This window comes from Paramisgurnus dabryanus, chromosome 12, assembly GCF_030506205.2.
Source record: "Paramisgurnus dabryanus chromosome 12, PD_genome_1.1, whole genome shotgun sequence".
Taxonomy (NCBI): Eukaryota; Metazoa; Chordata; class Actinopteri; order Cypriniformes; family Cobitidae; genus Paramisgurnus; species Paramisgurnus dabryanus.
Window position 1 is genome coordinate 3,567,509 of NC_133348.1, and position 144,179 is coordinate 3,711,687.

Genomic DNA, 144,179 nt, shown 5'->3' on the forward strand with positions numbered 1-144,179 from the left:
TCTAGGTAAACATCATAACGTTTCAGCTAGGCCTGGGTTTTCCAGAGAATGGGCTTTGGTGAGACAAATCTTTTACTCTGGGTTTATGTACATAGAAACCCCAACTCGGCCAAAATAAAACTGGGAGCCATTACGTAAGAAACAATTCCCTGCACAATGTTACAGCTTAGTTAAATAGGATCCAGATTTTTGCCTCATCTTATCTTATTATTTCTTAGAATGTAATTTTATCGTTTGTTTTACTTGAATTAATCTTCTCCTTGCCTCTTATCTCACAGACCTTTTATGAAACTGCCCAGTTTTAGATGTTTTTCTCTCTTGAACAAGGTTATAATTCTCTTGCATGTGTTGTTTATCATGCATATCACACAGATGGCTTTGTTTTGGGTCGAGGGGATTTGCTTTATTTAATAATATCATGCTAGGGCACAGCATGTGTCCTCGATGCAGTTGACCTGGCTTAACTTCACTTATTGGGTTGGGGCTGCGAGACAAATTCCTCTCTGCAATGATAAAATCAATACAACTTCTCCCAGAAAACTCATTGCATTGAAACAGCACAGAGTATAATTCATAATTTAGGTTTGCCATTCTGAAAATATTAGGATTATATATACAGTATGCTGTCTCATGATTATTAAAATTTTGCACATTTGTTTACGTTTTGCACCAGTGGGTCATTGGATCTGTTTAAATTATTTGACAGATATAAATGCAAAGCAATTCTATATTAACCACCTTAATCTATATTTCTGTTTATATATTTATAATAATAATGATGTGCATAAATATACACACTCAAAACAATTATACAAAATGCTACATATAAATCAAATTTATATAAGCAAACTAAAAACATCAAGTTATTCTGTTTTGGACGTACCTTGTTTTGATCCAGTCTATTTCTTGCAGATGGACTGTGCTTGCCCTGATAGGTTTATATACCGAGAGGTTGGATGATGTTGACGCAGTGATTCACAGGATGAGAATGCCCGTGGCTTTAGACTTTTCCAGAAACTATCATTCTGAACAGCAGGCACGTCCTCTCACCAGAAGTGGGCAATATTGCTCTGTCTCATCATCAATGGGCTTGTGCAGACGCAGCCTGAACACGGGGCTTACGGTAAAATAGTTTTCTAGAGTTTACCGGCAATGACAGTATATGGATTAATCATTATTGTCAGAGGGTTCCAACATTTAACAATGGTGAATCACCACAGCCTTCAAATTGACCCACTTAAATCCATAACATCTGCTGTGTTGGTGCAGAAACAAATCTGCCAAATTATGTGAAACAGACAAACACTGAAACAGTTTTGCCACTTTTAAATGTTTTGCAAGATTTTTTTTGCAATCTTAAAGATGCCATAAAATGATTAATGGACTGTATTTCTGTCCTGTACATATTTTAAAATATGAAGGGATATTCTAATTCTGGAAAAATTACTTTGATTGGATAAAAATTTGTGTACACTGCAAAAAATTACTTTCTAAGTTAGTAGTTTTTCTTGTTTTTGATCAAATTCTTAAATTAAAAAGCATTTTTTTGATGAGCAAAATGACCTAAGAAAATTAGTTTAGATTTTAATTTGTGCTTAAAACAAGCAAGCAATATATATATATATATACTCTAAAAACAAACGGTGCTATATAGCACCAAAAGTGGTTCTTTGCCCGTAATCATAGAAGAACCGTTTTTAGTGCCATATAGCACCGGTGAAGCACCAGTGAAGCACCTGTGTAGAACCAAATAGGGGCCATATAGCACCACATATGGTTCTACATAGCACTATTTGGTTCAACACAGGTGCTTCACCGGTGCTATATTGCACTAAAAACGGTTCTTCTATGATTACGAGCAAATAACCACTTTTGGTGCTATATAGCACCGTTTGTTTTTAGAGTGTATATATATATATATATATATATATATATATATATATAAAATACAAATAAAACCAGCAAAAAAATCAGCCAATGGTCTAAAAACTAGAGTTATTTTTTATAATTAATTTTAATTTAAGAATTTTTAGATATTTTTACTGAAAACAAGAAAAAAATACTAAGAATTTTTTTTCTTGGAAAATTTTTTTTTTGCAGTGCATTGGAAAAAAATTGAAATAAGGTAACTTTTTTCTTAAGCACTTATTTCAATAAAAAATCTAGACATTTTTTCTTACCCCATTGGCAGATTTTTTGCTTGTTTTAAGCAGAAATTCACTTAAATTATTATTATTATTTTTTTTTGTCTACAAAGTAGACTTATTTTCTTAGGTCATTTTGCTCATCAAGAAAATGCATCTTGATTAAAGAAAAAATGTGTGAGGTTAAAACAACTTGGTTATGCAAGTCAATTGTGATAAGTTGACATAACTTAAAAAAACTATTTTTAAAGTTTTTATTTATTTTTTACACTGCAAATATATTCTTAAATAAAGATGCTTTTTCTTGATGAGAAAAACAACCCAAGAAAATAAATAAGTCTAGTTTTTAGACCAAAAATATCAAATTTAAGTGATTTTGTGCATAAAACAAGCAAAAAATCTGCCAATGGGGTAAGCAAAAAAATCTTGAAAATTTTTCTTAAACACTAAATTCAAGAAAAATGTGCTTACCCAATTGGCATGTTTTTTTTGCTTGTTGGGAGAGATTGTGTGTTAGCAGTGCCAAAGGTTGTGGGTTCGATTCCCAGGGAATTCCCAGTTTGAATGTACTGTAAGTTGCTTTGGTTATAAGTGTCTGCCAACTGCCTATAAAATGCATAAATATAAATGCAAACATTATTGTAACATTGCATTAAATTAAATTAACATTGCATACAATTTATTCAATTCTTCTTCTTTTCAAAGTAAATTTGATGATGTTTACGAATATAAAAACATATAGATGTGTTCATGGACTAAAGGCCATAAAACTTTGTACCAAGGCAGCACCTTTTCAAAAAGTACACTTTCATACCTAAAGGTGCATATTGGTACCTCAAAGGTACCCATTAGTGTTTTAGAGGTTCGCACTGGTACACTGTAAAAAATACTTTGCTGCATTAAAATTTTTTGTTGAATCAACTCAGATTTACAAGTCATTTCAACTAACTATTATTTATCTTGACTAGAGATGAGTTGTTATAACTACAGGTGAGTTGTTATAACTTATAAATTTAAGTTGACTTTTCTCAACTATATTTTATAAGTTGTGACAACTCATTTCTGTTGACATGACTCGTAAATCTGAGTTGATTTAACAAAAAATTTTAAGGCAGCAAAGTTTTTTTTACAGTGTACCTGAAAGTACAAATCTGTACCACAATTCCATCTCACTGGCAGCATCTGTGTACCTTTATTTCTGGGAGTGTGTAGAACTGGACGGAAAAGACAACAATGTTAGTTAAAATGGGAAACAAAACACAGTTTGCAAAATAAATAAGATGCTATCTGAAATACAGACATAAACATGTTATTTTGTGGCTTGTTATTATTATACATGCTTTAAACAAAACATGTCATCACTTGCATTCACATTCAGAGTCCAGCTGCAACAGATCAATCCTGCAGTGGATGTAAAGTGTCCACTTAATATGTTATTAATTGTCACGGGTAGCTTTTGCACCCTCACTCTGAGTTATTTTGTTTTTTGTGAAATGTTCCAAAGCCAGAGGAACTAAAATGTCAGGGAAGCGCAGCTGGTGTTTCTCATAACTTGTTGCTGTTTAGTCAGAGGTAATTTAATGGCAGCGTGAAATTTCAGTCTCTGCAGGTGCATGTCCAAACCCACATTTTCCCTACAGAAAAACAGCTGCAGCTTAAAGCCACGCCCCCTTATGACATAACGTGAATGTAAAATGCTATGTCATGCTACTCAAAAACTACAGTACAAAGTAAACACAGTCTGTTATGTCTCATTTTGAACTAATTATAAGTGTTATTCAAGCAGACATCTGAATTATTTAGTATTATAGGCTTGTTTAGATCCTTAACCCTAAGTAATAAACTGCAAAATATTTATCCCATTTTGTTTGTGTTACAAACATGAATGATATCAAAAATAATACTGGTTCTCAAGGAGAGGCGTGCTATTACTTTTCTTAGCAATTTACATTATTCTCTCAATTTTTTCACCTACGTGAAACACACACTGTTATAGTATGTAAAAAAAAATCTTTTTGAAAGAGGTCAAAGGTCTTTGTTAATATTTTCGATTATTGACTTGGGTGATTCTTGCGAAATTAGACTTGAGGTATCATGAGACATTTTGAGAAAAAAAGTAAATGCAAAGTAAGAGTATCAAAACAAATGACATCAGATTTCAAATGACATCATACAAACTAATGTTGTTGTTTTTTCCACATTTAAGGGGAAATTTTTCATTACTGCAACGTGTCCATGACTGGATTTGGGTTCTTTAACATAGAAATATTTATAAATAAAAAATCTAAAAAATAAAAAGCTTCAGTGCATGTTATATACATTTACAGTAAAGAAACATGTGGTATTTGGTGATCATTGGTAAATGTAGAGACAATAATAAGGAATATAAATGTGTCCAAGAAAAATCTTGTCATCCTCCGCAACAATTTTCAATCATTGTTTAAGCCCTCAAGGAACTAACATTTAAAAAAAATAAAAAATAGTTGTAAGGGACATAATTGACTGTGACACTCAAGATGGCTACCAAGTAAGCAGTTCTTATTTTTTCTCTCCAGATAAAAGTTGAAATGTTGTTTGTCATAGTACCTAGACAACTTTTTAGTTCTCATTACTGAAACATGAGTTTGTAAATGCATATATTTAATGTAATATCATGTTGCGGTAATGATAATATTTTATAATAATAATAAAAAAAATGTAATAATTCTATAGGAAAGCGACGACGCACACACGCAAGATAGTTTGTGTCTTCTCAGGTCCATACGGCAAAAACAGATACATTTTAAATTACCCGAGACCCGATGCCGCTACACTGAAAAAAATGATTCATTCAATTACTCAATTTTTTAAGGTAAGTGGTTGCATTCAATTTATTTAAGGTACATTTAAACAAAAGTTCTCTATTTAATTTTACTTTGCTAATCTTTTTTGTTTAAATGTAGCTTAAATAAATTTATTGCAACCACTTACCTTAAAAAAATGATTAAATTCAATGAATATTTTTTTTCAGTGTGATTTTTCCACACAGTGGGACCCACAGACAGGGTCACATGTTGTTTGAATATCGTGTGAACTCTCTCTAAAGTATTATGTGGTTAATTTTCTTACAGGCAAAGAAGCAGACGTTCACTTACATTCGAATGATCGAACCCGGTCATCTCTAATTGAGATTTCTCCTAATAACCATTTGCCAGCAATTGGTTACATGAAGCGGTAAAGTTTTCCAGGTACCACCCTCTTTTGTATTTTAAAATGCAATCCTATCTGAGCTTTTCTATCCAAAGTCATGTTGCTTTTGGCAAAATGTTATTCTTGTTTCTATTGCCATTCATTTCATATTACATTTTCAGATTTTTTTTTTTTTATGAAAGTTTGTGGAGATAAAGTGAGTTTAGGCAACGCTATCTCATGGCAGTTCCTACATTTTTTTTTTAGAGGTGTCTAATTCACATTTTGTACGATTTCCCTTGTCCCCTGTTGAGCTTAAGGGTGGGGTTTCATTGTTTTTATGATAATCATATGTTTTTGCACAATTAACAAATTCATAAGAAATTAGCTAACTCGTAAAATATGTACGAATTCCCTTAAGATCAGGCTGGTTGGGGATAAAACTAAAAAGTGAAATGAGCCAATATACTGTCTTTGCATACATATTGTCTGTCATATAGACAAACAGATCTTGTAACATTCTCAGGCCATTGGTTGAGCCCATACATTTGTGTTTACATTCATTTAGCAGACGCATTTAATATTTGCATTTAATATTTTGTGTAAGGAGCCAACAACAAGCAGTCTAAAACGAGATACTCCTTTATGTAATCGATGCAAAGTGCATTGCTGTCCTCTGGGTGGCAGTGATTCATGTAAGCCAATAAAGCACAGCTGCGGGGTCACACAAGCAGAATTGCAGCTCCCAAATAAAATAAAATAAATGACAACACTGTCTTCATAAAATCAGCCTGTTTAAGAGACACCCAGGAAGAAACATTTTATATTTAGGCTGTTTTCAGCTGTGCAGAACTTGTGCCTGAATATTTATTGGAGAAAAACATCCTCCTTATTTTTTTAAACAAAATGTCATATTTGTGCTATACTGACACTGTAAGTGTAAACTTTTTCGTTTTTTTTTCCTTATATTTATTTACTATTAAAGCCATCTGAATCAGTCACTGCCAGATGGTTCCTCATGCTAGTCTATTAAACCACTCCGTTTGGCAATGTTTGTAGTTTTGGCAACTAGATCAAAGCTGGTGGTTTTAAAGTAATTTAATGCATGCTAAAACTTCATTTTACCACATTTGCAGGTGTGTTTGTGCCATTAACAGCTCATGTTCACCTTCATCAGCAAGAATTCAGACATCCGAATTGCACAACATCATGAAATGCTATGTAGGTTATTAGCACGTCAACACTCTTCAGTAAACACATATTAAGTCTTCAGAGGTCTTTCAGTCAGTTTATTTATTAAAAGCATTTGCTTTAATATCTGGACGCAAAAATAGTCAAGTTTAATGCAGACCAAATGAATGCTCGCACACATTCTTCTGATTACTTTAATTCAGTTCAGTTCAATCTTTATTTATAGAGCTGTTTTTGCGAAAGCAAAACACTTCACATACACACTAAGGCTAAGCACAAAGGTACTTTGATATTGGAACGGAATGATTACCATATTTATTTACAAAGTAGTTTACAACATAGTATTACAATGTTACCATGCCCAACAAGACATGTTAGAGAGCAAAAGCACATCTACAAGGTCTCTTTAATTTGAATCATGTTGCTGCAGTATTGTTTCTTTTTATTGAGACTTAAATTTTACAGTGGGACTACTGTGGCTCTGGATCACATCAAGATAAAAAGCGTATCAAAGCCTGTCTGCTGTAAGAAACATCCAAATGATTTTCAAAGCATCTTATGTTCATTATCATCCAGTGAAGATTATGGATCTTGTGAGACAAAACATTGTTCTCTTCGTTTCTTCCCTTTGATGATCTCAAAGGAGCAATAACATGAGAGAATGATGATCTTGAGGTGAAACCGAGTGAACATGAACAGAAGAACAAACAGAAACTTTGTATCTTCTTTTATTTTACAAATCCCACATCTTCAAATGGACTCTGGAGGCCCCTACCATATGGGACGCAGGATTCCCAGAATCTCCTGTCCTGATGTGACCCTCATCCACTAATATGGTTACGGTAAATTTTTTTCATTATTAATGCTTCACAGGGACTATCACAGGCGGTGATTGTGGTTTTAGATGGTTTTAATTAATCAAAAATGCTTTAATGCTAAACGTATCATGAACCCACATTTACTCAGAGATGAATGTGTGCGTTTCTCTTATTTTATTTAATTAAATTCTTTTTTTTTATTTACACGGGTATATTTGTAGCAGTTGCCAACATTGTACGGGTCAAAATTATATTTTTTTAGGATATTAAGTAAAAATCATGTTCCATGATGATATTTTTAAGGATGCACGGAATCCAGATTTTTTGGGTTCGGCCGAATACCGAATCCACTGTTTATTAAACTGAAAACCGAATCCTACTCGCATCCTTATTCCATTAACACAGTAAAACACATTAATGAAGTAAACAACGTCCACAGCAGTGTATTTTTCATTTTATTTTAACTGTAAAAAAATGGATAGGCAACATTTTGCCAAGATGACAAGTGGGAAAAACTATTTTGACTATTACCTTAAGCCTATGCATAATGAAAGCGATGCGGTGCGACACGCTCGTTTTTCCAGGTGCGTCCGCGAAATGTGAACCGCCCCTAAAGGGCGACTTATAGTCGTGCGTAGGTCCTACGGCGTAGCTACGGGGTAGGCTATCCGTAGCCTGTGCGTAGCTCTGCGTAGCCTGACGCGCACCTCACAAAATTTCTAACAGCGCGTCGGCTCTACGCGGACCGTAAGCGCTGTGATTGGTCCACCAGAACCCCTCCCGTCAGGTAAAAAAACTGCGTCATAGGTATTTCCGTTTGATACGGTGAAAACAAAGATGAGCCAAGTTGAGGAGTGATTTAACTCAAACTGAAACATAAGTCGCTGTTTATTTACTTCCATCATTGCTGGTCTTCTCAAATTATACACAACAAGTTGCTATTTCTTCTTCGTTTGTGGGTTAACTTGCTTAGCTTCTTCTTCTGTGACGACTTCTGCTGCTACTGTGGTTACACGCGTGATTACTGCCAACCAGCGGTTTCGCGTGTGTTTGCACGTCGACGCGGACGGCGACGCACAAGTATAAATGAAAACCGACGCGGAACCTACGCCGTCGCTGCTACGCCGTAGGACCTACGCGCGACTATAAATCACCCTTAAGGCTCACCGAAAGAAAAAGCTTATCTCTACGTCAGCACCTGATGTGTGTAATCAACAGCCGTGTGACGTCGACCAGCAAGCGTAGGATTCGGTTTGGTGGAAAAAAAATCTAGGATTCGGCCAAACCCGAACCCCTTCAAAAAGCCCAGTATTCGGCCGAATCCGAATCCTGGATTCGGTGCATCCATAATTATTTGATAAATTACCTACTGTAAATATATCAAAAACTTTGATTAAAAAAATCAATTAATATAAGGCGATTCTCTCAATATTTTTTTGCACCCTCAGATTCCAGATTTTAAAATAGGCTAGTTGTAGCAACATCCCAACCTAAGTGATACATCAGTAAAAAGCTTATCTATTTAGCTTATGATGTATAAATCTCACTTTCAAAAAATGTATCCTTATGACAAATATTACATATTTTTAGCGCAAATTAAGTGTTGCCATGGGAAACACGCAAGTTGAAAAATCTGAACTTTGGCGGAAAAACATGCTGCATTAACCAATCAGGATCTTGCACTAGTACTAATATGATTACAGGAAGCGAGCAGAGTTGCAGAAGCCCCTCCCATAATGCAAATTACCGCGTGAATGTTCAAGCGCGGCTTTCACGCGTGAATGAAGCAAGTATACCCAAAATGATTAAGCGTCCAACTACGCGGTGTAGACGCGAATTTGACGCCTCAAAACACGTCTGGTGTGAACCAACAGTAACACTGTTTAAAATAAATGGAAAATTTTTATTTTTAAAAATCATAAAATGGTTAACATACAGTACTGTGCAAAAGTCTTAAGGGGATCGCACATCGGCCGCACAGCTCAGCGTCGCGTCGAGTCGCGTCTAGGACAACTTGGAGGTATTGTAAACCGGAAGTGCACATTAAATAGCGCTAGCTTCGTCAGATAGCGTCTACTTCAAAATGCAAAATATACGTTAGCAGCCAATGTTAATCGTTAATGATTTGGGACAAATATGATGTTATTTAATGTTAAACTATGTGAGTGGCGCTGTGCCAACGGTGTGCGTATACTCATAGAAAACAATGTGTTCGATTTTTTTAGAACGGCGCTGAGCGGCGCGGCCGGTGTGCGATCCCCTTTAGTCCTATAATCTAAGTGACCTTTATTGTCCCCCTTGGGGAAATTTGTTAGGAGAAATGGGAGTCATCATACACCAAATACAGAGACAATATACAGAAAATACCTAAGGAATAATTGAAGACAGACGATTAATTATTTGAAAATAATACACACCCAAGCTGGTAATGCCGTTACATGTCGGGTGTGAATTATTTTCGAATCAATTATTCCGCTTATGCCATGATTATGACAAAAATGGCTCTGGTGCCTATTTTTTAAGACATTTTACAGGTTAGGTGTGTGGTTTACGTAAGCAATAATGTATGAGAGGCTATGCTGTATCGTGAATAAGTAACGGCTGAAGGGGTTGCAGGCACTCCGCTTCGCGTCGTGCCTAACAACTCCCTCAGCCGTTACTTATTCACGATACAGCACTTGCCTTAAGTACCTTATTGCTTTTATAAAACGGTTACCACACAATATTAAAGTAAACAAAATATTAGTGCAACTTTCATAAAGTTAAATCCATAAAAAGCATTCCTTCCGCCAGAAAAAAATAGTCCCTGACCATGAACAAAAATGTGTTCCAATGTGTAATATGCATGAAAGCTCAAATAAAAACCACAAACCAAATTGTGTGGTTGCTAAGGGTGTTGCTAAGGGCGCAGTGATAAACAGAACCGTTGGGTGAAGCGGTCATAGCCGTGTTTAATCGTGAATAAAGCACACCTATTGACCAATCAGAATCAAGGATTGGAATTAACCGTTTTATAAGTAAGGGATAATGTAGAGGCAGCCGGTAGTTATCGGGAAATAAGCCCCGACAGTGTGATCAGGACCCGACGCGAAGCGGAGGGTCTTGTATCACACTGAAGGGGCTTATTTCGCGATAACTACAGGCTGCCTCTACATTATCCCGCTTATTACACGGCTACTTGCCACATAAGAAAAAAAACTGGACATGAATATGAATTTGAAACATTTTATTGGCATATTTGTTTTAAATTAACATTTTTATCCTTCCGCGAAACTTTGCACAGATGCATAAAATGATCGTAATACCTTATTAAGATCCTCTGCTTCATACTTGTCTGTCTCCATTTTTTTCTCTTTTAGCCAGTCTTTGAGAAGTTTTAATGCCCATTCTGTATTTTTTTGTGTGTTGGCTTCGTAGCTGTCATGCTCTATTTTGTCAAGTTCAGTGACCGTCTCAGTAAGCTTTCTGTGTCTTGTCGTTGTTCGTTCTTCTATCCACTGTTTAAATGTTTTTTTTTCCGTACATGTTAAAATTAATGTCAAGATTTTTCATTGGTGGTTGTCCAGTATTTGTCACAAGATGGTGCCAAACAGTAATCTTTATTGGCACGGAGCGATTTTAATCGTACAAGTAGTACCGGCTATGCGTTATTACTTTGGAGCGGTTATTATTTGAAAAGAACGAACCTGCAAATGTCTCAACTGACCAATCAGAATCAAGCATTCCAGAGAGGTGTGTAATAAAGAAAAATAATCATCACGCATGGAACATTTCTCAGCCGATCAGAATAAAACATTCAACAGGCCCGTGGTATAATATAAATAAACATTATAAAACACACATTTAAAAACCTAACTCTTCCTTTTCGAGTTAATAAAGCTTAAAGCACAAGGTACAAATAAAAATTAAATCAGTTTGTCTTGGTAAACAAAAACCTATACAAAGATCCAGAGGTGGAGGTTCTGAAATGCATTATTAGAGGTCACTATGTCACAATTACATTTTTTGTTTATGGCCATATATAACTTCTCAGTCTCTTTATTAGAATAAAACATGAAAAAAACATGAAATTTGTATGCAGTATTAATAAACAGAATAAAATGATATGTTATAGTTTCAAGTGTTTGGTGAGCTCCCTTTACACTTGATCAATAGCAGGAACGTGCAGGCTCTCTTAAACCTAGATGTGACCCTGGATCACAAGACCAGTCATAATCGCACAGGTATATTGAAGCAATAGCCAACAATAGATTGTATGGGTCAAAATTATCGATTTTTCCTTTATATCAAAATCATTAGGATATTAAATAAAGATCATGTTCCATGAAGATATTTTGTAAATTTCCTACCGTAAATATATCAAAACTTTTTTCTTTTTGTGAGTGGATGCAGTTGCTAAGGACTTCATTTGGACAACTTTAAAGACGATTTTCTTAATATTTTGATTTTCTTTTACATTGGCTGAATCCAGAATTTTTCTATCTTGGGCATGTTTTGTCATATCCTAACAAACAATTAAAGCTTATTTAGTCAACTTTCAGATGATGCATCAGTCTCAATAAAATAAATTGACCCTTATGACTGGTTTTGTCATCTAGGGTTACAAATGAAATGTCATTTTTAAAGTGCACCTATTTCATTGCTAAAAATGACATTATTTTGTGTAATACAATGTGTTTGGGTGGTTTATGGTTAAAAAAACACATTATTTTCCACATTCCGTACATTTTTGTATCTCCAGATGTCTCTGTCTTCCTGAAACGCGCTGATTTTGTACAAAACTAATGGATATGAAAATCTCTGTGTCCTTGATTGGCCAGCTAATCTGTACGTTGTGATTGGCCTGATTGCCTCTGACTTCAGCTGGAAATGTGACGCTCCTTACCATGTTTGAAAGATTCGCTAACAATGCAATGCTAACAGGAGTTAACTTAAAGGCTGTGAGTCTGAAGCGGGAGGAATTATGATAATGTCGGTCTTGTCGACATCACCAATCCTAGGACGTAAACTTTGTGCATTTGTTGTAGTCCAAAAAAAGAGATTTTCAGTGGAGACGATAACTCGCGCCAATTGTTTACTTTGGGGTTTGTACCTTTTGCATATCATTAACATGTACTAATGCACACTTACACCAAAAGGAAATGTAAAATCGTGAATCGGACGAAAGGTGCTCTTTAATTTTAATCTAATGTTTTCAGGACTTCAGTCTCCTTAAAAGAGTTCAAGATGTGCTTAATGCCAAGAGAGATCACACTAAATACTGACTTTGGCCTGAAGGTCTGAAAGTTTGCAAAAACAACAAAGCTGGGTGGTGGTGGTCAAAGACTTTCCCACAATATGAATTTTAAAAACAATGGAAAATCAAGTCTTTTTCTACAAACTCCTGTCCAGTCTTAAAAAAATCTTCATAAAAAGAATTGCCCTCATTTCAACTTACCAAGACATATTTTTTAAATATTCTTTTATCTTCAAATGATCTTTAATGATCTTTATGTTGTATAGAAAGAAAGAAAGTATCATGTAAATGATTCCTTGAACCAGCATATGGATTTCGCCTTTTAAAGCATCCAATAATAATTAAATCCTAAAAGCAATTTTAAACACACTTGCATGTTACAACATGCTAAAAGTGTGAATCTGCACATTGCATTTGTAGTAGCGGTTTACACCCCCCCCCCAGAAGCAAAATGCAGAATGTTTGGGAACACCGTGTCCCTTTTTGTCTCATATGGCAAACATAAAGGAAAGAAGATGTCCAACAACACAGGCCTCAGAAGATAAAGGTGCGTGTTGCTCCATACTGGACATTTGTTAACAATTAGGCCGGTGCTGAAGACCGACTCTATGAAACACACGCACAGTCCCACCGCCTCCTTTTCTCCTCCTCTCTCTTCATCTATCCCCTCCCTTTCCCACACAGAAACATTCACTCCCTCTCCCCCTCATGTTTCTCAAATCTACACATGGTTTCTGTCCGAGGTATGACTTTCTCTTGCTCTTAAAGCAAAGTGGCAACTTGTTTTAGAGACGGATCCACTGTAGACAATGGCTGTTGGATGCTGTGCATTTCTTGTTCTCAACATTTGATGGCTGTTCCAATACTGTTTGGACATCTTTCATTGATGTAAACAAACCAGAATGCTTCTTCGTCATCGCGGCGATTGATCTGGATTCTGATTGGACCGACAAACAGGTGCAATACGATATTAGTTAAAACTCGAGTCTTCGCGTGAGCCTTACTGAGACAGCTTTAGAGTCAACATGAAAGGTAAGCAAAGTTTATACTTGGACAAATGTGTCATGTTTTGCTACATGGGAAGCATGCATATTATTTGGCCGGCATAAACGTGTTGGCAGTAAACATTAAAGACCGCAAGGTCTAGAGAGAGACCTAGAAAACTGTTGATGTTGGATGCGAGACTGTCTTTCTGTTACTTTGGCGAAATACTTTGTACAATACCTTCACCACTCTCAGCTTGACACCTTTTGCTGTTGAATTTTTGGTTAGGGTTATGTAAACTATATTTGCGGGGTATATTTTAGATGCTGGTTCTTGTCAACATACTTAAGCAAGTGAAACGTATAGATGAACATGCTTTGATGAAGATCTATTAATATTTATTCCTATTTTAATGCATAACCCAAAGTCAATAAAGGTCCTAATTTGTTCCTCATGTTATCTGAGTAGCAGGTGTGGAGCTATAGTGCAAACCACATATGCATACATTTTTCTGCAGCTATATTTACAGGTTCTTATCGATATATTTAGTGTTTGGCACTTTATAATAAACCTCTTTAGTTTTCTTGTTTTACTTAAAAAGGCCAATTATTGCATGAACATATATCCAACAATGCACTGTATGGGTCAAAGTTATCTTTTTTATGCCAAAAATGATTAGGATATTAAAGAATTAGTCAATTTTCTTAAAAAAAAACTCCATTGCACGACTTTCTTTTTCATTTCATTTTATTTATTGTTTTCTCATTTCTGGACCCCAATACTTAACAGTTTTAATGCAGTTTAAAATTGCAGTTTCAAAGGAGTCTAAACGATCCCAAATGAGGCATAAGGGTCTTATCTAGCGAAACCATTGTCATCTTTGGCGCGTCATAGGAACGGAGGAAGATGAGAAGTTGTGGTTTAAAAGTGCATATTTTTTATTTTTCTTTATTCCAAAAATGACATTTGTTTCACTAGATAAGACCCTTATGCCTCGTTTGAGATCGTTTAGAGTCCTTTCAAACTGCAATTTTAAACTGCATTATAACTGTTAAGTGTTGGGGTCCATTAAAGTCCATTAAAATGAGAAAAATCCTGGAATGTTTTCCTCAAAAAACATAATTTCTTATAGACCGAACAACATTTTGGATGAAATGGTGGTGAGTAAATATCTGGAATTTTTTTCTAAGAAAATTGACTAATCCTTTAAGTAAAGATCATGTTCCATGAAGATATTTTGTAAATTTTCTACCGTAAATATATCACATGTTTTTATGTGTTGCTAAGGACTAACTTTGGTCAACTTAAAAGGCGTTTTTCTCAATATTTTGAATCAGATCTTCAAAAAGATGCATCTCAGCCAAAATTGTATTATCCAAACAAACCATACATCAATGGAAAGCGTGATCCATGGTCACAGTTTTTGTAATTGCACACAAAACGCTGGCAATTGGTATTTTGTGACTTTAGGGGGGCCTTTAAAAACTTCTGGCATCAAAAACAAGCTGTAAAACATACACTAATGTGTATTAAGGCAACCCATCTGTGCCAGTAAACATCAATGTAAATATCTAAGTTCACCAGTTTTTATCTTCTTCATTTTCAAACTACACAACATTGTAACAAGACTATAAAATGCTTTCAATTGTTTGAACTCTAGATTTGAATTCTACATCAGTAAATTCTCAACATTTCATTGCTTTGAGTGAAACCGCATGCACTGTAAAAATACCACAATTGTACATCGACCAGAACTGTGGAGACACTTGTCTTGGTTGAATCCTTGTGGTTTGGAAAGACCCTAACTAAAACCTCCAATTCCTATCTCAGCGAAGTTTTAGTCCACTGCGTTCATCTGGTCACATAATACCATGATTACTGTATGTTTCCTGTGTCCTATCCGTTTTAGCTGGGATATCCGCTTGGAAGCATGAAAACGCAGTCTGAGATTGTGAATCTGCTCACTTTACACCAATTCATCCATCAAAGCCTCTTAAATTTAATATGAATCATATTAGAGGCTTTCCATTGGCAGATATGATAAGATCAGGAGGATCCTCTGGAAATCTATTGTAAACTCTGGAGGTATTAAAGATATCAACTTAACTTTTTACACATTGTAGGGATTTGTGGAGCCTCAGCTGTGACTGAAGAAATCTTCTAGTTAAGTTTTTGTATGGGTGATTCTCACGAAATCCAGACTTAGAAGATGTCCATCATCAGAATTTTTAAAAAGCGCTTAAAGCCAATTTCTTTGCACATATAAGATTTATTCTTATGAACTTACTATCATCATTCTTTTTAGAGGATTTAAAAAATATTTCCTGTAGAATTATTAAAATTTTTTAGATTATCATTATCAAAAACTATCATTACCGCAACATGATATTACATTAAATATATGCATTTACAAACTCATGTTTCGGTAATGAGAACTAAAAAGTTGTCTACGTACTATGACAAACAAAATTGTAACTTTTATCTGGAGAGAAAAAAATAAGAGCTGCTTTCTTGGTAGCCATCTTGAGTGTCACAGTTAATTATGTTCCTTCCAACAATTTTTTTTTAAAAAGGGTTAGTTCCTTGAGGGCTTAAACTATGATTGAAAATTGTTGCGGAGGATGAGAAAATTGGTGTTGGACACATTTATATTCCTATATTATTATATTCCTTAATACCACATGTTTCTTTACTGTAAATGTTTATACTGTAGTATAACATGCACTGAAGGTTTTTATTTTTTATTATAAATATTTCCATGTCAAAGAACCCAAATGCAGTCATTGACACGTTGCGGTAATGAAAATTTTTACCTTAAATGTGGAAAAAACAACAAAATTGGTTTTTATGATGTCATTTGAAATCATGTGCAAAATAGTACACGAAGAGATGTTTGTAACTGTATTCATATTATTTTGATAGAATTTACTTTTATTATCATAATGTTTCATAGCACCTCGCAAGTCTAATTTTGTGAGAATCACCCGTATATTAAGTTTTGTCCTGGGTATTCAACAAAATATATAATATGGCTGTATTTGAAGAGAGGAACGTTTAATAGCATGAACTGTAGCAGACAAGTCGCACATTGTGAGGGTGTTATAATTAATGAATATAGTCTAAGATTTACAATTGCATAATTAATTTATTTGTGTCCATGGCACGAAATTCTACTTTTTTCATGCCTTGAGCATGAATGTCTTTTTCATGTCACTCGCAAAAATTTCTATAAATAGTTTTTCGTGTCCGTGGCACGACTTTCTTTTTCGTGTCATTTTATGTATTTAATTTTTATTCTATTTTAAATCATTGTCGCTTGGGCTTAGATTTAGAGGTCTTCACGGGTCCACTTAGATCCGAAAACCCGAGGTCCGACCCGAGACCCGATCGGGTTCGGGTCTAAAAGTTTCACATGTGCCTCTGACACGGGTCGGGTACAATAATTGCGGCATCGGGTCTCGGGTAATTTAAAAATGAATGTGTTTTTTCTGAACGGACCCGAGAAGACCCGAACTCTCTCGCCTGTGTGCATCAATGTCCTTTTCAAACCTCTCATCTGTTTACCAAGAGCGCTTGCGACATTGTGTGGTTGTCGGAAGGTTCATTTTCGTTGAGACAAACCTGTCAGTCAATTATAAATGTACATTTTAGCGGTTACGTTGGTGTCGTCGTCAGATAACAAAGTAAAACGAATAGAGCAGCTTGCCAAATTGGTTTCAAGGCCACCGGAGTTTCTTTCTGTCTGACTGCTGCGCGTGGGTCTGAAGAAGGCACACACGTTAGTCCATTTACATTCGGTTCCAGTCGGGTTAAAAAAAAATGTTCACTAGTTCGGGTCGGACTCGGGTCTAATTTTCTCGGGTTAGTCTCGGGTCGGGTCTTTCTTTAAAATTTTTTTATTTATGCACGTCGGGTTCGGGTATGAAGTGATTCGGGTCATTTCGGGTCGGGTACATTTCTTTGGACCCGAGAAGACCTCTACTTAGATTTGGGGTTTGGGTTAGGATGTCTAAAAATTTAACAGAAAGAGATTCTAACCCCAACCCCAAGCAACAATGGGTAAGAAAATAGGAAAAACTATGAGAACACAATACATAAAATGAAACGAAAAAGGAAGTCGTGAAACCGACGCGAAAAACTATTTATACAAATTTTTGCGAATAACATAAAAAAGCTGAATTTCGTGTCATGGACACGAATAAATGAATCTAATTTTTCGTAACTATAACACGGCTTTCCATGGGATCAGTCTGTTATTTGCCCGTATACCACACTAATGTCATTAAGCGACAATGGTAAGAAAATAGGAAAAAACTATGAAAAAACAATACATAAAATGAAATGAAAAAGAAAGTTGTGTAATGGACACGAAAAACTATTTATACAAATTTTTGCGAATAACATAAAAAAGCTGAATTTCATGTCATGGACACTAATAAATTAATACAAATTTTTGTGACTATAACACGACTTTCTGTGAGATCAGTCTGTTATTTGCCTGCATACAGTACCACACTAATGTGATAAAGCGACAATGGTAAGAAAATAGGAAAAAACTATGAGAAAACAATACATAAAATGAAACAAAAAAGACAAAGAAAGTCGTGCAACGGACACGAAAAACTATTTATAGAAATCTGTGCGAGTGACACGAAAAAAAAAGAGTTTCGTTTGAATTTTCGAATTTTTTGTGAATATCACACGACTTTCCGACAGATAAAAATACTTCTTTATTTGTTGGTTAATAAACACAGTTTATAACGGTTAACTTATGTTCATTGTTAAGAGTCATGTAACATAACCTGATCATGACCTCGTAGCAACTGAGTACCATTTAATGTATTTCACTGTTGCATAACTTGTAAAAACATACAGTGAGACAGTCTACTCTGAATTTATTTAACTCTTACATCACATTTTGACTTCACACCTTGTACAACACTAGCATATTCACCTTATGTTTTCAGACTTCAAAAAAAGAGAGACTTTCCATTCCCTCCAGTACCTTAAATGACCCTTTAAATAAATCAAACATTCTGTCTCTTCATAACTATGCCTTCAGATTTCCGTCTATTTGCCTGAATAAGCTAAAGTTCCTGACGTCCGTGAAAAGGATGTTTTGCAGACTTTAAGAGCAGACTGTAAGGGTCTCCTCCTTTCCTCTGTACTGCTGGCAAAACCTACATTACCACAAATTAGGGCCGATGTCGAGCCAGTTCTGATCCACCTGTGTTGCCACGACTGACGGGGAAGTGTAAAGTCTGAGAGTCGCTTTAGCTGCACACATTCCAGTAATCCTCACACTTCATTTCCTCACCGAGCTTTTACCCCTTCTGGTTTCTGCAGACCTGACTTCAGCTGTTTGAGAAATGGACATAAACAATCTCACCTCAGAGCTTAGTGGGTCTGGTTTGCATAGCGCCACTCCAAATCATGACCAGGGTTTGAAAAATGGCTCATGAAAGACATTTAAAACAAGCAGAAAGCCAAGCAGGTGCAAATGTCTACACTCCCTGAGATGTTTATTTAACATGTCACGTTTAACATATTTGCTGAAAAGTATTGTCTGATTAAAAGAAGGTAAAATAAGTGTTGTTACAACATTTACTAATAAAATGTGTACATTGAATGCCACTATAGGTTACTCTTTATGGGTGGAGTTTCGCGTTTGTTCTTGGGAAAGGTCAAACAAGGGTACTGCATGCTTTGAGATTATAGCGAGAAAGTGCTACTTCATGGTTTTTAAATATGTTTTAAATGAATTAAACCTATTTTAGCATTAAGTTACTCAGTCTACCCATTAAAATATTAAGATTAGAAATAAAATATTTTAAATATGAATCCTCAAATTTCTAGTTCATTAATAGCTCAGACAAAATCATAATTGGCTCTGGTCCGGGGGGACAGTACCCTCCTGACCCCCCCCCCCCCCAACTCTGCCTGTGGTAACTTTGGGTAAAGGTGTCTGCCAAATGCATAAATGTAAATTTGACAGCATTGGTAGGCTACTGATGACTGGCATACTCCAGGAGACATACATTTACATGTATGCATTTGGCAGACGCTTTTATCTAAAGTGACTTACAGTAAGCTATACATTTTCTATTATGTGTGTTCGCTGGGATTGAATTTATGACTTTTGCACTGTTAACACAAAGCTCTATCGACCGAACATCATATATGTTCAGTCAGCCTTCTTTTGGTGTTCCTTTGGTTTCCCCTCCATGTGTTTTTTTATTCTCTGATAAAAGCTGCATTTCTTTATCTCTTCAGATAGTGGTTTTATTCCCTGTTGTAGTTGTTGCCCAATCAGCTTTATTTTTCTAAGCAGAGTTAGGCTGGACTCCAATGAATCTGTGATGAACCACAACTAGATTGCAGCCTTCCAAAGAGACGCCTCCACATTTTCATCTTTTTTTCCTCTCTTCTTGTGTCTTTATTTCTTCAACACATTTATACACAGAGTTATATCCTTAAATGTGCATTGTGTAACTTTTAGAAGGATTTCTTGACAGAAATGCAATACAAAATACGTAACTATATATAAAGACTATACATAATGAACTGTATTGTTTTCAATACCTTAGAATGAGCCATTTTTATCTACATTACATACAGCGCGGGTCCACTTATATGAAAGTCGCCATCTCGCGCCACCATGTTTCTACAGTAGCCTTGAAAGGACAAATATAGTGCACGTTTTGTCACTACATTGTCTACGACGATGACGTGTTTTTCCTGTGGCGGCTACCATAGCTTCACTATGTTTTTTCGAAAGTGTGGGGTGAGCTGCGGACTAAGCCATTTGTTGCAATTCACCGTATTACCACTAGATCCTGCTAAAATCTACACAGTGGACCTTTAACTGAACAAAAGCTTAATACCAATGGTGGCTCGTGACTGCTCATCCAAGGGGCACAAATTCAAAATAAGTGTTAGGAGTGTCATATGTGTTTGTTGCGTCATGTGAACCATGTGCATCACGTGTTTTATCAAAATAAGTGCCTGCTGCACACGCTCAAAACCGTTTATGATAAAAGAGATGCTCACTTTCACAAAATACACGCAAGACACTAACCTTAACAGTAAACTTTGTTTACGCATGAGATAATACGAGTATCTGGCAAACGTGATGCTCATGATTTTTTGTAATGCATTGGACAAGTTGTGTCCTTAACACCTGACATAACGCACTAAAGGTCTATATCACCCAGTAAATCTCTATAGGAGTGGTCTAATTGCTTTTGCAAAGGACTGGTAACTGGTAACTTTATTGCAAAAATATGTCAAATAAATAAATTATACAATTACACTGAATAAAAAATTTGGCTAAAACATATACACAAAATTACTCGCAATGCCATGAAAACAAACTCAGCAACTTTCTTTGACATGCCTATCTGACACATTAAAATATTACAGTCCAATTTTATTGATTCCAGAGGTAATAAATCATCAAATTTAACAAGAAAACATATCCCTCACCATTTCAATGTAATTATGCTAATATAAAGTTCTGTCCAACAATGACCTCACTATGTACGAGTCGGTCCAAGTGTTTGTGTCTTTAAGAGAGTCCCGGATAACAGATCATACAGCATTTTGGCTTATATTTGATGACTCATGAATCTGGAAATAAATTCTGTCTGTCTTTCCCCAAGATAACTTTGTTTTATTAATGAGCTGTATTTGCAAACACAAACATTAACCTTCTTTTCTTTTGTACAGATAACTATTGTGGCTACGAGAATCAGCTTTTTAATGGTATGTGGACATTTTCTTTATGCAATGTTGTTTGTAATGTTACTCTCTCAGTAAGAGTATAAGATAGATGTACACAAAAATATTCACTAATCTCAAGTTATGCTACTGTAATAGCCTATAATCTCTTCGGAAAATACAACAATATAATGTTTTCATTTCGTGCAAAAGGGAGATGATGGAAACTGTGTTGAATTAGTCAACATGATGAACAAAAATGTAATGGGATTATGATTACATTTAAGTATGATACATTCTGCAGTCCTGGCTTATTCATGTTTTGTACAATCTCTCATTGCAGAGGAGGACTTAACTGGTGAAGAGGAAGAAAATCCTTCTTTTAGAGGTTAGAAAAATTCACGTTTGTATTATTAAGCTTTTTGTTATTGTGACATCACACATTTGCCTTTATATGTGTGGTCTTGCTGTTTTTGTTTGCAATGAGTGGTTTGACTTCAACACTTCTGCACTGTCACTATGTTTATAGGAGTGTACATGTAGTCTCCAGTGCTTTGTTGTTTATGAGTGGTTATTGTACATCTGTTTCTAATATCCGAGAATGAGGTTTGGTCCCTGAGAAGTTTCATTTTCAAAGTCACAACTCTATTAAAGAAGGGTCACAGTGTGTTTTGTGTTGAGTAGGAAACTGTTGTGTACTTTCATGTTATTTGTGGTAGTTCATTTAAATTGTGTATGACTTCTGCAGCACAAAACTGATTAAAACAGGATTCTACATCTGTATATAGCACCATCTGCTAATAGTCATAAAAACAGAAACTCGTGCCATTGGTTAAGACATTTTGGCCATGTCATGTTGGCCAGGATCATAGATATATAGCCTATGCATATAGATGCCTCATTAGTAGTTGTTTTGATGGGCCACAAATGCATCTGTAACCGTAGTTATGCTCATGTATGAATATCTATATTTGTAATATAGCCTTTAAACAGATGATTTTCACACGATTTAGTTTGTTAGATACTTTTACAAATGCTAAAAAATAATGGTTAAAGCTTTTATTGACCTTTAAGAAAAAAAGACAAACAAAAACCAACACATGCACTGTAAAAAATTATTTAACACAGCTGTTGAGTTAAATTAACACAGAAAATGTTTATATTTAACCTTAACACAACCCAGCATTGGTTAAATTGCTACCACAACGTTATAGCAGTAATAACTGTTTGTTTATGACAATGGTACAGCCTATGAGAGCTAAGTATGTTTTTGTATCTACAGGCAGGACAAGAGGTGGATGTATGAAATGTCAGCAGTCGCATTCTCTTCAGCTAGCCGTCAAAATGCTGTATGGCTTTTTTGCTTTGCTCATCATTGCCGTGGCCATCTTGGCATCCCTTGGTAAGTTTTACATCACATGCTATAAAAGTAATATCAAATCAGCAGGTATTTTTATGTTACTTTAACTTTAAGGTGACATAGAATGATTGAAGGGGGGAATTTATCCTTGTTCTGTGATATATCAAAGAACATGTAGACAACAACATTTTGGTTGGGTCTGTAATGCCTTATAGCTTCCTAAAAACCTCTCTTATAAAGCTATATTAGGGTGGGGAATTAAAAAAATGTGTGGTTTTGCACCAATTTTCCATCCTTCCGGGCTTTACTGGCAACCTCAATATGAAATGCAAGCACTTGACGCTGATTGGCTGCCACTCAAAAGAATGTAAACTTTGCCATCTTCAAAACACGGACAGACCAAAATTTAATAGATAGAAGAGCACGCCTCGGAACGAGACTCGCCGTTTCGCCTTGAACTTCGCGAACACAGAGCGAATTGAATGAGAGTAGGGGGATTGAAATGCATTTTACGTAATATGTATCCGTTGTTCAGATTGGGCAATTATCTGGCGGACATTTTGAATTGAGGAATTTCTATGAAACAGAGATGTTCCGAATGTCTAGCACTGTTCGTATGTTCGTGAATGCGGGTAGACTACCGTTATTCAACTAAGACAAAGGAAAAAATATATTTTCATACTCCGTCCCCTTTAACAAATTAAGTTAATCAATTTCAACAGTGGTGGCTGGTGACTTCTTTTTTGAAAGCCCGTCATCTTTGTATTTAGCCCGTCATGTGTGTGGCTCGTCATTTCAAAATATGTGTTCGGCACATCATGTAAAGCTATTTGTATCACGTGTCTTGTCAAAAAACGAGCCTTCTGCAGACGCTTCAAAGGGGTTTATGATAAAAGATACGCTCACGTTTGCCAGATACTCGCTTAATCTCATGTTTAATCAGAGTTTAGTGTTACGTTAGTGTCTTGCGAGTATTTTGTGAACGAGCGTCTCTTTTATCATAAACTCTTTCGACACATGTGCAGCAGACACGTATTTTGACACATACTGTAGGTTCACATGACGCACCGAACACACATTTTGAATTCGCACCCCTCGGATAAAAGTCACCGGACGCCACTGAATTGTAACTTATTATTATACGTTTTCTCAACTTATCACGTCAAAACTTTAAATAGTAGGTTGAATTAACTGGTTAAATTTCTTTTAACTTCATGCTGCATTTTCAGTGCACTAAAAATATTACTAAAAAGCTCGGTTTACTCCCTGATTTAGTTTTTGCTCCCTGTCCAAAGTCTACTTTTGGCTTTTTTACTAAGAGCATGTGAACAGTTCAAGTATTTATTTACCTTAAATTAACAAAAAAAAAAACGAATGAAATTAGTTGCAATAAAGATCAACCTAAGGAACATAAAAGTGCTTGGTGTGCAATGAAGCTAAAAGCGTGTCAAACAACCTGATTTTCACACTTGTTTAGACACATTGCTACTACATGAACCATGCTTTTAAAGGGGACAGAGAATGAAAAACCATTTTTACCTTGTCTTTGTTGAATAATGGTAGTCTACCCGCATTCACGAACATACAAAAAGTGCTAGACATGTAAACATCTCAGTCTCATAGAAATTCCTCTTTAAGAAATGTCAGCCAGAAAACGGCCCAATCTGAAAAACTGATGCTTATGACATCACAGGCATCTCCCTGCCCCTCCACTTTAAAATAATTGGCTACATTTTTTGAGTGGCAGCAAAGTCAGCCAATCAGTAATGAGATTGCAAGTTAAGCCAGTAGGGGGAGCCAAATAGGTGCAAAACCACTTGTTTAATATCCCCCACCCTAATAGAGCTATCTGAGAGAGGTTTTTAGGAAGCTTCTAAGGCATTACAGACCCAAACAAAAAAAAATTGTCTACATGTCACATCACAGAACATGGATAATAACCCCGTTAAATCATTCTATGTCACCTTTAATTAAAGTATTGTTGTATATCATGTATTTTTGCCCTCCACATAAAAATAATGTGTGTTTAAATGAAAATACTGGGCATCATGCTTGTAGTTTCACTATTTACAAACCTTCTTCATTTGCATGGAGTGCATTCTTCTATAATAAAATCATGTTTGAAATGTAACTGGACAGGATATAATACTGCTAAAGCAAATCAGGAATGTAAACACCATGGTAAGATGCAGTTATATTCAGGAATTGGTTTTAAAAAAAGCAAATCTAAGGTATTTTAGCATGATGCCGGATGCATCTGTTTTGTATTGCTGTAACTCCACAAAAATGTTGTTATGTAACAAGCAGTGATGTGTGTAATATGCGCACAATTATATTAAGCAACTTAATTTACACCGGCATTTGAATTTAATCAGAATAAGAAGTGTCACCGCATAAAAATTCAGGCACATCTCAGAAATCTATAGAAAATCTCCATTCAGCAACTTTTAAAATACAGCAGGTGTTCTGCACAAATACAGCTGGTATATAAATCACAACCACATGCAACGATCCATTACACACTTTACCAGTCCCTGTAGTCCAAGATTAAGTCTTGGTCTGTACTGATTCTGGAAAGATTTCCCAACACATTTATTTAAAGAGGCAACGGCTCCCTGAGATCACTTCTGAAAAACGTACTATTTTAAAGTACTTTCGTCATCCAATGTTTTTTAACCTAATTTTATTTTTAATGTAAATACATTCTGATAGTTTTTAGGAGAGTTGACACCTTATCTGAAGAGGAATCGTTTTACAACAAAAAGATTTCCAAAGTCCAGGAGAGCATGAAAGGTATGACTTATTTTTCGTGATCTATCTTTAAGATCTAGAACATTAAAGTAATATTCCAATTTCATAAAAAATTATAATTTTCTTATCCCCATGTCATCCAAAATGTTTATTTCTTCTTTGTTCAGTTGAGATGAAATTAAGCATTTTGAGGAAAATATTCCAGGATTTTATTCCATATAGTGGACTTCAGTGGACCAGTTTTAATGCAGCTTAAAATTGTAGTTTCAATGCAGCTTCAAAGTGGTCTTAAACGATCCCAACCGAGGCATAAGGGTCTTATCTAACGAAACGATCATCATTTTCACCAAAAAAAGTACTTTAAACCACAACTTCTCATCTTGCACTGGCCGTGATAATGCAGCATGACCTTAAGTATTACGTAATCACGTCAAAAGGTCACGCATGACATATGCGAAACTAGCGCTCCAGTGTTTACAAGTGTGGAGAAAGAGGAGCGTTCTGACATTGTTGTATGCGTTGGGTGCGTTAGATCCACTATCGTTTTTAGTGTTGTCAAAAGATTATGCCAAAGATTATGAGGGGTCCCCTAAGCCTCACCGGCCAAGCCCCTCCCCCATCATTGTAGGGCAGCTGTGTTTCACAAAGAAAGATTTGATCATGGATCAACACTTTTTATTCATCCTGGATCAACGTTTTAAAGGTCACATATTTCAAAGCTTTCTAGATTTTTATTTCAGGTTATGATATCCTTGAGAATGTAAATTCGCAGTTTAAGTACCAAAAACAATCAGTATATATGTTTACAGCTCCTCTTTCAGGAGCTCTGCTAAGAACAGGTGGTTTTGGCCTGTAATAAGTTATATTCATGTTCTCTTCTGAACTGTTACCCATAGAATTACACTAAATGTTAGTTTCTGTACACTAAATGATAGGTTCGTATAAACCGAGACAGAGAGACTATGAGATTTTAACCTTACCATGTTTAACTCAATAAACAAAAAGACGCCAACAGGGCCGGTGTCTGTAACTTAAGAAAACAAACAATGTCTGATTTCCAACAGATATTCTATCAAAACTTGTGGCTAACAAACACTTTAACATTACAAAACAACACAAAAGCATCCAGTTAGCAACATGTTATCATCACGTTAGCATTGCATACCTGTTTACAATATATAATTTCAGTTTTCTCTGGCTCTATAATGTAACTTAAAGTTAGGGCTGCATGATAAATCTGCAACATCTTTGATGAGTAGATTGCGGAGAAACCGGCATTGAACTGCCACATTGAAGCAGTCAATTGTGAAATGTTAAGAACAGATGGGTAAGGTCGAACTAATTGTTGAGGAATTTCTGAGTAAATGAACATTAGCCATTGTTCTCGTATATTAATGTTTTTCAGAAGCCTGTGCAATGATTTAGTTTCCTGACATCCATCGATTAAACAGCATTTTCTCAAATGGGGTTTGTTTGGCAAAAAGGGGGTGGGGTGGACAGTGTTCAGGGTAGAGACTGAACTACTTCACAGCTACTTCAAGCATGCTGTATGCATTTGACTGTTAAATGACTGCTTTGAAACTTAAATGGTACTTATATAGCCCCTAGACCTCAGTTATCATGAAAAAAGCCATGAAATTTCAGATTTGACAATATGTGACCTTAAATCAAAGAAAACTCAAATTATCCTTAATTCAAACCCTAACCATTTTTTACCTCTCAGATAAGTGTGAAATAATAGTTTGAGAAGATTTTTTTTAAATCCCTTAACCCAATCCTAAATCTAATAATATGTCAATTTCTACAGAAAGCAGCATGAGGAACACTTGAGAGTTTACATTTATTTCAAACAGAAATACTTTAGATTAGTTTATTGCAAAATTGGGACCTAAATAGACAGTATCACTTTGTGGCAGTGCAGCATGAGAATTTTAAATGAATCTATTTTAATTTGAATAAAAACCAGGGGACCCCTAGCCTGGTCCAACCAGACTCTCATACATTCATTTCATTTGTACAGAGAGTCTGGCCACGCTCCATTGCAAAGCGTTACTTCCGTAACAGAGGATCCTCTGTTGAAGTTTAAAACTACAGGATCTGCCATAGGCGATCGCTAACGTGTGGTCATAATGTATATCATGTGCCGAAACCGGCCGGAAACAACAAGTCCGATTAATCAGACCAACAAAACTTATCAAACATTGTTCTTGCTCCGGCTTTATAACTTCTGTATATTCGGCAGTTTTGCAACAACGGACCGAATAGCTTTTCTCATGTCTTCCTCCGCTGCCATTACTGAACTACAACTCAGTCTAACGCACAACCTCAACGTCATCGTTCTTAGCCACCCCCCTCTGTTCGCTGATTGGACCTGCCGATTTTTGCAGGAGAAAACGAAAGTCTACACAGCAGTCCCAGACGTAGTACTGAAGCGAAATGAAAATTAAGCGGAAGGACGTAGGAGGGCTGAGCCAGGCTAGGGGACCCCCGCAATTTATATTTATATTCCGGAACTACCCCAGCCCCCCCCCAATTCAAACACTGATCATTTCTCTCGGTTGTGACCGCCCTTTTGCCCTTGCCCTTTTGCCCTGTAAACTGTTAAGGTCCCCCAAAGTCACTATATGGAAAAAGTCCTGGAATGCTTTCTTAAAGAGTAACTAAACCCCTGGTCAGAGCCTGACTCCGCCCACTGGCAATATTTGAAAAATGCAAGAAAAGTGGGAAAGATTCCAACGGAGATAGAGGGGACGAACTAAGCTCGTACCAAGTGTGTGGTGAGATCGTAACAAGGGCGTGGTGAGCTTGAACCTGCTTACGTCACGAGTCATTTTTTGGACCCAACATCCAATAGGAAAATTCAACTGCAGTAGCCACCGTTCAACCTGAAGAGGGCGGCACTCAGATGTTTTTACACCATATATTGTAGTATTGAAACATTTTATATCAAAATGTCAAAAAACTTGCTAAAATCAATGAACAGCACTAAAGCATCATTCTTACAGATCATTAACTAAAAAAAGTTGGTTTAGGGTTTAGTTACTCTTTTAAAAAAAGTATTTCTTTTCGACTGAACAAAGAAAGACATAAACATCTTGGATGACATGGGGGTGAGTAAAGTCAATTATCAGGATTTTTCTATGAAAGTGGAGTAATCCTTTAGAGCAGTTTTCTTACACAGTTGCTTCTGTTTAAAGTAGATCTCATATCTAATGTGTTTATCTGATCTTACGGTTTACTTCCTGTGGTTGGTGAGAGCACAACCTCATGAGAAAACATTTATTATCCAAATAATGACTTAAGACACAGCTGTGCATACATAGACGTCTTTGCAATTCACATCAGTTTTACTGGACATCATCTTTTGTTTCAGCAATATAAGAGAAAAGAGATTAATGGTTTGGTGTTTTCTGTTTTGGCAGATTTCAGCACAGCAAACAATTATTCCAACTGCTTAGATGTTGCACTGTTCCAAGCTGAGATCGCCCGATTGAAAAAGGACTTTGAGGAGATCCAGAAGAAAGTTCTTGGTCAGGAGCATCAGTTGGACCAGACCGCTCAATCACAGCAAGGTCTGACGCAATCCAGCAACAGAATGATGCGAGATCTTCAGGCCTTTGGAATCACCATCACACGTATAAACCAATCTCTCAGCCAGTACCTGAATCAGGTGACTGGCTGGCAGGTTGTCATCAACGAAACCGATCAAGGAATGAAAACCCTTGTTGAAGATCAATACGATCTCAAGGCCACGATGCAACAAGTCAACACAACCGTCGCTCTCAGTGCATTGTGGATAGGCGCTCTTCAAAGGAAGGCCGATGAGGAGACCTTGGTGCTTCAGAAAATAACAGCGGACTGGCAGAACTACAGTAGAGTTTTAAACACCCTAAAATCCAATGCCAGCATCACCACGCAGACCGTGAGGACCATTCAAAATGGCATCTCTACTACACTCCAGCGGATCAGTATGAGCTCAGAGATGATCCATGACCTAACCCTGCAGGTCATGAACCTTCAGATGCAACTAGACAATATTTCTTCTTACGTCGATGAACATGAGGAGAACATGCATGACCTTAAGTACCATGCCACCTACTACAAGAACCGTACTAAGGAACGTTTTCTGACCCTGGACACAAGAATGGACTCCATTAAAATGGAGATCGACACAATCTCCTCCAGTATTAACGCAACCGTCAGTCACGTTCAGAGCATGTACAAATACATTAACATCGAGAGTTCCTCCTGCCAATCCAGACTGGGGAGTCACACAGAAGATCTGCAGAACCTGAACAACACGGTCTTGCTGCTTCTTCATCTGTCTGACACTCTCAGGATGCAGTACATGATGCTGAGTGTGCGACTTGATGCTGATGTGAGGAACCTCTCCATGGTGGTGGAGGAGATGAAGCTGGTGGACACCAGTCATGCACAGCTGATCCAGAACTTCACTATTTTGAAAGGTTTGCCCTATCTGTATCATCTTTCTTAAAGTGTCTGATACAAAAATACATTTTGATGCTTAGAGACTTTGGTTGCAGACAACCTCTGCACAGTTACGGTTAACATCTCTTGAAATCTAGAAGATACATGTGATATTACTTTATATTGTTTTTCAAGGGAACAATCCTATATCTAATCTTATTTGGCTCATAGGAGAAACAAACTAGATAACAAGATCTCATTCATGATTCATGCTTTCTTACAGGTGTACCTGGTCCACCAGGTCCAAAGGGAAACAGGGGAGAACCAGGGGGCAAAGGACCTATAGGCCCAGTGGGCATCAAAGGAGACAGAGGACTTGCAGGATACCGTGGGTCTCCAGGGATGAAAGGTCTTGTCGGAACTAAGGGTGATCAAGGTGCGCCGGGACTTCCTGGGATGAAAGGAAATCCAGGACTTAAAGGTGAAAAGGGGTCTTTAGGACAACCAGGGCCTCGTGGTGAAATTGGACAGAAGGGTGATATGGGGATTCCTGGGAGAAATGGAGTTCCTGGCCCCAAAGGACCACCAGGAATCCAGGGCCAAGCTGGTCTCCCAGGGATACATGGCATTCCTGGACCGATAGGACCACCGGGACCTAGGGGACCAACGGGGCCACCTGGAGCACCAGGACTACCAGGGGAACCCGCCCAAAGGTCATGAACAGACAGATATATTATCTCTCTGTTTCTATAACTGGGTAAACTCCCTTTCCCAAATGTTGATACACTGACTGCCATTTTGGACAGAGTGAATGGGTCTCTTTTAGTCAATTGTTGCACATATCCACTTCGATCACTTATAAAACAAGACAATAATGTGAGGTTTGGCCCACATGTAGTTTTACCAACAAGGAACTTGCTTGTGTCATTGATGGTTACTGAGCCAGGCTGTATGATATCATTGATTGTTTGTTACCACCCATTGGATTTGTATAGAAATGAACTCATTTTCTGACAGTAATCATTTGATTACGTAACAGTGACAGGTTAGCGATAACTGTATAAAGAGACTTTACAGTGTAAATTGTTAAAAGGTATTGATGGTACCAACAAGAATGTCCACTGGTTGAAGACAACAAGAAAAGAAAGCAATGTTTTGTGATTTTAGTACAATACAATGCACTTTTAATGAAACAAATGCTTTCAGCAGCGTGTTTTTAACATTAGATAAACAATTCAGATGGCGCTTTATTGCTTCAGTATAATGTGTAGTGCAGCAGCATCCATGTTGTATTTGCATACTTGTAAAACTTCAGAGCAGGTACTCTGGTGATAAACGTTTATTGTGTTTGAATGTATTAAATAGTTTTTAGGCATCTAGTAGATAGTGCAGTTAGGCACAAGTTTATAAAACGCATCATTTTAAAGTCGCAGACGCACATATTCATTCATTATAACAGTGAATTTTTATTTTTTATTTTCCTTTGTATGATTTCTCAATGTGTAAATAGATCATTTTGTAAAGCTTTGTAAGCATTTGTTAGTTGGTTCCAAATTTACAACATTTCATCTTAATAATGGCAAGTTAACATACAATTTTCCTTTCCAGTAAAGAATTTTATAGGAATATGAATACAAAGGATGGGGACATGTTCAGCTTTTTTCAAGTCAACTTCTCTAAGCTCCTGGGTCCAAAGGTCCCATAGTCCAAAAGACTACTAATGAAAATTATTCTGTTTTGTTTTATTATTTTTTTACAAATTAAAAATCAACATATTTTGATTAACATGAATTTGATAATTTTTTAAGTGTCCATATTATGCCTGCTTTTCCACAAGTTAATTAGTTCCATGTTTCAGAAGTTGTTTGCTCGAAATAGCTTGTAGGAAAAGATTCTTACCCATCTCTAGTAGCCTCTGTTTTTTTGAGATTGTGCCTCTGAGATTGTGCCGTTTTGAGGTGGTCATTACATATTTATTAGCTGCTGCTCCTTTGGCCACGCCCCACTACTGACGGCATGTGCGCACGTGCAATGGTATCGCACTAGCAGTACATACCATATACTGTACATTATTATATATTATTGTTAACAGTTTATGTATTGCCAACAGACAAATCAAGCAAAAAAGTATCACTAATAAGTACACTCCAGGAGAAGAAACTCATTACACAAAATGATTCGAGAGTAAATTGTGATGTGATGTAGCAACAATACATTCGTTTTGCCCTGGACAACACTAGGATTATTCCCGTTTATAAAACATTTTCAAACGCATTATTTTCGCAAATGACAGAAATTTAGACCCGGCTGGGAATGTATACTGCTTGTGGACACCATGCTAATTGCTAGAAGCTAGTGGGAGGTCCGCCGTAGCTCTAACTGATTTTGCCAGTGGTTGATGTCCTCAGGGCAACATATTGGGCCCTATCTTGCACCCAGCACAATTGACTTTGTCAGTGACGCATGTATCATTCGTATTTTGCACCGGCGCACAGCGGGTTTTTCCCTCCACAGACACACGTTGGCAATTTAAAAAGAGGCGTGTTGCGGCGCAAACCATCCATGATGCTATTTTGCAGTTTCAAAAAACAATTGCGCCACTGACCAAAAAAAAAACTAGTCTAAAGTCAGTGGCGCGTTGCGCGTGGTTCATTATGCTATTTTAAGGGCGCATGCTTGACCATCACCTTGGACGCAGCGATGTCCTCTGCTGGCGTTTGTGTAGAGGCAGATCCACCTCCTGGCATGCGCCTGGTAAATCCGTCATAATAATAGCAACCCGCCATGGAACTTGCGCCCTTGCGTTTAAAGGGAATGTTGGATAGCGTTCTGATTGGTTTATTTGACGTTACGCCCAAACCACACCTATGAATAATGAACCTACTTCAGACCAACCCCTTATTGATTTGCGCCCGGCGCAAGAGTTATTTCTCCCGCCGGGAAAATAGCAACAGCGCCCAAGATCCGCCCACAAAGTCACTTGCGCATTGCGCTTCGCACTTGCGTTTCAGATCGTTGATGACCCAAGGACAAAATTTTTCTAAATAAAACCTAAACCCACCCCAAACCCCAACCCTAACCATAACCAAACCCTAAAGTCAGAGGGATATGATAAGTGAAAAATAATGGTCTAGAAACAGCTAATCCTGGTTGTAAGCTTAATCTTAAAACAAACTATAAACTTATTTCTGAAATCTGATTGGTTGATTGAAATGTTGTCCCTTGGGACATCAACCACTTGGCAAAATCAGGAGAGCCGTCCGGCGTATCTTGGGATAGAGTGGGTAGTGATAGAGACTCGGGGGTAGACATGTCGGAAAGGCCCAGTCGGAAAGGCCTGGTCTTGGTTAGTTTTGCAAAACACATTTTTTTGTAAAACACTATTACTTAGTTAGTTCATGTAGAGTTGTCAAATAAAGCAGTTAAATATTTCTTTTAACTTTCGAAAAGTATGGTAGCTGGTCACTGGCTTTGCAGAAGAAACCATGCTGCAAACTAACTAGCATAGCGGTTAGCCACCTCGTCATTCTCAATAGAAAATGACTGCTAAAACACACCCTCAAGTTCACCCCCTCGACGCGCACCAATTCGTTTCACCAAACAGTTTTTTTTAACGACCCCTGTGACATTGGGGTTAGGTGCGGGGTTAGGGGTTCGGTTTCATTGTGGTTTTTTATGGGAACCGTATGATTTTGCAAGATGAACTTTGTATGAAATTATATGAATTAGCCAACTCGTAAAATATGTACGATATTACGATTTCTCATGAGATCAGGCTGCGTCACCCATAAAAGTAAATGGGAAGCATTAGGTTTACGCCCAATGTGAATGTACTGTTATTCCTTACGTAGCACATGGAAAGTCTCTTTAATATCGGAACACCACCAATAATGATATTTTGTTGAAATGAGATCTACATGATGAAAAGGTTAGCATGCTTTGTTTGAATATCATATTATCAGATTTAGTAGCATGATGTCACTTATGGGGATTTATGTTTCTTTTCTCAACATAGACAGTGAGCTCCTTTTTAAGACTATGTCTGACATCTAATGATCCAGACCCAGTATAAAAACATTGAACATTGGGAAAACAGCCCATTAGGGCTGTTTGATTGACATTTGAATATAATGTGAGATCACTTATTTACTCAGCCTATGAAGTAATTCCTCTCTATTTCCAAGAAATTTACTCCAAAGTTTTTTTTTCTCAGGTTCATTGCTGTGCAATAATCAACATTTCGTGATATAATCACCAGATCCAGAGAACACTTCTACCAAACAATTTCTATAAACTACAACAGTAACTGTGTGGAACGCAGCTGAATCATTAAACCGAATAGCAACAGCCAGACTTTAACCTTCTCGCTTTTTAATGAGTTCCAATGGAACTAGAACTTGTGGTTATTTGACACCTTTGGATAAAGGGGAATAGAAATGTTGGTTCAGCTCTCCCAAAAATAAAAACGAGCCTATATTTTACTCAGTCTTAAGTCATCTTACGTGTACAATGACAAGAAAAAGTATGTAAACCCCTAGGAATGAACTGGTTTTCTACAGTAATTTGCCATAAAATATTATTTGAGCAGTCAAATGTCTTAGCAATGTCTGTGGTAACCATGGTATTAGGGAATAATTGTCTCGGGGTCTTTTTAATTACATTATATTAAAAGTTACCTAGGGGACTATTTTCCGGTGCTGCGTAATATCATTGCATCCCCTGCACCCATGGTACGCCAGCAAAGTCCTTGATTATTACGCCAAAATGAAACTATAGTTCCTAGCAGTGATGCGCGGGTCAATGTATAAACAACCCGCACCCGACATTTTTTTAAGTAGTAATTGTTTAAAATAGTTAATTGGCATCTTTTTTTCAAACGACCCGACCGACCACGACCCGAATATCATTAAAAATATTTTTGGATGACTCATAACTGCGGGTAACCGCGGGTGACCGCAGGCACTCGCTCTTTTCGGATCAACCTGCGCATTACTGGTAGCCATTTCGGCCTAGAAAATGGCAACTTTTAATTTTCCGTCATTCTTAGTACATGATGTAACTACAGAAGAGTCAAGTTTTAAATAGAAAAAAATCTAAATGATGCTAATGGTCTAATCAAATTTAATTAATTATGCTAAGCTATGCTAAAAGTTGTACTGTCAGACCCAGAGATCGGCTAAATGGATACCAAAATGGTAAAAGTTTTCCCTTTAAAGTCCAGGAGCCTCATTTATAAAATGCTGCGTAGAAACCGTTCTACATTTGATCTTACGATCATTTCTCTAAAGTGTGTACGTGTGATTCACAAAACGCACAGAAAACGCGGTAGATGTGAAATCTATAAATCACAAATTATCTTGAAATTGTGCGCAGCTAAATAGTTTAAAATCTCTGAATTTAAACTGTGCCTAATTAATGTCATTGACATATAAAAGAGTGTCAATGTTTAAACCCTTTTCGAGCAGCAAGAATGGCTTATATGTCCAAAAACCCGCAGCAATCGGACAAGCAAAAGTGCGTACGTCTGCTAAGACCCTGACAAATATGGACTTTGCTGTGGATTTTTGCTTTATAATTGAGGCCCAGACCACCGTTGAAGAAATCGCACTCTGTGCTCATATCTGCATCCTCTAACATTGATGCATAATGTTTCTTATAGCCAAAGAAAATAAGATGACCTGAAAAATGGGTCACAGGTTCACATTAACACACAAATAATGCTAAATCCTTGTACCGTCTATCAAAGCTGCCATACAAACTCTTTTTTGACAGGAAAAGTACAAATGTCACAATAAATTTTAAGTTTATCTTAACCATCAGAACACATTGTGGCTCACGCACTTCTTTAATACAGACCTGCTATGAACCAAATGAAATGTAGGCCAGTGTATCATTAATAACTCTGGTTTTATAGCTTACAGTAATGTGTTTGTACATCTCTGTTGGAGATTTTGAATGCCGACCTCCTATTGTGTAAGAACTGCTTTACAACAAAGATAATCTGAACCGACAGAACTGACATTCAGATGATATCATGAACTTGGAGAAATGTAAATCGGATCTGCTGTCAAACGATGTTACACCATGATATACTTATAGCAAATAGTTATGTTTGTGCTTTAAAATTGAAATAAGTAAAAAGAAAAGCTAGAGGGTGTAATGTTTTCCCTCTCCTGAATAACATATGACTTGCCAGAATAAACTGCGCCAGATGTTGAACGCCAGGCGTGCCGGCCAACTTCTTTTTCTTGTATGCAGAATTCATTTCATGCAAGCGCTTTTTCACTTAGATATTTAATAAAATGTCTGAATCATGAGAAAGGTACACTGTTGTTCCCAAGCTGTCACTAGAGCAGTCCCCTTTAAAATGGTCTTATAGTCTATACACAGTACAGTTTGTATTCATTTGGTACCAATATGAACTCTTTGGTTGCAAAGGTGTACTTTTTTACCGACCCCAGTGACAGCTAGGGACCATTTTGACAATTTTCCCGGACATTAGACTTTTGAAGATTTTGTGGTAAGAACTCTGAAGTGCATTTGTGTGCATGGGTTTATTTGCCTGGCACTATGAAAATGATCCAAACAAGCAACTATGTTGTTTGACTTTTTGAGTCAAGCTCAACAAACAGATTATGAAATAAAGTCAAGATACACTTGAGTTGAACTCGAAGCTAGAGCATTTTTAGTGTGCAATATACATTTTTGATTTACTTACGTTTTTATACACACTAAAATGTATAATATTGACATGTTGACAGAGCTAATACATTAATTAAAGGGCTGAGCATAGATTAATCTAGATTAATCTCATACAAAATACAAGTAGTTTTTTGCATAATATATGAGTTTGTGATCTGTATAAATATTATGTATATTTAAACACACACACATACATATATATACACATTTAAGAAATGTTTTATTTAAATATCGTTTTTTATTTATATATAATTTAGAATATATAAAAATATAAATAAATATATATACACATGTAAATGTTTCTTAAATACATACATGAATGTGTGTGTATTTAAATATACATAATAATTACACACAGCACAAACTCATATATTATGCAAAAAATTACTTTTATTTTGTATGAGATTAATCTAGATTAATCTATGCCCAGCTCTAATTAATTATTTACGTATTAACAGCTTTACAGATAACAAATTTGTATACATACCTATATTACAATTGCGGCATCTGCGCTCATGTTTTCAGTCATATTTTCTGACTTGAGACAGTTTATTCAATTACATAATGAAATGTTTATTTCGGCAGCAGACAAAAATAGTCCCTTTAGTAAATTTCAATAGCAGAGGACTATTTTCGGGCACTACGTAATATCATTGTGCCTCCTGCAGCCATGTTACGGCAGCAAAGTCCTTGATTATTACGCCAGAATGAGAGTATAGTTCCTAGCCATATCGGCCTAGAAAATCGCAAATTTTCTGTTGGTCTTAGTACACGATGTAACTACAGAAGAGTAATACGAAAGTTTTAAATACGAAAAATTTAAAAACTCTTTGGTTATTTTTTAGCTTGATGCTAATGGTCTAATCAGATTCAATGGATTATGCTAAGCTATGCTAAAAGTTGTACCGCCAGACCCGGAGATCAGCTGAATAAATTTTTGCAGTGTAAACACTAAATTCAAAAAAATGCAAGAAAAATTTGCTTACCCTGTTGGCATATTTTTTTGCTTGTTTTATGCACAAAAAACACTTAAATTGTATCTTTTTGGTCTAAAAACTAGACTTATTTTCTTTGGTCATTTTGCTCATCAAGAAAAAAAATCTTGATATTTATACTTAAAACAAGACAAAAATACTACGTAAGAAAGTCATTTTTTGCAGTGTAGTTACTGACAGCCCCAGTCCTCATTCACTTTTACTGTATGAAAAAAGTCTCAAATTTGTTGATTTTGTTTTCCACAGAAGACAAAAACTCACCCAGGTTTGGAGTGACATGAAATGACCATGAGTGGATGAGTTGGACATACCCTATGATATTATACTGGGTAAATTTTCTCAAAATGTAAAGATAATTTTTCTTGACATTTTCTCTTTGCAAGAAAATGAGTTGTGAATATCTTCCAAACATCTCATCAATGATGGATAGCAAACTCACCGCCTCCATCCCCTGGGATGTAATCAGTATATTATATAAGACTTTCTGCTGTCTTGTTGCATGCCTCATAAAGTGCGTCTACTATTATTTTCATACTGTAGCACAGCTGTTTAAATAGACTTTTACAGAAATCCTTCTCTATTACCTGTATGGTAACTATTTTAATTTTCACCTTGCAAACGGTATCAATGTGAATTATCATCACAGTCTTCATGGTGAAATCATTTAGCCACCTGTAAGGTCGAGATATACATTCTGACAATATGGCCAGAAATTGCTGATATCCTGCACAACCAGGGATGTTGGGGAGGGGGCCCCGTCCGAAGCCCTGTGACAAAAGAGAGGCCCACTGAGCACCTTTACACTGCTGAACATATGGGGCCCCACCTTTTCATTATGTCCTGGGCCCTATGAATTGTGAAGACAGCCATAGTATAACAGTGTTTAAGGAACTGTAACACATAAAGCACATATAAGCCTTATATAAATGCACTTTAAACCAAAACTACCAGTTAATATTCTAAAAAAAAAGACTTGCTCAGAATCAGAAACTCCAGACAGACCTGTTTAGCATCAACATAATCATAAATCATTTAAAAAATTGTTTGCACGAAATATGTGGCAAACATATATGCCCTATATGCATTAGTTCCAAAGATCGTTTTATTTTATTTCTTTTTTTCAATTAATAATTTAATATAAGATGAATAAATAAGATTAAATGAAACATGACCGCACCATGTTTATGTGGATGTCATAATACAGACTTCTCATAGACCATTATTATTAAAACCATATGGAGGAAATGCTTCCCAAAAAATAATCACCAACAGTTCAGGGTTTTCAGCAAAGGAACAGTATGATTTATTGCAAACACAAAAAGACTGTGGTATCAGTAACAATAAACAAGGTTTAAAATGGAGAGTGATGATTTTCATCTTACATAAAAGTCTACTGGGAATGTCTGATAAATAATCTAAATCATGACTTAAACACAATGCTTATGTTAGAGATATTCTTATTATATACAGGATATGTGTGGCCAGAGCTGGCTCAAGGGGTTGTGTCACCCTAAAAAGATTATGAAGATGGGCTACAATAGTAGCACTGTAATGTGTTACGTGACGTCAAAACCCAACATTGGATTGATGTTAAAACCCAACGTCAAACCAATGTCAAAACCCAAACTCAGGTTGACGTCAAAACCCAACGTCAGACCAATATCAAAACCCAACGTCCAACAGAAATCAAATTCCAACGTCATTCCCACATAAAATCCCAATATCATGTTGATGTCAAAAACTCAATGTCAGCGGACGTCAAAAAACCCAATGTCATACAGATGTCACAAACAAACGTCCAGCGGACGCCAAACCCCAACATCAGATTGACATCAAAGCCCAATGTCGGACAATTTTCAAAACCCCAACATCAAACTGACGTTGAAACCCAATGTCAAGACCCCCTGTCAGACCGACCCCAAAACCCAACGCTAGACAGACGTCAAAACCCAACTTCAGACAGATGGCAAAACACAACCTCTGGCCGAAGTCAAAACCCAACGTCAGACCAACGTCAAAACCCAACGTCAGACGGACATCAAAACCCAACACCGGACAAACGTCAAAACCCAACGTCATACCAACATTAAATCCCAACAACGTATTGATGCCAAAAAACACAATGTCAGACGGACATCAAAACCCAATGTCAAACGGACGTCGAATCCCAATGTCAAAAACCCAACATTAGACAGATGTCAAAACCCAATGTTGGGTTGCCGTCAAAACCCAAAGTCAGGTAGATGACAAAAACCAAAGTCTTACCAACATCTAAACCCAATGTTGGGTTGGCGTCAAAACGTAAAGTCAGTCGGAAGACAAAAACCAAAGTCTTACCAACATCTAAACCCAACGTCAGATGGACGTCAAAACCCAACTTCAAACTGACGTAAATACCCATCGTCAAAAGGAAATCAAACCCAACGTCAAATTTCAACATCAGATAAACGTCAAAATCCAACATCAAGCTGACATCAAAATCCAACGTCAGGCTGACATCTAAACCCAACTTCAAACTGACGTAAAAACCCATCATCAGATGGAAATCAAACCCAACGTCAAGTCCGTCACATCAGACGGATGTCAAAACCCAATGTCCAAAGGATATTAAAACCCAATGTCATACACACGTCAAATCCCAACATTGTATTGATGTCAAAAACCCAATGTCCGCTGGACTTCAAAACCCAATGTCAACCGGACATCAAAACCCAACGTCAGACCGACGTCAAATCCCAACGTCAAAACCCAAAGTCGGACTAACATCAAAACCCAACGTCATACCGACGTCAACTCCCAACGTCGGGTCAAATGATGTCAGATTGACGTCAAAACCCAACATTGGATAGACGTCAAAACCAAATGTCATACGGACATCAAAACCCAACGTCAGACCGACGTAGATTCCCAACGTCAAAACCCAAAGTCGGACTAACATCAAAACCCAACGTCATACCGACGTCAACTCCCAACGTCGGGTCAATTGATGTCAGATATATGTCAAAACCCAACATTGGATAGACATCAAAACCAAATGTCATACGGACATCAAAACCCAATGTCAGACTGACGTCAAACCCCAACGTCACACTGACATCAAACCCAATGTCGGGCGGACATCAAAAACCAACTTTGGCCGACATCAAAACCCAACTGCATATTGACTGTAAAACCCAATGTTGCATGCATGCGCATGATGTCATTTTAGAAAGCCTGTGCAGCTGGCTTTTTTTTTCCTTTCTATAAAGGGACACTTATAATCTGTCTTTTCCACACATTTAAAGACCAAGAGATCGATAATGTAAGGAACGCAGAACAATTTTTTACCTTTCTTTGATCAGTCATGCCTTTGGCTTTACTCACCATTTTACATTGCCATGGATTTGGTCAGCTCTCTTTTTAGCGTTTTATGTGTTTTCATTGCAGTATATCTGCAATGTGCATTAAGTATGTATAGTGTGTACAAGGGGTGTACATTTAAGTTGTATGTTATGGCTGCCATAGAAGATTATATAAGATGTCATTTCAGCAGCTAATGCCTGAATCAAAATTAAAACCTTGAAACTGCACTGCTAAACAAACCTAATGTGTCACAGTCTGAACCCTAAATAGATGCGACAAGAGTTGACAGAAAATGAAAAATTGCCATTTCATCCCATTACTATAAATACCCAAACATTGAAAGCGTTTTTTAAACTCCTTCAAGCACAATCAGTGAAAAATGAAAGCGCTGGACACAGAAGAGGGGCTTGGGATTTTTGCTGAGTCTTCATCTGTGGTTGTAAAGCAGAATTTGGGCGGCATGTATAACTAACGGGGTCCAGATGGAGCCTCTGTGTGTATGGAAGGGGGTCAGGGGCAGTTCCTATACAGCTGTGGGTTCTTCTGCACCAGGGCAGGGCAGTGGAAAGTCATATTATAATCATTGTATGAGGTGAACATTTTCAAAGTACCCAAAAACCAGATGAAGTGGTATAGGAGGGACAGGAAACATGCCGTGTTGGGGAGTTTACACAATTGCAAGGTGCCACAGCAGCCCATAGCTAATGCTGCTTTAATTTAATACTCACCGCTCACATAGTTATTGTGGCATGTTAACTGAGTGTGGTAAAGGAAAACAGCTGGGAAATGTTGCCCAACAGAGACTGTTGTCACGGTATGGTGTGCCATTTCAGAGCAAAACCTACTGCAATTCTTTTGAAGGCATTAATAGAAATGTTCTTGATCGAGGGAAACAAATTTGAAACAGAAGTGAGAAAACTTTCAAAATACAGAAGAAACTCATTGACAAATCTTTCACCGTGTTGTATTTAGACTGGAGAGATGCGTACTGGAATCAAAGCGCTAACGGGAACACAAAACAGAGCAAAGCTGTTTGCATGACAGGATGAGAAAAATTTATAAATGCGCAGCTAATGAATAAAAATAAAACTGGAAAACCGCCGGCTAAGTTCATAGGTATTGTATGCTTAAACGTATAGCTGGTAGAGCATTGTGATAGCAGCCCAAAGGCCATGGGTTTGATTCCCAATTATTAATAAATATATAAAACTTGAAAAGTTTCTGACAAATTTGTAAGTTTAAAGTATGATGTTATTCCAAACACAGCCTGTTTTTAGCTGGTCTGTCTGTTCTACAATTAAAACACTTGAAGCCATTTACCAAAAGCCAACTGCATGCTATAAAACAGTTAATAGGACATTCCAAAACAATACAAGATGAATTTCCATAATGTTGTTGGAAGGAGAGAACACTGTGAATAGATGTCAAACACATGAAAGCAGACATGATGCTTAAACATCAGACATCCTATTTGACTGTTGTTTTCAAAATTACGAGGAAAAGTTTTATAGGCTTTGCATGAAATGAGAAATCTTTATGACCAATGCGGTTAAACAACAAAACGCAGACATTTCTACACGAGTCATTATTTACAAATTTCTATAGTTGGCATCCAATGAGACACTGAATCAGTTGTTGAACTCCACTGAACCACAATAAAGCAAGTTTATTTCACAGCAGATAAAAATAAAGCTCAGTTGGACACTTAAATGGCTTCCAGACTACTCAAATTATACATGCCCACTAAAGATTTCCTAAACACAAAATTGGAATTTTGTAGGTTTTTTGTCCATGTGTGTTTGCTTTGATTTTAAACATTAAAACAAACTTCAATTATGAATTTCTAAACATCAAAGTGGTTTTTAGCAGATCTGGTTTTTGCATTGCATTCTGGGAATTTTTAGGGAATTAATGTTACAGTGCACTGGAAGGTTTTTGCAATTGAGACAGCCCTTAAAATGTCTGACTCCCTGATTTCACCCAAACTACCCAAAAAAACAAAAAGAAAATTACGTAACATAATTTTAACCCTGGAGAAGCACGGGGTCAAATTTGTTCAATAGAATGATTGGGTTTTTGGATTTTCCTGGGTTCTCCAGGGTTAAATATATTTCAAAATATACAAAAAAAGGCCAAAAAATAATTTGAAATATGTTTACAAAATTGATTTTTTTCAACAATATATTTTGGGCCATTTTTAGTATATTTTGAAATAAATAAATTATATATATATATTATATATAAATATAAAGTATTTACATCAAATTGAAAGAAAAACTTTGTATGTTACAAACCTGTAAACATAAAAGGTTGGAAAATGTTAAAATGAAATGTAAACTGCTTATCTGCAAACATATAATTATAATTTTATATAAACATTTTATACTTAAATATTTTATATTTAATCAAAATTAAAATTATTTTATAAATAAAATATTTAAGCATTATTGCTCGAGTATATCTCCATATCAAACCCAGTCTCACGGAGTTGCGTATAGATAACACAAAGTTTAAAAATCGTGCTATACATACGCCAAATTCCACTTTGGTGTGCATATACGCCAGTCCTTTCCATTCAATTAAACGACGCATATTTTTTGTTGTTTTATTTATTGGTTTCTCAATTTTTTTACCATTTTTGCTTGGGTTTTTGGGGTTAGAACAACTTTTTGTTATATAAAAATGACATCCTAACCCAAACCCCAATTTTAACCCCAACTCCAAGCGACCATGGCTTAAATATAGACAAAAACATGGAGAAACCTGTATATTAAATAACTTCCTTAAGCGAAACTCAAATCTAAAACCAAGCGAAAATGGTTTAAAAAACAGAAAAAAATAAAAAAAAACAATCAATAAAACAACAAAAAAAGATGTGCCGTTTAAGTGAATGGGAAGGACTGCTGTATCATATGCACGCCAAAGTGGAATTGGGCATATGTATTGCACGATTTTCTCACTTTGTGCTTTTTATACGCATCTACATGAGACTGGGTAGGAATATCACACGACAACAGTTCGACGGCACACGTTTCAAAAAAGAAAACTAGAAAACAACATCGGAGTTATTTAAAAAGACTCTTTGTTTGGAAACTTCTTCCTTCCGCCATGGATTGAAGGCCAGAATGACAGGTAACACTTTGGCTATTTTGAATCTCATAACAACTCAATAGACGCAATAGCCGTTTCTTAATATTAGTCAATTAGTAAAGATGAGTGCATATTTGAACATTTGCTTAAAAAGATTCGGACAAGACCCAAACCCACCAGAGGACGTCAGTGTTCACTCACCCAGCCGACCAAAGCCTACATCGGGCGACATCTCTGATAGGGATTCCATCTGTGTCTGATGGTCAAAAATGAGATCAAACCAGCAAATGTATTTGTTGCCCCTGAAATACAATTTTAAATATATGTTATTATATGAAGGTTAAAACTAAATATATTTTCAAATTCACAAATATAATTAATTAAGCTTTGCTTTTTACAAAATGTATTTATCATATATTTCAAACATATTTTTGGACAGAGGCTTTTTTTGTCTTAATAGGAAATATGTTAACACAGGAAAGAAAACTGCAATCGTCAGGCACCTTTACATGTTTGTAAGTCATCTTTATGTTTTATTTTGAGTACATTCCCTGCTTTTATGCTCCATGGTTTCTCCTGGGCTTGTATTCAAAGATCCAAGATTATATTATTTGGTTCCCAGGTGAATATTATATCAAACTATTGTGACAGAGCCAAAAGTTTTTGGGCCGACAGTAAGCATCACATGACTTTGATTTAACGGCTCCCTCTGGAGCAATCCACACACATTCTCCAGCCCTCCGCACATGCCTGACCTGCGCCAAGTGGATCTCTCCAAAAACGTCTCTGAATGAGAAATTTTGCTGTGTTCTACTGTGAATAGCTGAACTTTTAACCATGTTCTGCTGTGTAAATGCAAGGCTAATGTCTTAAATCTATGTTTAAATAACTTGCACTCAAAATTGGCCAGTTGGTAGCTTTGTTTTGGATCACGTAGCTAGTTTCTAAGTGGCCCTTTGAAGTGATGCCATAGAAGAACCATTTTTAGTTCTTCAATGAAGGTTTTAGTCAAAAAAAAAAAAAAAAACATTTCTTATCTTTTTATAATCTGAAGATCCCTTTCCACAACACTCCTAAAAATAAAGGAGCCTCACAATGCCATAGAAGAATTATTTTTGGCTGCATGGTTCCACAAAGAACATTTAACATCCTGTTTCACAAAAAGGTTCTTTATAAATGGTTCTTTAGATTATAAAAGATAAAAATGGTAGTAGACCAACCAAAAACAGCTGTCATAAAACACAGCTGCCACTTTAAGATGATTTAAGATTTTCCAGCAGTGTTAAAAAACAGGGTGAGATAAGGTTTTGCCTGGAAATCTTATGCTAGCGCAGAAACCCGCTGGCGTAAGCTTTGCGTACGAGCCAAAAGTTTCATTGTTGTCATTTGGAGAGCTTGAACAGATCAGTAGGTCGCGTCTCTGTTGATCTTCTCTAATCACTGTATTAGAGACCTCTGGAGTGAATCACCAGTATGAGGAAAGTCAAGCATAACATAAAACATGCAAAACTCCCCACGGGTACAGTTGGAGGTTTATGAAAAATAAAACTTAGCGTTGCGCTTTAACCCCATTAGTAAGGGTGGAGATCTCCTTTGGTGAAGATAATAGTCAAAAAAGTCACAACTGTGCTTGACTTATTGTAGCTATTTTAATGTGTTTGGATATGGGTTTTAAGTATTATTTTGTGTGTTAAAGAAAAACAACAATCTGGCAGTTGACGCAGTTATGAATAACAGGTGTAGCTTGTACAAAAATTGAGAATGATAACATAAATTATCTTGGTAATCTGTTGTGTAATTTAGTTTGACACAATGCATGATGTAATATAAAATATAATGATGCAGGGGAACAAGCAAATAAAATGACTTAAATATGAGACAACATCCTATTTGAAAATTGCTGGCTGGTCATTTGTTTTTGTTTCAGCACCCAGATTTTGCATAATTAGACCTCAAGTGTCAAGCCAACATGGGATTATACAATATTATACAAACTAAATTTAAATCAGATGGTTTTATGCTCTCGGCAGACAATAATTCAACTCATTGAGGCAGTTTTCTGGACACGGTTTAGATTAATCCAGGACTAGGCCTTATATTGGGACATTTAAGTCATTTTTACAAACATACCTTACAAAAAACAATACTGGTGTGCATCTTGACACAAAACAATGGCACTGATATATGTTAAGATATGTCAGGGTTATTAAATTAAGGCAGTTCAAAAATGCATTTTAGTCTGGGACTAGCCTAAGCCTTGTCTGGGAAACCGCTCCCAATGGTTAGCACAAATCATGTTCTTTGTTGCAAGCAAACTCGCATTTAGTGTAGTCTGGTTCACATTATCTTATTGTGTAGTTTTGTTATAGAGGATATTAAAGACATGTCATGTAATGTTGTGCATCAATATATTAGATTGCATTTATGCATTTGGCAGATGCTTTTATTCAAAGCGACTTGGAATGCATTTAAGCTTTACTTTTTATAGGTGATGCCTGGATTAAACCAATGACCTTTTGTTGCTCAACCAATGTTGAGCTACAGTAACACATCTGCCTAATTTGGCCACTATAAACAACAGATGAATTTATGAAAATAATACTGAGTTTGAATAGGAAGACAGCGCTTTTGATGTGGTCCTGGTCAAGACAATCTCCTGTACTCCAAACTGAATGTCAGAATGGGAAAGAAAGGGGATTTAAGCCATTTGGAGCGTGGCATGGTTGTTGGTGCCAGACGGGCCGGTCTGAGTCTTTCACAAACTGCTCAGTTAGTGGGATTGTCACGCAAAACCATTTCTAGGGTTCACAAAGAATGGTGTGAAAAGGGGAAAACATCCAGTATGCGGCAGTCTTGTGGGTGAAAATGCCTTGTTGATGCTAGAGGTCAGAGAAGAATGGGCCGACTGATTCAAGCTGATAGAAGAGCAACTTTGACTGAAATAACCACTCGTTACAACCAAGGTATGCAGCAAAGCATTTGTGAAGCCACAACACGCACAACCTTGAGGCAGATGAGCTAACAGCAGAAGACCCCACCGGGTACCACTCATCTCCACTACAAATAGGAAAAAGAGGCTACAATTTGCACGAGCTCACTAAAATTGGACAGTTGAAGACTGGAAAAATGTTGCCTGGTCTGATGAGTTGAGACATTCAGATGGTAGAGTCAGAATTTGGCGTAAACAGAATGAGAACATGGATCCATCATGCCTTGTTACCACTGTGCAGGCTAGTGGTGGTGGTGTAATGATGTGGGGGATGTTTTCTTGGCACACTTTAGGCCCCTTAGTGCCAATTGGGCATTGTTTAAATGCCACGGCCTACCTGAGCATTGTTTCTGACCATGTTCATCCCTTTATGACCACCATGTACCCATCCTCTGATGGATACTTCCAGCAGGATAATGCACCATGTCACAAAGCTCGAATAATTTCAAATTGGTTCCTTGACAATGAGTTCACTGTACTAAAATGGCCCCCACAGTCACCAGATCTCAACCCAACAGAGCATCTTTGGAATGTGGTGGAACGGGAGCTTCGTGCCCTGGAGGTGCATCCCACAAATCTCCATCAACTGCAAGATGCTATCCTATCAATATGGGCCAACATTTCTAAAGAATGATTTCAGCACCTTTTTAAACCAATGCCACATAGAATTAAGGCAGTTATGAAGGCGAAAGGGGGTCAAACACAGAATTAGTATGGTGTTCCTAATAATCCATTAGGTGAGTGTATGTTTTATATAGAGGAAGGAATAAACAAAGATCTTACTAGACTGTTTCATGAGTTTACAAAGTAGCTGAATTTACGGTTTAAAATTGCAATGTCACACATCATAATCATGACCTTTTGACCATTTCTGAAGTTTTGCGCAGCGGTGTCAAAGGAAGGCCTAGCAGCTATTTTTCTTATTGTTTGGGCTATTTTCTCTTCCCAACAGTGCAGAAAGTCTTCAATCGACCCCATGTGTACACCACATTTCTGCGCATCAGAGTGGCCAATGTCCAAGCGGTTCTTCACTACCCCAGTTTTATGACTTTGTTTGCTTTTATTGAAGACTCCAGCTGGCCTAGTTTTCTCAGAGGACCACAGTACAGGGCACATCCCTTATAATTTGTGCAGTGGTCCACACTTCTCTCTTCATTGTGTGCATGTGTGTGGTCCTTGTTTTGGCCGCAGTGTGTGCTTCTAGCCAACAAAGATGTGAAGTATAGCTGAACGGGCCTGGTTTATGCCCCAGGCAACATTTAGAGGCTTTTTTCTAAACATGAGGTTAATGGAGCAGACAGGTTATGTGTGGCAGACCCCCAATCATGCAGTCTAACCTGACGGTGACGGCAAAGGAATGGACAAAATGGATGCTTTAGGATTTGACGATGCTCTCCCACTTTGTTGATGTTTTGTCTTTTGAATTTTTTTGTAATTAAACACTTTGTTTCAATACTTACAATACGCATTAGTATTATTCCCATCGATTCATAGAGTACTTAATTTTCTTACTTAACATATAAGTTCAATTAAATAACAGTGATCGTACTTACTACACAAAAATAGGCCTGCATCAAAACTGTACAGTACTGTAGGTGCCCCCATCCAAAAAGCATGATTTAGTCTCTCTGTAACATTGCTATAATTTCATACCAGAACAATATTACTTTCATTTGATTAGCTTTAATACAAGTAATTCATTGTAAATGTGCCTTTGAAAAGGTCTGTTCGGTAATAGTGCCATATTGGCTCAAAAAGAATGTGACTGAATCTTTCCTATAAACACAAACCAGAAACATCCGACCAGCGGAGGACATCTGAGGTGGGTATCCAAGGTCATTTTTTCCAGCTTGGCCGTAGGCAGGAGACGCCTCTCCTGCAGAATAACTTCATTATTTTGTGTCCGCCTGCGCCATGCCAACTGTGCTAGCTCTTTTTAAGAGGATCTGGTCTGACTGTCAGCAACTTTTCAACTTGCTGAACCACAACATAGATCATTATTGTTATTGTCGCACTAAATTGATTTGCTCTTTTTGTCGAAGGAACCTTTTAGACTGTGAATTATACTTATTTATTGTGGATTTTTTTTTAGTTGTCTGAGGGTGAATCCCAGTTCGCAGGCTGCGTCCTCTTTTTTTTTTTTTTTTTTTTTTTTATTGAGTAAAAGAATACAAAATAGAGCATAACATTATACAGTTTTTTACATAACAAAATATAGTATTAATTGGACATCGGGCATTTGTAAATAATGTCATAGTGCTTTAAACATGTTATTGACTTTTTGTTTTTTAACAATTTTAAAGAAGAAATAAAACATTCAAATTCTGCTAAAAACACCTTGAAAATTGGTGGTGCATTTAAATACTTTTGTTTATGTATATAGAATTTAGCCTGTAATATGAATAAATTAACAATGTACTCAAGATCTTTGTTTGCATTGTTTTCATAGTGTACAATGATATCCTTTAAAGAAAAAAAATATTTATCCTTTACTTTACTAAAAATATAGGTTGCCAATTCTTTCCAAAACACTTGGGTTATGTTACAATAAAAAAATAAATGTGTTAACACTTCTTTCTCAATTTTACAAAAGGAACATAAATCATCAATATCAGAATATTTTGAAATTATTGACTTAACAGGGTAAATGGTATGCAAAATCTTAAAATGTATTTCTTTAGTTTTGTTATTTATACAATATTTAAAGGGAATTAACCAAGCTGTTTTCCAATTAATATTCTCGATAATAGAGTTCCAAAAGAATTTTCCTCTGGGTTTTAATTTATTTTGATTTTGTAATATAGTGCAGATATGTTTGTTATTGCATTTTTTATCAGTCAGTTCAAAACCATTTAACATTAATTTGGGTTTTATCGTCACTTTAGAGTTATAAAGAACATGACCTTTAACAAGATGAATAAGAGTAAGAGGAATAGCTTTACAGACTGAATTAAATTCCTTGAAATGCACAGGGAAATTGTGGATTTGCATAAATTGTTCATAGGGTAAAAGATTTCCATAATTATCAAACATATTCATAAGATGATTAATATCCCTTTTAAACCAATTTCTTAAAAATAAAGATTTATTACCAGTTGTTATGTTGGCATTATTCCAAATGAAGGAAGTATGAGGAGAGAAATTATGTGAATAGCATATCTTCCAGGCTAACAGCACTTGCTGGTGGAAGCAGGCTGCGTCCTCCGAAGGCCGTATTTGAAGGCTAATGACGTCACCGCGCCGCGACGAAGACGCGTCCTCCAAATGCATCCTTTGTTTTCCTTGAACTGAAGGATACCAAAGAGGATACATAGGACGGATCCTTCATAGCCGTGCATATCCCAAGATTCAATGCGCGCCTGTGACGTCTGGGTATTTTAAAATAAACATTCATAACTGTGGTTAAAAAATGTATATTTTGCAAGGTCTTTGTCACGGTTTTACTTTTATAAATGATGTTTTAATTATGTTAATTATTACTGTAATAATGTGCATGTTGCGTTTTAATAGGATGCACTCATACAATTTCTAATAATGAAGATCGTATTAATTTGACCAAATTCTTTGAGCATCTCTTTAATAATAATAATAATAATAATAGCAAGATTAATCTTAGTACTAGCCTCTCTGCTTTACATTTGTTTTCATGCAAGAAAAATCATCATAATACTAATTTTACAAAATAATAAAAGTATACAGTATTGCATAGGAAACAAGCCATTATTTAAATGAACAGAAGCAGTTAAAAATACTGAAAAAAAAACTAAATTCTTAAGATAAATATTCAAACCTTGACATCGTAATGACAAAATAGTGAGAAACGCTGCCATCTAGTGTACATCACAGGTATTGTGCTTTCTATATAAAAAAAATATACAATTAAACTTAAGGAAGTCAAAGATTTATTTTATAACAAAAAAAAGAATTGTGTAATTGTTTTCGATTACATCACTTCAGTAAGGTATATCATTCAAATGCATAAATACCTTTAGTTCTTACTGTACACATCCATAAGACATTTCCACAATGAATATCTTTATCATCAAATTATATCAAAACTCCAACAACAATTGTTTAACATTAACAGGATTAGTGGATCTTTCTAATTATTTCTTTTTTAAACAAGCAATCGACTAAACTTGTCATTTACTTCTCCAGAAAGGTCCAGGCATTGTGCTGTATTGGCACAAAAGCTTTTTTTAATACAGGCGGATAGTTTATTTATTTTCAATGCCTCTGTATTGTGCACTGACAAACTTGAAGATGCTGTAAAGAAAAATGCTGATTCTTCTGTATCGCAGGTCCATTTCCTTTACATGAAGTCATCTGAATCATAACCATCCTGTAAAAGAAAATATCAGTTTATGTCATAAGTTTAGATATGCAAATGATGCATCATATTGTCCAGAATATAGAGATTTGCAGGACAAACCTCATTTGTGGTCATGTTGTCACTTTTCATGAGTGATGTATAATTCCTACAGGAAAACAGATCGATATATTAAATGCAAGTACAGAAAATTAAAGTTGACCTATATAACGAAGAAACTGAACGTTTGTGGTTGCACCAGTTATATTTAACATTTCTAAACAAAACTTAGTTTCGATTTGGCCAATAGACATTAAAAGATTAATAATTAAATTATTATTAATATAATATTTTACTGTTTCTATCACTCATTACCCCAACGTATGTGAAGCTATTATCATATCACCTTAATTGCTCCATCTCCTTTTTCTTCTTCACTTCATCCTTCTCTTTCTTTTTCTGTTCTTGTAACTGAAGCTTCTTTTCGTTCCTTTCTTCTCTGTCCCGGTTCTCTTTCTCAGCTGCAAGATCTGGATAAAGTTCCTCTTTTGTTTTCTCCAGTCTGTTGACAATTTCATTGATCTTCTTTTCTACTGCCACAATTTTCACCTGTTCACATCACGGTGTTTCATAAGCAACTTGGTATTCAATGCAGGATTTTTAGGTATTTACAAGATCTGGAAAATACAAGAGTTAGACTGTAAAATAATTATCTTTCTGTACCTCCTTCTGTCGATGAAAGCCTATCTGCCCGACATCCATGTCTGCAGTTTTTTTCAGATTGCTCCATGGTGTGTAGACAACATTGATATTATTCATTTTGCAACCTGTAAAAGAAAGTACCGGTATAGTAATATCAAAATATTACGGATTCAAAATTCTGTCATCATATATTTGTATTAAAGTGATACACTCGCCAAATATTAAAATTACCCCCGTTATTACTCACCCCAAAGCAATCCGAGATTCACATGTCCATCATCTTCCAGACAAGCAATTTTTTTAAGTTATCAAGTAATTTTTTTAAGACATTGATTTTAAGTCAATGTCCTTGCTTTTCCAAGCGTATAACGGTAGAAAACAGGGATCAGACTTCTAACTTTAAAGCCAAAAAAAGTGCATCCATCCTTCACAAAAGTAATCCACATGGCTCCAAGGGTTTAATATAGGTCTTTTGCAGGTAATCAATGAGATTTTGTATGAAAAATATCCAGATTTTAAACTTTATAAACTATAAGAATTACCCTCAAAAGTCCTTAATTAACTATTTAGAGTCATGTGGATTACTTCGGTGAAGAATTTAGGCACTTTTTGGGGATTTAAAGTCAGAAGTTGTTCCCTGATTCCTGTTTTTTTTACCATAATAAAGCTGTGTTTGTCTGAAAGATGATGGACATATTGGCTGTTTCTCAATTCCAAGAATGCAAAGAACGGACTTGTGGTCTCGTGGAGATCGGACTGAGATGTGTGCGATCTTCCTGTTCGTCACCTGACCTCCCCAGATTCAACTTCGCAACATTCATAAAGTGACAAACATACCACTATCTGCATTATTACATGGATTATTTTATTTTTTATTATGTCATTTTGTAATAGAAAATACGTAAATATTTCAGATACCTTGTCAAGAAATAATATAATATAAAAAAAGAAACTAAATTAGGATTAGTTGCAGTGTTTCCAAGTCTGCTTATTATAAGCGACTTTGGGCTTGTTTTTCTGTAAAGTCACTTACAAATATTGGTAGTCGCGGGTTGGTAGTCATTTTTTGGGGGCTTGTTTCTAAAGTGTAGTTGCTTATTTGGGCTTGATCCCAGATAGGGTTGTAACGGTATGAGATTTCCACGGTATGATAATTGTCTCAGAACCTATCACGGTTTCACGGTATTAAACACTTATTATTATAATAATTAGCTACAATGACCCTTAAATTAATAAAAACACAATAGGGTTTTTGGGTTGAACATATGGTTTATTATATCAAACATTTTTGAAAAAAAAAACACTTTCGTAAAAAATTAACTTTGATTCTTAATTTATTACTATTTTTAATTTTATTCTTTTAAATAAAATGATGAATCATGAAATTCTCTCAGAGCTGCTCTGGATATATTAATTTGTTCACATCGTCATATAGTGAAATGTATAGTTCAACTTAAATTGATATGTAATATAAATCACTTAAATGGGCTTTAGTGCCTCTTTTTGCAGCCACTCTTCGTCCACATTTCTTGCAAACTGGATATCCATCTTCAAGGACAACCCCGCATTCGTTTTTCGTATACCCAAATTATTCCCATACAGTAGATTTAAACTTTTTTCTGGTGGGGGATAGAGGTTAGAATTTGTAGTCTCTGGCTCTGACATTTTCTCTGCTGTACATAAACATGTGGAGTCTAGCAGTCACGCCGAATGATGTTGCATGCGTGTAGTAGCACAGGTGAGATCTGCTTTATTATTTTTTTCCAAAACCGTGTATAAGCAAATGTTTACGGTATGATAACCATGAAAGTTAATATCAAGGTATACCACCATACCGGTATACCGTTACAACCCTAATCCCAGCTTCATAAAAAGTTGTCAATCAGATATTTTTTATATGTTATTTAAACGTAGGAGTTTGTCTAGCCCAGTGTTTTTCAAACTGGGGGCCGTGAGATGGTGCCAGGGGGGCCCCAGTTTTATGACATTTTATGAAATACATAAATTTATCATGAATTCTGTGTAATTAAACCTAAAAAAATAAGACTACTAAACAAAAGCACTACTTTTTTGTATAATTTAATGTTTTTTTAATTAAATTTTGAGTTTTAGAACAGTTTTTTGTCACAAATTTTCTTTGGGGGGCCGCGAAGGAATGCACCGTACACAAGGGGGGCCACACGCTGAAAAAGTTTGGGAACCACTGGTCTAGCCTATTCTCTCTGTCCCTCCCCTTTCCCCACACAGCAAAGTTGTTTTCCCACCCACATCCTGCTTCTAATTGGCTCTGACCAAGATGGCAACGAGTACTAGCCAATCAGAGGCAGAGCAGGGCAATCTGTTTTTCTCTGGTTAAGAAAGTGTAGTTAGTAAGTGACGTAAGCTTTAAATTAATGAGCGCGAGTTGCGATTGATGGTGACTGACTGGACTGGACTCCATTTTTTTGCCGCAATGACTAATGGGGCATAAAGCGATTTCAGCATGCAAGTCTGCACTCGATGCATCCTCGATATTAAGAACACATCCGGGTATTTTCATGCGTACTCTGAGAATCAGAGGCCCTGTCCCAAATGGCACACTCTGGACTTGTGGTCTTCCTCAGAGTCCACACTTTGATGACATCACGTAGTCCAGACTTTAGGGACCCTTGATGCGAGTCCACGTGGGTGCACCGGAGTCGTATTTTGGGACAGACTTGAGCATCACACCGGAAATGGGTAGAGAGGTTGCCGGTCAGTGTGAACTCCTTCCTTCCGTTGTCTGATTTGTCTGATTGCCCTTTCGCAATGACTTCTGGGTTGGTAAAGTGCGCGAAGCCTGCTGGAGTCTTCGCTGAAGACCGCATCCAGGGGGCAAAGGAGGCGCTGATGAGCACACTTCAAAGCATAAAAATGACAGATGGGACACCCTACGGACTTGTAGACTAAGCGAGAATGCGCAATTTAAGGCCACGAGACCGAAAGTCCACATGAAGTGTGCCATTTGGGACAGGGCCGGATTTGAACTTTGACGGTTAATGATGACGTACAGCGAAAACACAAGGACGCAAGATCGCTGAAGAACGCATCTTAAGAAACAGCCATTATCTCGGATAATGCTTGGGGGTGAGTAAATCATGGGGTAATTTGGAGTATAACTTTATCTCTGGGTAGATGTACCTTGAATGCTGTTGTTTTTCACCAGCTGAGCACAGTCGATCAGGACTTCTTTTGGCATGTCTTCTATCGTCTTACCCTGTAATACAAGATTTTCCAACTATATAATATTTTTAACACAAAAATATTATAACATATAATGTCTTCCAAATACCTTAGGCATTCTAAGATAAACGTGGGCAGATGAGAGCTTGTCCACATGAAACCTGAAAACACACAGAAACATTCATGAAGATGTACTTGAACTAAAACAGATAACTAAATACTGTGTAACCGTTAAATCATGATAAACCATGTTAAACCATGTTTAAGTTAATTTACGAGAAACATCTCATTTTGATAAATAAACAAATATTTCTTCTTACCAGATATCCTCAGGCCATCCATACTTTATAAGATCTTCATCTATTGAGAAAAAAACAGCAATTACATCTCAGCAAGTACAGTATGACAGTAAGGAAGTATACTTTATGAGGGATTCAGTACGTACTTTCATATTTGTCTTTTCCCATGTAGATTGTATGGGGTGGTTCAACAACTATAAAAGATAAAAGCAGTTATTACAAAGGACTTGTAAATCATATCATCTTACTATTGCTCCGTTATATTGCTGTGGTGGTAACAAAAATATAACCAACGTTTGGATAACAAATATAATAGTGAGACCGTGGCAAATTGTGCATACTATGGTTTAACTACATATAAGACCAAAAACCATGGTTAACTTTAGAAAAGGCAAACAATCTGATTCATACTAAAATCATGGTGACTTTACAATAACACAACTATAAAAGTATAACAAGTATGAGTGTCCAAACATTTAGCCGTTATATCTGTGGTAAATATTTGCTGTGTAGCCCTAAACTAAAGCTTTTATGCTATATATCACAGTCTGCTTACATGCAAAATACTTCACAGCCAAGCAATTTGTACTCAATGTGTTGACAACATCAACATCGTTCTCGACTTCATGCCGCGCTTCGCAGACTGATCGCCCTATGACATCTAAGTACCGCGAGAGCCATTCGATTCTAATCGATCTCGCGCTAATATGATGTCATCCGCTGATTTGTTTGCGCAGCGCTGCAAGAAGTCGAACACGCCTCTATCTTTTGCCTTGACAAAAACACGAACAAACGCGCAACTCACCTGCGCTCTTAAAGTAAAACACCATCTTTTATCAAAGGCTCGACCTTTAAAGGTCACACTACAGATTCAATAAAACACCAAGCACATCAGCAGAAATTTACATCCGTTTCAGAGGCACATGTCATATGTGTCGTCGGCACCGACCACTACCACAACAGGAATACCGGAAGCTGTCACACACACACGCTGTTTCCGTTTCCGTGTGCGGCAAAGTTACACAAGTTTGGCGCGCTGCTTCAAAACAGACCGCGGGAGAAACTGAGGAGATTTGCTGCTTAGTTATCTATTGTGATATTTTAAACAACAGATAGAAAACGTATTTGTATTTAAAAGGCCGAAAGAAGAAAGTTCAATTTATCGTGTCAGGTATGTGGTTTTGAATAATTTTACCTCAGTCTGCACTGTTATAAATATCGTTTATGATGATCGTCTGCTGATGTGTTGTTAGAAAGTAAACGATAATGTGAGATTTATTTTGTGCGCTTTTGTTGTTTGCATAATTAAAATTAAAATGTTTATTTTGACATTGGGGTTTTAAGTCATTTATATTCATTGAATCGTGAGGAGTTAAAGAAGTGGCGCGTTATACATTTCGCGCCATATGCCATTAACAGTATTGACGTGTATTTTTGCAATACCAGCCTTAATGCATTACTTGATACGTTTTGCATTTATTACATGAGATTTATTTGACTCATTTCAGGCGTTTTGACGATGTTATCCCGAAAAAGAAAACACGGTTCTCCTGATGTTGAGAGGTAACGTTATGTCATTCATTTTTGTCAAGTAACAGTACTGCTGGGTTGTTAAGTTGTTGATAAAGTTTGTGAACTATTTTTATTTAATCCTGCAGTAACCCATCTAAGAAGCAAATAAGAAGCCAAACTAAATCTCCGAAAAGATCAAGCCGTCAGAAAGAGAACATCCCAATCTCATTGACATCTCCACAGAAGACTCAAGTCTCACCCCCCAGTACACCCAAAAAGATGAAGAGGACCTCTACATTAGAAAACTTACCAAAAAGGGTCTCGCCACGCAAAGCTGCTTTGGGAGCCGGATCCTTTTACAGCAAGCAGAAACCTCTGTATCTCACACCCCTTGAAAGGAAAGTGTTAAAAGAAACCAAGTCGCCACCATCAGTCCCTAACAGAGAGCCACTGAGACCTCCTTCATCTGCTGGAAATCTTGTTAAAAAACCTAAAAGTAACGTTCAACCGAAAGCAAAAGTGAGTCGGCCACAGTCTAACCTGAAAGGATACTTCACTGCAAAACCCAAGGGACAAACTCCACCTGACAAGAAAGCAAATCCATCCGACGTCATGGTGGATAGCGTTCGTGCCCCTCTTACAGTTGGCATTATGAAGTCTAAAGTCAAACCCAAGCTTGTTGTGGGTGCAGCTTTTTTCAGCACTGGAAAGAAGCCCACGTCAATGTTCAAAAAGTCTGCACAGAAGCTCAAAAGGCCATCGAGCTACGAGAAAACCAAGTCTACAAAACCCTTAAAGAAGAAAGATGAGGCGCGAGAGCATTCCCCGGTGCGTCGAGTCGTCTTCTCGAAAAAACTTCTGGACTTGCCCAAAACGCCAACTAAAGACGTCATCAGTGAAGATGCTGAGGTCAGCGGTTCGACACCGGAGCCCACACAATTGTCCCCTCGTGTTCTGGCAGATTTGCATGGCATTACTAAAGAATTAAAGGTGGTTCTAAGGAGATCTGTGAGCCCCATCAAATCCTCCTGCTCTGAATCTGGTAGCCAGGTAGCTAAATTTAGTCATATTGTAATGACTTCAAATTTAAAGCAACACTATGTAGTTTCCATGTAAAAATGATTTACAGCTCCCCCATGTGGTTGAAAAGCGCAACAGTGCCTGTTATCAGACACTCTTCTGCAGGCAGGGGGAGGGGCGGGGCTGTGTGCTCTACCCTCCACCGCCACTTTCAGAGTGTGCTTGTAGCAGCTAGGAGGCTGCTCAGATTGCAGCAACAGTACAATTTGTCCAGTTAAAAGTTCTATCACTGAAATAATTTTAGAGACATTATTTAAAGGTAAAAAAACTACAAAGTGTTGCTTTAAGACTTTGGGCATGTGTGTTGTTTTAACCTCAGAATGTTTTCCAGGACACGCCTGTGATAAGTGATTCAATGTTTGATGTGAACGATATATCTCCACCAGATCACAACAGCTCAATGGATGAAGGTAAGCTACATCCAAAACTCCATACATTGGAAATTTCACTTTTTATGTATTTCATTAGAGGCTCATACGAAAAAATGAAAGTTAAAAATTACTCATTTTGTTTTCAGAAGAATCATCTGTGTATCCCATCTTTGGCTCCAAAAGGTAAGTCGATTAAAGTATTATAAATGCAAAAGACTAATGTTCTCAAAAAAAAAAAAATGTAATCATTAACTTTTAACATGTCTTCATTTAGCCTCTATTAGTTCTTACAGTTGCATTTGTTCTCAGATCACGGAAAAAAGTGACTTTGTCATCACCTCTGAACAGCAGCACTCCGTCCACCCTGACTGCTACTTCTGCTGTCAAAGCCAAAGAAAGAAACGCCATGAGACGAGATCTAAAGAAACAAACAGACAATCAGCTTGTCATTGTGAGTAAAAAGAGAAATTGTCTATAAATGAGTCTGTGGTTCTTTACCGCTTTAATATTTGGATAATGCGTCATATACTCTGCAGGATGCCGGACAGAAGCAGTTTGGGGCGACCATGTGCGGATCCTGTGGCATGCTGTACAGTATAGACAGTCCAGAGGACAATTTCCAGCATACACAGTTTCATCAGCGCTTCCTGGATACTATCAAGTTTGTGGTGAGTTTTAATGATGAAGTCATCAAGATTATGAAACTTAAAGGATAAGTCTATTTTCTTAAAAAATCCAGATAATTTACTCGTCACTATGTCATTCAAAATGTTGATGTCTTTCTTTGTTCATTCGAGAACAAATTATGTTTTTTGAGGAAAACATTCCAGGATTTTTTTTTTTCATTTTAATGGACCCCAACACTTAACAGTTTAAAATTGCAACTTCAAAGGACTCTAAACGATCCCTAACGAGGCATAAGGGTCTTATCTAGCGAAACGATTGTCATTTTTGACAAGAAAAATAGAAAATATGCACTTTTAAAATACAACTTCTCTTCTTGTTCCGGCTGTGTTACGAGCCAGCGCAACCTCGCGTAAAACATCATCACGTCAAGAGGTCACGGATGACGTATGCGAAACTACGCCCCAGTGTTTACAATTTTGGAGAAAGAGGACCGTTCCCACGTTGTTGTATGTCGAATGATACTAATTAATATTTTGTGTCAGTTTATTGTTTAAAATGGTCTGCAAATGTGCATTTCATATATGTAACACATGACCTTTCGGCGTCATTACGCAATTACGTGAGGTCGCGCTGGCGCGTCACACAGCCGGAGGAAGACAGGGCTCCAGACTGCCACCAAATGGTCGCATTTTGCCACCAAAATTTGAGAGTGTGCCACTGAATTTTACATCCAGTCGCACATGTGCGACCATTTGACCTTTTTTTGTGATGTGACACTATATTTAAAACAGCACATTGTACTTTCTGCATCTATCATCAAAGTATTTATTAGTGATACAGTGTATTACTTAATAGGAATCTGAATATTTGGTTAGCATGTTGATTTACGGTATGTGCCCCTAAATTTTCTGGTTGTGCCCCCAAAATATTCAGTTGGGGCCACTGTGCTCCTAGTGAAAAAAGTTTGTCTGGAGCCCTGGAAGAAGAGAAGTTGTGTTTTAAAAGTGCACATTTTTAATTTTTCTTTCCAAAAATGACAATTGTTTCGCTAGATAAGACCCTTATTCCTCGTTTGGGATCGTTTAGACTCCTTTGAAACTGCAATTTTAAACCGTTTTTCAATATTTTACGATGTTCTTACCTAAACTTAGATGAATTCATACATAACTATCTTTTTCAATGCGTGCACTTTAAATCTTTGTACAGAGCTTCTTGAATGTGTTAGCATTTAGCCTAGCCCCATTCATTCCTATGGCTCCAAACAAAAGTTTTATTTTGTGCCACCATACTTACTCGTGTAACTACTCATGTTACAGTCTTTAAATAGGGAAAACATGAAAGTGTTTGATGGCTTTTAAATGCATCCCTGTTTGGAGCCATAGGAATGAATGGGGCTAGGCTAAATGCTAACACATTCATGATGCATTGTACAAAGATTAAAAGTGCACGCATTGAAAAAAGATACATAATGTATAAATTCATCAAAGTTGAGGTAAGAATATATTGAAAAACGGTGGCGTTTTCCTTTTAAAATGTTGGGTCATATCATATTTTTGCATCAATTTGTATTTATTTTTAGGGATGGAAAAAAGAGAGAGTTGTGGCAGAGTTCTGGGATGGGAAGATTATTCTTGTTCTTCCTGATGATCCGAAATATGCAGTTAAAAAGGTTGGTAATTGATTATACATCATTTGTTTTTATAACCTCAGTCTAAATCACTCTTCTGTATGTATTTTTAAAACTATAATGCTTTATTTTAGGCGGAAGATGTGAGGCGTATTGCAGACACTGAATTGGGCTTCCAGCAGATGACCCTCAGTAGCCCCAGCTCAGCTAAAACCTTTTTGTTTATTAACAGTGACAGAATGGTAGTGGGCTGTTTAGTGGCTGAGAATATTAGACAGGTGAGTATTTTTGGGTTGAATGGAGGTTTTTTCTTTTCTGTGTCGGGTGAGGATCTAAGCACTTGTGTCATCTAGGCTTATCGGGTACTGGATCAACCACAGGCCCCCAAAGACATGAACAAGGAGGACTTTATGGAGCATCACAGAGCCTGGTGCTGCTCCACTGTGCCGGAAAAAGCCATTTGTGGTGTCAGCCGGGTCTGGGTCTTCAGTCTAATGAGAAGAAAAGGGATCGCAACTCGCCTTCTGGACACTGTCAGGTACCAAACATCTGCAGTGATGTTGATATTAAGAAGATTTTTCCTAAATTAACACTTGTGTGTTTCTTCTTGATTCAGGACTTCTTTCATGTATGGGTGTCACTTGACCAAAGAGGAAATCGCATTTTCTGACCCTACACCTGAAGGAAAGCTGTTCGCTACAAAGTACTGCGAGACTCCAACATTTCTGGTGTATAACTTTGTCAGTTAAAGGCACATGTCTACGTTTGAGTTGAGGATATTTTTAATCCATAAAAGAATATTGTGTTAGATGTTCAAATGAAGATGTAAATCCATTGCAGCTTTGTATCTGAAGATCCGTTACACTTATAGAGGCTATGGTTTTTTGCTGAGTTTTGTTTTTAAGCAACTATTTACAGTAGCAGAAATGCTGGCTGTAGTCACTAATAACTAGGTTTGTGTTTTGGACAGTTTGCTTGTTACTTTAGTAATCAGCTGTTCAGATTTGTCCTCTGTTCAAATGTTAAACAAATTCAGCAGAGCTGCTACTTGGTTTTGACTTTGTACATATTTAAAATAAATGTTTTTAATTTTCTTTGAATTCTGTAAGTTTTGTACTTTATCTATTGCAAACAATGACTGTTTCGTAATGTTTGTATTTAATTCTTTTCTGAGCAGTTGACACATACCCATACATTTCTAAACAAAAATACAAATGACTAAAGTGTGGTTAGATTTCATTCTTTTAGTCCAGTGAACATTTCACATGTTGGTTTATCTAAAGCCAGACAGGAAGCAAAAAATTATTGCATGTTCATTGTTATTGTTTTTTCTTTTGTATGTGGGGCATGTTGTCACCAAAGTACCTATACAGTTTAACAATAATAAAACAGAAAAGTGTTTAAAATCTATGTATCTGATAAAGTTACTTATTAGTTGGAATGCTTGATTCTGAAAACTAATAACACACGGAAACCAAATAATTTTGACATGTACCGTTTAATATTAGACAAAAATTAAATGTGACTCTTAATAACACAAAAGTAAACAGGTTTTAAATTTAGCAATATTTAATAAATATAATTTTTTTAAACCTATATTTAATGTTCCTTACCTTATGAGGCAGATACCGTGTAATAAGCAGGATAATGTACAGACATGTGGTTGCTATCGCAAAATAAGCCCCTTCAGTGCATTACAAGACCCTTCCCTTTGTGTATTAATTGCACTGTTATTTCTGTGATAACAACAGGCAGCCAGCCTGTACATTATCTGTTACTAGATGAATAATGAATAAAGACCTGTCAGCTAGTCATTTTTTTGGTAGCATGGTTTTCTACATAAAATCATCATACATAAAGATGATTCTGTAAAATATAACCTTAAATAATATTGAATGAGTAAGGTCATGTCAAGGATTAAAATCAATGTCACACTGCAAAAAATAACTTTGTATTTTTGTCTTGTTTTCAGTAAAAATATCTAAAAATTCTTAAATTAAGATATATTTTCTGGAGCAAAATGACCTAAGAAAAGAAGTCTAGCTTTTTAGACAAAAAATATAAAATTTAAGCGAATTTGTGCTTAAAACAAGCAAAAAATCTGCCAATGGAATAAGCAAAATTTTCTTGAATTATGAAAACGTACTTCAAGAATTTTTTTATTATTCCATTGCAAATTTTTGAAGTAAGTTTTCATAATTCAAGAAAATTTTCCTTATTCCATTGGCAGCTTGTTTTAAGCACAAATTCACTTAAATTTTACATTTTCACTTAAATTTTATATAAAAAGCTAGACTTCTTTTCCTGCACTGCAAAAAAAAAAAAAATGATTTAAGAAAAAAAATCTTATTTTTAGTATTTGAGTAAAAAATATCTAAAAATTCTTAAATTAAGGTCTAGTTTTTAGAACAAAAATATAAAAATTTAAGTGATTTTATGCATAAAACAAGCAAAAAAAATCTGCCAATGGGGTAAGCAAAAAATATTGAACGTTTTTCTTAAACAGTAAATTCAAGAAAATTTGCTTACCCCATTGGCAGATTTTTTTGAGTTGTTTTATGCACAAAATCATTTAAATTTGATATTTTTGTTCTAAAAACTAGACTTATTTTCTTGGGTAGTTTTGCTCATCAAGAAAAAGAATCTTAATTTAAGATTTTTTTATATTTTTACTAAAAACAAGACAAAAATACTAAGAATTTTTTTCTTGAAAACAATTTTTTGTAATGTAGGTCATTTTGCTCAAGAAAATACATCTTAAATTTAAGATTTTTTTTGATATTTTTATTGAAAACAAGACAAAAACACTAAGAAAGTAAATTTTTGCTGTGCAAACCAAACTTTGATGCTCCTAATCTCAAACACTAATTATTTTTGTCTTGTTTTCAGTAGAAATATCTAAAAAATCTTAAATCAAGATGCAATTTTTTGATAAGCAAAATGACTCAAGAAAACAAGTCTAGTTTTTAGACAAAAAATATAAAATTTAAGTAAATGTGTGCTTAAAACAGCAAAATTATCTGCCAATGGGGTGAACAATTTTTGCTTAAATTAGGTGTTTAAGAAATAAGAAAATTTATTTTTAGATTTTTTCCCCATTGGCAGATATTTTTACTTGTTTTAAGCACAAATTCACTTACATTTTATATATTTATTTGTCTATTTTTGCCTATCTTGACTAATTTTCTTAGGTCATTTTGCTCATCAAGAAAAAGCATCTTAATTAGAGAATTTTTAGATATTTCTACTGAAAACAAGACAAAAATAATAAGACATTTTTTGCAGTGGATTATGAGACTTTTATCTTGGATTTTACAGACAGAGTCACATATTTAAACTCAAGACAAATGTGTTCAATCACTCTTTAAGCAGTTATGGATTCAGTGTTACACTGCAAAAAATAATTTTCAAGAAAAATAATTCTTAGTATTTTTGTCTTGTTTTCAGTGAAAATATAAAAAAATTAAATGAAGATGCTTTTTCTTCATGAGCAGAACGACCCAAGAAAATAAGTCTAGTTTTTAGACCAAAAATATCAAATTTAAGTGATTTTGTGCATAAAACAAGCAAAAATCTGCCAATGGGTTAAGCAAAAAATCTTGAAAGTTTTTCTTAAACACTAAATTCAAGAAAAACTCAAGAAAAAATAGCTTACCCCATTTACATATTTTTTGCTTGTTTTACACATAACCACTTAAATTTGATATTTTTGGTCTAAAAACTAGACTTATTTTCTTGGGTCGTTTTGGGGCAGCAGTGGCTCAGTGGTTCATGTAGGTTGTCTACAAACCGGAAGGTTGGTAGTTCAATCCCCGGCTCCACCGGACCAAGTGTCGAGGTGTCCTTGAGCAAGACATCTAACCTCAGCTGCTCCCGACGAGCTGGCTGGCGCCTTGCATGGCTGACACTGCCATCGGTGTATGAATGTGTGAGCGAATGGGTGAATGTGAGGCTAATTGTAAAGCGGTGTGTTGATTTTACACAAAAAGACTCAAGTTCAAGTACAGACTATTTTATTTCAATTGCAGTCACTACAGTATCTATATGTCCATAGTTAAATGTCAGAGTACACAAAAACATATGTAACATGACTAAACAGGCAAGTATTTACAATGTGACAAAAAAACAAACAAACAATATATTTTAGATGGAAAAAGACCTTGATAGATACACAATTAATCAATTACAATAACCTCACGGCTTTGGTCAGCCAAAAGGATGTTGAACTCCAGTGCCTGAACAATGTGAGCAGCAGAGGGTCTTTTGTGAGGGTCTTCTTCAGTACAGAGACAGAAGAGCTCCACCATATTCTGGTAACCTCCTCCCAGAGTGGCTGAATCCAAAGGCGGTCGAGTTCCCAGCCTCTCATAATATGCATCTTCATCAAAGTCATCCTCTTCAAAGGAGTCATCTAAAATATGAACAGTCACAACAGCACTTAAAATAACTGCATGTGGGTCAGTGACAAAACGGTTTGGCAAGATGAGAAAGTCAAAAATATTTAAAAAAAAAACTTGTTTTAAATGCATGCATCAGGTTTGTTTCAATGCACATAGTGTATTTATGTTAATTTTATGCAATAAAAAATATAATTTGCACCATTTTTATGAAAGTTAAGACTGAGTGGACCTGAAAATGTCAAATGGTGTAACCGGCAATTGCGCCAAAGAATGAGAAATATTTAAAAAATGTCCACCTTGATGGCATGTAATCGTAATCATAAAAAAAAATCATTTTATTAGTTATTTCTAAATGTACAATTTAATGCATTTTTGAAATATTTGTACTGACATATGCTAAAAACAGCTCTGTTTTCAAAATAACCTTTGACAAATGTTGTAAAAAAAAATCATATTACACTAAACTAGATGATTACATTTTATTCCAAAAAATTTATGAACATATTTATATTTTAATAAAAAAACTAGTTACACCAATTGACACAGACCACATTGACATATTTGCAATTATCCCCCAAATATTCTGTTTGGTCCTCAAAAAAGAGAATGTATGCAAGTAATCTGCAAATTAATTTAGAAATTTTAACCCTTCTACATTTAATTGAATCATACTGACACAAAATAATTAACGTCACGTCATTGACCCATTTGCATTTTTCTAAAGGACAAAACTGGGTAAAGGTATAATGCTATGGATATGTTACATATAAATTTTGACACAACAACAAGCACATTAATTTGCATATACAAATTTGCTATTCAGTATCTTCAAAAGAGATGTTACAAAATCTAGACATAGACCACAAGACGTTTTACCATCATCCTCAGTATCCAGCAACCCCAGGTGAGGAACAGAAAGAGTCATCATCTCCCACAATGTGAGTCCATACGCAAATATATCAGCTTTATCTGTGATGATCCCATCCTCCAGAGCTTCTTTAGGCTTCCACGGCTCGGTTCCAATGTAGTGCGCTTTTGGATCACTCACTGAGAACAGAAGATTTTAGATTTTAAAAAAAAGTGATCATAAATCATGCATAAACATAATGGTGTTATTTTTACACACCCTGCATGTTTTCATCCAGTGGCAGAGATACGCCAACATCACAGATTTTGATGCTCTCAAAGTCTCCCTTTATTACAACATTGCATGACTTCATATCTCCATGCAAAAGCTTCTTCTCGTTGTGCAGGTACTGAAGCAAAATAACAACACACGTTAGACTAAATGACCAAAAGGCATCATATGAAATAGCAAAAAAAACGGTGGATTCATACCTGTAACCCACGTGCAACATGAAGAGCCACTTTTTCAATGGTGGCCACAGGAAAAGCTTGCAATCCTTCTTCTCTTCTTTTCTCAATGAGATCATTCAAAGACTTCTCTCCACCATACTCCATTGCTAAACACTTAGAGCCATCCTTCGCTGTGGTAAAGGCTCTGAAACCTGCGTTTAGATAAACACAATAAAGATAATTCATGTCTGAATTAAATTAGAAATATTTACAGACCTCAATGTTGGAGGAATAGTTCAGCAAAAAATGAAATTTCTGTCATCTTTTACTCCCTCTCATGTTGTTATAAACCTGTGTTTCTTTACTCTGTTGAACACAGAAAATATTATTTTATGATGGTAAGCACACAGTTGACGGTCCAGTGCATTTTTTCCTACTATGGGACTCAATAGGTCCTGTCAACTGTGTGCATACCATCATTTATCAAAATGTCGTCTTTTAAATTCAACAGAAAAAAACCCTCAGAGGTTTAGGAACAACATTATGATGAGTAAATGACAATAGTATTTTCATTTTTGGGTATATATATATATATATATATATATATATATATATATATATATATGGGCCAATGACGTGACATTCATTATTTTTTGTCCGTATGATTTAAATTAAATGTTAAAAGGGTTAAAATTTCCAAATACATTTGCAGATTACTTGCATAAATTCTCTTTTTTGAGGGGATAACTGCGTTTTTTTAAATATAATCATATAATAAAGCATATGTCCGGACAAAAAAAACATGTAAAATTTATATTTAGAAATAATTAATAAAATAATATTTTACTTTTTTTTGATGATTATGCTTACATGCCATCAAGGTGGATAAAATATTTAATATTTCACATTCTTGTGCGCAATTGGCAGTTACACCATTTGATATTTTCAGGTCCATTCAGTCTTAACTTTCATAAAAATAGTGCAAAATTTAGGGATGCTTAACGATTAATCGCGATTAATCGTTAGCAGAATAAAAGTTTTTGTTTACATCATATATGTGTGTGTGAACTGTGTATAATAACTTTGTATAAATAAATGTACACACATGCATGTATATGTTTTAGAAATGTTTAAATGTGTATATACATTTGTATATTTATGTATAATTTATATTATATATAAATACTTAATATATACTTTTTTTTCTTAAAATTATACATGAATGTGTTATATATATATATATATATATATATATATATATATATATATATATATATATATATATATATATATATATATATATATATATATATATATATACATACATATGTGATGTAAACAAAAACTTTTATTCTGCTAACGATTAAAATTAGCATGCCTAAATGTAATTTTTTTTGCATTAAATCAACATAAATACACTATGTGTATTGAAATAAACCTGATGCGTGCTTTTAAAACAAGGTGTTTTTTTTTAAGATTTTTGAATTTCTCATCTTGCCAAACTGATTGTGTCACTCACCCATGTATATATTGTATATTTATTTTTCATGATTCATTTCACAGTCAGTACACCCTAAATTACATTCTCTATAGAACATATATAGTTTGCAAATAGCATTTATATTTAATGTAACCAACTAACAACGCAAAAGTATATTTACCAACAATATTGGGATGGTTCAGGTTTTTTAGGATCTTTGCCTCCGCAGTCAAACGCTTCTGATAGACACTCATCTCTCTCACAGCACACTTGCTGTTGATCTTCTTAATAGCCCATGGTGAATGAATGTTCTTTCCCATCCTGATGTAAATATTCCTATAGGTTTATAGGTTTCCAGGGTCCACAAACATAGAATAGCAAGTGTGAATGAAAAGTACCGACCTGTTCATGAGATATACGTTGACTCCAGTTCCACAGCCAAGCTTCTTCATGAAAGGAGAGGCAGGTATGGTGACCGGGGTGCCACATGAATTGACTGATAATACATCAATATACATTTAATCCATTATTATCACATTGAATAAATAAACGACCACAACGATTAAATACATTTTCGATCTGAATGACAGGGTAAATTAACTGATACAAATAAAAATAGATGAAAAGTAACGTTAGACGGAAGTAACGTTGAATGGTAAGTTATACGAGATTTAGTCGTTTAAAGATAATTTTACCTGGACTTTTTACTTTTGAAGGCTTACGGGGGGTTTTATAAGCATGTTGCGATTCATTAGTGGTATCCATTTCCCTAAAATGTAAATATAAATGACACCAGGGATAAACTTCAAAGAGTGGACAGTTGTTGAAAAACGCGCCCGTCTTTCAAATTCAACAGCTTCTTTGACGTCATACATATTACGTATGAAACTACCGTGTCTCCAGAAGGACATAAAGTGCACGCGTATTTCAGAGCATCCTGCCTTGGTCTAGTGTTTTTTTTTTTGCATTGGTCTAGTGGTGTAAATGAGTGAGTAAATGGATGAATGTGAGGCAACTTTGGATGGCCATGGGTCTGTTAATTAAAAGCGCTATATAAATGCAGTGCATTTACCGATAGTGAAGGGAGAATCTACTGAACAAATTGCTTCGGGAAATGATTCACTGTTTCGAAGCGCTCGAAACACAGAAATATGGCGCCATCTGCTGGTGAAAACGTTGTAAAAGCAACCAAATCTCAGTGCAAACATTTTACACTTTTTACAAAATAATTGCAGTTTTTTTTTTAAAAAAAAAATATGTTTTTAAGAAAAATAAATTATTTAACTTAATTAAAGTAAAAGTGTATTCAGTTTTTTTTTTACTCTAGCTACACTTTTAATTATATTTGTCATTAAATATGCCTATAAACAAAAGTAGGCAAATTGTAGCTAGTGATGGTCGCTTTTGAAGCACTGCCTAATGAGGCTTCAAAACTTTTACGAATCTTTTGTTTCGGATCATTGGTTCGGAGCGTGTTTCAGTCACGTGATTTTAGCAAACGAGGCTTAATTACGTCATAACTGTTTCGAAAATCCGATGATTCACCTCTAGGGGGAGTTGTAAAAAAGTGTAAAATGTTTGGACAGAACTGCTTTTACACTATTTTGACCAGCAAGTGTCACCAGCCGTGTGTGGTGTTTCGAACGCTTCGAAAAGAATGAATTTTCGAAGCAATTTGTTCAATTGATTTGAAGCTTCAAAAAGCTTCGTTTCTCCCATCGCTAATGGTAGCGTTATCAGTCAGAAATATGAATGTTTTATGAACTTGCATAATAAAACTGACCCGAAGTCACCTAACCATGATATTACACACTGGTACTTTTTGATCATCTCCCTCTATTGGTAAACCCACGAATTTTCGAAACGTTTATGAAGCCTCGATTGCTAAAACCACGTGACTTAGCCACGCAGGGAACTACTGTACTGATTCGAACCAAAAGATTCGTAAATGTTTCGAGGCTTCATAAACCAGTGTTTCTCACTAGCTTGGTCTGGGTTTCTCTTTAATGTTCATTAAGTTAGATTATACCACTGGAAAATGTTGCTGTGAGTGTGAATTATAAAGCATTTACGCGTAACAATACTTTTACTTTAGAAGATTCGTATTGTAATTTTGTATTTGTAACTAATATCACTTTTTTTAAAACAACTTATTTACACTATTAATATTTATAAACATATCGGAAATGTTAAGAAAAGAGTTGTGATATGAAAGTCGAATAACGCTGTAGGCTACGCCGTGGACCAAAACACTGTGAACATGGGGGGACTCAAATGAGTGTTTTGTCCACCAGATGGCGCCATGTATGTATATATATATATATATATATATATATATATATATTCTTTATAAAACATTCTGCTTATTGGGACAAGTGCAAAGTAAACATTTGTGCATATAAATGTTTTGCTATTCCAGAAGCCATTCTTTAACTTAATTCCTTTTTTATATAAAAACATACTTTTTTCACTTTTTTTCCAAGTTATCCAATTGGGTAGAAAATGAGGACCATTATATCTGTTTTTGATTGCAATAAAAAAAAGAAAAGGCGAATCATTCAAATAAATGTTTTGATTAGAAAGGAAATCCGATTAAGCTCAGATTTGCAAATCACTTCCATCCTCGATTTAAATATTCTAATAAAGGTGGATCAGAGAATAGTGCCCAATTGCCCAAACAAACTATACAATGCATTAAAACAGCTTTCTTGTGCCAAGACAATATATAGGTAAAACACAGAAGCTATGTATTTATCCTCTCCCAATATTGCATGTTTGTAGAGCAAATAAGCTAACCTCAGGAACAATCTGTTCTGGAAATATCTGTTTGACTGTCTCATATTGGATCATGGGATGTTAAATGAAACCTCCACTGGTTATATATGGTTAAGAATGGGAACACAAGGCAAAACCAAAAGCAAACAAATACTCCATCAAGGATCATGTGACAGTACAACATCACAAAGCAGAACATCTTTACCACACATGGCTTGTGGCATGACATTAAGTTTTTAGATGTTTGGCTCTAAGGGCTTGTGTTATATTATCTGGCAAATTATACAATGCCTTGAGCGAAATATAAAAGATAATGCTCCATGCTGTGGTTTTGCTGCGGGTCTATTATCACAATAAATAAATAAATCATAAGAGCACCTTTTATTCACCTTGCATTGACGAGGACTGCTTTTACTTTGTCAGGCAAAGAGGATTTATAAAAGAATAAAACCATTTGGAAATGAATTGCATATTAAACTATTTAGATTGTGGTTTAAGTGTAAGTACTACGGTTTTATTCATTCAAGTCTGGTTCACATTAACATGTATCCATTTAGCAAATGCTTTTCCCCACAGTAGCAGTGTAATGATAATTGACAATATGACTCTCCTATACAAACCAGAACGAGGTTAAAAAAACCCAAATATCTTTGTTTAATTGCATTTAACAAATTTGAGGGAATCTGAACTAATACTGAATAATAGTGTGTTTAAATGTTGCATTTAATAATTAGATCCAGTATACGTTTTTCCCTGTTAAGCAGCCTCATGCAAAAATTATATTGTAATTTGTAAACCAAAAAAAAAAGAAATTTAAAAAAGAAATTGTTTTAAAAGAAAATTTCAATAATTTCATATATTTAAAGAACAAAAAAGACCTTTACACTCAGGTCCAAGCTGTAGTATATCCTTATACCAATATGTAACTAATATGAACTCTTAGGTACTTTTTGAAAAGGTTCCACTGTCCCAGTGACAAATAGGGCCCATTCTGGACCATTTATTCTGCAGTGTACACTTGTAAAATATATTTCATACCGTGTCTTGCCATTTTTTTTAATATATATATATTTTTTTTTGTTTCTCTACAATTGACTTTTTTGCTGAAAGGAACCCATTTAAGTGCATTATTAATTATTTGGTAGGTGACAGCTAACTTTAACTCAAACTGTGGGTAGCTTGCATCATACAAGTTATTTGGTATAAAGTTGAAATTAATGTTGCAAACCACATGTTAATGGGAAAATTTAATGCCTTCATTTCAAGAACCGCATTCTTAGACAAAACACAAAATATACAGGCACATAGATTGCGTGCATGGAAACAAAGGGTCATTCAAAATCAAAAACAATTGAATTCATATAAGGTTGCCTTGTTATTGAATTAGTTTTTTCAAACTGAATTATTTTGAAATCATTTTTTTACATTGGGTGAGCAAGATTAATTAAATAAAACAATCCATTATAATATAATTAAATAAATAACAATATCTTTTTTCTGGGGATTTCACAAATTCATATTTAGTGTTATACAGTATGCATTTCATTCAAAGTTATAATCCCTCAAATGTACAAACAGACCTTTTTAAAAAAATAAATGTTTTTCATAAAACCACGTTTGGGAGAGAAAAAGGCAATCATTGTTCACGTCATCTGTTTCTAACAATACTTATACTTAACATGCACTGCTGACGAGCAAAAAAACAATCATCAAGGACTCTGAACTTCCATATTGTCAAGTAAAGTGTCTTTTTTTAAGAACTTCAAGGTACGAACAGATCTCAAGACACCTACGTAACCATCACTAAAAGATTGTCTCGTAGGCTCGCTGTCTGATGGCACCGCTGGTCTTTCTAACTCTATGGACTCTGCGACTTTATTCTCACGAATAGGACCCTGGTCACCCTCACCCGGTGCCATTAAGCTGCCATTGGGAATATTCTCCAGATTGTTGGGAAGAATTTCCATATCTCCGTCAGGCTTGGTTGGTTCCACATACGGTTCTCCCGCCACTTCTTCATCCTTGGCGGACTCGTCCATATCTTTGTAAGCTAGCTTCTTTTGGGTCTCATAATATTTCACCACACAGTACGTGATGGAGCCAACCGTGTTAACCACCACACCTGCCACAAACAGGTTAGTCGGCGTGACATCGCTGAAGGCCAGCATGCCCACCGTGATTGTGGCTATGCTCTTTACCACCCCTACAAAGCTGGTGGTCACAGCAGAGTTGATGTAGGTACAGTGCAGTGTGGTGAAGTTCATGGCACAACCAATGAGAATGCAAGAACAGAAGATGCCCGTAATGTGTGGATTCTTCCAACCTTCATACGTCCACATATCAATGGCGTCCATGCTTACAAGGGAGCAGATGAACAGGATAGGCGAAGCCACCACTGCAATGGTATACTGGGCGGTGAGAGGACCATAGTCACTATCTCCACTTGCTTTTTGGATGAGGACCAAGTAGGAGGCATGAACAATTACAGCTAAAACGCCCGTCACGTAGCCGAAAGGGTCACCTGTTAAATCTCCAGCTCCTATGGGAAAACAGAGAGTTTTCAGACTGTGCCAAATGTATTAATTTTAAGACATGCATGAGAAATGTTAAATAAAAATGTCAAAAAGTACAATATTACTACCAATTGGTACCAAATGTATACATATCTGTACCTAAATGGAACATGTTAGGACCATTTTAAATGGTACTGCCCCAGTTACAGCTTTTATATGTTTTTTTAAAGTCTGTGCTTCTATAAAATAAAGGTGGAATATAAAAGTGACGAAGTGAGACACTTTTTAACCATTTGTTGTTAAAATATAAAAACATGCCCCAAATGATAAGATCAATGTCATCCCATTTAAGTTCAGAAGAACTTAATGGTGATTTTAGTAATAAGTGATTAAAATGAAGTGCTAACATAATGATCAACATATACAGAATGGTCACACACAAAAATGTAATTATTCCATTAACCCATCAATGTATATACAATTAATTTTCTATTAATATCTCACATGTTCTTACCAGCTAATGCTGCTCCTCCAGTTGTGATGATAACTGCTGTTATAACCCCAGGTGATGGGATGCCATTCTTTAGGACACACACTCCAATTCCCAACGTTACCAAAGGTAAACATCGTTTAAATACCACATACATAGGTAAACTCAATCCTCTGAGTGACCAGAGGGTTAATGTGGACTGCAGCGTTGCCAAAATACAAACACTCGCAAAAACTTTCACTAAGTGGAAGCTGAAGGGTGGTATATCTATCTTGCCCAGTCTCCTCAGCACCTCCAACGTGATAGCCGCAGTGCTGCTGGTGAGAAACTGAATTAAAGTGAGATATGTGAAGCTATAGGTCGTGATCAGAAATTTCAATAGAATATTTAGCGATCCCGAAAAAAATCCATGCGCCACGGCCACCGAGATGCCCAACAAACGTCCTTTGCAAACTTCCATGTCTCCTTTTATATTTTCTTTTAAAGATCAGATGACCGGATAAAAAATGTTACACGGATACTCTCCAGCACAAATTGATGGAAAAATTAAGTTGAAATCAAAACTCAATGCGCGCAAAAATCTGTCCTATCGGCATACGTTCCCATGAATAAGTGAGGTGAGGGAATATATAAACCGGCATGAACGAATAAGATACTTTGTTTAAATAAAAAAAAACAATCGTCCTCGTAGACTGGGGGTTGCCGGTGTCTTCGTTACGCACTGAACCTCTGCGTCCACTGCTGCGCTCTCGTGCGTAATTCACACGAGCACTGGGTTACTGAATAAATGCGACACTCAACAGGGCTCTCACTGTGCGCGTGTGTGTCCACTGCAGCCAATCCATTTATTTGTCGTGCTTAACACATTTTACTTCTCTTAGGTAGTCAGAAACAGACTGCAAAGCAAGCTGTGCTTAGATTAAAGGAAACCTTTATTGTAACTTCACCCAGTTAACCATTCAGCCATATTCGACTGATTTGTATGTTTACTATGACGTTTAGACCACTCTTTAAAAAATGCTGGGTTCTTTCAACCCATGTTTAGGTCAAATATGGACAAACTCAACAATTTGTATAAATAAACCTAGAACATGTCCATGAAACAGCCAAGCATTTATTTGTATAAAAATGTCTAATGGTAATAGTACTAATATATATATATATTTTAGATTTTACCTCAATTAAGAATGACAAAAATTAAACAGAAGGGAAAACAATATGCATTACAATGCATACAATAAGGCACACACGTTTTAGATATCTCACTTTCTAGTTGATCTCACATTTTTAAAAAATCCTCTTAACATTCAACCCTTACAGCAGTTAACACCTTCATATGTAGCACCATATGAGTCTCTCGGGTTCTGCTTTAATAGAGTCATTAGCGGGGATGCTGTGAATTCTTGGCACCTGTGACTGAAACAATGCTGTATCTTATGCCATTATCTTTCTCCAGTAGCTACATCATACTCTATAAAGAGGTCAGGCATGAAGGGGTGAAGAGTTTTACGGTCTCATCCCAAGAACAGTCCACAACCTGTAAAAGGAATACAGTAAAAATTAAAACTTTAATGCATATTCATTTTAACTTATATTGTCAGGCATGTTTAAAGGGAAAGTTCACTCAAAATGAAAATTGTGTCATCATTTATTCAACCTCATATTGTTCTGAACCTGTATGAGTTTCTTTATTCTGTAGAACACAAAAGAAGATATTTTGATAAATGATGTAACCACACAGTTACCCATTGAATTTCAGAGTTGGAAAAACAAATAATATGGACGTCAATGGGATAAAGGATAAAGATGGGATAATCAATGGAATAAAGAAACTCATACAAGCTTAGAACAAAATGATGGTGAGTAAATGATGACAGAATTTATCCCTTTAAGAGCTTTTGGTTTGATGATGTAATAATAAAGTATATTTGGTTACTGCTATTCATTTTATAAAGAATATTTGTAAAGAAAATTTTACTATGAGAAAATGTGTAACATTTATCAGTTTAAAAAGAATGTATTGAATTCAATCAGAAAAAAGGCATTAGACACACCAGATGAACGCATCAGATAGCGTGGACAATGAAAGGTGATGAGAAAATGTATCCGCTCAATCACAGAAGTATTAAGGGAAATGATACTCATCTAGATAAATCTATAGTATTTAACCGTAACTAAATGGATGATATGTATTCTCTTACATGAATCTTGTAATTCACTTTAAGTCATAAATGTAAATCAAATAAAAAGCTACACACCTATTTGACACTGTCAAAAGATAAATGCTGTTGTCCTTTATTGATCAAGCTATACTATTGATTACTATACATTAGCTATATAAGGTTTTTTTGAAGGGCTACATATGTTTCTGTTACAGAGAAATACTGTTTCTAGTGGACAAAGGTGCTACAGAATATGCAGCCCACACATGAAATGTGGATGAATAGCACGCAGTGTGGAAGTTGTGCAATACATACGCCAAGTTCCAGTTTTGAAAAGTCGCACAATAAATATGCCCAATTTCAGTTTTGAAAAGTCGGACAATAAATACGCCCAATTCTAGTTCTGAAAAGTCATGCAATAAATACGCCCAATTCCAGTTTTAAAAAGTCGTGCAATAAATTAGCCCGATTCCAGTTTTGAAAAACCGTGCAAAAAATCTGCCCGATTCCAGTTTTGAAAAATCATGCAATAAATCCGCCCGATTCCAGTAAAAAAATTGTGCAATAAATCCGCCCAATTCCAGTAAAAAAAAAAATCGTGCAATAAATCAGTCCGATTCCAGTAAAAAAAAATCGTGCAATAAATCCAGCTGATTCCAGTTTTGAAAAGTCGTGCAAAAATACGCCCGATTCCCGTTTTGAAAAGTCGTTAAAAAAATATACGCCCGATTCCAGTTTTGAAAAGTCGTACAATAAATCTGCCCGATTCCAGTTTAAAAAAAAAATCGTGCAATAAATCCGCCCAATTCCAGTTTTGAAAAACCGTGCAATAGATCCGCCCGATTCCTGTTTTAAAAAACCGAGCAATAAATCCGCCCGATTCCAGTAAAAAAAACGTGCAATAAATCCGCCCGATTCCAGTTTTGAAAAACCGTGCAATAAATCCGCCCGATTCCAGTAAAAAAAACGTGCAATAAATCCGCCCGATTCCAGTTTTGAAAAATCGTGCAATAAATCCGCCCGATTCCAGTTTTGAAAAGTCGTGCAATAAATCCGCCCGATTCCAGTTTTGAAAAATACGCCCGATTCCAGTTTTGAAAAGTCGTGCAAAAAATACGCCCGATTCCAGTTTTGAAAAGTCGTGCAATTAATCTGCCCGATTCCAGTAAAAAAAAAAGAATTGTGCAATAAATACACCCGATTCAAGTTTTGAAAATTCGTGCAATAGATCCGCCCGATTCCAGTTTTGAAAAATCGTGCAATAAATCCGCCCGATTCCAGTAAAAAAAAAAAAAAAAACGTGCAATAAATCCGCCCGATTCCAGTTTTGAAAAATCATGCAATAGGTCCGCCCGATTCCAGTTTTGAAAAATCGTGCAATAAATCTGGCCGATTCCATTAAAAAAATTGTGCAATAAGTCTGCCCGATTCCAGTTTTGAAAAATCGTGCAATAAATCCGCCCGATTCCAGTTTTGTAAAATCGTGCAATAAATCCGCCCGAGTCCAGTTTTGAAAAACCGTGCAATAAATCCGCCCGATTCCAGTTTTGTAAAATCGTGCAATAAATCCGCCCGAGTCCAGAAAAAAAAAACGTGCAATAAATCCGCCCAATTCCAGTAAAAAAAAAGAAATCGTGCAATAAATCCGTCCAATTCCAGTTTTGAAAAATCGTGTAATAAATCCGCCCAATTCCAGCTTTGAAAAGTCGTGCAAAAAATACCCCCGATTCCAGTTTTGAAAAGTCGTGCAATAAATAAGCCCGATTCCAGTTTTGAAAAGTCGTGCAATAAATACGCCCAATTTCAGTTTTTAAAAATTCGGGCAATAAATCCGCCCAATTTCAGTTTTTAAAAATTCGGGCAATAAATATGCCCAATTCCAGTTTTAAAAAGTCGTGCAATAAATACACCCAATTCCAGTTTGGGAAAGTCGTGCAATAAATATGCCCTATTCCAGTTTTGAAAAGTCGTGCAATAAATATGCCCTATTCCAGTTTTGGAAAGTCAGTTCACTTATACGGCACATCTTTTTGTGTTTTATTTGTCGCTTGGGTTTGGGGTTAGATTTGCGATTTGCTTTAGGATGTCATTTAATATATGCGTTTTCATGTTTTTTCTATTTTTAAACCATGGTCGCTAGGAGTTAGGGTTAGTATTGAGGTTTGGGTTAGGATGTCATTTTATGTACCAAAAACTTGCTCTAAACCCAAACCCAAGCGTCAATGGTAAAAAAGAGAAACCAATAAATAAAACGACACAAAAAATAGCCGTATAAGTGAACAGGAAAGACCGGCCTTATTTATTCCACGACTTTTCACACAACTATATGCATTTCATGAGAATTGGCTGGACTATAAACAGGTAAGAATGACATTTTTCTTTTAAAGACATTTAACAGAATGGTACTTTGGAGAACCAAAAAAATGGAAACCAAAAATATTTTTTTTTTTAAGGGTGTAACACAGCGTGGAAAGACTGAAGGAACAAAAATAAACAAAGAAAGAAACAAAACTGTACCCATTGTAATTAGGAGGAAAAATGCATTTTAAAAATTCATATTGATTATTAAAGAGCCGTGAGCAGCCCCAACCAAAAACAAATCATAGGGTTAAAAAAAAGACTTGAAACCCCCAGTGGATTCAATCAGCTAGTTGCTCCAGCAATGCTGAGATAACATTCTTGATATTAGAAAACACAGACTGACTTTTATGCATATGTTGCTTTTTTGAAATGCACAATAATGATGTTTATCTACCAATGAGCAAGCAAAACTCAGTACTGGAGTGAACAAATTGATTTCGTTTGATTCTGCTTCAAAGACTTCATTTGTTCATGTAAAGGACACAACAGCAGTTATACAAATTGCCAAGATGGAGAACACAGAAGCTTTGTTATATTCTCCATGTTAGAAACCGCAATGTAAAACCAAGGCATAGGGATGCACCAATACCACTTTTTTGCTACCGATCTGATTTCCATACCAGAATTCTGAATATCGGGCGATGCGATTTTTCTTGAACCATTTAAAAAGGTCATATTTACAAATGCACATCCTCAATATATGACATTAAACATATACATCATCTCTATTTTTATTAATCAAATTTCGAAAGGCACAGTTACCCCTCTAAAATCCCCACCTGAGGCTCTGCTCTGTTTTATAGCAGTCTGTTTCTCTATATCTCATTAATCCAGAGCACTCCAGAGGCCACAGAGGGGAACAAGTCCTCCATTAATTACATAACTGCAAAACGCACAACAGAAACTGAGCTCCAGACGGCATACAGGGGTGCAGAAAGATTTGAGAAGCGTCCGGGGACAGTCAGCTGATGCTGATAACACACTGTTCAGATTAACTCCAGGCAGAATGCGAGAATATGATTTTGTTACTCATCAAAGAAACAATAACTATAATGAGATGAGACTGCATGTACTTTTTTTAAGATGAGGCATTCAAGCTCCACGTCAAAAAGTTTGAAGGTATAATGCATCACCTGCTGTAGGTGGAGAAGTGGTCGGAGCTTGGCTACTTCTCAAGAAGTATAATTATGGCATTTTGCCGGCTTCGCTTTGTTCAGAGGTATAATGGCTGTACAGATGTTCAGTGTGGTGTGTAAACCTGGAAGAAGGTGATCTGTCAAACAGATAGGAGGAGGGCTGTGTGCGTAGGGGTACATTTATACTGTATATGGGGATGGCCAATTACTCACCTGATTTATTGGCCAATGACTGTGCTTGCCTTCCCTACCATAATCATAGATAATGCACATTTAGTATACATTAGGTTTTCGTTTATGAAAAAAAAAGTTAAAAAATTGTGCAATTACACACGCTGAGTTTGCGTTATATTTAACAACGGACTTAAGGGTTTGCATATTGGCCTTGACAGCAAATAGGAGAGCCCTACGAGGCGGTGTGTGTGTGTGTGTGTGTGTGTGTGTGTGTGTGTGTGTGTGTGAATGTTTGGCAGGGAACGGGGAGACTGCGGTACAAAAAAAGCTCTTTACAGTTCTTTGCCTTACAAGAACATCCCACAACACCTGCAGCCTGCCAACAGGCAGAACTATGAATATGGCAGAATCTATACATACATAATATCTTAGTACTGCAATTTCGTGCACCATTTGTGTAAGAGACACATCACATCTTGTAAGAAACTAACCAAACACTAAAATTGGTAAAAGACATCTGTATAACCTTTAAAGCTTTCCAATTGTGATTCAGATTTATCGGAAACTCTGCATTGCCAAAATGAGATGTGACGGTAAGAGCAAAGTGTTTAAAACAATGAATATAAAAGTTAAAAGTCATAGTCTGTACCCTTGAAGGAAAACACAGGGAAGAATCGTTCAGCTTAAAATATAAGGTTGCTTTGAAGATGCAAAAAATCAAAATTTCAAGGAATGTCAATTTATTAGAAAATTTTTGTGATAGCAGGACTGCACCCAAAATGTGAAACACTAAAAAGTAAGCAATAACGGTAACAAAGAAAAATATTTTGACTAAATTGACTAAACAGATATTAATTTACTATAGTATGAGAGTTAAAAAGATCAATCTTATGGGATGCGTAACTATTTACAAGGTGGCTGATATCATTCGTAAATTTTTGTACTTTTGCAACAGTTACTTCAATGTCGGGGTGGGACTTAATTACCCACCCCAAAAGTTGCTCTGGAGTATAAGTTGCATCAATCAAAAATGCGTCATGAAGATGAAAAAACATAATGATTCATATAGGCTACATTATGACTCAACTTGTATACTTAAATGTTCTGATTTCTTTGTATAAATTCAATGTTTGGCTTGATGGCTACATCTGGTGGAAATTTTGTGTCAAAATAGCCCACTAAGAAATCCCCTTAAAGGGATAGTTCGGCCAAAAATAATATATAAAACCCATGATTTACTCACCCCCAAGCTGTCCGAGTTGCATATGTCCATCGTTTTTCAGACAAACACATTTTCGGATATTTTAGAAAATGTTTTACATCTTTCAGTTGATTAAATGTAATGTTACGGGGTCCACCCATAGTCCACGACCTTCAAGTCCAAAAAAGTGCGTCCATCCTTCACAAATTAAATCCAAACGGCTCCAGGATGATAAAGAAAGGTCTTCTGAGGGTAATCCGCGCGGTGTTGTTGTAGAAATATCCATATTTAAAACGTTATTAACGAAAATAAATACCTTCCGGTAGCGCCGCCATCTTAGTCGCGTCCGCATTCAGGATGAGAGCTTACGCAGCCTACGGAGGCTACTCTGCTGCTGCTCTGTGCCCCGCCCTCCGAATTTGTCATACGGCACTAAGAAAAGTGCGTACACTACGCTAATACTCTCTCCTGAATACAGAGGAGTCTCAGATGATGGCACCACCGGAAGGTATTTATTTTCGTTAATAAAGTTTTAAATATGGATATTTTTTACAACAACACCGCACGGATTACCCTCAGAAGACCTTTGTTTATCATCCTGAAGCTGTTTGAATTTAATTTGTGAAGGATGGACGCACTTTTTTGGACTTGAAGGTCGTGGACTATGGGTGGACCCAGTAACATTACATTAAATCAACTGAAAGATCTAAAACATTTTCTAAAATATCCGAAAATGTGTTTGTCTGAAAAACGATGGACATATGCAACTCGGACAGCTTGGGGGTGAGTAAATCATGGGTTTAATATCATTTTTGGCCGAACTATCCCTTTAATGATAAAAATGCTGATGTGTAAAATACTTACTTTCCCTGCTGTATATAATTCGGAATGGACTACAAGTCGCATTTATTTAGGAAATTATTTCACAAAATCCAAGCCGAAGAACGGACATTTAATCTGGAAAGGCAAGTTATTCAACTAAAAAAATGTAACACAGATCAGCTGGCTCAATACATGTCCGTACGTTAACGTTAAATTATCAGTTATTTACACAATACACAATAGCATACAGAACATACCTGGAAGGCTGAATAGGCTAAATGAACAGAACAAGCCAACGCACATGAAGTTCACAGGTTCGTCATTCCACATCACTGAATTCACTGAATTACATAAACACAGGAGCAGCATATAGTGGACTCTCACGGCTGTAGATGGTAATGTTGTCTTTTGGTTCATATATTTTAAAATGAATTCATACTGATTTACAAGTCGCGCCTGACTAGAAGTCGCAGGACCAGCCAAACTATGAAAAAAGTGTGACTTATAGTCCGGAAAATACTGTATTGTTTTTATAATATATATTGATGTTTGAATCACATCATATGAATTCATACAAATTAGTCACCTCATTAAATAGTTATGAAATCTATTGAGATCAAGCTGGAAAGTCATGACTCTAATGCATAGACTGTAAAAATAATGGACGTAGTGTCCGTGACGTCACCCAGGCTTGCGAAGAGCTTTTTTGCAGCTTAAAGTAGGCGGTGACTGCCGTTGCCATTTTGGCTGCTCGAGGCGGGATGTGGGTGCTAAAACATCGCCCCTCCTTCTCGATTCTAGTGACAGCAGTGGCTGTTCACCCGTCACTCAAGTTGCCACCCCCTTAATTATGCAGAACTTTAAGGCTTAATATAATTTAAACGGATGAGTTACAAAAAAATCCACTCCACTCACAGTTGCCATGAAGGGCAAAATTAGCTATATAGACCAAAAACACTTTTTTTACCAGGCTGTAAACATATTATTTTTCTACTATAAATTGGGCATTTTAACATGTAGGTCTATAGGGATTAACTCCCTTTTGGAGCGAGTCTCTAGTGGCCAGTCGATGAATTGCAGTTTAAGTAACTTCCGTATTGGCTTCATCAGAGTAAACCCACAAAAGAAGAAGACGAAAAAGTAGCTTGGGTGAATATTATTTGAGTCTAAGACCATTGACGGATGGACAACATCCGTTTGCTCTCTTCCATTGGTGAAAAGTGAAACTGGCAGTTTCCCGATACAGCGCTGACATCTTGGATCTTGAGGCTGCGCAGTAGCGATTTTGGGACCAGTCCTGCGCAGTAGTGAGCATGAAGTAAAGCCACAAAATCCAACAAACACTTGAATTTACATCAGCGTGAAAAAAAAACTAAAGTACATGACAAAAACCAAGTCCCATTGAATAACATGGGGGAGGCGGGGTTTATGACCAGTCACTGGGGAGCGATCAAGATGTTTTGGCTTCACTTTTCACGACTTGTGCGGCATGATGGGAGAAGACCAGTTGTAATGGAGGTAAATGGACATCGACTTTTGTCGCCGCTCGAGTTTATCGCTCCTCATCTTTGTTTTTATCGTCATAAGCAGAAATCCGTATGAGGAAATGCAACGCAATTGACTTTGTCAGTGACGCATGTATCATTCGTATTTTGCACCGGCGCACAGCGGGTTTTTCCCTCCACAGACGCACGTCGGCAAAGTAGGGAATGAACTTGCGCCCCCTGGGTGGTTCAGCGCAAAAAAGAAGGCGTGTTGCGGCGCAAACCATCCCTGATGCTATTTTGCAGTTTCAAAAAACAATTGCGCCACTGACAAAAAAAAACTAGTCTAAAGTCAGTGGCGCGTTGCGCGTGGTTCATTATGGTATTTTAAGGGCGCATTTTTGACCATAATGTATAGCGTGCACAACGCGCACACACTTTGCTTATCTAATCTACACAGATGCAACAGTTATTTTTGCAAATCATAAATTGTTACAATAAAAAATATTAACACATGAGATAAGGGAAATCATAGTGGTGAGCATTGTGGTGATAGTTTTTATTTATTGTGTGGCTGCGTTAAAAAATTATCATGCAAATAACGATTATAATATTTTCGTAATTTTGTTGTGTGGCTGTATTACGTTTATTTTATGTAAATAATAATTAAAATGTTTTCATAAGAAACCTTAATGTATATGAACTTGATTTGTAAGTGTACTTTGGGGTTGGACCTTGCTTGCGTTTCTTGGGTCCGATTTCAAAGCCCCCAAACCCTTTCAGCGGTGAGGGTGGACGCAACGATGTCCTCTGCTAGCGTCAGGTCCTGTGTAGAGGCAGATCCACCTCCTGTTACACGGCGTGCCTGATTTATGTTGGCAAGCTTGGTTTTCTTGAAATTTGGCCATTTTATTTAAACGCTCTAAAAATGCTGTGTTGTAGATGGGTCAACCTAAAACCCAACTATTGGTTTATAAATAACCATTTATTAGCATTTGGGTTGAAACAACCCAGCATAGGTTTATGTATTGGGTTTGTCCACATTTGACCCAACAATTGGATAAAACAACCCAAAGTGTTTTATAGTGAAGGCTTTAAAGAAGGTCTCAGGTGACCTAAAGTTTGCACTGTGTGCAAACTTAAATCTTTCACTGCAGACTTTCCCCGGTCCGTTCAGTGATGGCTCATTGACTGCTTTTACTTTTCTTCATCACAGTGAGTGCTGGCATCAGACGGGAGCCGATCCCCGAGGACTGCAGCCCACATCTCAATGAGCTGAGTGCCGTCATCTCTTTATTACTGTACGTGACCACTTCCATGTACACGCTCGGTGAACAAAGGCCAAAATTATTGTTTAGTGAGCCAGAGAGACGAGGCATTCAGGTGATGCTTCAAATAGACCAGACTTTATGGTTAAGAGTTAAAAGAGATGAACAGGAGGTGCAGTGTGAGTCGTGAAGATATTGATTTAAGCTTCTCAGTTAAGAGCCGCTGTTCCATCAGGATGGATTTCATTCATTTGTAGCTTAAGTCACTAACCGAGTGACATACAGGACTGGGGGATACAGCTAAAAACAACTCAATCTTTTGATGACAGCATGTGTACCTTGATTTTTGTGTATATGGCCTGAAATTGCTTAAAATGTATGACTCCAGGCTGCAGTCCTCGGGAGAAGCAAAGTTTGATTTTACAGTTTTTGACATGACTGGTCACGGACCCTCTCTACATGGACCCTCACTTAAACACATAAAAACGCCCTATACATTTATTTTCAGGGGTTTGTCGCTGTATTGGGACAGTGAGAGAGAGCAAAAAAGTAACTGGAGCAACAGGACCATACATAAAAACAATGCTGAGTTGTTTCAACCAATGATTGGAAAAAATGTGGACAAACGCATTCATTGGGTTTATTTAACCTAGAAAAGGTTCATATTCGACAGAACCGTCATTTAATACAAACCAGCATAGGTAATTTAAACCCAACAGCTGGGTTGTCTATATTTTAACCAACCAAGGGCTGAAACAAACCATTTTTTTTTTAAGATTGCAGTAACCGAATTCGAACACAACTCATTGCTCAATGTGTCAGATAACATAAGATATTGTGAATTCAGCTATAGTTCATCATGATCCATTAACATGGCCCGGGAAGTCACCTCCCAGCTATGAATCAGTACCGGTTTGTGTGTTTCTGCAGGTTTACCTGGTTAGGGATGTGCAGGTTGAAGTCCAGGCCGCACACAAACTCGGAGTGATGCTCCAGTGTTTCCAGCAGCGGCTGGTTCTTGGAGTAATCCCAGAATCTGTGAATGCAGAACAGCAGAAAGCAATCATGCTAATTGAACGGCCGTTTGTCTTTTGCGACGGCCCTGCGGCTCAAAGCCCTGACGCAGCTCTGGCCGCCAGGGCCTGATTGATCTATTCAGCAAATGTAATTAAATCACCTCTCTGCAAAAAACTCCCTGCATATAGAAAAACATTAGGCAGGCATTAATACTAACATTGGCATAGAGCACAAGTGAAGGATTTTATTTATAACTGCAGTTCAGTTTTTATAAACACATGCTGAGATAAATCATCAGAGTGCTATTGATACGATTGGTCCGGGTCAAAGGTACCAAGACAACACTATAAGTTGAATAAACTTTTAATAAAAGAGGTACAATTCAATAAACAGAACGACTCTACGCAACCTTACCTATTGTATTTAATTTATTAATCCAATGTTCTGATATTTATTCAAAATGATTTACAAAGTATCTAAAGTATACAATTTTTGTGTATGTGTCGTCCCTGGGATTCGAACTCACAACCTTTGTGCTGCTAATGCAATATGCAACCAACTGTACTACAGAAACATTTGTCTCAGACATCATGCTCAAAGACCATTGGCTAAAAAAGTCTAATGCTGCGTTTACAGCAGCCGCGGTAGAGGCGTCAAGCACGAGTGATTTCAATGTTAAGTCAATGTTAAGACGCGTTTAGGCACGTCTGGAGGTCTCGCAGCGCGAATGAGGGGTTTAGCGCTGTAGACGCAAATCCACCTCGTTCGCGCGAATGACGTGAATTGAGCGTTGCCGCGGGAAACATGCGAAAAATCTGAACTTTGTCGGAAAATTGCGCCACGCTTACCAATCTGGGGCTTGCTCTAATAGTGACGTAATTACAGCAAGCAAGCAAAGTCGCAGAAGCCCCTCCTATGACGCGAATTTCCGTGTGAATGTCTCGAATGAGAAGTTCACGTGCGGCTTTTTCAATTGATCAAATTGTTAAAGCTTCCAACTACGTGCATATAGCGCGTTTTTGCCGCCTCTACCGCGTTTGGGGTCCAGTATAATGCATATGGCACACAACGTTGTAAACACTTCAGGAGTTTATCAAGTTATCATTTGATTGGTTGAATTCTACAGTGTTTCCGAGAAATGTGTGTGACGCGTTCTTTAACGGCCCCACCTTGAAACAAAACAAACTGTGATTGGTTGCTTTACATCTCAGTCAGTCATGTCCTTCTAGGTGGCTTTTGGCCAATGAAAGCTGCCATGTAGTCCATACCGTTTGCCATCAGTCTGGTTCATCAAGATCTGTTTACATTACACATATTTTTACTTATTAGCTATGCTTTTCAACCCAGAAGAACAAAATGGTACCTAATAACTCAAATATAACTACTTATTTAGTAAAATTATAAATACATTTAGTGTTTTTAGCAATGTGCAACCTGTATATATCTATTAACATATCCAAAATTGTGCTGTCGAGTTATGATACTTCAAAGCCAATGCTATCTCTTGGCAATTCGTATGTATTTTGCCCCAGTGATGTTGGGGTTAGGGGCGGAGTTTTGCTGTTTTTTATATTAATCGTATGTTTTTGTACGATTCACTTCGGATAAATTCATTCGAATTAGCCAACTCGTAAAACACGTGCAAATTCTTGTGAGATCAGGCTGATGCATAAATTGTAAAAACAATCAGAAAAATTTTATTGATATTCTGTTCATTTAGGGGTTGTGTACACCAAAACTTTTAAACGCGGCAGAAAACGCCTGGACAATGCCGAAAGCCAGCCGTTTTCTTCCGACCTGAAAACCGGCGCACAGCGTTTTTTCCGCGCGGAAGAAAACCGCTAGCTGCTGGCTTATTTGAAAAACGCAGGGCTTCCATTGGAAACAATTGAAAACATGCGCCAGCCGCGGGCGTAAAAGCTTTGGTGTGTCCAGCCCCTAAGGGCAAAAAATTTTGATTTTGTGCAGACCTATCAACACAATTTTCAACTGAATATTCAAATATGTCCTTTAAATCTTTCCCCGCCATTGACAAGTTATCTCTTCAATTATGAGAAAACATCTGCATAAAAACGTGTCCCTGATTTATTATATGTTAATCTGCAATACCGCGATTTACCAAATTTATGAAAAAACTATAGCCAAAACGTTTTTTACTCATTTTAAACTCTGTGTATATTTTTATAATCGTTCTGAATCTGCACAAAATGCAATTATTTCAGCTTTTTGCTAAAAATATTGTACTTTTAAAGAAAAATGCCCATATTTAAGAGTTCATAACCAGATAAAAAATACAGATAGGATGAAACGTTTTGCTTGTTTGTTTGTTTGTTTGTTTATTGTTTGTTTGTTTGAAAACAGAGGGTCTGTTCTTTCATATGATATATTTGTATGTTTAAAAGAAAATTTTCCTGGAAGGCATTTTGTGAAACTTTCATGAAAACCACAAAAAATGCTGAGGGACAACTTGTCAAAAAAATGGCTGGTGAAAAACTTGGAGTTAAACCCATGCACCTTATAGTACAGGTCATAAGAATGCAAAATCTTCATTGTAATTGTTCGAAATTTATCCGATTTGCCGGCCTATCTGCAGAACCAATAAATCATTGTTACCTGATGTAGTTCATTAAACAGATCAGAGCCAAAAGAAATGTTCCCGACACAAAGTAGAGAACAATACAGAAAAATCAATATCCCTGCCTAGTAGTTAAATAATATAGGCCGCAACATCATTTTCCATTTGTACTCAACATGGTACCCAGCACGTATTAAGGGCCGTCATAGCAACTCACAAAAGCCACCTGTTAGGTATGAAAGAGGACACCTTATCTACTATAAACCAGAACTGACAGACCTAAACGAGTGACTGAGTGGACCGGGTTAGGTAAATAGCAAAGTGTGTAGCAGCAGGTGGTTCTCATGCTCTTTTGAACGCTGACCCAAGGGCTTTGTATTTATATAAACACCTTTATTCTTTTTGCTTCAAGAGAACAAAAGAGATTCCTGTTTATCCATCTTCCACCGGAAATCATTTCCGGTCTGCATTATCTACGAAGTGTAAAGTTTAAAGGTGAAATTAATTAGAAGGCACCTTATTGAAGTACATGTTCCCATTCTGTTCACCCTGCGAATTTCCGGTATTAAAAAGAATTGATTTCTATGGGAGCAAAACCACAAAGTCTAGTTATAAAGCTAATTGCCTATATTTCATGTTAAAGTAGATGATAGTCTATTAACAAGACAGTATATCTTTTAGATCAAAAGTTGAGGTTAGATCAGGGTTTTAAACATGGGTATTAGGGCTGTCAAAAGATTAATTGTGATTAATCGCATACAAAATAAAAGTTTGTATTTGCACAATATTGTGCACTGTGTGTAATTACTTTGTATATATAAATACATGTATGTATTTAAGAAACATGTATATGTATATGTGTATATATAATCGTGATGAATCTTTTGAAAGCCCTAATGGGTACCTAAACAGTCCAATAAGCATACAAACTGACAATGCCATGACCAGGTTAAAAAAGTATACTTGAATGTTCTTAAAAATATACTTTAATACCAGCAAGTACAATTGTAGTACATTGTAAAAAAAATTGCATTACTAATATGCCAATTAAAAATACAGTTTTACTTTAGTAGTAATTCAGTGCACATGAAAAAATATACTAAAAAATATTATACTTAAATAGATTTTTAATTTATTGAAATAGTTGTGCATAATAGCATAGTTGATCTACTTATGTTTATCTATTTTTTGTATATTAAGTACACAATTAGTGCATTAAATTGTAAATTTACAAAGTGTACCTAAATAAAGTGTATTTTAGTGCACTTTTTTCATCTGTGCAGGGGTGCGTTTCCCAAAAGCATCGTTAGCCAACGAACATCGTAAGTTCCATCGTTACTAACATCGTTCAACGATTTGGTGTTCCCCGAAACCATAGTTCAAACGAACATTTGCAAACTGCATCGCTAACTTGTGTCGTTAGAACGACTTCCTTGTTATTATCATATGTAGACTTACGTTGATCATGCTTTTGAACAAAATAAGCAAAAAACATGTGGTACAGTCTATATCCATCATTCGAAACATATTACAATTTTATTTTACGTCTTTAAATTTGTAAACAGAATGAAAGCGCTGCATTTGAAAACTGTGCATGTGCGCAGCCCTACGAGCTTTAAGACCCTGGGGAATCCCTGGGAGGAGTGAGATAAGAGGGAATTGCACGTGAATTAAATATCTTGAAAATAAACAATAGATAACTAAATCACGATAACAAAATCAGTCTTCCGATGCAATATATGTTATTAACAACAATAATCTGACATTAAACCTCCCACGTGACATAATCAACTATGTGCTTAAACCAACATGGTTCAAACGACGAATGTGCGACAAAGTTACTATGCTTTCGGGAAACAGTCGTGAGAAGGTAGTTCATTTCTCCAACGATGCAGCGTAATATGGTCGTTCAGCAACGAGTTACGTCGTTGTTTGGGAAACACACCCCAGTATAGTAAAGTCCTGATTAATCTGAGCAAGGTTTTTTTTTGGCCATTTTGCCTTTATTTTTAACAGTGAGTGAGGAGAAGACAGGAAAGTACAGGGAGGAGAGAGGGATATGGGATCGGCAAATGACCCCGATGACTACAATTTTTAAGTTTAACCAACTTGAATTTACAAAACTGTCTTAGTGGTGAGTTGCTATAAATTATAAAAAATAAAGTTATCTAAATTTTATCTTTATAATTTATAAGAACTCCTCACTAGTCAAGATAGTTGAAATTAATTGTAAATTCAAGTTGACTAAACTTAAACATTTAAGTGCAACAAGGATTAATTTTTTACAATGAAGTCTCTGTAGGCTCAGAATAAATAAAGTTTAAACAAAGGTGACAATCTTCACCAACAGAAAAAATCAAACACCTCTAACAAAAACACAGCACAACATATAAATTAGTATTTTAAAAGCTTGTCAATCCTTTCAGTAATAATTTTTCAGACAACAGTAAAGGCAAAACCTGACCAACTGACCTACGGCAACATGGCAACTCATGAGAAGCATAACTAACGATTTACTATAAATTACAATTATAAAATTGGGGAGGAGCATGGTCATGTAATCCAACTAATCAGTACAAAGAGGTCTTTATATATAGCCGTCCCTCACCGCCATCCTGTGATGTTTTTTTGCAGCATCCCTCCTCCACCCCAGTGCCTCTCTTTCTGCTTGTACATCTATCCCAGTTAAAGAAAGGGGGGGAGTACTCTGACTTCTAATATTCTGAGCTCGGAGCCCTCCCCTTTGACATCACACCAAATATGCTCAATTTCATCAATCTATTGACTGACATTTTAACATGAACTCATGAAATGGAATATGTGTCAAATGCTGTCAATAAGCACCCAACCCATTGTCTGTGAAAAGAAAGAAAAATCAATTTTGTTGTAATCTATGGAAGTGTATCAGGCAAAACATCCTGGGGATGTTAGATGTTTGGCTGAAGTTTTGTTAAACCAGTTAAAGGTGACATAGAATGATTGAACAGGGTATTTATCCTTGTTGTGTGGCATGTAGACAAAAATATTTTGTTTGGGTCTGTAATGCCTTAGAAGCTTCCTAAAAACCTCTCTCAGATAGCTCTATTAGGGTGTGGGATTTTAAACAAGTGGTTTTGCACCTATTTGGCTCCCCCTACTGGCTTAACTTGCAATCTCATTACTGATTGGCTGACTTTGCTGCCACTCAAAAAATGTAGCCAATTATTTTAAAGTGGAGGGGCAGTGAGATGCCTGTGATGTCATAAGCATCAGTTTTTCAGATTGGGCCGTTTTCTGGCTGACATTTCTAAAAGAGGAATTTCTATGAGACTGAGATGTTTAGCATGTCTAGAACTTTTTGTATGTTCGTGAATGCGGGTAGACTACCATTATTCAACAAAGACAAGGTAAAAATGTTTTTTCATTCTCTGTCCCCTTTAAATGAATTCTTCCATGCACAAAAGTTATCCAAGTTATAATTTTTATCTGTGGCATTAGATGCTTTAGGCCAGGGTTCCCCAAACCTTACCCTGGAGGGCCGGAGCACTACAGAGTTTTGGATCCAACCCTAATCAAACTTACCCACCTGTATTTTCCAGATCATAAAGACCTTAATTAGCATGATCAGGTGTGTTTGATCAAGATGGACGACGCAACGTTGCCTCCCTCCATTGTATGAATTGAAGCTTAAATTGTCCGACCATGGTCGGCGCCATGTTACGTAAAAACGTCAGTTTGGAGCCAAGGCATGTGCAGAAGGAATCGTCCGTGGAGCCAGAGGCGGAGCCGCGGTATCAAACTTTCACCCAAACGCTCGCGCTCCCAATTCAACCATGCCAACCATAACCACATGCCCTGTTTCTATAGCATCAAATTACTAGCTAAAATTAAACTTATGACAAAATTGAACATATATTAACTAACTAAAAGGACCAAATCTTTCGCAAACTTTTTTTGGAAATGTAAATATTTTTTTTAGAGCAGAGTCCCATTCGTTTGAATAGAGAGGGCAGGGTTTTTGACTTGTACTGCAGCCAGCCACCAGGGGGCGATCAAAGAGCCAGCGGCTTCACTTTTTAAAAACTTATGAGGCACACCCGAGTATAACCCTTATGAAGAATAAAGCCATCAAAACGGTTAATTAAAAGCAGTGATGTTGTGTTGCTACTATACAGTGACATCTACTAATATGACCTTAACAACGCTTAACAATAAAAGCTTTTCTCTTCTATGCAAAAATGAGCTCCACGCTTGATAAAAACCCAACTGCGCTAACCGAATTAACCATTGTCTGTAAGCGTGATAAACCACCATTGATCTAAAATAAGATCAATGGGTTTTACAATTACACAATTTCTTCTGTTATCTTGTCAGCACTGCAGATAATTTATCTAGACGAAAATATGAAGATTTTTAAATATGAATACTGTCATGCGAATGTCACTAGGAAAAAGTCATCTGCTTACTATGGTTGAGGATATAATAGGGAAGATTTTTAGAAATGAGACTATTATCTATTAGTTCTTGATGGATGATTTATCATTTCAGAAAGAAAACAGCAATACTCTTGTATTTGTTCAAGCGCTCAGTGCATAAATCTGGTAAGAAATCTGTTTATAAATATTTGCAGTGCCAAAGATGAATATTTCACTCACCTGATAGTAAAATCATATGAGCAGGATGCCAGAACAGTCTGGTAAAATGGGCAGAACTGGAAATGACAAATGAAAGAAGCATTAATGTACAACAGCTGACAAAAACTGCATTTAATGTATTAATCTGTTTGCTGACGTCTTTAAGAAAGCACACTGCATTCAAATATGACCAACATCAAAATACACTTTAGTGGGGCCTGAATGTGATGTTTAGCTTACATAGGCAAATATTTTTAGTAAATACATAAACAAATGAATTACATTAATTGTATTAATTCTCTGAACAGAAGTATTAACAATAAAATCTCAGAAAAAAAGTTTGGTGTTGGGCGATATGCCCCATCTTGAGATCGTCCTATCGTCAGTCTGGGAGATCATCGATAAACGATAGTATCAGGGGGGCCGGGCAATAGTTTACGCATTTTATTTATTTGTTCATTTTTTTACTAATTTATGGCAATGCACTGGATTGGTGGACAAAAAAGAAGCTGATGTACTCTAAGGGCAACACTGTCATGACCGTAACCTTCTTAAAACTGATGCCATTAATCCGAGCGCTTCATTATCAATATCTGTACTATTTTTACCAGATGATCCAGTGTTTCCCATGCTATGAGCCACAGTTAAAAGGTAAAAAATCCTTACGTGATGTTAAAATATATGATTACAAAGCAGAATCATTCCCTGTTCATTTATTTTTTTAAATACTTAGTGGTTTCCTAGAATTGCTGATATAGGATGTTTCTATACCTATAGGAAATCTATACCTAGGAGACTAATATAATATCATTAACTTCTAAATGAGATTGTCGAGATGTACACAGTCCTATTGATTAACTCTTGTCCTCATTCTTTATGATCTCAGCTGAATGAACAAAAACAAGAAATGATCATTTTAAATATTTTCTGTCTTATGAGTTTTCTGTCGTGCAGAACAAAATAGTAAAGACAATGAAACCAGCTCTTCATCATTGATGTGGGCACTACAATAAAGGCAAATGACATTATAATCATATCATAAAAATAAACAGTGATCATTTGCAAGCGATTTGATATGATCACATTCAACAACGTATACAATCTCACGCTTCACAGATCTGCTGTATTATACCCTCCAGTGCAATAATACGTTATGTCTGTTATTTTATAAGAGCTTAGAAGAAACCTTTAACTTAAAATAGCTTCATGTTTTATCTTTACCCTGCTATCCCAGAACAGTTTTTCTTTTTCATATAGCTCATAAATGGCAATTTGGTTCCTTATTTATTATTCTTTTATAGTTGTCAGTGTCTATAAATTATTTTTTTTGACATTTCATGTTACATTGTTTAAAAATAAAAATAAAATTCCGCTTTTGTGTTGTATAAAGATTGTTTTCAACTTGGCACGTGACGGTATCTAATTCCCTGTTATGGTAATTTTGTATTATAGCTATATTATCTTAATAGCTGTTTTTAATTATATTTTAGTTGTTTTCTATTTTAAAATATCTATAAAAAAAATAAATGAAAATTATTTTATAAAAAAAAAATGAAAATGTAATATAAAATGAAATATTAAAATGAAATAAAAAAATCTAAATAAACATTTAAATGAATCTACAAGAAATTATAATTAATTTTTTAATGATTTAACAGCTGAATATGCAAACAAGTTTTGTATTTCATATCAGAACATTTATGATCAAATTAACAAATATGACATTTGTTACATGGTAACAAGTGATTGCGACATTTAAAAGCCAGATATATTCCTTATGGTCAATAAACAACCCATATGCAAGGGGTGCGATAAAACATTATGAATCTTGACTTGATGAAAAGTGAGCTACTAAGATTTTAGAGAAATGTAAACAATTATGCTTATAATAAATAATAGTAGGGATGCACCGATACCACTTTTTTGGAGTACGGGTACGAGTATGAGTACTTGCATTTCAGTACTTACCGATACCGATACGGAGTACTTAATAAAACAACATGATTTAAATTTACAGGTAACAGCTTTAGTCATATAATTTAACAAAAATACAAAGGACTAGTTTTCCAGTTTGTTGTAAACTCTGCCTCTTTGGACAACACAGGAGGCATTAGAAATGAAGCCCGAACCCGCCCGAGCCCGTCGGGTCCCGACAGGTCCCGTCGGGTTCGGGCAAAGATCTTCAGCTCTATTATACAATATGTGACCCTGGACCACAAAACCAGACATAAGTCGCACAGCAATATTTGTAGCAATAGTACAAAAATACATTTTTACAAATTATTGATTTTTTTATGCCAAAAATCATTAGGTAAAGATCAAGTTCCATGAAAATATTTTGTAAATTTCCTACTCTAAATTTATCAAAAATTTATTTTTCATTAATAATATGTCTAGCTAAGGACTTCATCTGAACAACTTTATAGGCATTTTTATCAATCTTTTGATATTTTGCACCCTCAGATTCCAGATTTCAAATAGTTGTATATCGGCCAAATATTGTCCTATCCCAACAAACCATACAACAATGGAAAGTTTATTTATTAAGGTAAGGTTTGTTCAGAAAAATCTCAAATTCCAAAAATTGACCATTATGACACATTTTTGAATACCCGCAAAAGACAGTATTCAACTCAACACATAATTTTCCAATTTTCTGATTAAGCCCTGAACTCTGACTTGGTCACTAAAGTACATTAGCATTTTAATTTTGATCTCATCAAACACAAAATCTTCCTCCATCTGGCTCTAGAGTCGCTCATATGGCTTCTGGCAAACCGTAGCTGGGATGTCATATGACAATTTTTAACAGTGCCGCCTTCTCCAAACTCAGGAACCAAACCCTCTGTTCTTTGTTTTCCTGATGCGATAACAACTCACCAAAAAGCATGCTGACGGAGGCTGACTCCCCAAATATTTGCCATTTTTAAAACAAACTGTCCTACAAAAAATTGCAGCACTCATAAATGATGCGTGTAATAATAAACGATGTGAATGCTTGTGATATCAATTATCTGTCATTAAATGTTTATACTGTAATTATTTTAGATATGTTTCATTTTGATATTAGTCTTTATGCTTCGATCAAGGGAAAAAGCATAGAAAATAAAAGGTCCCTAGCTGGGACGGGGACGGTACACCTTTGCACCTAAAGAGTACATATTGGTAACCAAAGATTGCATATTAGTACCTCAAAAATATATATTGACACCAAATAAGAAATCTGTACCTAAATTGTACTCATAAAGAGTACCCATTTCATTGCTAAAAACAACGTTATGTGGTATAATACAATGTGTTTGTTTGGTTTATGGTTAAAAACAAATAATCTTCACATACTGTACATTTTTGTAGATCTAGATTTCACTCTCTTCCTGAAACACATGGATTTGAAAGGCTATGTGTCCCCGATTGGCCAGCTAATCTTGATGTTGTGATTGGCCTGAACACCTCTGACATTAGCTGGAAATGTACTCCTTACCATTTTTGAAAAATTCGGTCACAATGCAATGCTGACAGGAGTTAACTTCCAGGCTGAGTCCGAAGGGGGAGGAATTATGATAATGTCGGTCTTGTCTACATCACCTATCCCAGGAAGTAAACTGTTGCCTGCAATCCGTGTGTTTGTTGTAGTCCAAGAAAACAGATTTACGTTGGCAACGATAACTTGTGTCATCGTTTACTTTGGGGTTTGTACCTTTTGCATATCATTAACATGTACTAATACACACTTACACACCAAAGAAAATATAAAAACGTGAATCGGGACAATAGGTGCCCTTTAAAGGCCCCAGTGACAGTTGGGCCCATTTGTTCTGACAGTGTAATAATAACTTATGATTTGTACACTGTAATTTTGATTTATATTTTTGATATTTTATGAATGATAATTGGCTATGTTGACAGCATGTGATTGACAGTGGACTAGTTTTATTATTATTATTATTCCTTTGTTTAACCAGGAGATCACACTGAGATATTGCTATTTCTTCTTCCTGTGAGACCTGGACAAGACGGCAGCACAAAAAGTTTCATACAGAAATCATACAAAGTTTAATTAAAGTGGACATATCACAAAAATCATATTTAAGTGCTATAATTGGGTTTCCAGTGCTTGTATTAACTTAAAAATGAGAAAAAGATCATCCCAGTAACTTAGTTTTGGTAAACCATAATGAAAAAATAGGTCTCCCCTTGTGATGTCAGAAAAAGATAATACCGCCCCTTAATCTGCACTATCCAACCACGGCACTGCCATTTGGTGCAGAGATCAATTTATTTGCATTTAAAAGGACACAAAAACGGCACATTTTTGCTCACACCCACAAAGTGGCAATTTTAACATGTTATAATAAATTATCTATATGGTATTTTGAGCTAGAGCTTCACATACGTACTCTGTGAACACCAAAGACTTATTTGACATCTTAAAAAGTCTTGTGAAATGTCCCCTTTAAGTTTTGCAGTTTATTCCAAGCCAAAGGAGCTTAAGCAGATTTACTCAAATCTGGTGACACACATAGGGCCCTATTTTAACGATCTGAAACGCAAGTGCGAAGCGCAAAGCGCAAGTGACTTTGTGGGGGGATCTTGGGCACTGTTGCTATTTTCCCGGCGTGAGAAATAACTCTTGCGCCGAGCGCAAATCAATAAGGGGTTGGTCTGAAGTAGGTTCATTATTCATAGGTGTGGTTTGGGCGTAACGTCAAATAAACCAATCAGAACGTCATCCAACATTCCCTTTAAACGCAAGGGCGCAAGTTCCATGGCGGGTTGCTATTATTATGACAGATTTACCAGGCGCACGCCAGGAGCGGTTTACAGCCGAGGAGACCGACGTTCTTGTAAGAGCAGTCAAAAACTATCACCACAATGCTCACCACAATGATTCCCCTTATCTCATGTGTTAATATTTTTTATTGTAACAATTTATGATTTGCAAAAATAACTGTTGCATCTGTATAGATTAGATAAGCAAAGCATGCGCCCTTAAAATAGCATAATGAACAACGCGCAACGCCCACTGACTTTAGACTACTTTTTTTCTGGTCAGTGGCGCAATTGTTTTTTGAAACTGCAAAATAGCATCAGGGATGGTTTGCGCCGGAACACGCCTCCTTTTTTGCGCTGAACCGCCCAGGGAGCGCAAGTTAATTCCCTTGTTTGCCGACGTGCGTCTGTGGAGGGAAAAACCCGCTGTGCGCCGGTGCAAAATACGAATGATACATGCGTCACTGACAAAGTCAATTGCGCTGGGTGCAAGATAGGGCCCATATTGTCCAACTCAATAAAACACATCCCTAAAGGAAATCTGTTTACATTAGGAAATCTATAGATGTCAGACAGAGCACAGAAACACACTCACATGCCGACAGAAGCTGTCTCGTGCCTCATTAATGTACAACACACATTTAAGTTCATTTAAGTCAAAGCTAATGTGACACTGAAAAGCCTAAGTGAGATTTTACACTGCGTAACACACACTCTTCCAAAAGCCAAAACAAATACAAGAACTTAAATGTAGCAAAATTCGGTTGATCTTTAAACTAAAGGTACCTTTACTCTGCGGATGGCATAGGAATGGCCCATCATCTGAGCTAAAGAATTCCGAACGTTTCGCAGGTCCCACACTCGAAGACTGCAGTCAACACCTCCAGTGACCAGAACATTCTGACAACACAAAGCAATGTAGAGATTAATCTGTTCACCACCTCAATGTCTGTCTACTGCATACTTCCCAATACATACTCTAAAAAATGCTTGCTTATTTTTTGTAATTTCTTGGTTAATTTAGAGGGACACTCCATTTTTTTTTAAATATGCTCATTTTCCAGCTCACCTAGAGTTAAACATTTGATTTTTACTGTTTTGGTATCCATTAGGCTGATCTCCGGGTCTGGCCGTACCACTTTTAGCATAGCTTAGCACAATCTATTGATTCTGATTAGTCGAAGGGTTTGGATATTTTTCCTATTTAAAACTTGACTCTTCTGTAGTTACATTGTGTACTAATACCGACAGAAAATTAAAAGTTGTGATTTTTTAGGCAGATATGGCTAGGAACTATACTCTCAAACTAGCGTAATAATCAAGGACTTTGCTGCTGTAACATGGCTGCAGGAGGCGCAATGATATTACGCACTGCCCAAAATACTCCCCTGCTATTGAAAGATACTAAGGGGACTATTTTCAGACTGCGTAATATCATTGCACCTCCTGCAATTGTTTAATTTTCTGTCAGTCTTAGTACACAATATAACTACAGAAGAGTCAAGGTTTAAATAGGAAAAATATTGAAACTCTTTGGTTATTTTTTAGCGTGATGCTAATGGTCTAATCAGATTCAATGCATTATGCTAAGCTATGCTAAAAGTGGTACCTGGAGATCAGCTGAATGGATTCCAAAATTGTAAAAATCAAATGTTTAACTCTAGGGGAGCTGGAAAATTAGCATATTTCCTAAAAAGTGGAGTGTCCCTTAAACCCAACAGTTGGATTTGTCCCTTTTTGACCCAAAGCTGGGTTTAAATAAATAACCTGTTTGATAATGTCGTTGCGACTAGTGACTCAATTGAAGAAACACATACCTGGTCATATTTGCACCAATCACAGCTCAGTATTTCCCCCTTATGTGCAGGGATGGCCAGCCTGCATGCGCCTGCCTTCACATCCCACACTCTCAGGGTCCCGTCCCCTAGCAACAGAGATGAACTTCAAATCCATACATTTAAATCATCCCAATAAGGCAAGACAATATTCTCAATTAAATTCCCCGCCTGCACTCTTGGCAGGACCCCGTGAACCATAACATTCATTTCAAGGGCCACTCAGCATGAATGGACCCAAGGCGGGAGGCAGGAGGAACCCGCTTCTTGCCAAGGGACTGCGTCAGTTCTTAATGCTACACGGGCCATAGATTTCAACAGGAAATCTCAGTCCCATGGTGAATCTTTTGCCATTACTAGAGGTCTCTGACCTTTTGCAACTTCAGCCATAAACCAGCAAAATGCACAATAATAGGAACTCGGAGCTGATTAAATTTGTTGGTTTCATATTGTCCTTTTTTTACAATTATGCATTTGGTAGACGCTTTTTATAAGCAACTTACAGTGCATTACAAGGTATACATTTCTATCAGTATGGCTGTTCCTGGTTCAAACCCATGACCTTTTGTACTCTCTACTACTGAGCTGCAGGAGCATGTATTAAATTAACATTTTGCATTTATGCATTTGGGAGACCCTTTTATCCTAAGCTACTTCTATAGATCAATAGAGATCATGAATCTAAATGTTCCTGTATAGCTCGGTGGTAGAGCATTGCATAAGCATCGCAAAAGGTTATGGGTTCAAACCCAGGGAACACACATGGTGATAAAAAAGGTATAGCTTGTAATGTAAGCAAGCATTTGCCAAATGCATAAATATAAATATCGGCATGCTAAACATGGCACAATCAAAATGTTTCCCGTATTGACCCTGGCGGCAATGGATCACTGTTGAAATTAATAACCCTACTTTGGTTAATTGTCTCAGGATACTTATGGCCATGACTATTTACCTTTATTGATCTGGTGATCTGTATCAGATGTAATAAATAAAAGCCACGCAGACGCCCGACCCACAGGGAATTCCTGTCTGTGCCATACATGTCACAATATATTATAACATGTACACATTGTTTAAATTACTCAAGAAAGATTTAAAGGAATATGTCTTGAACATTTAGCAACATGATTTCATATTTGTAATGTTGTCATTCTGACAAAAACAAAATGTATGTAATGTAATTTAACGGATGGTTTAATCTAATCCCATTTACAGTACCGAACACTTATTACAGAAACAGTCTCCCTGGAGCAACTTGTGGTCTCCGGTGGCACAATGGTTCAGTGCTGGTTTAAAGCTTTAACCTTTCAGTAACCACACAGTTGGAGGACAACTTTTTAATGGCACTACTAACATTACAGAAAAAAAGTTCACTTTTTTTCATTGGCTGCAATAACTTTTATGCAGAAGTTTAATAATAATTTTGATTTGTGTCTCGCTCTTGGCACCGCGGGTTTCTTTAATTCTTTAAAAGCAGAACGGATCTCTTGCTGACATTGCTGGTGTATAAGCGCTGCACTTTTAAGATGTCCTGGTATTCTGGGCAAAGATTCAGGGTTCGTGCTATCAGTGCACAAAATGGGAAAGCTCTCTGATAAGTGAACCTCTGATAAGGGTTCTCAGATCATTTGAATGTGCTGAAATTGTCTCTTTAAAGCAGAGAATCAGTTGTAGGATCTGTCGACTACATGATTGGTTTAGCAGAAGTTGTGTGGCAAAAAATAGAAAATCAATTGAGAATATTTTACAGCTCATTAGCAACCAGTATGAGATTAATTTGCATAACAAAGGCTGAATAATCTAGTGTTTATTTTTCATCTTTTATGAGAAATGAGGCATTTATTTTGAATGAAAATTTCTGTTATTATACATTATTTTTTTTTGTCCTGGAACATAAAAAGCAGAAATCAACCTCACTTTCATTGCATCTATATTCTATATAATGCAAGTAAATGGTTAAACTGAGGCTGTAATTCTGCATAACATCTCCTTTAGCTTCCGATCAATAAATAAAAGTCATATAAATTTGGAACAACATCAGGGTGAATAAAAAATTTAAGGGATAGTTCACCCAAAAATGAAAATTCAGTCATCATTTCCCACTCTCATGCTGTTACAATCCTCTATACATTTCTTTGTTCTAAAGGAAGATATTTTGAGGAATGTTTGTAACCAAACCGATCAGAGGCCCCATTGACTTTCACTGTAGGAAAAAAATAATACTATGGAAGTCAATGGGGCCTCTGATCGGTTTGGTTACAAACATTCCTTAAAAATATCTTCCTTGGTGTTTACCAGAACAAAGACATTTATACAGGTTTGTAACAACATGAGAGTGAGTAAATGATGACAGAATTTTCATTTTTGGGTGAACTATACCTTTAACAACATTTTTTATTGTTGGGTAAATAGTCCTTTAACAAAACAAGGCCGATGTACAGCTTCCAAAAACCATGAACGACAAACTATGATTACATGCAGAAGGTTCAAGAAATAAAACCAGCCCTGTAAAACTGATGAAAAAGTAAACGTCTGATGTTGGCTTTTAGCTTATATAGGTTGTTTCTAGAACTGCATCTCCGCTGAGGCGGCATTTCACAAAAACCTTTTTCCCCATGATCGCATTTAGCGTTGCCACGGTGCAGGGCTTTAGTATTGATTTTCAGACACATCTCATTACACACGTGGTGTCAACATTTAATAGCAGAAGATAAGGGTCTTCCATCAGCAGCTCCACAGGAGGCCTAAACTCAATCCACGGGAACATAGGTGAGATTTTATATCTGTGATTCTTCAGGGAACCACACATGAGCTGTCTGCATGCGCATGCATTCATGTTTAGTCAGTAATGTCACTGGCTTTTATGCACTGAAACCATTCTTGTGGAAAATGCATTAGAGATTGACCAATAATAATCACTAATAAAAAGTAAAATGTGATAAATGTGGCTATTAAAAAAAAATATATTAGTCAAATTTTATTCTTCTATCGCTACTATAAAAAGGAAAATATAGCAATAACTATTAATAAAATAAATGTGCAATGAATGTGCTATGAATCTACAAAAAAATCTAACAAAAATAAACATTTAAACAGTGAATATTAAGTGAATTCAGTTTCTGTAAGTTTAAGAGGACTCGCACTGTCCACTGCTGACCTCAAGGGGTGAATGATGGTACTAACCATTCAAAATAGCAGGCTAAAATGAACATATGTGGATAGTAGAGAGGGAGCAGGAAAATATGAAGAAAGGCTTTAACACAAATTATACTTTGGAAGACAATGTTCTCTATTGCATTATTAGAAATTACTCAGATCAGAGCATCTGATCCTAAGATGTCAATTCTCATGATGCAACAGATTTATCAAATGCATTATAAGATTTTTTCAACTACTATTTTAATAAAATCTTCCACAAGTGCAATTTATTTCTTTAGGGCTCCTTATTTCTTAGTGCACCACCTGTAATACATTTTACTTACACAACTATTACACATCAAACTTTACATTCGAATGTAGGCATTTGAAAAAAACTTTGGTGCTTTCAAATGAATACATTCCATCAGTGTGTGCATTCACTAGGAATCAAACCTATTACCTTGGTGTTGCTAATGCCATGCTTTATTAACTTTAATGAACCAATAGCATAAACTCTAATAGATCCCTTACTGCACAAAAAATGACGAGGGTTAGACTCTAGAATACCAACAAGTTGGCATTGCAGCACTGCAAATCTGAAGTCTAAGCAAAGCAGCAAAACTCTATGGAAGGACAGATAGAGTTCATTCCCCATACCTGAGGCTGATGCAAAGCATGCTGGGATATGAGGAGACCAGATGGTGCTGTAAATGACGCCCTCGTGACCCTGCAGGGTCCCCACCAACTGACATTGTTCAGGATCCCACTGTGGAAAAATACAGAAGATAAACAAACCCATAAGCACCATTCACTTCCATAGTATTCTTTTTATACTATGGAAGTGAATGGGGCTCATGATCGGTTTGGTTAGAAACACTCCTTCATGTTCATCGAAACAAAGACATTTATACAGGTTCGTAACAACATGAGAGTAAGAAAATTATGACAGCATTTTCATTTTTGGGTAAACTATCCCTTTAAAATGTGCTTACCACTTTTGCTGTGTGGTCCCATGATCCTGATACCACTAGATTCTCCCCACGTGTCTGACTCCAATCTACTGCATACACCTGTAAGGCCAGATGATTTGGGGATATAAAGTTATGAACAACATGTTCCAATAAAGTAGATCGGGAAGCTTTTACATGTGCTGTTTTGGGGAGTTAAACTGACCTCTTGTGTGTGACCTTTCAGCACCTGCAGAAGACCTTGAGGGTTGGCCGTGTCCCAGATCTGCAAAGATCCATCACCCCCTCCCGTCACCATAACATGTTCATTGTTTTCGCTCCACGTCACATCAAATAGCCCATCATTCCAGTCAAAACTGTCAAAGAGACCAAACATAAGACATTATTGAATATTTAGTGCATGCATGAAATCAGATCCATCTAGTTGCAAATCTTCTTTACAAAAACGCCAAATTTTACTCAAATAAACTGGAATACAAAATATACAGTAAAACAAAAATCACCTTCTCACAAGTGAAACATTTTCCTCATTCTGCTCTAACACAAGAAGTGTCCCACATCCTAAAAGGCACAAAACATGCATTAACATTTATGCCAACTGTGTGTTTATATAAACAAATGCAAATGCTAAACACTTGTACCTGCTATTCCATAATATTGAGATGACGCGCACGCGACTGTAGCAGGCAGAAAAGGTGAAAACTCCACCGCATATCCATGACGCCCTGGAAACTTAAATGACTTCATACTCCTTTATTTATTTATAGGGAATAAAACTCATTAGATCACATCATTTTATCACGTCTATTCTATCTCTTGTGTCTTTGTTGTTGTAAAACGCTCTAAGCACTTATCGACAACGGTGAGCGACTGATAATTTCGCAACGACCGAAGCAATTCAAAAGCAAATTATGAAATCTGTCAGGTAAACACACTTGACATAACTACACGTGTGCGTCCCTTGAAGTTTGTACTCTTGTAGCTGTTTACTTCCGTGTTTTGGCAAGCGAAAGAAATGAAACCCTGTGATTGGTCCGAAGAGCGTGACGTTTTTAGCAGATGACGGGAATGTAACGTTTTGATTGGTCCAACTTCTTGGTTAAAAAAATAAGTACAGCATTGTTCAACAATTTGGTACGTTAATATTTGCTTTTTATTTATGACATAATTTTGTAATAATAATAATAAAATAATAGCAAAGTTTTTTTAAGTGTTTTTATATTTTTAAGTATTCGCTAAATGACGTGCAGGTGTTTGAGACTGATGTATTTGCTAAATGACAGAGATGTAGACTGATTTTTTACAAATGTCGTCTTCCTTGTATAAAACAGTAAATAATTGAGGAAAAATGCAAGTTGTGTATGTAGACACACAACTTGTCAAAATGAAATGAAGAGCAAAAAACGATCTATCCATTAGATGGCAGCATTTCTCTCCTAAATCATATTTGGTGCACTTGTTTGAACTCTCCCTACCCAGACATGATTTTAAAAGCAAACCATTTCATTTGTACTTTTTAAATGTTTCAAAGTCGTGTTTTAATATTTATATTAAAATTATTGTATTTTTCCATTGCATTTAAAAGTTGGGTACTTTTTAACCAAAAGAATTGTGGACGTACAATGGAATCATATGCTAATCCTATAATACTTTTATATAACTAAATAATAGTCATATTCACATGCTAAGGAATTTATAAGCATTTGATACCCCAAAGTAGGCTACTTCAAAGAATAACATGCTACTATTATTGTTCTATTTGATGCTTTTATTTTTTGTTTTATGTAAAGAATTAATATCAGCAGAATGGAAAGATACAATAACACAGTTATGTAAAATAAGCAGACATAGAGATCTAAGCATATAGTAAGCTTTGTTGGAACTCTTAAAGACTTAATAAATGTATCGCCTGATCTTTCATAATTTGAGAACCATTTCATGAAAGCTAGTTACACAATCATGTCTTTCATCTGCACTTAAATTGAGTCTAGTATTTCTTTTAAAAACTCATATGCTAAAAGCATCCCTTTGATGTGTATATTAAATATGCCAAAATAATAACCAAACAGTTGATGTCATTGTCAAGTGTGCCCTAGAGCCTAGAATAGGCCTATGATTTGCCTGTGATCATATCTATTAACTGCTTTTACCTTGTATTAGCTAAACCATTTTACATGTAAAAAAAAAAATATTGAAGCTTCCACGCTTCTTGGCCATGTTCACACCACTTGCTCCCTGTGTGATGTTTTGGGGAGATCATGTGCGCCCTTGATATATGGCGGCCACTTCAAAGGCAGGGGCCCGGCGTGAGAACCAACCGCTCTAAAGCAGATAACCGGCGGATTTATGGCCCCGCGCTTTTCCCATGCTTGTCGGTGGGCAGCAGGCGCTGTTTGCCTTAATCCCCATTCAGTTGGAAATCCTGATACTTTTTTTCTTAAGGAATTTAATGGTGTGACAGTGATTTACTAATGTAAATCTGTCTAACAGACCCTGGCATAAAGGGAGTGGATTAGGCCGGCATAAAGACCCATCTTGGAGAGGAGTGACTGGTGTTGTTTTGCTTTCATGTGGCGAACACCATTGCAGCCGGGCCAGCGGTTCGTTCACGCCCGCCAGAACAGCTACATACGTTTTGACTTGAGCTTCTCCCGAGGGACCAAAGAGGAGGGGGGTTGGTCTTCAAATAGCAGTAAACATCAAATAAAATAGCTTTTTTTGCACATTCAGCAACTATGGGATGATAAAAATATGTTTATTTTGAGTTTTAATTAACATTATGTGACAAACTTTGTCATAATGTAACAATGTTCACTTTGTAACAGTGTGTAACTTCTCAAAATGTCATGTTTGTTTGTTTGATGATTTATAACTTTTGAAGTGGCACTTATAATTTGTTTGTTTCTTCTGCGCTATTAAAAAAACACATAAAAGAGCACAAATATCTTTCTACCATACAATTTCAAGAACTCACATTATGCTATGGGAAAACAATTACTTTCTCTCATAACATTCCAGGATCTGTTGTGGTGAAGGCAAACAGAATGATGGTTTCATGGCATATGTATTAAAATGAAGGGGAAAAAAACACTCTACTTTTTTGCATAGAAAATGGTTACATTTTACGCACCGTGGTAGGGTTATTAAAAGTAAAAAAGTTACAGTAGTATCATTCAGTAGAAAATCTCACATATGAGCATTAGTGAATGTTATTTTCTTATTTAGTAGGCCTATTGTGTAAAGTGGAGAAGATCCAGTCTCCTCCGAAACAGTAGTGATTGAAGTGCATCATACCAACATCTCATCCGACTAATTTTAATATAAACTCTAGTTACAAACTTACACATGTACAGATTTACAAACTGGCTTGTTAAATCATTGATTATAAAACCGATTCACGCCTCACTTTAGTGATTATCTGAAAAACCTTTGGTTTGTCTCGGCACAAGCTGTTATGTATCATTCGAAAGCTACTAGTAAGTATATAAGTGTTTGTGAAAATCAATACAATCTTTTGTACTGAAAATATCGCTTACTTATGTCAAATGCAGCATTTAAGTATTGTAAGTCACACACACAGTACAGCCCTTTCACAAAGTTGAAACAGTAAGTCACACTCTTAAAAATAAAGGTGCCATAGAAGATCCAAAAAGAACCTTTAACATCGCAAGAAACTTTCACAATAGGTTCTTCAGACTATTAAAAGTTGAGAAACGAAAGCCAAAACTGTTTCTTCTATGGCATTGCTGTGAAGAACCCTTTCTATGTGAGAACGTACGAGTAAGTGGAACAGTGAAAGAGGATAACATAAAGAGGCAATTGATCTTCATCCTTATGAGTGTCCACACAGTGAAAAGTGTATTTTTTTTTGTTATCTCCCACCGGTCAAAAAAACAGCCCAAGGCACAGTAGCCGTTCTCGTTCCTCTACGTACAGGAGACATCCAGACCCTATAAGAGCTTTGAGCAAATCCAAGGCTTAAAAAGCTCCCACTTCAGTTCCCCACGGCCGATACGGTTTACTGCTGCTGCTACTCTGCTGGGAAGACGTGGATGTGGAAACGGACGGGCTCACGGCTGAAGAAGCCACGGAAGATGCCGTTACGCTTGGGCTGAAGAGAGGAAAACCTCCGGGAAACGACAGAGGGAAGGTCTGGGCGGCGGCAGCGGCGGCTGCAGCGTGAACCGTGGCCGATAACGAAAGGAGGGAGGTGGACAGCGGCGGCACGCAAGGAGCGACGCTGCCTGTAGAGGGAGCTCTCAGAGCGGAGTCACTGTGGGTAAAGGAGGAGGTCAGAAGGGCCGCTCCTCTTTGAGGAACCTCGGAGAGCCTGCCGGAGGGACCGTCGGATGACGGCGGAAGTCCGCTTTGATGCAGGAAAGCCGCAGGAATGGGATGCAACGCGGCGGCCCAATGGTGCGGATGGAGGGCCGGCTGGTGATGTGCCATGGATGTGGTGATGGCGGCCGCTTCCCTCTGCGAGGCGCAGCTGCTAAGGTGGGAAACCAAGCGGACGCGGAGGGGATCGCTGGAGTCCAGACCTTCAACTGAGCTCAAATATCTGGCAACCTCAGTGAGGCACTCCCTAAAGCCAATGCTCATGAAGTCCATTGCAAGGGAATGGGCATCAAAATATCCTAAGATAGAGAAAGAGAAAACAATTTTTGTAAGTGTGCTGTGCCTTTAAATTTAATGAAGTTTTAATGAAGCCAACAGCTGGTAAAAGTCGATGTAGTCCAACTGCGCTCAAGGGGATAAACCTAAACACACCGAAATTGTGACCTGACCTGTTTGCATGTTTGTTTTGACTCCCCAATGCTTTGGTTTTAACACTCGCTACCAAACCCCCGACAGTGTAGCCTGTGAATGTGGCCCCACACCCTCCCATGGATTTATGAAAGCAAACACAATCCCAGGGTCAAGTGCTGCTTTTGTCCTGCCGCTTCTTTCCCACGAGTTCAATCCTACCATTAACATTGATTTTCTCTTTAATCTGTTCAAAAGGGAACTTCATGTTCAGATTATACAGCGTTCACAAAACAGAAGACACGTACCTTTACCTCCTGTGGACTGAAGCATCTTTAAATGATCCACTGTCATCTGTAATATTTCTGCTTTTTCTAATTTGGCTGAACCCTTGAGAGAAGAAATATTTGATTAGAAAAAAAACATCGTGCTGGTTAAGATGAAACTTTGTGCTTTTAACAAAAATTACCAATATTTGAATACATAAAGCACTTACCAAAGGTACAGTAAGGTTATGGTACACTCACCTGTTTCTCAAATGCTGTAGGGACCAGGCGACGCAACTCTGATAGACTATTATTTATTCGATCTCTTCGTCTTTTCTCAATTATCTGAAAGTATAATTATTGTAAGATCAACATGATATGATGCAATTCTAATGAAATCATTTTAATAATACATATCACAAATATTAAAGCTAAAAATCAATATTTAATTACCCCTCTCCGCTTCTTTCTGGCCATAACTTGGGACGTTGTGGTAGGTGAGCCACATCTTATAAATGATCCACTGCTTTGACTAAGGAGGGAAAGAAAGTGAAGACATCTCATATTCAACAATACGTCTTATTTAAAATGTTCAAATGTTAAATTAACAAAAAACAAAGAGATAAATTAGAAATTTTTATAATTTGCTTACTTTTAAGTAAATAATTAGCCTATACATTATTTCTTTCTATAATATTTATATGATGATATACATTTAAATTTTTAGTAACATCTAACTTTATTAATTTGTATAATAAACAGCTTTTAAATAAATAACTTTACTTTATGCTTATATGTACTTTTGTTAAAATAAGAAAATATATTAAACAAAGTTTAACACTATTATCTTCATCTTTGGAACATAATATACAATAATAATAATAATCATTGTTATAATAAAATAATTGTTGTCAATAAAATTAAAAGTTATTAATAAAAGTGAGGTATTAAAGTGGTCATTTATGTCCAGACTGATCAAGTTTATTTAATTTCTAACAATAACACCATCAGCCTGTTCCCACCATGTAACACATGAAAGGCTCTCGTAAAGTTACAGATAAACAAGCCATGTTTCCAATCTTACCCAGAATAGTTATTCTCGCTGCCCACATCTATAGTTTCATCCATGTCACTGTCGGACGTGCTGTCCTCACACGGGCGCTTCATGGTGATGCGGTGCGCTCAGGTACAGTCGCTAAACTCCACTGCGCGTCTTTCCCACGAGCCGCTGGAGCCTCGCGCTCACATTCACGCCCACCTCCTGTTCTGGGAACACCCATCGAAAAAAGAAAACACGCCCCGAGAGCCCGAACGGAGGTCTCAGACTTCATTCCCTTGATAATTGACTCTGGCTGGCTTCAGCACGAGCGTGAGAAACACTTTACGCACGAAAGGCGACGGTGAGCTGGAGCCGCAGGCTGGAAATGTAGGTAAAGGGTTTCTGGCGGGGATCACATGAGGATGTAATCCCTTGATTGTTGCCAACATGTAGTCAAGTTTATTAAGGAAATGCATAACATTATTATGATTACATAAGGTTTAAATGAGCTACAATAAATTACAATTATTAAATGTCAAAGAATTTGATGCATTTAAAATAAAAACTCGGCTTGTTGTCGTTATTTTATAGTATATATGTTACTTTTTTATTTTTAATAAATATTTTTAGTATTATATTTAATATTCATAGTTTTGTTCAAACATTTGCACATTTGGCACTTTTTTTTAATTTACAAGTTAAACATTTTAGTAAACATGCAGAATATGGTTGAAAAAGTTGTTTTAAGTTCTCAGGGAGTCTGAAAAACATTGAAAGACACACACTAACACAGACACACTTTCACACACGGCCGTCTCATCCAGTTGGAGGCTCCAGCTGTAGTGAGTTTCCTGGGTTAAACAGTGAAGACGGCACATTGTTTGGGCTCACAAACCCCCCCTTGTCATGTGCCTTCCCCCTGGTGGAGCGTAGCACAGTCTCCCAGGCAGGCCGCCAGTGCGATGCCTCGTTCCCACAGCTCCGAGCCCTTCGCTGAAACCCAATCACCATGTAAGAGACAGCCAGAAACACGGGGAAGGGCAGCAGAGCCCCTGCCATTGAGAGGATACTGTTAGCCAGGCGGCACCGCCACCACTGCGACCGCAGCTCATAACTCTATTCTTCACATTGTTTGTTTGTTGCATGCCCAATTTAACTAACATGGAGAACTGTATATGTAAATGTGCCATAATGTATCAACAGCAGGATGCAATATTTTGGGAATCCCACAATAAAGGCATGATTCACCTTGAGAGCGACACTCAGCTTTCTTTAAGAAATATTAAAAACGCTCACTTAGGGTGTTTTTTGTACAAATTTAAAGGTGCAATGTGGGACTTTGAAAATAATTTCTTGACAGAAATGCAATATAAGGCAATATAGGCTACATAACTATATTATCAGTGGTGTATAAAGACCTTACAAAATTAACTGTATTGTTTTTATTACATTGGAATGAACCATTTTATCTACATATATCGCGGGTCCCCTTAAGTCGCCATTTCGCGTCATGTTTCACTATTGGTGCTTACCATTGCATAGTACCACACGGTTTGGTTCAGGTCGGGTCAGCTCTCCCTACTTTGGCTTGGTTAGCTTTTCCATTGAGTTTAGTAACACTGCGGAGTGGGAGGTGTGTCATCATATTTGCGCTGCCTACTGCTGTGACATCATAAAACTGAGCACGTCGTTGTACATTCCCATACATTTATTTATTTCTCAGTCGGCCACAAAATAAAATTAACCACCGCAAATAGATGTTTGGACATCACGTTTATCACTACCTCTGTCTCACATGACAATTTCTGTACAAACACCCGTGGTGTCAGTCGGCGTCCTCCACTGAGCCTCATTTAAGTTGCATTTAAGCATATATGTGGACGTGCGCATCGCGATTGTGTCGCTACAAACTGCAGGTCTGAAAAAACTGTTATGGTGTTCCAGATTTTCAACCTGTGGATGTTTTTCATTGCTAAAATGGAATTTGGGAATTTACAGCAAAGCACAGATGACAACAGGTTTACTCGTGACAGCGCAAGCTAGCACGAAGGTAAAGCTAATCTTTTACATTATAGCGATGATGTTGGTAGTGATGATTTTCTCAGACCAATCAGTGATCTACAGTGTTTTCGTGTCACGTTTTGGTATCAGCTCGGGTCGCTTGGAACCCCAACCGAGATGGTACTAAAAAAGTATCGGGTACTATGTACTGCACCCAGTGGAAAAGCCCCCAAAAGTAAGCTGACCCAAACCAAACCGTGGGGTACTATGCAATGGAAAAGCGCCATATGTTGTCTCAGACGATGACGTGTTTGTCCTATGGCGGCTACCGTAGCCAGTGTTGGGGGTAATGCATTACACATAATAATATTACTTCTCTAAAGTAACGAGTAAAGTAACGTATAACTTTTTAAATGTACACATTAATATTTGAGTAACTTTAAAAAAAAAAGTAATGCAAGTTATTTTTTTTGTTTAATTTGATTTAAAAAAAATTATGTACTGAATTAAACTAAACGTAGTCACATTATGCACTCTATGCGTACACGCTTGTGTGGGAACAGTTTGAGTCAGAAACTGAGATGGCAGGCCAGAGCTCAACATTTTTATGTGAAATATGCAATTTCTGCATCACTTTTCAGTCATAAAAAATACCTGCAAGGCCTGAAAGAGATCAAGCCTCAGACAAGAAAAAGTAACGCAAAAGTAACTAAAAAGTAACATAAGCATTACTTTCCATGAGAAGTAACTAAGTAACGCAATTAGTTACTTTTTTGTGAGTAACTTAATATTGTAATGCATTATTTTTAAAAGGTACTTTCCCCTACACTGACCGTAGCTTCACTATGCGTTTTGAAAAGGAGGGGTGAGCTGTGGACTGAGCCATTGGTTGCAATTCATACTCTCACCACTAAAAGTAACACACTGTACCTTTAAATGTGTTGCATTTTTAAATATGTATATACTATATGGAATATTGTAAAATATGTTGTATATTAAAGGGTTAGATCATCCCAATAAATGTGAACATTTTGCCGTTATTAAAAGACTTAGGGCCAGATTTACTAAACGGGGCATATTGGTGCGAGAACGCAATTCCAAAATAATTCCATTTTGTTGCAGAACAACAAAGAAAGCCACAGGGAGTTTGAACAACATGACAACACATTATTTTTTTGCTGAACTATAGGATGAAAGGATGACACAAAAGGATGTGTATCGTTAAAAGTTTGGGTTAAATATTTTTTGGATGTTTGTTTCTATGAAGATTATTGCATTATTAAGTCATCAAAACAACAATAGGCTGTGACAGCCTACTCATACATTGTGACAAGATGCCCCTCTGGCAATAAATACAATTTTTCCCAGACCGTAATGGTGGAAAATAATAAAGTTTACCTAAGACTTAAGGTTTACTTTACTTACTACATCAGCCTTTGGCTTTAACACCCTTCAGCAGATCTAGTCCTTATCACAGATAGCTCTAATCAAACTGTCAACAGCCTCTCATAGCATCGAGCAGGCTGCAGTTCTCCCAGGTGTCACCAAAAGTATATAAGGTCTAATTAAAGCAGTCTGTCCGGCTTCACAGACCCGGACTTTCCCTCGGTTTCCCCCGATGATTGATAGTATTTTTTTTAGGATAAATAATGCTAACAGCCCCCTTACCCTAAAGGATTTGGGAAATACATTGAAAAACGAATCTGGTTTAATTTCTTCCCTGCTGCTCAAAATAAAAGGAGTTGTGTTTTTACTCAAAATGGTAAAAACAAAAAAGTTTCACAGACACGCTTTCTGTTTGTTTTCGAGTTTCATCCTTGGCTGATGGAAAAACAAGTGCTACTGTTATCGGTTCAGGCAGGACTACAAAACAAAAACCGGAATACGGCCGACGTTGGGGCTGCTGGAGGGTAACTGAAGCTATAGGCTGTCACCTCGCCTTCTGCAGGTCCAGTATTGGCACAGGGTTTGGTGGACGTTTCTGGATGCTTTGTGTGTGTGTTTCTGCATTTCCCAGGCAAGAGGAAGGATTCCTTTCATCCCAAACATACTTGCTCGCAGAAGGCGTACGGCCCTGCCCCTGGGCCCGGCGAGAGGGGCCCAGCCCTGGTGTGCCATGCTATCAGTGGTTCCCAAGGCTGGCCAGCCTGGGAAAAGCTGGGTGGACCCGTTCCAAAATCAGCATTATATGCATTGTTGTTCTTACCCTCCCTGAGTCCCAAGCACACAATGAAAACAACAGCAACAGCCACAATCTCAAGCCCTTCTCTGAGCACAAGGCTGCCCTTAGTCACTCGCAAACTGCCTTTTTAAAACAAAGTTAACTGCTTCATGGCACAGGACATGTTGCCTGGGCACCAGCTTACTCAGTTGGGACTCCTCCTTAAGTGTACAGAGACCTGTTTGTGATCCAGGGTGAAAAAATGGTCTGGTTAGATTTACGTATAGTTCATGAAGACTTTAAACTTAGTAGTCCTCAGTAAATTTACTTTGGACACTGAAATCACTGTTTAGCAATAATTCAAGGACTAAAAGGATTAGTACATTTTCAAAAAAAAAAAAAAAAAAAAAATCCAGATCATGTACTCACCACAATGTCATCCAAAATGTTGATGTCTTTCTTTGCTCAGTTGAGAAGAAATTATGTTTTTTGAGGAAAACATTCCCGAATTTTTTTAATTTTAATGGACTTTAATGGACCCCAACACTTAACAGTTTTAATGCAGTTTAAAATTGCAGTTTCAAAGGACTCTAAACAATCTCAAACGAGGCATAATATGCACTTTTAAAACACAACTACTTGTCTTCCGTTCTTGTGACGCGCCAGCGCGACCTCACGTAATTGCGTAAGGACATCAAAAGGTCACGTGTTACCAGGGGCGGCGTTTGCGTATGGCAGGGTATGGCAGTTGCCATACCCTAGCATTCAGACAAAACACCAGAAATCAACAGGCAATAATGATGCTCATTAAAGATTATTTAAAAAATTTTCAGTAGAACATTTCTGAACATTGGTACATCACTAAAATGGACAATTTACACGTTTGCTCGACTTCATGCTATAATACAGGAACCGACATGCGGATGACATTAACATGCCGCGAGAGCGGTTTGAAACAAAAAAACTCTTCCGATGATTCCTCGCCTCACCCTCGCGGTACTTTGATGTCATCAGCCTCTCGTTCTTGCAGCGAAGCTTGAAGTCTCTGCAGGACGTCTCATGATAACCACTGCTGTTATAATCTTTATTTTCGCAAGTAAAATCTTTTTGTTTTAACAATCAAACAGACTCACGGGTCATCCCCACACTCGCGCTATGCCTATTGCATACATTATTTCAGAAGTAATATGATTTGTTCTCTATGAATGAATAAATAACATGTTCTGTTCCACTGGGAAAGTGTAGCGCAGTCGAAGTGAATTGTATTAATTATTTGCGCGCATTTTTGAATATGGTCACTTGTGGAATAAAAACTGCACGATACAAAGGTAAGACTTGTTTTTACATTTAGCCCTGTTTTACTGAGAGTTTTATTTAGTGTTTTAGTCGGTTAACTACGTGTGCTCTGTCACATCATTTAAAAGTCTTTATTGTGTGTTTATTAAGTGTTTATTGGCGGTTGTCAGGGCAAGATTTGTGAAGGGATGTTACAGTATGTTTTGATATTATCTTGTTTTAGTGTATCTGTTGAGTTGCACTTAGTTAAGAATTACAACATTTGAAAAGCATTTTAAACAACCACGATTTCTATTTTTGTTTTTCATTTGTATTGCTTCTGTATTGTTTTCAGTAAGTGTAGAGTTACATTAGAGCAATCGTGGTATGATTTTGTACAGGTTGGTGGAGTATGTAGTACACATATTATGTGGTTTCATAGATTCGTTATTTGAGAATGGCCTTCTTGTACGAAGATTTTTTGCCATACCCTAGGTTTTCGTGAAACGCCGCCACTGCGTGTTACATATATGAAACGCACATTCGCAGACCATTTTAAACAATAAACTGACACAAAGACATTAATTAATATCATTCGACATCCAACAGCGTCGGAACGGTCCTCTTTCTCCACACTTGTAAACACTGGAACGTAGTTTCGATACGTCATTAGTGACCTCTTGACATGATGACGTATTACGTGAGGTCGTGCTGGTGCGTCACAGGACCGGAGATAGACGAGAAGTTGTAGTTTAAAAGTGCAAATTTTTTATTTTTCTTGCAAAAAACGACAATCGTTTTGCTAGATAAGACCCTTAATGCCTCGTTTGAGATCGTTTAGAGTCCTTTGAAACTGCAATTTTAAACTGCATTAAAACTGTGTATAGTATTGGGGTCCATTAAAGTCCATTAAAATGAGAAAAATTCTGGAATGTTTTCCTTAAAAAACATTATTTCTTGACTAAACCAAGAAAGACATCAACAATTTGGATGACATGATTGAATTATCTTGATTTTTTGAGTAAATTATCTTGATTTTTTTTTTTTAAAGAAAATTGACTAATCCTTTAAGGAAATTAAAGGAAATGTAGAGACCTTAGTAAATTTATGCTGCATTCATGCCATATTCACATCTTTTTTACAATACTATTCAAAAAATATTTGTACATTGAAAAAATATTCATTAAATTTAATCTTTTTTTAAGGGAAGTGGTTGCAATCAATTTATTTAAGCTACATTTAAAAATAAAATTGTAAAGTAAAATAAAAAAAACTTTTGTTTAAATGTAGCTTAAATAAATTGATTGCAACCACTTACCTTAAAAAAAAAAGAGTAAATTGAAAATAAGTATGAAAATATGACTTATTATCATTATGTATTTAGCTTTTCAAGTAAATTGATCAAGTTTTAAGAATTTTTAGTTTTCCGGTAAAATAAGATTAAAAATACAGTCTCTGTCGTCATTTTATTATCACCAATGTTTTGGTTTTCTTTATTTTTATACATTTTGATATAACAAAGTGTAAATTAAACGATTAATGTGGTATTTAAATATTTTGCAATGTTCCAAGTTGCCATCTCATCATTACAACTCATTTTGATACGATGTAAACATATGATTATTAAACTTAATATGATCCCAAGCTTTCATTTCAGTGCCAAACTGAAACAATTAACCCTTGAGTAAATAATCAACATCTTATTGTCATCCAATTCGTTTTGGACAAACAGGCAACTATTTATTATTTCTGTCAGTAGTAGAGCGAACCGCACAAACGTACGATATCCTAGGATTGTGGTCTTTTGACTCCAAAGTCATATTATCAGTTCTTTATTAGTGTGTAAGGTCACAGAGAGACAAGCAAATGCATCCTATATCAGGAAGCCTTGTGTGTCTCTGGAGTGAAATATTTGGCTTTTAGTCGGAGCGCTGGCCGTGAGTCGGAAATCCTGGGAAGCGAGTTCATGGCAGACAGGCTCCAGGCGTCGTACGGGCCAACGCTGAAGAGAATAGGGCAGAATAATAGGGTCCTTCCTGCCATTCTCAGATTCAGGGCAGTTATTCAGTCACAGTTCCATCGAACTGCGTCTGCGGTTGGTTTCGGCACCCATCGGCTACGCACAGCGACGCTCTCATCCGTGCTGCCAACGTTTGCTGCCAGTTGGCTCAACACAAAGTATCCGTTACTTTGTGTTATGTCAGCGCTGGGACAAAATCAATGCGGTCGTTTTGCGTGGCTATCAAGGGAGCCTATACTTGTGAAAACATGATTATAATTTGACACACATTTTCAAATGTGTCATAGCGTGCGTGCAGTGTGAGTTTTTCATACAAAGGTGGCTTGCATTGACATATACGGGACCTTTGTGAGAACACACACAGACAGGTGCCCCTTTTCTACTTCCTGTCTTATGACCTGAGCTTCCTGTCAGGATACGTGAGCCATGGGTTTCCCCCACTCCATTCAGCTCTCATTGTTCAAACACTATTGCCCGATTGTTATGCATAGCTTTTATTCACTCTGGCACCTACATTATATACACAATAGCTTTGTTTCCACTATCGGAACTCACAAGCCGAACGTTTTGATGCATTGTCGGTTTTTAAAACAACATGCGATGGCAAAATGAAAAACAAAAATACAATTGCGTGTGGCATTTTTGAACGTTTTCTTAGCTTTCTTTCACACTTGACTCTAATACTATAAACAGAAAATTGCTGTCCACTGGCATCACCAATCTTACTTGGCATAAAGGGACTCTGGTTAACTTAAGACAACAACAAAAACTATTTTCAGTTTTATTCTTCCACTAACACAATTTGACCCAAATGGAGAGCGCAATTCCAAAAAAGTGCAGATGAGAGTGGCGCAAATTACATAACACAGGTGCAACAGCTGATTTCCAGAATGACCAATGCAATCTAGAGCGGCGCAAATTAGTTCAGAGTCGCAGATAAGCAGAGCTGATGAGATGCGGGTGATTTATTAACACCTGATGTGCTTGAGTTCAGCACCACGGATATCACGCATAACAATGTGTTCCCCTGGCATTCCAAATTAATGCGTGTTAAAATTCTCTGCCTTAAAATCACGCGCTCTATGATCTTTGCCAGCAACAATTGCTGCCATTTCAAGTGCAAAATGATTTAAGACGGGGGGTGCCCAACCCTGTTCCTAGAGGGCTACCATCCTGCAGATTTTAGCTCCAACCCCAATCAAACACAGCTGAAGCAGCTAATCAAGGTGTTCAGGGTTGCTTGATAATTTTGCTGCGGCGATGCAAAAAAAATGATGGCGTAGTAGTCTACGGCAGCCGCGGAGTGCAAAAAAATAAAATAAACGCAAACAAGAAATGACAGAGAAATTAGACATTATGGAGAAATAAGAAATCACTACACATGATATGCATACAAAAACATATTTATTGCTGCCAGGGCCGGGCCCCCTATTGGCCCGGGCCCATTTGCACATGCATACCCTGCATGCCCAGACGCTATGCCACTGCTCCAGCAGCAGGGTTGGGCACCCCTGATTTAAGACATGCTTTTTTAGGCGTTAAATAATGGCACAAATACCAGTAGGCTAATATCACACGTGCAAACATTAGTAAATCGCGTTGCGTGAATCATTTAAATAATCTCCTCCCATAAATTTTGCGTATGAAAGGGATACTCCTAGAAATGAATATGCAATATGCAATTATTATTAAATATGGCCCTTTACATGTAAAAATCTTTACATATAACAATATATATATATGAACACATATTACTGTGCAAAAGTCTGTGCAAAAAGCCACCATGCCAAAATTAGATTAGTTGTTTTTGCAATGTTATAGTGATCATATATAAATGTTATAAGAATACATCCAGAAAATACAGGAAATGTGTATATAATATTAAAAACTGTATAAAATGTAAACTGATGTGTCAGGTTTATGGAGAAAAATCCCCTTCCCTTCCCCATCCCCTTATTTATAATTTGAAAGAAATATGTCTTTTTAATTCATTCTACTTAAAAACGCTCAAGATGTGTTTAGTGCCAAGAGAGGTCACACTAAATGCAGACGATGCTTAAAGAAGACATTTAGTCCTGTAAATTTTTTTTTTATTTTTTTGTACTTATTTCCTGTATTTTCTGTTTTTATATCTTAATAAAATAGATTGATAAATAAATATGGATGGACATTAAAATTTCTAAAACAACAAGTCTGGTGGTGGTGGCCTAAGACTTTTGCACAGTACTGTATATTTTCACACACATACGGACACACACATATGTGACCCTGGACCACAAAACCATTCATACACTGTCAGAAGTGAACAGTTGGATGTAGAAATTACTTTAATTGGTTTACTTTAGTTGAAAATTTTAGGTTGAAAAAAACACATTTTTTTAGGTGTTACCAATTAAACCAGTAATTTTAGCAATTACAAATTAAGTTTTTTAAGTTGATCCAACTTTTCACTTTTTACAGTGTAAGGGTACATTTTTGAAATTAAGATTTATTGAGGTTGCAATTTATTTAAAGTTGTCCAAATGAAGTCCTAACTGCATCTACTCACAAAAATAAAGTTTTGATGTATTTACGATAGGAACTTTACTAAATATCCACATATGATTTTTGGCATAAAATCACAATCGATCATTTTGACTCATACAATTAATTTTAGGCTTTTGCTCCAAATATACCCGTGCGACTTAAGATTGATTTTGTGGTCAGGGTCACATGTATTCAATTGCGATATCCCTGTCTCTGTTTCCAGAACAGTGGCTTCTGGTTTCTGGTATAAGAGAGAAACGGTTACCCTGGAGACCCCCAGTCTGAGCAGAATCCAAAGGGAAATGTGTTAAAGTCATTTACTGACAAGAGAAAGGAAGTCATCAGATACACATTAAGTGACCTGACCACTGTAACATAACTTTTCTAGCCGACCGGACAGTACTAGATATGCTTTCACATTTGGCACCAGTCAGTAAAGCCATTAACATTATCTTCTCTTCTACACTTTGCAGAAAAGCAACTGCATAAAGGAGGGGTATCTTCTGACACCATCACTGCTGTTATAGACTTACTACCCATTACTGCTATTTGAACAAACATCTAACAATTAGTATTAACTTTTGAACAAAGTAAAAACTATCTGGTAACACTTTACAATAAGGTTGTATTTGCATTTGCTAACATGAACTAAGAATGCATTTATTCATCTTTGTTAATGTTATTTAATGACAATGTACTTGTTCAAGTTGGTTTATTGTGGATTAACTATGTCAACAGTTACAACTTTTGATTTTAAAAATGTATTAGTAAATGCAATTTTTCATTATTAACAAATGCAAAAGTATTGTAAAGTGTCACCAAACTATTTTACATTAAGCAAAAATTCTCATTCTCAAATAATCTTAATCCTTTTTTTAAGACTACCAATGGATGTTCAAAACGACTTCACTATTTGCATATTTCATTTGATATGCACATGGAACATTTTAAAAGATAAACTATCAATGTTAACTTTTATCTGCGTACAAGGCGACATGATGTTTTTCAAAACCTTGCCTTGTGCAGTTTATCTTCATCTGTTACGCTGTACAAAACATCTAAAAGCCTTCAAGCAATAACACTAAAGCGAGTCTGGCTTTCAGGCAATAGCTGGAGCCACTCTGTTGCTCTTTACTTATGTTTGGTGTATAGGTATCACCGGCCCTGAGGAAGCACAAGGCTGGAGAGAGATCCAGGAAAGTGTTTTTTTACTAATCTATACCAGGGTAAGACCCCACAAAGCCACAACATTGATAGTATGTCACTGCCTAGTGATAAACAATGCTGCATATTGTTGTTTTGGGCTGCACCCCCTCATTCTTTATCAGCAAGCATCCTTTCACTCCCTGTGTGATGGGTGTGATATAAGCACAGAGTGATGGACCCTAATTTAATGAGTGACATTTAAGAAAAACATTGGTGGGATAACTTTAATTCAGCCTATTAAGAATTTTAATGGGTTTTTTTTAGTCGGCATCATGCTATTTTAAAGTTCAAATGATACCCATATATAGGAAAATTGTATTGCTCAGATGTTGCTCTTTAATAGCTCAGGAGATCTGATGTTTTTTGTTATTTCATTTAAGTGACAACTTAGTCTCTGGTGATGTAGTAGAAATAAAAATACAAAGTATACAACTGTTAAAATCCATTAAAAGTATAGAATTATAAAATTAATGCAGATAAAATAAGTAAATTAATCTGGATTTGGGTAAATTTACGGAGCCCCTAAGGGGATATGGAGAAAAAATTAAATAAAGTTTAGTTTCGCGTGCTCACGTGAAACTTTCGCAAGCGCCTGTGAAACTATGCGTTTAGTTTTGCATGCGCACATGAAACTATCGCTTTCGCACGCGATAGTTACACGTGCGCGCGCAAAAATTTCAAGTGAGCACGCGAAACTAAACTTCAAAAAAAATTCTGCACATGAAAGTTTCGCGTGAGCACATGCAAGTTTCGCGTGAGCACATGAAAGTTTTGCGTGAGCACATGAAAGTTTCGTGTGAGCACATGAAACTAAACTTTAAACATTTTTTTCTCAATGTCACCTTAGGGGCTCAGTATAAATTTGATAAGAATTGTTTGAGTTTAAATATTTATGAATATGCATATGTGGCAAATATGAATTTGTTCAGCCTGATCTTACGGGAATTCATATACATTTTATGGGTTTGTTTATTTGTATGAATTCCCGTGGCGGCTCTTGACTGGTTTTCCGATGGGCGCAAATTCAAAATATGTGTTCAGAGTGTCATCTGTGTTGCTTGTGTTCAAAATATGTGTTTGTTGCGTCATGTTAACTATGTGTATCACGTGTTTTGTCAAAATAATTGTCTGCTGCACATGCGTCAAAACCGTTTATGATAAAAGGGACGCTCACGTTCACAAAATAAACGCAAGACACTCCCTTAACAGTAAATTATGATTATTCATGAGATTATGCAAGTATCTGGCAACCGCGTGCATCTCTTTTATCATAAACCCTTTAGATGCATCTGCAGCAGGAACTTATTTTGACAAGACACGTGATGCACATAGGATCACTCGACGCGCAGAACACATATTTTGAAATTACGAACCACACACATGATAGGCTCCATTACATGTTGTGACGAACTTCGCATCGAGCGCCCTCAAAAAAAGAAGTCACTGGCCGCCACTGATGAATTTAATAAGTTAATAATGCAAAAATGTACGATTATCAAACAAACAAACAAAAAACAATAATGAAACCCCATCCCTAACCCTAACGCCACAGGGGCAGAGGATGTGGTTGTACAAATATGTACGAATTGTCATGAGATAGCATTGGTTTGTGACATTGTTAAGATATTTTCAGAAACTCTAATGGAGACATTTTTTGTGATTTCTGGGATGTTTTCTAAGGACAAAATGTATATGTTATGTAAATTACTATGTCACATACATACAGTAATGGCAGGAACATTATTCTTGTCTATAACATTATTTCAAAATAATCATCAGATAATTTTGTACAAAAGTTTTTATTTAAAGTTTAAAAAATCTGTGCTGGTTTAATCTGTGTTGGTTTATTTTAGGGCCGATCGGCTGAACTTTCCTCATTGTTTGGAAGTCCAGACACTTATCAGCGCGAGCAATTGAAAAGCACTAGCGCACATACTTGACCCCCTCGCCCTCTGGTCTTTTGTTATCACCCGAGACAGCACCGTTGAATCTGGAGGAGAATGTGACAACAGCAGGGTCAGATGCTCTTATCAGGAGGGACCATACGCAGACCCCATCAGCAACACGTCTGCCGATTCTTCACACACCCAGCAGGGGAAAACCTGGCCTGAGAGCCTGAAGTTTGGTGGTCCAGGCCTGGAAAATACCTGTCATCAGAAGGGTTGTGATCAGCTGCAGGAATCTTGCTACGTTCGCACCAGAAGAAACGCAGAGGGTGAGGTGTCCACGACAGCTCCCAGACGCTCTGCTGCTGAATTTCCCACTGGCAGAAACCACACGGCCCCATGGAAGTCACCATTTTAAACCTGAAATGATGGGCAGATGAAGTCCATAAAAGAATTGCATACAGTCATATTTATATACTGAATCACATTACACATCATCATGATTTGTGAAAATATTTACTTAAGATGCTTTGTTGTCGTACAAGCTTCTTTATATTGTGCATCTCAGGGCTTCAAATCATATAAATCAAGCTTAAGTATGATTTATTGAAAATAACTTTGAATAAAGAAAATCATTTTTTAAAGCAGTTTTGTATTTAAGTGATGTCTATGGTACTTTAATTTTTTGTCATAATTGTGCTACTTTTTCTCATATATTTAGACATTTGTATCCATTTATAATTGAACTATGGTTAGATGAGGGATGAATAGTGTACATACCTGTCTATTATAGACAGATATATAAACAATATTCACTTCAAGAATAGAGACAAAATAGTATTGAAATATTTGCCTGCAAACTTAATTTTTTAACAAGTGTTACAACTACCCCCTGCCTGCTGCAATTAACCCCACTTATGGGGTAAGTTTGCACTTCTGTCACGTTTGGTGTAATTGTCCAAGAATGGTAAGTACTAGAAACAAACTTCAAATGTTCATTTGTAGCAGAGATGTGTGTGTTGCTTGTGTAAAAATATAATTAATCAAACTTAAATACTTTTTTAATGATTGAGCCAAAACCAAAAAGGTTAGGTTGTGCCCCGCTCTCCCCTATATATATATACATATATGCTTATGTTGTCCATTGATTTTTCTGTGTTTTTTCTTGCATCTATTAATGTAAAGCTGCTTTGAAACAATTAAACAATTGTGAAAAGCACTATATTAAAAAAAATTGAATTGTGACAGCCCCATTAGGTCGCTAAACACCAGAAAATGTAAATAATGATTGGCAAAACATACATGCATTTAAGGGTTAAATAAGTATGTACACATAGGGGCAGTTTCCCAGACAGGGCTTATCCTAGTCCCAGACTAAAATGCATGTTTGAGCTGCCTTATTTTAAAAAAAACATCTTGAACATTAGTGAAATTGGTTTGTCTCAAGAAGCACACAGGTATTGTTTTTTGAAAGGTATGTTTGTAAAAACTACTTAGTTATATTACGTCCTAATATAACTAAGGCGTAGTCCTGGATTAATCTAAACCCTGTCTGGGAAACCGTCCCATAGGGTTTATTTACACATGAAATCAAATTTGTATTAAATTGTGCACAGAACCAAATCGAACAAGACTGTATCACTCCATTGTATTTGGGTAACCCATACACTACAGTTCAAAGAGGGCACGTTTAAAACACTATGCCATACCAGCTTTACTCTACCAAAGGTTGAGCTCTGGTCAGAGATCAGAGACTTCCTGACTTCCACAGAGGGTCAGTAAGAGTAACTAGCAAGCGCTGACAGGCAGCTGGCAAAGACAACCCTGGGAAAACATTGCCATGCTGGGGATTCAACTGCTTAACAGAAGCATACCAGCTTCGAATAAACAATATGAGAAATATATTACATAAAACACTCATGTTTAAAACAGAAGATCTGATGACTATTTTCATTAGTTTGTATTTCATTCATCAACATCATCGTGGTGGCGACGGCAAGTTTTTTCCTTTGAAATGCTTGAGGAAAGTTTGGGGAATCCCTACAACCCTCGACACTTCTTTGTGAATTTGGAAATAAACAACAGAGATGAGAAGAGGAAGCAAACTCTTGACACCCTCTCTCTGTCCAAGCAGGTTTTATCTCATCTGAATCATAATTGTTTACATTAGATTATAATAGATGCTTCCACACTTCTGAGCATTCGCATCCCGACCGACAGTCCAATGCATCCTGTTACACTCAAATATTCCTCTTGTCAACAAGTTTCCCTTAACATCTTCTGCAAGGCCCAGAAAAGGTAGCTAAATAAAACATGTGCAGATCTTCTCAACCACTCAAAATCCTCAAGGAAATTACTGTGATAATTCAATTGTGATTTTTTACGTAGCAGGTGCAGTTCAGTTGTGTTGTGAATTAAAAGCTATAAAATGGAGTTTGTGTGTCCAATCCCTAACCGTATACATTGGGAAGATGCTTTCACCAAAAGTGCATTTAAGCTCCTGTAAAGCTCAGTGGTAGCGCATTGTGTTATCAGTGCAAGGTCATGGGTTCGAACCCAAAAAACACACATACTGCCAAAAAAATAAAAAAATAATGCACTGTTAGTCACTTTTGATATAAGCATCTTTCACAGGCGTAAATAAAAGCTGTACATTTTAGCACTGTGTGTGCTCCCTGGGAATAAAACGTATAATCTTTTGCGCTTCTATCGCAACTAAGCTACAAGACCTCAATGCCTTTACTTATTAACAAGACACTGAAATATTGTTTGCCGACATGCATTAGTAACAAGCACAACACTCTGCAATACGCCCCTATATGAAAGTGTAACAGTGCTTTGTGGCCCTGTGTGGTGGTCCAAAAGATAAAGGGGGGCAAATGTGGCTCTGAAGTTATAAGTGTATGGGGTGTCTGACCAGCACCGTTTGATCTGGCTCACCATGGTTGCCGCACGCCTGTGAAGATTTTTTTGTGCGATGGCAGCTGGAGACTCGGTTGGCCCCTCTCTCACACAGAAATCTGTACGGCCCTTTTCTGACTGAGGAAACAACGTTTACGAGGGTCTTGACCCGGGTTGGAAGAACGCTGTGGGTTTGAATGATTTGGCAGATAATGAGCACAGAGCTTCTAAGGAGAGTCTTCCCAAACCAGTTGTCAGTGCTGCAGTCTCAGGCAAGCACAGAAAACACAAAAGCACAATAAAGAACATTAGTCACACAGAGTAATACAAATCTGAATAGGAACTTTGCAATCACCTATGATGGTATTGGGTTAAGCTAATTCTAATTAAAGGAATATTACACTTTCATAAAAAAATCCTGGGGCCTCATTTATAAAGCCTGCGTACGCACAGATTTGATCGTAAAGTGTGCGTAGGCGAAAATCCACGGCAAAGTCCATATTTATAAAAACCGTCTTGGACGTGGAAAAGTCCTTAGCGCCACGTCAGGGTCTGAGCAGACGTACGCACTTTTGCTTGTCTGATTGCTGCAGGTTTTTGGAAATATAAGCTATTCTTGCTGTTTGAAATTCGGTAAACATTGACAAGCGCTTTTTATATGTCTGACATTAATTACGCATCGTTTAAAGGCGGAGATCTGAAACTGCTCGGCTGCGCGCACAAGTTCAAGTTCATTTCTGATTTATAGATTTGAAAGGGGTACGCGCGTTTTCTGCGCGTACGTTCGGTTTATAAATCACACGTACGCATTTTTGTGAAATGATCGTAAGATCAAATTTAGGATGGTTTTTACGCAGCATTTTATAAATGAGGCCCCTGATAATTTACTCACCCCCATGTCATCCAAGATGTTGATGTCTTTCTTTGTTCAGTTGAGAAGAAATTAAAGGAACAGTATGTAAGAAATGTATATCAATTAATCAAGAAATCATTTCATTTCAAATACTTGGAATGGAATATCCGGCCAGGATATTGTCATGTTGTGTATTGGCCACCAGTTGTGTGATTGCAGTACCAGTTTTAGCCACAAGTTTCGTGATTGCAGTACCAGCTTTGGCCACAATCCTACATACTGTTCCTTTAAGTTTTTTAAGGAAAACATTCCAGGATTTTTCTCAATTAAATAGACTTTATTGGACTTCAACAGTTCACAGTTTTAATGCAGTTTAAAATGGCAATTGACAATTGCCATGTTTGCCATTAAAAATAAAAAATATGTACTTTAAAACCACAACTTTTAGTCATGCGCTAGCCATATGATGCGCCAACGTGACCTTACATATTATGTAATCACGTCGAAAAGGTCACACATGACGTATGCAAAACTCCAATGTTTACAAGTGTGGAGAAAGAGGACCGTTCCGATGTTGTTGATTGATATGAATTAATTTCTTTGTGTCAGTTTATTGTTTAAAATGGCCACAAGTGTGTGTTTCACATATGTAATGCGTGACTTTTCGATGTGATTATGCAATACGTAAGGTCATCCTGGCGCGTAACACGGCTAGTGTAAAACTTTTTTAATCTTTTTTAAAGTAAATCAAAGTATTTTAACTTATGATTTTAAATCTTGTGACGAGTTGAAATTTTGATGGAAACTTCTAACAAAAATGCATGAACATCAATGTAAATTAATATTCATAAAATTAATTTTTTCCTTCTGTTTGAATTTTTAAGATTGTTAAAAAGGAGGCGCAGTGATATTACGCAGCAGCCGAAATAGTCCCCTTAGTAACTTTCAATAGCAGGGGACTATTTTTGGTTGCTGCGTAATATCATTGCGCCACCTGCAGCCAAGTCCTTGATTATTACGCCAGAATGAGAGTATAGTTCCTAGCCATATCTGCCTAGAAAATCGCAACTTTTAATTTTCTGTTTGTCTTTGTACACGATGTAACTAAAGAAGAATCAAGTTTTAAATAGGAAAAACATCCAAACGCTTTGGTTATTTTTTAGCGTGATGCTAATGGTCTAATCAGATTCAATGGATTATGCTAAGCTATGCTAAAAGTGGTAGCGCCAGACTCGGAGATCGGCTGAATGGATTCCAAAACAGTAAAAATCAAATGTTTAACTCCAGGGGAGCTGGAAAATGAGTATATTTAAAAAAAGTGGAATGTCCCTTTAAAATGTAAAAATGTTTATGTAAGCAAAAAGGAACAAGAGGCTGTGCTATATCATAGAATAAATGCCAGATGAAGGGTGTTGTAGGCACAACGTGAAGTGGAGGTCTGCAACCCCTTCAGTCGTGACTTATTCATACAACACTAGCTTTGAGTAAATTATTTCTTTTATAAAACTGGTAAAGCTTCATACAAATATTAAAGGGACAGTAAGTAGGATTTTCCCCATCTAGTGGTAAAATAGTATTTTGCATTCAAACGAAAAGTGCTCTCTAGCGCCTCGCTTTTCCAAATGTGTGTTGCAACTACGGTAGCCGTTATGTACTGATCTCCTTGTCCATTTCAGCTGGTTCACGTGTTCTGAATGAAAACGCATTGTGGAAACGCATTGCGGTAGGCTAGTGCTTTTTGTCCCTCTCTGCTATTATAGTTTTTCAATTAGGCGAAACAACATGGAAGCCTTCTTGGACTTACCCGTTCAATGTAAATAAAACGAAAGAAATTCTAAGCTTACAAAGAAAAGTCAGATAATTGGCATAGGTCATTTGACACCAATGAGGACATATTATGAATAAAGACATTGATTTTGACCAATAAAATACTTTAAAATTACACATTGTCCCTTTAAAGCAAAAATATCAATGCAACTCCCCTGAAGTAAAATCACTAAAAGTCGCCCTACCGCGGGAAAAAAAATAGTCCCTGACCTACTGTGAACAGCAACAGAATGCATCACATGATGTTTTATAATCTCTCTCTTATGGCAGCATGTATATGGTAACATGGGTCAGCTGAAGCGACAGGGAGCGAGCGCCTGCCGCTGTGGTGGCCGCTGGTGGTGTAAGGAGTGAGGTGGGGGGGTTATCATCTCTCTGTTGGGAAAATAACAGCCCCAAGGTAGAGCACGGCAAACAGGAAGGGTGTGACAGGATCCGAGCGCAGCTGCTGCACTGCTGAGCAGACTTTGATGTGCGGGCACGCCGCACTCTGTGCCACCAGATAAACACTGTGGGAGCGCGGAGTTGTTTGTGTTACGCATAGCTCCGTAATGACATGAAGCCTGTGAGAAAGTCAGCTGCCGCCGACAGACCCGCCGGATGCGCGTGCGCAAACTGCTGTCCCTGAGCTAATTGACAAGTGACGCTGGCAAGTCATGAATGAGGCCACTTTATATATAAGTTAGCCTAATAAATAATATATTAACAAGTCTATCCAGTTCTATTATTACGAATGGTGTAAATACAACTCAAGTTTCAAGTTTTATTCATCACATAGATAACCATACATGTTATGACTTAGTATAAATTCTCCACACAGAAGTAGTTATATAGATTAGGAATAACAGAAAAAAATTTGAAGCCTAAATACAATCTCCAGAAAAAAAGAAACCTTTATGCCAGGGGTCTTAAAAGTACCACAAGAACAATTCGAGAAATCATACGGAGGAGTCTGATTTCAAATCGCTCTGGCGGTACTCTGATGTCATCGGCCTGTGGGTTCTTGCAGCGCTGCATGAAGTCAAACCCAGCTTTTGTGAGTAAACGGTTGTTGTCATGACAGATCTATAAAAACCTACCGCTATAAAAATAATCTGTCTGCGGGTGCGGGGCAGATATTATTGCTGACGGGCCAGTTTTGGATTTTCATGCATGATGCCGTTTAACGTCTCCGACAATGTGCGTCTGTAGTTCCATGTAGGAAGGAAGCTTTGACAAATTATTGGTGTATTACTGGTGCACTAATGGTGTAGAATAAATTGTGAAGATATACGTAGACCTTATTTTAAGCATTTAACCAAATATACATAAAAAAAACTGTTACTGTTGGGACAAGGCAACCAGAAATGCTATATACTAACTTGTTAATCCTAACAATTTTCTTAAAGGAAAACACCACAGTTTTTCAATATTTTACTATGTTCTTACATCAACTTAGATGAATTAATACATACCTATCTTTTTTCAATGCGTGCGTTTCATCTTTGCACAGCTCGGTGTGAATGTGTTAGCATTTAGCCTAGCCCCATTCATTCCTTAGGATCCAAACAGGGATGAATTTAAAAGCCACCAAACACTTTCATGTTTTCCCTATTTAAAGACTCTTACATGAGTAGTTACACGAGTAAGTATGGTGGCACAAAATAAAACGTGGCGATTTTTTAAGTGAATAAAAAATGAGAACAATATTGGCGGAAGAGCACTTAGTTTGCAGCACTTTGATGTTATTGCGCAAGAGGTCAAAGTTCTGCAAACTAAGGGCGCACTCACATTATCCAAACCAAACCAAGCCCCAGCTCGATTTGTCACCCCTCCCTACTCCCCTAGGTGCACGCACTCACACTGTACTTTTTATCGATCCGAGTCCGGGTGCGCTTTCGTCATTAAGATGCGATTGTTTTGAAAAAAGCAGGAAGTAAAGCTCTCTCTTAACACTGGAACCCACCGTAATGTTAAGTCTGTGTTTTTTTATTCGGATTCGTTTGGTGCGCGATTACAGACAGCCCTCTCACATGTCTTCATATTGCTTAGTTGATCTGTCACGTGCGCAGCTCAGACATTCACGTAACCCCGCTGCGCGCATCAAAAGGTGTTTACGGCGGCAGATGAATGTGAATGGTCGCGCAACTGACGTCTTCACCTTTTGATCCGCGCTAAGGCGCGTTTGCGCTCACACCACAGCCTTCCGCGCCTGAGCCCAAGTGAACTGCGCTCCGGCCCACCTCTGCATACCCACCCGCGGCGCGATTAACCAATCCACGCCCGGGCGCGGAACAGAGCGATCACACTAGTCAAACAAACCAGGCTTTGGGGGTCAAAGGTGCCCGAGCGCGGTTTAGTTTGGATAGTGTGAGTGCGCCCTAAGTGCTCTTCCGCCATACAATATAGTTCTCATGTTTTATCCGCTTAAAAAATGTATGAAGTGCACGCATTGAATAAAGATAGGTATGTATTAATTCATCTAAGTTGAGGTAAGAACATAGTAAAATATTAAAAACTGTGGTGTTTTTCTCTTTAAACAATTCCCCTGACTGCCATTAGAGAAGAAAAACAAATTTGGAATAAAACTGATTTTATAAGCAACCGATGACTTGCTTATATTTTTATATTAAACTAAAACACAACAATGTATTTTAACATTCAACATTTTTTTCGCCTTTATTTTGGCATTTTGGTTTGGATAGTGTGGGGCCCAAATAACTTTTTCAATTATATTTTCAAGACTTTCCTACAGGATGAGGCCTTGGCGGTGTTGGAACACATCGAACCTCTCCTCTTAAACACCCCATAAAACATTAAACTCACCTTGGGAATACTGAATATGGAGAAAGACTTGTGGTGTTGACTGGAGGGAGACGGACATTCTTCAATGGTCTATATAAAGTCTCTGAGAGGCTCTTTCTCATGGGCCCTGTTGACTCTTAAGCATCAACAGAGGGCAGAGTGTGTATGGCCTGAAATCAGCACTTAATGTCTGACACAGGGAGTCTTTAGCAGAGAGAGCGACTGCATGATCACATGGAAATAAAAAGACAGTAACGTTGAAAAATAAACGCATGAATGTGATCCATTGAGATTTGTCATAAATCTTATGTAAGTATAGATGGTCCTTAATCCCTCATGGTCAGTAAGATCGCTGACTTTTTAAATGGACCTGTGGGGCGAAATAGCAACTACTGTAGGAACCAGTGAGTGATTAGTCCACCTTTACTGAGTAGGGGTGCGCTGGGCAAAAACTAACGCAGGGTTAGTTGTAACACGGACTGTTTACATTGTTGCACAAGGTTGAGCGTTTTGATTTTCCAGTATTTTTTTCACGCTGCCAAAAGACTGACATCCCGCAAATTATTGGAAATGTATAATGTTTTTCCAGAGAGTTATTGATGAACGAGTGTTTTGGTGGCATGTAAGTAAATTTTTTCTTCATATGTTTTTTTTTTCGGTTTCTAAGTTGGGTGTGTAAGATATCAAATCCAATGTTATGTCATCTTAATCAGTGTCTTGTTGACTAAAACATAGCATCGTTTTGAAATATGTCTGCAGCTCTTAGCAACATTTTTGGTGGGCTTGAAAATATTTTGACCCAACGCTGCATTACAACCAACCACTCAGCACTTAACAATATGAAAACCGCTAATGTTAGCGTAATTCTTGCAGTTGTTTTAAATAGGCTACACACTAATGGTTGCTGGCTGGTAACAAAATAAATGTGCCTGTCTTATCAAAAATCGTGTGTCAAATTTATTTTTGTTCATATCTTTAATATTGATTGAATAAGGCACGTTAAAAATTGAAATCATAATGAAATGAACGGCTAAAATCAGACTTTGATGCTCATTATCTCAGAATGTGATTTTGAAACTTTAGTATGCTTATTACAGACTGAGTCACAAATATAAAATTTTTTGTCATAATTGTTCTGCTTTTTCTCACATATTTAGACATTTGTATCCATTTATAATTGAATTATTGTTAGAAAAGGGCTGAATGAATGAATACAGTGTGGATACCTGTCTATTATAGACAGATATATAAACAATATCCACTTCAAGTATATAGACAAAATAGTATTGAAATATTTTCCTGCAAACTAAATTTTTAGCAAGTGTTACAACTTACCCCCTGCCTGTTACAATTAACCCCACCTATGGGGTAAGTTGTAACGTTTGCACTTCTGTCACGTTTGGTGTATTTTCCAAGAATGGTAAGTACTAGAAACAAACTTCAAATGTTTATTTGTAGTAGAGATGTGTGTGTTGCTTGTGTAAAAATATAATTAATAAAACTCAAATATTTTTTGAATAAGCATTTGGTTGTGCCCCGCTCTCCCCTATAAAGTGTGTTTAAGTGCTGCTTTAGACCCCGACTTTGCCCAAAGCATGCATCACAAGGATTACTTGGCAATTAAAATGCCAATTATTTTAGTAACAACCATACTTCACACTTCAGTTGTGATCTGTCAGCTTTACGGAGTGACCAGTGTATTAACATCAGTATCAATGTCCTTCAACACAATGTTTACTTTATGCTGAACACAGGCATTTCAGAGCTGGATCTCTCTTCCTCTGGCACTCTCTATTGTCATTTTTTGTGGCTTCTAACACTTGTGCGGTCTACAGAGTAGACAATGCTTTATTTGAGCTATTGTTTGGATCTATTTATAAAGCGAGAGAATGGTGAGAGACAAACAAGACCTCAGGTCCCATAGGTATCGCTGTAACCAGTGTTTCCAAAGATGTTGGTGTGCCATAAACCTCTAATTAGGCTTTGGCAACTGGGAATAATGGAATATTGTGTTTGTTTTGACTATTCATCATGAGTATCCCCTGACCAAACAACTAATGTTATTTTGTGGTATTACATGGAATCAGGAACATGTTGGACTGGGAAAATTCTTTTCTATTCCTTTTTTTACAATCTGGATATGTGCGGCATGACTTAACTATGGGAACTAGTATCAACTGGTGTGGCAAAAAATTTCAAGATTTAAATTGTGTCAGTCTGCAAAGTTGAAAATGTTAAACACGAACTGTCAAACTTGGTTATACAGTACGAAAAAAAAAGCAATCCAGACAGCGGTCCCAGCGCAGGAATGGTTTCACGAGCCACCCATTTGTTATTATAATGAAATCAGAATTATTCATTACAAATTTCCATTGCAATAGGGCTTTTGGCAAGCTTTCCATATTTAAATCCACCCTATAAACCTAAATCTTAGTGACAGTGCATGACAGAAACGTGTAATTCGGTCACGTTTGATGAAGAAAAGCTCGATTATCTGGGTTCACGGACTACATCGCCCGCTTTCAGGCACGTACAAAACCCCGGCCCACTTGCAGAATGAGAGAGGGTGGTTCGTTTTTGGGCACAATGGGCCGAACCTGTCTGCGCAGCTCACAATTATGCAAAATAAACCAGCTACTTACACGACTCGGCCCTTTATTTGCGTGACCTTAGCGTGTCAGAGCATGCATTGTGACTGCGCAACCCCACACGTTCCAGAGATGCAAGCAGTGGGGTGCAGGATGCGGACTCTGTTGGCTCTTGCACATTCCTGTAAAGAACGCAGGGGGTGTGGGAAAGACCTTGAGGATCAGCTGATTCATCCGCATGCTTAATTTCTGGTACAGTTTCCATTTGTGCTGGGGTCTGCTTCTATCTCGCAGGGTTCAGGGCGATCACAATGCAAATAGTCGCTGCCGTGACTTCTAAATTGCTTTGATTGTTCTCTTGCAAATGTATGTAGCATCCTAAAGAGAACGGCTTTTGTGCGTCGCAATGAGTTTTAAAGACTCGCCAAAGATGAAGCGGGACCACCACCGCACTAATCAAAATGAATCAAGGGGCCTTTCGAGAAAATGCCCTAACAAGTCAATGAGAGAGCTTAACCGAGGTCTATTTAATTCAGGTTTTCAAAAACACAATTTATTTATTTCAAAATGCTCTTATATAAATAACATATAATATAGAAAAGACCAAATAGCGGTTTATTGCATTAACCGTGAGAGATATTTAAAAGCATATTAATTGCAGTCTGCTATTGCATCGCTCTTGTGTTATTTTAATATCATACACCAAAACTCCATTGTTCTGCCACTATTGATGACAGAGAGAGCACATATCTTCCGGTCTTCAAACAATTGCATCAGGATGATGTAAGCGTATTGTCCGGATAATAAAATGTAGTGTGAGTGCAGACCAGTGAGGAAGTGGGGAGGAGGGAAAACGCAATCAGGTGCAATTCAGTACAGTTTAGTACAGTTTGAGTACGGCCTTAGGTGCTTTATAGTAGATTAACCGATATATCGGCCAATAGAGCTTCTGCAGTTGACGTCACACAGCCTAAACTCCGCCCTTTTGGGAAGCTTGAGCGCAGTAATATTGGTATCAATAGTGCTTGAACAATCATTTTAAAGGGGGGGTTCAATGGTATTTCATGCATTCTGACTTATTAACACAGTTATAGAGTTGTTTCCTCATGCAAAACGTAGGCAAAGTGTCAAAAAAGCATTTGGGCGTGTTACAGAGTATTTCTGTGCCGAATGCACTTCTCTAGGGTTCGTACAAGTTTCGGAAAGTTTTTTTTGATTACAGTTCTAACTGACGTTTTAGGGGTTTCTATACGTATCACTTCTTTATATGGGCACTTCCCCGGAAATCCCCGCCCACCCGTCAATCAGCGGGAGACGCTAGAACTTACAAACATCATATCACGCGACACAGCTTTGTTTAATTTCAAAACTTAACAATGGTACGAAAGAAGAAGTGTGTTTTTGGATGTAAGGAGAAGAAAGCCAGCCTTATGAAAACAATGGATATAGTTTATTATCCGGGGGAGCAGCGGAGTTTTGCGTGTGTGATTGATGCGCTGGATTTTCCCAACCGGGTCATGAGTTGCAGGTAAGTAAGACTTTTGTCTTATGTTGAAAATAGGCGCGTGCATATTATATAAATGACACGAAGATGTAGTGAATCATAAGTTAAACAGTGTTGTATAGTGTTGCATGACTCGTACTCGCTCCTCCCGCGGTACGTTATTGTAAAGATTCGATAAAGCTAATCTTTCTTTTATAAATCTGATTAAACTAAAGACTCTTTGGAGATATAAAGGATGTAATACTACTCTATAGGTACTCCAGATTAACATCAGAAATGCAGAAACAGCGTGCGTTATGTGAGCTTTAAATCAGACTGTTTATACCTAATAAACCTTACTATTGTATAAGGGTTTTATGTTTAATAGAAACCCTGAAATGACATGAAAGAGTTTAAAATGTTGAAAATAACTAAGCTGATATAGGTTGAAATGCATTTTAGGGATCTGTTATTTTTCATCTATTAAGTTTTGGATGTACATATCTATATCTTTTGAATTAAAGTGTGCAGTGAATTTTTTGCTATAAAACTCCTGCTGGCGAAATTCATTTCATATGTTTTATTTATTAAATATAACTAAACTATATTGTTTAATTAAATTGTCTTAAAAATTAGCAATTTATATCAGTTGCAGGAAAACAACTACACTGAAAAAAAATATTCATTCAATTGACTTTTTTTAAGGTAAGTGGTTGCAGTCAATTTATTTAAGCTACATTTAAACAAAATTTTTTTATTTTATTTTCTTTCTTTTTTTTAAATGTAGCTTAAATAAATTGATTGCAACCACTTACCTTAAAAATTGAGTAAATTGAATGAATAATTTTTCAGTGTGCATGGATCATGATCAGAATCACACCCCACAAAATCAATAAATTCTATTTTCGAGATATTTAATGCAACTGAACTAATGCTAAATGAAACATTATTAATCAAAAAGATTGCCTATTGCATGTAAATTGTGTGCTAACCACTGAATTCCTAATGACATGGCACAGGTGACCATATGCTCCCACCACCTGTTTAATATTTAACAGTGGGAAAGAGAAGTTTGAGGAAGCCCCATGGTATCGGCAGTGACTGTGTTGCCATGGTAACGGGACTGTTGGTGCTTGTTGGATGGAGCGAGCGGCACGTCTAACACAACACAATTAGACCGACTGGCAGCAGAGGAGCGAGCTAATGCTGATTGTAATTATGTGTTGATCTCATGGTCTCCTCTTCAGTCAACAGGCTTGTTTTAAAAACAGATATCCGTTAACATTGTTTTCACACAGAGTTTCCGAACTAGACTTTGGTGATGATGTTATGCTGGAGGTTGCACTTGGGCACAAGGCAATGACAGTCATTATAGGACTAATTATTCAATTTACACACCCATGTTTTACAGTAGTGATTAAGTCATAGTTATTTTCGTTGGTTTTAGTGTATGTTAAAGGGATAGTTCACCCAAATAAGAAATGTCATAATTTACTCAGCTTCAAGTTGTTACAAACCTGTATAAATATTTTTGTTCTGCTGAAAACAAAGGCAGATATTTTGAGAAATGTTTGTAACCAAACACCACTGACTTCCGTATTATTATTTATTCCTACTATGGAAGTCAATGGTGCTTCTGCTACCTACTTGATTACAAATATCTTCCATTGTGTTCAGCATAACAAAGAAATGTTTACAGGTTTGTAACTACTTTTGGGTAAGTAAATAATAACAAAAAAATTATTTTTGGGTGAACCATCCCTTTAAAAATCTACTAAAAGCTATATCAATAAAATAAAGGTATGTTGTGCCAGCCTGGTCTCAATGTTAATATGTCGTATTAATACGTAACTTTCAAAAAGAAAAAACATATTTTGTAGAACGTTTAAATAGATGCTTAGACGTATTTGCAACATTTAATCGTAGCATTATTACGATTTTACAGCTACAAAGCGTAAAACATTTACAAATCTTTAATATCATAAAGATTGCTGTAAGTTTTCCCTAATAACAATTTTATCGATTATTTAACCCCCCAAACCTTAGCCTAAAACCAAAAAATAAAAAAATATATAATGTGTTTTTCTTATAAAATGCAACGTAATGGAAAGACGTAATGTTACAATTTTTTGTTATAATAAAACAATACAGCATTTAAAAGATATTTTAAAGGGGACATTTCACAAGGCTTTTTTAAGATGTGAAATAAATCTTTGGTGTCCCAGAGTACATATGTGGAGTTTTAGCTTAAAATATAATTTAGATAATTTATATTATAGCATGTTAAAATTGACACTTTGTAGGTGTGAGCAAAAACGTGCCATTTTGGGGTGTGTACTTTAAAATGCAAATGAGCTGATTTCTGCACTAAATTGCAGTGCTGTGGTTGGATAGTGCGGTTTAAGGGGCGGTATTATCCCCTTCTGACATCACAAGATGAGCAAAATTTCATTGACCTATTTTTTCACATGCTTGCAGAGAATGGTTTACCAAAACTAAATTACTGGGTTGATCTTTTTTATGTTTTCTAGGTTGATAGAAGCACTGGAGACCCAATTACAGCACTTAAACATGGAAAAAGTCAGATTTTCATGATATGCTAATACAGTCCTACCCAAAACAGTTTATTACAATCATGTACTGTTAGAAATAAAAAGCATAACGGAGAGACGAAGTGAAGTGTAATCACAATAATTTATTCTTTGCACATTTTCAAAAGCAGTACCAAAAAAATGGCGATGAGCTACAGCCGCAGTCAACGTATTAAAGTTATTAATCTAATCTGGCTTTTCTCTGTGAAGGTGTGCATTTCAAATTCAAAAGTACATCGACTGAAAGATATCAATAACATAAAGCAACGTGTCGTAAAGCTTCTTGAGGTGCAATATTTGAATTTATAACGAACGGGAGATTTGACGTTTACAGTCGCTGCTGAGAACTGGAATCAATAAAGGGCTAAATTTAGATACATTCCTCACAATCGCATTTTTTAAGATGTGAATTACAGCTAATTAATAAAATTACCATCTTTTGTGAATTCATGTTGTATTTTGGTGTAATTACTGTATTGTTGCATAGGAGAAAACGCCTTTTGTGTGTCGTAGGAAAATAACTAAATATAGCAAAATGGTTAAATGATTACAAAAATGTTATTCATTTTAGGAGTGGTTTCCCGGACAGGGTTTAGATTAATCCAGGGCTAGGCCTTAGCTATATTAGGACATTTAAGTAGTTTTAAAAACAATACTGTTGTGCATCTTGAGATGAAACAATGGCACTGATTTATGTTAAGATATGTCAGTATGCTTAAAATTAAGGAAGCTCAAACATGCATTGAAGATGTTGAAGGTTTGAACCTGGCTTGCAACATTCAACATTGCAACCTAACCTAACCTAACCTAACCTAACCTTATAGATGGTTTCAGGAGCAACAACAAAAACAAATGGCTTTGTGGACTTAACGCAACTTCTGGTAGACTTCCGCATAGAATCAATAACAACAAAATCATTTTACATAAGTTAATTTCTGATAACAAGAGAAAGGGTCAGCTCACCTCACCTTGGCTTGGGTAGCTTTTCTATCAAGTTTAGTAACACTTCGGAGTGAGAGGGATTATAGGTGTGTCATTATATTTGCGCTGCCTACTGCTGTGACATCATACAAGTGAGTGCGTTGTTGTACATCCCCATACATTCATTTATTTCTCAGTCCGCCAAAAAATAAAATTGACCACCACAAATAAATGTTTTCACATTGCGTTTATAACTACCTCTGTCTCACATGACAGTTTCTGTACAAAACACCTGTGGCGTTAGTTGACACGGTCCGCTGAGCCTCATTTAAGTTGCATTTAAGCATATATGTGGACGTGCACATCACAAACTGCAAGTCTGAAAAAAGCTGTTATGGTGTTCTTGATTTTCAACCTGTGGATGTTTTTCATAGCTAAAAGGGAGTTTGGGAACTTTTAGCAGAGCACAGATGACAACATGTTTATTCGTGACAGCGCAAGCTAGCATGAAGGTAAAGCTAATCTTTTACATTATAGCGATGACGCTGGTAGTGACGATTCTCTCAGACCAATGAGTGATCTACAGTGTTTTGGCGTCACGTTTTGGTATCAGCTGGGGTCGCTTGGAATCCCAGCCGAGGTGGTACAGTGTAAAAGCCCCCAAAAGTAAGCTGACCCGACCCAAACCGTGGGGTACTATGCAATGGAAAAGTGCCCTTATAGTTGAACAAACATCTCTGGTGGTAGAAAAGACTCACAGTCTGCATGAAATAATCCAGCTATTCTAAATAAGCAAGCAAAATCAATCACGTACTGTCGATCCAAAATAACGTCCCAGCCAAAAAATGTTCCTGCTGTTCAGTGCTTTATAATTATCAATGGAATGTACCTCAAACCGTTTTTCCGCTTCAAAGACATCCGAGTCTCTGTACTACGGTCAAGACAAACAAGGACGGTGTAACTGTCTTGAGCGAGCAACACTCCGAGTTTGTTTCTTTTTCCAAACCACACATGAAACGGGTGCACAACTCGAACGCAGGTAACGTTTCTTCTGCCTACACCTCGCCTTTAAACCCTTACAAGTGGTGAGCGTGATGTTCTTTCATGACGTACTTTCCCTGTAATTGAGCCAAAGAGACTAAAAGGAGGTGTCAATTTTAACGTCTGTACCTGTGGACAGAAACTCCCACAGCCGGATGAAGTTAGTGCAAGTGAGGTCCTGGATAGGAAGAAGGTCCTCCACCCTCAGGGTCCGAGCTTTCTTCTCAAACCTCAGGCCCTGCCAATTTGGCAACCACTCATCCTTACACTAGTCAACATTGGCAGTGAAATTGATTCTGGCACTGATCTGTGCCACCTGCGGCTATTCCTCCCCTCACCCATGTGCGGTGCTGTCAAACCAATCTGCTGTCATGGGAAGCGATGCATGCTTTTGAAAGAGTTGGCTTCAATTATTGAAAACTATGATGAGGTTTTTGTTGTCTTGACAGATTCAGATCACAACAACATGAGACCAAATGTAATTCCTTTCCCAAACTTTCCAAAAGTGATAAGTAGCCAGTTTTGAAATATCATCTTTGTCTTTGTAAATTTTATACTAAAACTTTCTAACTTTCCAAGTAAAAAAAACAAGAATATGATTTATTGTAAAGCTTGAATTGATGCTCTAGAGACAAATTATGAGGTTAATTCATGGACATGCAAAATATCTGTCAATCACAGATCTTGGGTCTGGGAAAGTATCCCCTTTGAAAGGAGACTTTCATAAATGTCACATCTCTCTGATTCCCATCCCTCCTAAAATAAGAAGCATGAGAAGTTGCGCATATTGGCGACTTTCATCTTTTTGAACAATACTGAATCGCTGTATGGGAGACAGCCTTTATGGCTTAATTGAATTATCCCTTTTGCCATTGGTCTGTGGGACTGAATGTGCCATACTATGATGATCCAGACAGTGGCCAATGTCTTGAACCATTTTCCCATGGCTCAGCGCAAGTGAATTGGCACTGGTCCTCGGTGTTTTCCCCCATGGTAATCTGTTTTTTTGGTCAAGTCCATATTGAATGATTGAATACAATCTTGAAGTTACTTTATATTTAATTTTTTAACCAGCTATCCCAACGAGAAAAGCCCCTTGTCCTTAAATATACAAGGTGCATGTCTCCTTAAAGGATTAGCCTTTACTCATCATCATGTCATCCAAAATGTTGATGTCTTTCAATGTTCAGTCAAGAAGAAATGATGTTTTTTGAGGAAAACATTCCAGGATTTTTCTCATTTTAATGGACCTTAATGGACCCCAACACTTAACAGTTTTCATGCAGTTTAAAATTGCAGTTTCAAAGGACTCTAAACGATCCCAAACAAGGCATAAGGGTCTTATCTAGCGAAACAATTGTCATTTTTGGCAAGAAAAATAAAAAATATGCACTTTTAGTCCACAACTTCTCTTCTTCCTCCGGTCCTGTGATGTGCCAGCGCAACCTCACATAACGTCATTACATCAAGAGGTCATGGATGATGTATCGAAACTACGCTCCAGTGTTTCAAGTGTGGAGAACGAGGACCGTTCCGACGTTGTTCTATATCAAATGATACAAAATAATGTCTTTGTGTCAGTTATTGTTTAAAATGGTCCACAAATGTGCGTTTTACATATGTAACACGTGACCTTTCGACGTCATTACGCATTTACGTGAGGTCGCACTGGCTTGTTACACAGCCGGAGGAAGAAGTTGTGGATTAAAAGTGCATATTTTTTATTTTTCTTGCCAAAAATGACAATCGTTTCGCTAGATAAGACCCTTATGCCTCGCTTGAGATCGTTTAGAGTCCTTTGAAACTGCAATTTTAAACTGCATAAAAACTGTTAAGTGTTGGGGTCCAATAAAGTCCATTAAAATGAGAAAAGTCCATTAGCATTGCACCTAAAAAAATAACCAAAAAGTTTCAATATTTTTCCTATTTAAAACTTGACTCTTTTGTAGTTACATCGTGTAATAACACCGACGGAAAATTAAAAGTTGCGATTTTTTAGGCAGATATTGTCACGACTGGTATAAACAAAAGAGAACCCAAACGCAGACACGACTGAAATAATAATAAACTGAAGGTTTATTAAACACAAAAACCCACGTGGGGGTGAAACAGGTAAATAAACACGGATGATAACACGGAACAAATCACTGGAACAAAATAAACACAGAGTCATAAGTCAGAACACGGATAACATGAAAACCTGACTGTGGACAACTGTAGACAATGAACGCGCACACGACAGACAACGAAAGGGCAAGATAAAGACACAACATCAATGGGGAACAGGTGAACATAATTAATCACTTAAGACATGATTACATAAGGGAGTAGGGTAAAAGTGACAAGACACTGGGAACATGTGTTACACATACATGATGTGAAACAACACGTATTCCCACATAAACACAATGCTGCCCTGGTCTTGCCCTCTGGATAATAACCAAGGTCAGGCAAGACCATGACAGCCACAAGACACTGGGAACATGTGGAAGCCACACATATAATATCACTCCACATGTCCCTAACACAGAACATAGTACTGCCATGGTCTTGCCAGGTACACTCAAAACCTGAGACTAGTACAAAAAGATCTGGCAAGCCCATGACAGTACCCCCATCTTCAAAGACGGATACAAGACGTCACAAATAAAAACAAACAAAAACATTAAACACGAGGAACGAGAGACTGCACAACAGAAGACAACCACGACAACATTACAACAAACAACAAAGGTAAACAAACATACGTAACAAACGGGTTGGGATGGCTTAACAAAAACAGAACATCATGAAGGGGTGGTGGGGCAATAACAGGGGAAAACAAATGTCCAGAATGTGGAAATTGAGTCCTAAACCTCTGCTGAAAAGCAGAGGAGTGGTATGTCCCGGGTTGCGCGGTTGGTTGCGCAGACGGCTGCGCCGGCGGGTGACGTTTCTCTGGTTGCACAGGCGGCTGCGCCGGCGGGTGACGTGACTCCGGCTGCGCCGGCGGGTGACGTGACTCCGGCTGCGCCGGCGGGTGACGTGACTCCGGCTGCGCCGGCGGGTGACGTGACTCCGGCTGCGCCGGCGGGTGACGTGACTCCGGCTGCGCCGGCGGGTGACGTGACTCCGGCTGCGCCGGCGGGTGACGTGACTCCGGCTGCGCCGGCGGGTGACGTGACTCCGGCTGCGCCGGCGGGTGACGTGACTCCGGCTGCGCCGGCGGGTGACGTGACTCCGGCTGCGCCGGCGGGTGACGTGACTCCGGCTGCGCCGGCGGGTGACGTGACTCCGGCTGCGCCGGCGGGTGACGAGACTCCGGCTGCGCCGGCGGGTGACGAGACTCCGGCTGCGCCGGCGGGTGACGAGACTCCGGCTGCGCCGGCGGGTGACGAGACTCCGGCTGCGCCGGCGGGTGACGTGGCAGCTTCCGCGCCGGCGGCTGACGTGACTCTGGCTGCGCGAGTAGCAGCAGCTGCTCTGACACGTCCTTCTTCCTTCTCCTCCTCCGTTTAACTGCGGCGGATGCAGGAGTGGGTGAGACCGGCAAGGAAGAGGTCTCCAGAACCGGAGAGACAACCCCCGGCTTCCCCAACTTGATCGCTCCTGTGAGCAGACCCCTCGGCTTAGAGGCGGGCGAACGAGGTCCGGCAGTCCCAGCTGAATTCAGCCTCGCGTTCACCTCGGGTCCAAATACGAGCGGGTCATACCAATCATAACCCGGCTCGTAAGCTAGGTAGGAACCCCTACCCCTCTTCGCCAAACGGCTGTACATGTCCGCTGGGTTCAATTTGGCGCGTTCATTCTGTCACGACTGGTATAAACAAAAGAGAACCCAAACGCAGACACGACTGAAATAATAATAAACTGAAGGTTTATTAAACACAAAAACCCACGTGGGGGTGAAACAGGTAAATAAACACGGATGATAACACGGAACAAATCACTGGAACAAAATAAACACAGAGTCATAAGTCAGAACACGGATAACATGAAAACCTGACTGTGGACAACTGTAGACAATGAACGCGCACACGACAGACAACGAAAGGGCAAGATAAAGACACAACATCAATGGGGAACAGGTGAACATAATTAATCACTTAAGACATGATTACATAAGGGAGTAGGGTAAAAGTGACAAGACACTGGGAACATGTGTTACACATACATGATGTGAAACAACACGTATTCCCACATAAACACAATGCTGCCCTGGTCTTGCCCTCTGGATAATAACCAAGGTCAGGCAAGACCATGACAGCCACAAGACACTGGGAACATGTGGAAGCCACACATATAATATCACTCCACATGTCCCTAACACAGAACATAGTACTGCCATGGTCTTGCCAGGTACACTCAAAACCTGAGACTAGTACAAAAAGATCTGGCAAGCCCATGACAGATATGGCTAGGAACTAAATGAATAAAAGCGTCAGCTAAATGAATAAGTAAGAACTATATTCTTATTCTGGCGTAATAATCAAGGACTTTGCTGCCGTAACATGGCTGCAGGAGGCGCAATGATATTACGCAGCAGCCGAAAAAAGCTGATTCTCAATGTCAAGGAAGGATCCTCGGAAGCCAGAATTTTGAGGATGCTACGTCGAAGGACTGTTCCAATGTCGCGGATCCTCGGAATTTCAGCCAAGTACTGAGTCCTTCTTTTGAAAATTTTGAAATTCCCTGAAATGTTTTTGTTATTTTTTAGGCGCAATGCTAATGGAGTAATCAGAATAAATGGCTTATGCTAAGCTATGCTAAAAGTGGTAGTACCAGACCCGGAGATTAGCTGAATGGATTCCAAAACGGTAAACATTAAATGTTTAACTCTAGGGGAGCTGGAAAATGAGCATATTTTCAAAAAAAGTGTAGTGTTCCTTAAATGGTGAAGGGAATCCCAGAATGCACTGCTCATGAAGTGTCCAAGCTGGAGCAAATCATACAAGAAGA

General features: G+C 37.1%; 8 protein-coding genes across 9 annotated transcripts in view; 2 read left to right on the forward strand and 6 right to left on the reverse strand.

The window, feature by feature from the left end:
- Window positions 1-1,039, reverse strand: part of clu (clusterin) — a 9,396-nt gene extending 8,357 nt beyond the window's left edge. Inside the window, exon 1 of the mRNA XM_065256205.2 lies at window positions 884-1,039. The gene's annotated coding sequence lies outside the window, so the exon portion shown is untranslated. The remainder of the gene's footprint in view (window positions 1-883) is intronic.
- Window positions 1,040-13,246: 12,207 nt separating this feature from the next.
- Window positions 13,247-31,590, forward strand: scara3 (scavenger receptor class A, member 3). The gene is made up of 7 exons (XM_065256209.2): window positions 13,247-13,589; window positions 21,270-21,305; window positions 21,604-21,648; window positions 22,543-22,662; window positions 25,333-25,413; window positions 28,794-29,837; window positions 30,083-31,590. Exons 1-7 carry the CDS (start codon window positions 13,583-13,585, stop codon window positions 30,517-30,519), a joined length of 1,770 nt encoding a protein of 589 aa, XP_065112281.2. The 5' UTR covers window positions 13,247-13,582; the 3' UTR covers window positions 30,520-31,590.
- Window positions 31,591-50,206: 18,616 nt separating this feature from the next.
- Window positions 50,207-62,038, forward strand: esco2 (establishment of sister chromatid cohesion N-acetyltransferase 2). Of its 2 annotated transcripts, none has more exons than XM_065256207.2 (11): window positions 50,207-50,289; window positions 56,937-56,991; window positions 57,087-57,990; window positions 58,352-58,430; window positions 58,538-58,574; window positions 58,701-58,842; window positions 58,928-59,059; window positions 60,598-60,687; window positions 60,780-60,923; window positions 60,999-61,183; window positions 61,262-62,038. In XM_065256207.2, the coding sequence occupies exons 2-11, from the start codon at window positions 56,948-56,950 to the stop codon at window positions 61,392-61,394; spliced, it is 1,890 nt and encodes a 629-aa protein (XP_065112279.2). In that variant the 5' UTR covers window positions 50,207-50,289; window positions 56,937-56,947; the 3' UTR covers window positions 61,395-62,038. The 2 variants fall into 2 exon arrangements, with proteins under 2 accessions (XP_065112279.2, XP_065112278.2); XM_065256206.2 differs by lacking the exon at window positions 50,207-50,289 and adding an exon at window positions 56,449-56,599.
- On the reverse strand, window positions 50,803-56,404 carry ccdc25 (coiled-coil domain containing 25). The gene is made up of 9 exons (XM_065256210.2): window positions 56,234-56,404; window positions 55,575-55,622; window positions 55,450-55,489; window positions 55,239-55,290; window positions 55,088-55,163; window positions 51,950-52,053; window positions 51,633-51,835; window positions 51,350-51,395; window positions 50,803-51,259 (listed from the first exon to the last, which is right to left on the reverse strand). Exons 1-9 carry the CDS (start codon window positions 56,256-56,258, stop codon window positions 51,230-51,232), a joined length of 624 nt encoding a protein of 207 aa, XP_065112282.1. The 5' UTR covers window positions 56,259-56,404; the 3' UTR covers window positions 50,803-51,229.
- A 2,609-nt stretch (window positions 62,039-64,647) lies between the features above and the next one.
- Window positions 64,648-68,927, reverse strand: pbk (PDZ binding kinase). Its single transcript, XM_073811345.1, has 7 exons — window positions 68,517-68,927; window positions 68,224-68,317; window positions 68,003-68,142; window positions 66,384-66,553; window positions 66,172-66,301; window positions 65,922-66,092; window positions 64,648-65,056 (listed from the first exon to the last, which is right to left on the reverse strand). The coding sequence occupies exons 1-7, from the start codon at window positions 68,584-68,586 to the stop codon at window positions 64,821-64,823; spliced, it is 1,011 nt and encodes a 336-aa protein (XP_073667446.1). The 5' UTR covers window positions 68,587-68,927; the 3' UTR covers window positions 64,648-64,820.
- A 144-nt stretch (window positions 68,928-69,071) lies between these two features.
- On the reverse strand, window positions 69,072-74,491 carry slc35d3 (solute carrier family 35 member D3). Its single transcript, XM_065256211.2, has 2 exons — window positions 73,624-74,491; window positions 69,072-73,135 (listed from the first exon to the last, which is right to left on the reverse strand). The coding sequence occupies exons 1-2, from the start codon at window positions 74,057-74,059 to the stop codon at window positions 72,306-72,308; spliced, it is 1,266 nt and encodes a 421-aa protein (XP_065112283.1). The 5' UTR covers window positions 74,060-74,491; the 3' UTR covers window positions 69,072-72,305.
- Window positions 74,492-74,755: 264 nt separating this feature from the next.
- pex7 (peroxisomal biogenesis factor 7) lies at window positions 74,756-104,133 on the reverse strand. Its single transcript, XM_065256212.2, has 10 exons — window positions 103,768-104,133; window positions 103,630-103,687; window positions 103,332-103,482; window positions 103,151-103,228; window positions 102,816-102,924; window positions 99,000-99,106; window positions 97,969-98,082; window positions 92,434-92,489; window positions 85,144-85,243; window positions 74,756-75,136 (listed from the first exon to the last, which is right to left on the reverse strand). The coding sequence occupies exons 1-10, from the start codon at window positions 103,871-103,873 to the stop codon at window positions 75,071-75,073; spliced, it is 945 nt and encodes a 314-aa protein (XP_065112284.1). The 5' UTR covers window positions 103,874-104,133; the 3' UTR covers window positions 74,756-75,070.
- A 1,734-nt stretch (window positions 104,134-105,867) lies between these two features.
- hey2 (hes-related family bHLH transcription factor with YRPW motif 2) lies at window positions 105,868-109,564 on the reverse strand. Its single transcript, XM_065256213.2, has 5 exons — window positions 109,223-109,564; window positions 108,592-108,670; window positions 108,400-108,483; window positions 108,181-108,262; window positions 105,868-107,763 (listed from the first exon to the last, which is right to left on the reverse strand). Exons 1-5 carry the CDS (start codon window positions 109,303-109,305, stop codon window positions 107,105-107,107), a joined length of 987 nt encoding a protein of 328 aa, XP_065112285.1. The 5' UTR covers window positions 109,306-109,564; the 3' UTR covers window positions 105,868-107,104.
- Window positions 109,565-144,179: the final 34,615 nt, after the last annotated feature.

Bases quoted from the DNA above. Each gene is read 5' to 3' on its own strand.
- scara3 (XM_065256209.2), top strand. The intron at 21,649-22,542 runs GTTAGAAAAATT...TTGTATCTACAG, and splicing joins AGAAAATCCTTCTTTTAGAG to GCAGGACAAGAGGTGGATGT. The intron at 25,414-28,793 runs GTATGACTTATT...CTGTTTTGGCAG, and splicing joins AGTCCAGGAGAGCATGAAAG to ATTTCAGCACAGCAAACAAT.
- ccdc25 (XM_065256210.2), bottom strand. From the start codon at position 56,258: ATGGTGTTTTACTTTAAGAGCGCAG. The intron at 55,623-56,233 runs GTGAGTTGCGCG...TATCTTTTATAG, and splicing joins GTTTTACTTTAAGAGCGCAG to TTGTTGAACCACCCCATACA. The intron at 55,490-55,574 runs GTACGTACTGAA...TTTTCTCAATAG, and splicing joins GGGAAAAGACAAATATGAAA to ATGAAGATCTTATAAAGTAT.
- esco2 (XM_065256207.2), top strand. From the start codon at position 56,948: ATGTTATCCCGAAAAAGAAAACACGGTTCTCCTGATGTTGAGAG. The intron at 58,431-58,537 runs GTAAGCTACATC...TTTTGTTTTCAG, and splicing joins CAACAGCTCAATGGATGAAG to AAGAATCATCTGTGTATCCC. The intron at 58,843-58,927 runs GTGAGTAAAAAG...TATACTCTGCAG, and splicing joins CAGACAATCAGCTTGTCATT to GATGCCGGACAGAAGCAGTT.
- pbk (XM_073811345.1), bottom strand. From the start codon at position 68,586: ATGGATACCACTAATGAATCGCAACATGCTTATAAAACCCCCCGTAAG. The intron at 68,318-68,516 runs GTAAAATTATCT...ATGTATTATCAG, and splicing joins TTCAAAAGTAAAAAGTCCAG to TCAATTCATGTGGCACCCCG. The intron at 65,057-65,921 runs GTAAAACGTCTT...TTCATATTTTAG, and splicing joins GCTGGATACTGAGGATGATG to ATGACTCCTTTGAAGAGGAT.
- slc35d3 (XM_065256211.2), bottom strand. From the start codon at position 74,059: ATGGAAGTTTGCAAAGGACGTTTGTTGGGCATCTCGGTGGCCGTGGCG. The intron at 73,136-73,623 runs GTAAGAACATGT...GTTTTCCCATAG, and splicing joins TGGAGGAGCAGCATTAGCTG to GAGCTGGAGATTTAACAGGT.
- pex7 (XM_065256212.2), bottom strand. From the start codon at position 103,873: ATGAAGTCATTTAAGTTTCCAGGGCGTCATGGATATGCGGTGGAGTTT. The intron at 103,688-103,767 runs GTACAAGTGTTT...TGTGCCTTTTAG, and splicing joins TCAATATTATGGAATAGCAG to GATGTGGGACACTTCTTGTG. The intron at 103,483-103,629 runs GTGATTTTTGTT...TCTCTTTGACAG, and splicing joins AATGTTTCACTTGTGAGAAG to TTTTGACTGGAATGATGGGC.
- hey2 (XM_065256213.2), bottom strand. From the start codon at position 109,305: ATGAAGCGCCCGTGTGAGGACAGCACGTCCGACAGTGACATGGATGAA. The intron at 108,671-109,222 runs GTAAGATTGGAA...TTCCCTCCTTAG, and splicing joins AGCGAGAATAACTATTCTGG to TCAAAGCAGTGGATCATTTA. The intron at 107,764-108,180 runs GTACGTGTCTTC...TCTCTATCTTAG, and splicing joins TCAGTCCACAGGAGGTAAAG to GATATTTTGATGCCCATTCC.